The sequence below is a fragment of the Xenia sp. Carnegie-2017 genome, unplaced genomic scaffold (assembly GCF_021976095.1).
Source record: "Xenia sp. Carnegie-2017 unplaced genomic scaffold, XeniaSp_v1 HiC_scaffold_13, whole genome shotgun sequence".
Taxonomy (NCBI): Eukaryota; Metazoa; Cnidaria; class Anthozoa; order Malacalcyonacea; family Xeniidae; genus Xenia; species Xenia sp. Carnegie-2017.
In genome coordinates, this window is record NW_025813436.1 from 1,529,561 (window position 1) to 1,673,739 (window position 144,179).

Consider the following 144,179-nt stretch of genomic DNA (forward strand, 5'->3'; position numbering starts at 1 on the left):
TCTTGCCCCTCTGGCCGCTATATACAATAAACAAATATTGAATGAAACATTTTCCTACCACCTTTTAAAGGAAATTTATAAGTTTGGTCGTCCAAATTAAAACTCATGAAAATAAAAATAACTGCACAAGGATAAAATTTGGCACTGAACAGGAACTTTGTGAACTATGGGATATTGGACCGAGAAAAATCACCTTTTGACTTGAACACGTTTTCGGGCACATTTTGATCTTTTTCCATACATTTCTTTAGTTCTTGTTCCAATCTCTGTATTACATTGTTATTTCACGGACTTGCAACTCGAATCTTCGTCTTTCATCGTTTATTTTGCTAATTTTCAACTCAAATCTCCGTCTTTCATCATTTTTTTCGATAATTTGCAACTCCAATCTCCGTATTTCATCTTCTTGTTTATTGTTAGAAACAATGCAGGAACTATTTTTTGTAAAAGCTTCATTGTCACTTGATATCTTACTTGTATCACAATGGATTAAATTTTCCTAAGAAAGAGCAACTATTAATGTTTTCACTGGTCAATTATTTTGTTCAATAAATAGTACTGAGACACAAGTCTATTGTGTTCGTAGTGACATTGTTTTTTTACACTCAGGATTGAATCTGTGAGTTGCCATTTTAAGTAATGTTTCTATATGGAGCAACTGTGCGACTTCAATTATTTAAAAAATAAAACGTTTCGAGCATTGAATATTTGTTAGCTGTTATTCGGGACACTATAAAAAAATTATTTGTCCATGTATGGCAGGATTTTCTCTAAAAGATCTCAAATCAAGCAAGTGAAAATTCCCTCTTCGAACAATTGTGAGATGATTTTGAAGCCCCACTTTTATATGAGCCAGGCTGGCCCACTTTACCGGGTTAGCCTGGCAGTTGCAAATCTCGCCTCTTTAGTATTTACGTTTAATTTCAAATTTGATTCATATGAGAGGCAGGCTGCCTCGTAATGCCGCTTGAGCGAGGCTGGATCTAATAATAAACGGGCTCATGTGAATGCACTAGACGAGCTATCCCGGCATGCTGGGCCAAACATTGCACTAGAGCGCATGCTCATAAAATTCAATGTGGTAGAAAATACGGGCACGTAAAAGGACAACTTTCGGTGAGTTGTGCAAAGTTGTCCATAGAATAATGCATAACATTACAGAGTTTCTTTCAGCTTATGAAAGTAATATGAATATCGGGATTTGGACTTTTATCCTGCTTTCGTAATTAATTATTTCTGTACTTGCCGGGCCAGCCTGCCTCATGTGAATGAAATAATAAACTGGCCCGGCAAAGCAGCCAGCCCGGCTCATATGAACAAGCCCTTAGTGAGTGTGAGTCTTAACATTTAACTAATTTTGACAATCACAAATGAATATATCAATAGCCCATTGACGTCCAGCAATTGACCAAAATTTCGTTTTGTAAACCATGTTCGACTATGATATTATATTCCTAATTTTCTGTTTTGGAAAGCAAGAAAAACCACTGGCGATCAACTGCAAGGGTTAACTTAACAATATATTTTATACGTATAGCCAACATACTGAAATAATCCCTCTTCCGTAAGTCTCTTGAATCTGGTCTCCTATACTCTCTTCTTTGTTAGTGTCTGTAAATTAAAACAATAGCTTTTCTTCAGTTGGTCCTCAATGTTAGAATTTTAAGAACACACTGGAGAATTTACAGGTTATTATCGTTATACAGGACATATTCTTCTTCGGGCTAACGAATGAAAGCCCGAGTTTGAAATTTGGATTATGCTATGTTGGCGCGAGAATACATAAATCAGTTATGACTGATCCGAAGTCGTTGAACTAATTTAATTCCTTCTTGCATCGTTTCACGAGCGAGTGTCACTTAAGGCACGTATTATTATGAAATATGATTTACTTGCATGTTAACAATATGTTGCCACATTTGAAATCATTATAATACACAAATATAACCAAACACTGTTCTCGAGTTGCCCGAGTGAATGCCTGATAGGTGTCTTGTTTTGTGAAATATAACACACGACTGACAGGTCATTCAGTGAAACTTATTTGTGTTTATATTTACTAACCATTATTTACATAATGCACATGGTTTTAAAACATAATAATGTATGAGCATACTTTATTGCATGTTCTAGGTTTATTTAGTCTGTACGCGATCTTTCGATACAATAAAAAATAACTAAGAAATGATAAATATGTATGTGTATTTTAATGATATTCATTAGGGGAGAAAGGAATCTCTTTAAAATACACTGACTGAAATTTAATACTGACGAATTTGAGCCACTTTCTTGATTACAAAAGAAACTTAAACTTTGAAATGGTATAAAACGTACGCATTTATGCTTAAAAAAGGAAAAGGATCAAGCTCATACGGGTAATAATACATTGTTTTTAAACATAATATGCCATGGCGGAGTAAAATACAGTTTGTTCTCTATATTACTCTCAAGAAGAGTACTAACACCCTTTAACAGCCTAAAATTGTAAGAAAAACGGAAAATTGATTTGGAGTTGCATAACCTATAACTAAACTATATGCTTTTCTTAAAAATGTATGATGTTTGTTGTCGTGGTGCATCTTCTTGCAAAAATAGTCGTACTATGCTACTGCTGATTTATTTTATCTTCCCCAACAATTCATCAAGCTTCTGTTTATTCTCAACTTTTCATGTATACCTCAAAACTGTCCAAGTCTGTATCTTGCGCCTCGGCCATGATCTGACATAGAAAATGAATTTCACATTAATCGTTCAGGACATTGCCAACATGGTGCTCATTTCATTGAGAAGCAGCCTTTCAAGTGGAATTTTTGACAACATGTAAACAAATTAAGATCTTACCACTTTTATTTTTATACTTCGTAGATCTTCCCAACTATATTGAATGAATTTCAAGCCCAACTGCAAAAAAGAGTAAAAAATTAAGAAAATCAAAAAATTTTGTCGCAAAAAATTCTAAATATCCGTATTTCAAGTTCAAACATCGGAATAAATTATAAAGATCTATGATATGAAACACGTAGAGAATGTACTCTATTGTATGGAGTATAGGCAGAACATCACAGTGAACAAACGCACCATTACGTAATTATGTCTGGATTATTATGCCGGGTTTTATTTAATTTGAAAAAGTATTCTTATATGATTTTTTTTTAATAGAAGAATTTTCAAGATTTTTGATACAAGGAACAACGTTTTTGGCGAGCAGCCTCCTAACCCCTCGTCAAATTGTTGAGACGTCAATTTTTCGGGCATGTCAATTTGTCCATTTAATATCGTGCAGTTAATTTTATGAAAATTTTGAATCCAAACCAGCGTAATTTATACTATAAAAGAGTGAAATGAAATGCACGTAAATCTAATCTAAAGAAACTTATGCTCTAAAATGGTTGAATTGTAAATCCAATCTATGGAAGGCCTGCAAATAACAGTATCCAAATTTTTCGATACTTGGTGTAAAAATCGACATTTTGTAAATATCGACAAGTATCAATACTTGGTATCAGGTATCTTACAAACGAAGGTGCGAGAAAATTCCTTAGATGCTTGTTTTTGGTAATATTTTGTTGATTTGGTGATTTGGGAAGCTTGGCATAGTAATTTTCTAGTGATTGATAGTAGTACATAGTAAGTGATTGCAATCTAATATTTAGCGGTTTGATATTATGATATATTGCAGAAACTGATATTTTAAAGCACCAAGTCAGTGTTTACTAGATCTTACACAGCATGTACTTGTTGGTATAAAAGATCTAGGGACTTGCCACAGGGACAGCGGAAGCAAGAGACAAAGCAGACAGGACTAGCTTAACTTGAATTTGCAATCTCAAAAAACTGCAATTATGATCTTCACATGGTATGTTGCCTCCAATCATTTCTTCTGCTGAGTTAACCATGCGAATGACCGTTAAAATATGTTCTGACCTAATGACGTTCAAAAGAAAGCTTGCATAGTCCAAAATATGTAAATAAAATTTAACTGATAAGTTCCTATTCACATAAAATTTGCAACAATCCTCTCCATTCCGCAAATAGGAAATGCTGCCTATAAAACTGCGCCTGTTAAAAAAAGCCAATCTTTTGCTTCAAGTGTTACGTTGCTGTATTCATTTGGTAAAGACTTTAAACCAGACTACACATTTCGTGTTCCACTGAAAATATGACTCCAAATCTCGATCAATGCCAACCTAATACTCTCGTCCTCTAGCTCTTCCGATGGAGCTTTACCAACATTGGAGAACAACGACCCTTCTTCTCCTATGTTGGTATATAATTCGTCAAAACTTACTAGCCGAAGGTTTGTCTCAGAATTTAGATTTCTGGGTGGATGTCATTAATACGAGTTAATTCCTGTACCGCAAACCCCCCTGCCAATTCCCAACTCATGAACACAAATTTATTTACGGTGTGATGATAATTATTTGCTTATCTTCGTGGGGGGTATAAAACTAAACAATAATGGCAGGCACAGTGACACACTCTTAATGTAAAATGTGCAGTACAGAAATAGCCTTTTTTGTTGTTTTTTAAACATCCAGTCAATTATTTGATGTTGTCACGATATTTAAAATATCTACGTACGACAGTGTTTATGTATGTCGAGGATAGAAACCGTCTCAACGACATAATCGACATTAAAGAATCAAGTGCACGCTTGAATTGAATTGAAACCGAATAAAGCGTCTGTTGATTAACAGCTGGGCAGCAGTCATGATTATAATAAAAAGTTTCACTTGGCAGAGATTTTGAAAATTTTGTATCTACCAGCAAGCAAAGTTCAGAAAGTTGATAATTTTTACCATAAATCATAAATCTCTGTTTTAGTGTTTTGTTTGCAAATGTGTGTGCAGGACTGCAAGTGTGTTTATCATATGCTCATCATGCTTAAGAAAAACAAAATTTTCCATACCACAGCGCATGTAATAAAAAAAGACAATAAATGTAGTTTGGATGTGATAAGACAATGAAAAAATTCAAAGAAGAATATATCTATTATATATATATTGTCATTGCTGCTGGCTCATAAGTCATTCATTATTAGATAACTAGCTCACCCGGATTAAGAATTTTTAGTTTCTGGGGGTGCAACAAAACATTGTCGATATTCATTTAAGTTTAGTTTCACAGCTTTTACACGGATACATAGGTACATAATCCATTTATTTCTCGATTTTCTCATATTTTTATTCATGTTATAGGTAATACTATTTAATGTACACTGTGATTAGTTTCAAACAATGGGGGCTCTGGGATAGAGGTGGACAATTAGAATGAACTGGGATGGCGTGAAACTTAAGCTGAACTAAATTGTTGCAAAAGCCTTTTTAAGGAGTTTCCATGCTGGTTGTAGATGTTAAAATAAGTTAAGAAAAGTGATTCTTATCTTATGATGAGGATTCAAACATTGCATAAAATTACATTGCAAAGTGTATTTACTTCAGAATTCTTTTGCAGTCAAAGAATTTAAGGCTAAAATGTAAAATCACTAGGGCAACAACATTACCAAATGTAAAATGTATTTGTGGTTTAAGCATTTTTAATTTCAATTTTAAAATAACATGATGTAGTCATTGTTTTGAAGCTTTATTGATGCTCATTTGATTTTTCCAATTGATTATATGGACAAAGATATTTTGTGGTACTGGTGTCATAAAGTTGAAAGGCAAAGTTGTATGATTAAATTGCTCCATGGGAAATTTAGGGATCAGATATTTTCCATTACATGTGGTTTGTCAAATACTATTCATGGTATACACAATTTACTGGCATTAAAAGTTTTGCCTGAAATATTTCATGCTTAGATTTCAGTGAATTACTTTAATTAATTTTCAATTTCAGTAAATGAACAATTTTGAAGTTGTAAACAAGGCGAATTTGGATTGTAGATGGCATGTAGAAATAAGAACTTTCAGAGTGAGTTGTTTCTCATGGTCTTTAACCCAAAATCGTTAGAGAATGATTTCCGCTTCTTCAAAGACGAAAATACTTTCTAGTTCATCTAGCTTTGTGAAGTTGTTTGCTTATTAATGAATAAAGTCTTTAACACGCGATCGACAGAACTAGAAATTTATGCGACATTACAACGAGCTGGAGATACAAATTGCAAAAGCGCAGCACTAATTCACGGTTCACCTGGGATAAAACGACGAAAATGTAATGGATTATCAAATACTTACTTCTTTCCTTTAAGTTTCTTTAAGGACAATACTTAAGGGATTTGTTTGACAGTGATCAAAGAAAACAAACCGTTACTTTCAATAAAATGATTCTACGAACCATCTCGATGTTAGCATCTGTTGCACCAAGCTTATAATATGTATGCGAAAATTTTGATTAGAGCACAACATGGCCTCAACTTTACAAAAGCTGCATTAAATTAAAGAAATAAATTATAATAATAATTGTTGACATAATTTCGTAAAAGCACTATTGCTAATGCGCTTCTAATATACACGACGAGTTTTTAAACCTTGTATCATTTATTATTTCATTCATACTGAAGATGGCATCATGAGATGTCGAAACATGTCTATTCTAAAAACTCGTGTATATTAAATGCGCATTAATAATTGTTGAAAATTGAAGAGTTTCGTGGAATGTAAACATGTCATCGTAAGGTAATTCTTTACTGAAGAAGGCTAAATCTACGAAAAATATTCAATTGACTTTTTTTCTTCCCATCTAACCCATTTGTATCGATTTTTGCTGCATTTAGTATTTAAAACGGCGTGAAACTACATTGATTCAAGTTTTGATGAAAAGCTAAGAAATAAAAGATGTTTACTATTGTTTGATAAGACTTATGCAAACCGAGGGAGAACTTGAGCGCAGATAAGTACAAGCACGAGACCGAAATACATACACAAAAGATACATCGATATCAAATACATCCACAAAGACTTCACAGCCAAATATTTGAAATAAAGCCAGTTTTAAAAATGTTGAAACTCTTAATCACAATCGAGATGATTGGTGTTTATTTCAATTCAGTTCACTTTCATTTCAGTTTTAAAATAGACGTGGCTAAAATCAACTTTTCTCGAAGCTTTCTGTACGCTAAGCGTAATAAATGTCGATATCACCGTAAATCGTCAAAAGGCAGACATTAAAACTCAAAACTTACAGTGATTTTTCTTTTATTTAACAGCAGCATCTGCTGTCTATGTTTTATCGAGAAAAGGTAGCAATGACGTCTAAATTGTGCAACGCATTTAAGAATAACATAAAGTTTTACACTAAGACTAAAAATCATATAGTTACCCGCGCAATTTGACGTAACAATATTTAGTTACCAGCTTTCTTGCTGCTCATTATCTGACAAATAAATAAACGTTGTGCAGATCGTTATGTATGCCACCTGCATAAAACCATAATGATAGGCAATAATCTCGCCACAATCTTCATTGCCATTGTTATTACTAGGTTGGCTTCCCCCAGTTGGTGAAAACCGGACGACGGCCATTAGTAGTGTAGAATTTCAAGCCGAGGCCTAGGGCCGTCTTGAAGAAACCAATAAAAGCCTTATTTATCCTTTTTACTCATTTCTGAATAAAGATAGTCATTGTTTGTCTTTGAGAAGGAACTGCAAGTTCAGCACCTTTATCCAGACAATACTTTCTTGCATTAAGCCAGGTGGTTGTGTGATTACTGAAATAGTAACAATTTCCATGTACATACTCCAACCTATATGAGAATTTTAACTGTTTTCAAAATTTCTCAGTTAAACTAGTTTTTATTCTAAGACAATATTAGTGCTAAACTCTTATGTGCACTTACCATTCAACCGTCTCCAAGCACTTCCCAAAACAAACAGCAGTAGCAGTACTTTCATGTTGCTGTTCATTTTCTCAATGATGTTTTTTCTTTAAAAATGGAAAGTGTAACTTATTACTTGTGTACTCATGTATTTTAGTGAATCCTATTTCTTTGAGAGTATTTTATTGTATCGTGTATTTTTAGTGCTTCTCGAGGTGTATCCTTGTGCATCTTATTCGTTTAGTTTTCCTGTTCGAATGATGTAGCGTCAAAACGAAACATGTGACTATTACGACCCTAGTGATACATAAGTTAGAGTAAAGTAAACACAGCCAGAGGCCACATTAACTTTTATCCGGCATGTTGAGTGCCGACAGACTGTACCGCTGGTCAAAGAGCAAGTATTTTAATAAAACAGCAATGACAGTACACAAGCTTCATTAGTTAAAATATTTATTCAAAATTTAAAGGTTAAATTTCAACCAAGAGTAGTATCATAAAATCCACAATTAGTCTGTTCAGTTTTCTCAATGTGATTGATGAAATTAGCTTTCTTAAGAAAGTTTCTCCGCCTGGCCGGATTGAGACGCCCAACAGGCCGCATTAGCCCGCGAATCCTGGTGAGACCCTGAGTTAGAGTATAAGACAAAAATTTGTCATCAAATCTGGCAGGGACAGAGGAGGTTATTCCCCTCCCCGCCCTTATTAATTTTGCCGACGTTTTACTTTCTGAAAAAAGAGCCCCTGCACGCTTACTTTTTAACGAACTTCAGTGCTAAGAAATTCCATATAAAAGTGGCAGAAGAATGATGTAAGAAAACTTGGGACGCTAATAGTGTGAATTACATGATAGTTTATTGCTTTGAACAAAAGCAAGGCAAGATAGAATTGAGACCAATAAAGGTTGCGTTTTGGATTGATCGACTTGCCAAGCTAAACCCAGAGCGCTAGGGTGTGTGTGTGTGTGATTGGCGACGAATTCAAGTTCGTCAAAATATATAGTTGCAGCTCTTGATAGTAACGCTGTGGCAGCGTGTACACTTAGAAGAGGGGCAAGGACACAATGAAAAATGCAGTAGAAATGCTGAGCTTTTAATTCGGAGTTACGAGAACTTATGTCGCCGAGATAGGCTCGGTCATCCTGCTCTTATGGAAATTTTTTTTAATTCACAATTTTTTGACCAGACTGAAATGTTAAAGATCTGTGAGAATAGTTTGTACACATCACAATCTCGTTCTATACAAAAACACTTCGGTCCGATATTTCTCCGAAAGGAAAAAAACCTCGCGCTTGGTCAACAAGTAATAATGGTTGATTACCACTGATATTTTATGATAAAAGCTACTCAATGTTTGAAATACTCTCACTAAACTGAATAAAATACTAGTTTTAAGGACGTAAACATTCACAGAAATGGCGTAAAACGAATTTAAACTTCTGTTTTGAATTTGAAGACCATCTCTGAATTACCATAACACCTAGCGTATCTAGCAAAGAAACAGGTAATCTAATTTTCTTAACAGATCTTTTCTGATGGCCTCGAGAAATCTTAACTCATTTCCTAAACCTTTTTTGAGACATTGTCCATCACAACATTTGTGTTTTGCGTTACGCAAGTCATTATATATGAAATGGTTATGAAGTACTCACGTCTTATCTTTGAGTAGCAGGACAACGTTTACAAGATTTGGTTGACAGTACGGAAAAGCAAAACGTCTTTATAAAGTATCTTATCAAAGCGCGCGTCTTACCACTCAGTTCGACGATTGACGGATTTGACATACGTATGCAAAAGTTTCTTTCAGAGCGCATATGGTAGTTGGGTTACATGAAACAGCATTTAATATTAATAACAATTGATGAAATATTATAAAGTTTTGAAGAATGTAAAAATGTCAATGTTGGGTAATACTTCACGTAATAAAGAAACCAAAAAACACAAAAACATTCAGATGACGTTTATTTGTTTCTTTCTATAACCATGAACACTTTGACGAATTTAATATTGAAATTTTTTTGCAAATATGTTGGAGTTTTGAAAACAAGCACTACACACAATGTTTATGGTGAATGAGATGAAAGAGTTAATGAAACATGCGTTGTAATTATTGATGGTGGAATTTTAATAAAGTATATCGTTTAAGGCCGGGTCCATCGTTACATATTTGTAGATGTAGATTGTGCAGGTTAGTAGAATCCTGAGAAGGACTGTTGATGCTGTCTACAAACATGTAACACCAAATTATCTCATAAAATCAATTCTTTTACTTGTGACTTTTTGACAGTAGTTAATTTTCATTTCGTCCTTCAGTTTTCTCTTGCATCTAGTATTCATTTTGCGCAATTTAATGTTGCTTAATACAAATCAATCTTCCAATAACTCTTAGGCAATAATAAAGTCTTTAAACCTATAACGTTTTCTGAAATCCGGCAAATCAACTTTCGCTACATGTTAAGATCTGGAAAAATGGTCTTCACTACAAGATCAAGTCATATATATGTCATTAAGTTATACGAAAAGATGTTATTATTAGGCCTCGTGCATAAGCCCTTCCTTGTATAATCTAAACCGATAAAAACCGCATTTTAAGCATTTCTAGAAATTGTGTCAGTCAGCATGAGCATTTTATAACTTACATGCATGTCAAATGTCATTTCGTGAACAATTTCCATGTACTGCGCGTTATAAGTTGTCACATGGGTAGGGATAACGTTCCAGCATCAGCATTCAGTGCGTGCATTAGCAGCGTCTCAGCAATTTTGAGACTGACAATTTTGGAAATTTCAAAGTCAGCCTCGCCCGGAAGAAAAATAGCCGCGTCAAAACACTCATGAAAACGGGAAGTTTCAGAAAATGATATAACGAAAATTGTAAATGAACTCATCAGTCATCAATATGTCAGAAAACAAACATCAAATCCACCCCCCAATTCGTCACCTTCGAAAGCCTTGGCCAAGGTTGCTTATTAGTTTAAATGATGAGAAAAGAAGGCCAGAAGTAACTTAAAGCCTTGCAAAGGATGTTGATAAACTTCATCGCACGTAGCTCACTGAAGAAAGATTAAAAGAGAAACAGGGTTTTCCTTCAGTTAAAAAAATGTATGGCCATGGAACCCACCAGAGTAAACTCGGAAAATTTGCAACAGCTGCTACCCAAAAAGTGCAGAGCTTCTTACTAAATGGACTAATCAGTTGAGCAAAACTCTCCTCTAGCTTGCAGAAAGCTTCTCTAAGGCGAAAGCAGAGAATTACTTGTAAAACAAGCTCTTGATACTTTATCCTTAATTGCACAAGCGAATAGAGAGTTAAAAAGTGACGACGAGAATCAACTGACTAAACCTAAACTCAACAACAAAAATCTCACGTGTTTGACTTGTAGTGCAAAAAAATAAAATTCAAAATTTAAAGGAGACGAACCTGTATGCTGATTTTTGATGTGATTCTTGTGAATTCTGCCACTTGTGATGCAGTAAAAAGGTGATCACATCCCTCTACTCTCAAAAGTCCACCCTTGACACTTACCATCATTTGGCCAGTATGCTTTAGAAATGGAATGCTGGGTGCTTGCTATGCAATCTCATGTGATCTCATTGTTCTTGCATTTCAAGTCATAGAATTTAAATCAAACATCCGCATAAAACTATGCATTTTTTCATGTTTGAATTATAAATGATATAACTGTTTGGAACATAGGCTAACTCTCAGTTAATTGGCGAACGTCACTTTTGGTGAAACAACACGCGATTTAATTGGCATAAAAATATTTTTGGTGGTCTGTTAATTTTTTATAATGAACGGGTGTATTAAACGTAATTTCACTAAAACATAAATAAATTTCATGGATGAAAAATAAAATTAAGATATGAGTTATAAACGACAAATACCATTCCTGTGACAAGGCAAGGAATCATCTAAATAATGAAGGAATAAAACCAAAGGGAAATTAAAACAGCAAAATCGTATTATTATACTCATGAAATTCTATTTAGTTTTACTGTTGATATTTGTTTCTCTATCTGTTGTCAATGATAGTTATACTGCCTAGTAAACTACAATGCCAAAGAAATATGGAACTTTTGTAATCATTGTCAACAATAAGACTAGACTTGAACAACAACTAGATTTTGAGAAATGTGAAATTATACAAAAAATGACATGACTGGCTACTTGCAAACTAAAATGGTCATATTTTGCATTGAATTATATAAAAGTCTTTCGCTCAATGGGTCTGGGTTCCTTTTTTTGGGAGAGTTAGTGTGAGCTTAGTGCAATTTTTCTATAGCTTCTTATGATCTTCCGACAGTACATGAATCTATTATTCACGCAGCTCAGTTGTATTATGCAATGTGCTTTCTTTGCAATCAAAAATAATTCATCCTCATTATTATTATTATTATTAAAGATATACCATACGTAGCAATTAACTATAACGATACATATTTATACCAAAAGCTCTCACCAAATTTACACTTAAACAAACGATTTTTAAGAAAAAGATCATTGTGATTATATGATACTCAAAATTTTGACATCTTACCAATTAATAAACCGTAAAACTGTGACCAATTACTACATGCATTACAAAATTGATTGCAAATCACTATAAAAAGAAAAATCCAGTTAATTGGCGGAGTTATTGCTTTTATGCGCTTCAACATAGTTATTTGAACAAAAATACTCTTTGCACTTTGACCATTCTTTTTCAATGAGAGGTATCTTATCATTCTTATCATTCGTATAAGTCAATACGAGGATCTGTAAGCTGCGAAGATTTTCCAAATTTTCGACTTCGTCTTCGTTGATAGTAGCGTCGTAAATATTCACTTCTTCACCATTTTCGTCCATAATCAAGACGACACAATGACTCTTCTCGGCAGTGATATAAATCATAAGTCCTGCTTTATGCTGCGACACTTTAAATTCATTAATAGCCGTATTTAGAAAATACTGCTTTCTGCCAACACCGACCTCTTTTTTGAAGATTGATGTTAAGAAGCCTTTTTTTTGTAGGGCAATAAGTATGTTGGTACATGGCATCACCATCGTTTTTTTTAGTTTTGCTAGCACTTCCTTCATTGGCTGTTCCCAATCCTCATTTACTTCCTTCATTAGCTTTTCCCAATCCTCATTTACTTCCTTCATTAGCTCATTTAGTTCTTGCTCATTATTCAGCAACTCCAAAATTTTCATCACAAACTTGGTCCCCAACGAAATCTGACCCAATTTTTGAATCAGCTGTACAGGACAGAAATAAATTTGCAAGGTAGTTAACAACAGTAGTAGGTTAGCCAACGCACATGGTGCAAATTTACAAAACAACGCTTTTCCATCGTTTTTTCTGATTTCTCTTGAAATTGAGTCTGCTTTCTAAAGAAATCAGTTGGGTACAATTGAATACATGAATAAGTACGTCCCTACTAGTTACGTCCTAGCTACCAGGCACGTTCCAGCTACGCCCCTGTTGTTTTACTCAAATTGAGCTTTTTGCCTCCTTGTTCTCTTAAATGTTAAATTATCTCCTGAATTTATAGCATGCAGATTTTAATTGCAAAGTATAAAATACAACAGAGGACAAATGACATATGACAGATGCACAATTTTTTAACTTAAAACGTTTCTTAAACGTATTTCCTCTCTTATGATGTTTCTTATAGAGTATTGGATATTATCATGTGATTCATGACTTATACTAAGAAAAGTATTCTGAAATTATATTGTCTATAAAATAATCGCAACAAATATACTCATACATTGTACAGTGATGTACACGAACTATTCCATCAAAATGGTTGCGGAAGATTTGAAATTTTAGATAATATAGAAAAAGTCAGTTATTGTTTCCTTATTGAGCAAAAATGTGTCATCGTTCTCAATAGCTTGGCGTTAAGAGCTTTTTCAGTCAGCAAAATTCTTAATTAGAATTCAAAATGTCCTCACGAAATTGTATAAAAAAATGTTTACCCTTTTGATGATTTTTAAGGAATGTGCGAAAGTTTGTAAATCTTGATTGCTCTTTAAATGATTCAAATGGTTGCTATCGACTTAACTCGAGTGTACACCGTTTATTTCAGGCTCCTCGCATGAAGATTCAGTAATCTCATTTGTTGGAACAGCAGGACCTTCCTCCATCTCATAGTATGTGTCACATGATCCATCGACCTACAAGTAAACAAAATTCAATAAATAATATTGACAAGAATTAAATTTTCAAAAATTTTCCATGAAAGTATATATTGTAAAAACTGAAAAACACTACAATACTTTGTCCATCCCCAATGACGTCGATTTGCTCTCGCATGATTCATTAACGATGTTAAGTTTATCATTGTCTTCATCAATTATTTTAATTAGTTTTTAGTATTTACTTTATACATTGTACCAACACACAAAAAATCTGAAAATAAGTTAGTAAAAAAAATGCACCTAATTCAAACTCACATAAGAAATACCCTTTGCAATAGGTTTTAGTGGTTTGACATGGATTTTGTTTGGTCTAAGACATAAAAATGGTTATTTGAGAATCTTAAGCAACTAAGATTAAGTTCAGATAGTAATAGTACAATTCTTTCTTTCTATAATACAAATAAGAACAGGAAACATAAAAAACACTGCTGAGGGGCAATATTCATATATGAATGTTATAGTTCACAGGAAACAATCAATTTCAAAGTAGCTCGATACGCCAGAACAGGAATATATGGATATATGCCACTTTTTGTAACAAAAGCTTTTCTACAGTTGTGTTAGTTGGTCTACAATTTTAGAACTAAAGGGAAATTATTGAAAATTTACAGTTTACTATACCAGAGAGATTGTCTCGTCAGAGACATCCTTGCAAAATTCTGTCTATAAAGTAATAATTTCATAATTAACATAATTATGTAAATTAGTTCCATTTGTGTCTGGTTGAGGTTGTATTTTTAAAAACAGCAGCTTTTTTTGTGTTGATCATTTATTTAAGAAATTAAAAGATAATTTGAAGATACCTTACCGAATAGGCTGTTTTGTAAGAGGCATCTTCGCACTCTTTCGACGACACCGTCTAAAAAACGAAAGTATTCTAACATTTTATATTGTATAATTTATAATTTAGTTGCCATAACTTAAAAATTCTCATACAATTGTATTCTGCCCCAATAATGTGTAAAATACCGTATCGTCATTTGCTTCATCGTTTTCGTGCCCAGGCTCTCCACTTATGCTGTCTTGCACACTGACAGCTACAAATAACAAATGAAAACGATTGATAAAGTATACACTCGTATCCATACATTTGAATTTTAATTCGATGTTTAAAAGCTATAAAACTAAGGCTTTAGTGGTGAAATATAGTTCAAATATCCCGTACGAAATACTCCTTTAAAGCATTTGTCATGAGTCTGAATATGAACAAAGCATTAACACTGAAATAGTGCAAATTTAAATTTTTTATATTGAATTATATTATAATATATTACCATGTCATAAAAATAGTTTTGTGTACATAATTTCCTAAATCTAGACGGTAAATTTTTCACGGTACACCTCATGCACTTCTACGTTCAATCATCCACTCTAAACCCATTCCAATTAAGATTTGGATCTTCAAAATTTCCTAGACTATCACCGACTATTGTATTACAAATCAACTGACCTCATTGTCCTTGTCTGACGAAATATCATTTACAACTGACTTGAGTATGTTCCTCTGGCTGAAAAATTTATGAAGTCATTTGAAATAAGAACGCCATCCATAAGTCCGTGCCAAGAAAAATAAAGATGACATAGCTACCGTAGAATCTTCATTTTGTTTATCACAGGCTTGAATTGCCAGTTGTCGTTGTTCATTCCTTGACAGCTACAAAGAACAAAATTTTGTACCATTATTTTCCAAAACATTCTATGCATTTTTGTGAAAGAATATTTTTACAATAGGTCACTCAAAAATCTCATGAAGTAAAGAAATAATCGCACAGAATGAAACACTTCCTTATATTTTAACGATATACAAACAGGAACAGGGATCTTGTGGACTGGTGAGCGTTGTAGTAGGGGGTCTCGCATGTAAAGAGGAGGGGCTTTTCTATAGAGAAAGAATAGGACTATGAGGGCTGGAAAAACTGGGTTATTGAGAAAAATGCCACTTTCAGAAAATGCAATCTGAGCCTTTTGTATAAATATCCTTCTTATCCAATAAAGCATAACAACAAAATAAACTTGGGAAATTTTCAGGAATATATACATGAACCTTATAAAATGTAAAACCCTGAGATATATATTCCACTTATCAAGTTTACGAAGATTATGAAACTTTGAATAATGCGCGATTAAAAGTTTTAGGAAAACTTAAAAATTCACCAAAATTAATTCTGTAGCCCTTTCGAAAGAAAAAGAAGTTCATATTTTCATTGAACAATAAACAATTGCTTTCCTTCAGTTGGTTCAAATTCAGATTTTTCACGACATATTTGAGAAATTGCAGTTACTATACCGGAGACATTGTCTTGTGAGAAACATTCTCAATCTCTTCTGATAATGTCTAAACAATTAATCCTCGAAACTTTATAATTCATAATTAACAAGCAAACAATAATTTCAAAATGTTTTGCTCCATCATAGTAACATATAAACATACTTTGTTAGTCGGTCCATTGTGCTCATTGACAGAGAGATTTCTCCAACGTTGTCTTTTGCGGCTGCAATAAACAAAAACAACGCAATGACAAAACAAGCATTTGCACACTATAATGATATTCATACGAATGTTGGGTGTGAAAATATATCTGACTGATGTTGAAGAACGACGAATTTTAGCCTTTGGAAATGGTATACAATTCAATTTTTTAGCAAATAAAAGTAGTGCTGATAAATCGACATGCCGAAATTTCACACTCAACTAGTCGTGGATTAAAATTCGAGATGAAAATGCTGTAAATACACCATATTCTTAATTTCATTTAATCATCAAATCCTATTTTACTTTTTGAACATCGACATTTTCATTGACTATGTTTGACTGTTACCCCTCTGACTTCATCTAACCTCATGAGCACTCGTCTCTTCTATTTCCATTAAATTTTCTAAGCCAACTAACGTTTGGCACAAAAAATATTTCTCTAGCTGTAGTAAACTGCTGTCCTGAACAGCGTTGATCTCGAATTTTAAGTGAAACAGTTTGGATTCTTTTTGGAAATTTTATTTTGAGCAGTAATTTTTTGATTTTGTACATTTCAGTAGGAGAATTTAGGTTTAAGAATAGCTTTTGTGAAATTTTTCGACTTATAAACGATTGTGCCACACGTTATGAAAATAAACCACGCTGCCAAAGCAGTTAACGTACAACTCAACTCGTACGTAGCTTATAGATACGACCAAAATTTTAATGTAAGAAGCACAATTTTTGTATAGATTGTAGTGACTCATTTTTTCTTTCAAAGAGACTGGCAACAAAAGACTAGCATTTTGGAGTTTTGAAATATTTTGGGACGTAGGATTTAATTAAATTACAGTTGTTGACAAATAACAGCACGGCTCATGCAATGTTTAGCTTTCACCAATTAACGAACCTCATCAACTACGTTCTGCACATTATCCTACAATGGGCTCATTTTCCTCAGCTATCGTGGACTGATGTCTGCTTTCCTATGAATTTTGATGAATGTGATGTGAAATTAGAACACCATCCACAATTATTTTCAAAAATATATAGGCATACTTTTGGATCTGCATGTTGTTCTCCGATTTCTTGCACTGCTTGTGCTTTCAACGTTTCTTTCCCATGTTGTGACTACATACAATAAATAAATATTGAATGAAACAGTTTCATACGCAGCTGCTATGTGAAAGGAAATTTTAAGTTTGGACATAAGAATTAAAATTTGTGAAAATAACAAATAACTGCACAAGAATAAAATTTGCCAATGAACAACAATTTTGTGAGCTAGGGGATATGGAGCCTAGAAAAATCACTTCCTTTATCGGGTTTAAGGAAGAGCTTTTTGTAAAAATATTTTCGACCAATAAATGATTTTGCCAGACAGTTATGAAGTTAAACTACACTGTTACGGCCCAGTAGTCTTTACTTAAGTCGGGTTTTTTGTCTTCTTGTTCACTTAATTGATAAATTATCTCATTAATCTACAACATGCAGCTTCTAATTTGCAAAGTATACGATACGACAGAGGACAAATGACATATGACGGATGTACATGTTTTTAACCTAAAACGTTGTTTCTTAATCGGAGCAAAGCTTCTTGCAAAAAATGTTAACAAGTATTAAATCTTCAGAAGAAAGAGTAAAAACTTTTTAATGGCGTGAAAGTCAAAGTTTTTTCCGTAATAAATTAGGAAATTCTTGAATGATGCTGAGATAACATGTGAAAGTGGAGTACATGGGCAATGCAAAGAAGAAGTTTTCTTTCTTGCTCCTTCAAATCATTGCTAGGAAATACTATTCTTATGAGATGAATGAGAATTCTACATTTATGTTATAAAAAATGTCCTGATTATAACAATCTCGATAATTGATCGGTAAATTTTCCCCTGTGCAGCCCCTTCCCCTGCCAGAATAATTGTACTGCTATAGCTGACATATTTCTATTTGCTTAAAACGTCTAAACCTATGTTATATTTGGAACATTGACATATTTCCTTAGCTATCACCATCTGTGATCTAACTGCTTTTAGCAATCAACTTGTCTCATAAAGACTGTCTCTTTCGACCTCATTTGTGTTCGGTAGATGGCTAAATTCCTGAGCTATCAACAATTCGTATATAAATAGCTTCCAAAAGCATGAATGTCCATTTCAGATTCACCCTGAATTAAATGAGAGAATATTATCATTTTCTGTTCCGTTAAGTATTATAACACGTTTCATCATGTGAATTGACAAAGATTTTATTGCTCCGAACTATGTTTTATAGCTTGTTCTCACAAGCTAAGTGTAGAAAGGTTGTTTTAAATCTATATCAACAGTCCCACAATTCAAACCTTACTTTTACATGAATCGTTAAAGTCTGAATCCTGGACATTAAGTTCGCTTCTTAACTTTACAAAATCGTCCCTGGGAGATGAAAAATGCCTTTCGGTCTTCAAAATACAAGTACACATTATGAAAACAGTGAAAAATTATATTAGCGCAGTAAACGTATTGGGTTCAAACAAGACCTATACACAACTATGAACTGTAAATTCATTTCATATTATAAACGTACGTAATAAAATTTTCGCTTATTCCAACTGAGAAGATGTTCAGTAATGCATTCTTCTCGTCCTTAATACGTACAACCATTAATGTGTACATTAGTTCGTGGACTTAATCGACCAAAAACCGAGTGGATGTGCAGATCAAGTAATACTCACCGGAGGCCGTCATATTTTTAGTAGTCAGCCAAGTCTTAACAAATACGAATTTATTTGCTCAACTTTATCGCCAGCAGTTGCTGCCGCATAACTTGCCATCTTCCGCTTCAAATAACCTAAAAAGTGTGAAAGAATCATCCATTCAAGACAACCCTTTTCAGATTTACTTAACCACGGTTTAGTTACGTGAAATACAGTATTATTACTTCGTCTCATAACATCTTTAATGAGCATTATCGTCGGCGTATGTGGTATTTAGCTTACGAGTTATTGGGTAAACAGTCATAACCTACGTATGTAACATACCTGATATAATCAACTGTGTGATTTCCATGCATTATAGACAGTGCTGGTGCAATATTTCTTAAAGCATTTTGATTTTCTTCCGATGTAACACGTAGAGCCCACGGCCAATATTTGCATATAATATCTTCCCACATATATTTAACTATGTGGTTGTAAAAGTCATATGCAAGTAGTGAGCATAGCCATAGGATTTCCTTTGATATAGTCGTGGCAAGGAACACAGGTTACGCGACATTCATCTGTCAGAATATCGACTTGTATTTGTTCGCAATTGGACAATTCCACCAAATTTCTGGCAGCCTTCACACCAGCATCGTTAACAGCTTCTATCTTGGTTGTTATGGGATTGTGGCTTGATCTTCTTCTAACATCACCATCCATGTTTAATGCCTGTAATCTGACTAAAATTTGGTTGATACCATCTTCAATTCTAGCAATAGGATTGTGATGATCATCAACCTCTTGCGATCCTTGTTCGTCAAAAAATCTGATACCGTGGATTGTATTTTCCCTGCTGTGTTGCTATCCTTAGTTACCAATACATTTGAAAATATAACATTCGTATTCCAATATAAGTACTGGTCTGAGTGCTGTCATCCTCATTCGCATATACCTCATGACCAGAGAAAATGGACGTGATCGTGGACGTGCATGACGATGACAGATCTGTATTGACTGTATTAACAGTCTCTTCATTTGCAATCTGCTCTTCCTTTGTTGAATCTTTTTTGTTTTAACAATGCTTGAGCCTTCACGTGATTTATTGGCACAATGACTGACATATAATTTCCTTTCTCTCACTATGTTTTCTTGCCCAATGCCTTTGTTTGTACGACTTGGATCCTCTTGTCAACTCTTGTGAACAAAGCAAACATATGTGGATCACATTGATCCTTTTTCACCTTCTTGAAATGGATGGTGATGGTCGTTTTCGTCTAAATATGGCAGTCCATTTTTCCTAAATGAAGATATTTAGTATTTCTTTAGAATAATCTTAGAATTCATTCTGAGCAATTTGAAAAATGATGAAAGGACAATGCTCACCTCAGCTGATTGTTGCGATTTTACATTGACAAGTTCGTTAGTCTCATCTTCCTCAATTTCAAGTCATTTTCAGAGCACGTTAAAAGCAGAAGAGGACCGAAATGTGGTTTTAAAAGCGTGAATGCCTCTTGCTTTTTATATAGTTATTTATTGATAACGTGATTACAAGTTGTCCGTTAGACAACCTAATCCCAAGTCCAAATGTGCTAAGTGCCAACCATGTGCTTATCATATCAAAATAAACCCATCAATAAAGTAAGTCTAACAGTAACTTAATACTACTTTCTACAGTGGGGACACCGACTTTATGAAATTGTAGCCAGTGTCGACGCCTGCGGTCATGCAGGTCATGCAACAATGCATGACTAAAAGTTTTCCCAAAAATGTTTAAAATTGAACGTAAAATTGTTTGAAAAATAATTTCACATTAAGTTTTAAACATCTATACGCATATACTTTTTATTTTTTAGGCAAAATAATATTAATCTAAGGCTTGTTTCCAAACGTCGAACTTTACATGCGCCGAACGCATTTCAGGCAATGAAAAATGAGACAAATTCATCATTATCTTTTGTTTTTAATGCATTCGGCACTTGTAAAGTTTGTCGTTTGAAACGGGCCTAACACCACATTCTAACAACGCATTCATATTTCATAGCGCGTGGATCTTATAATGAATACTATAAATACTGCTCTGTGAAATAATAAAATCACTTAAATCAGTTCGTTCATTTAAGTTCATTCATGTTATTCATGACGAATAACACGAACTCAACATGGGGACGCATGCTGACGCCTGATGCATTTGCTTTGCTATATTTTGAGGAAAAGAGGATTTTTCAAAGTATGCGCCAACCACGGTCCGCGAACGATAATTTAATTGACAGTTCTGTGCAGCCGTGGGCGAAATTTGAGATATTCACATCAATTCAAACGGAAGTTATGCGTTGAGAAATGACATTTTTATAAAGAGTAACTTCCGATATTTTAATAGCAACAAAGGCTTACAAAACAAGATTCAGTCTCTTGCAATATCACACACTGTATCATCAATATTCCTTAAATTACTATTTTTCCTTTCAAAGATTTTGCGACGTACAACATGTTTGACAACAAAACACTGAAACAGCCTGTGTTGCAACAAGAGATTAGCGATACTTCGTATATTAATTTAATAATATTATGCTTTGATTGTCATATGCGCACCAGTGCACCATAAAATTTATTTTGCACACCAGCACACCAGTTATTTCATAGTGCGCACCGGAGATCTCGTTGAAAAACGACATACTTTCCAGCCTGGTTTCTACAGCACACACCTCTTTGTATTTCTATTTCACGAAGTGCTTTGCTTAATAATAATCCGTTCGCCACCTTCGCTTCTTTGAAGAACTATATCTCTACTGGCATTTTTCTTCTTAATAGTTTTATACCACGAACACCTTGATTTGTAATAGCATTAATATTGCTTATTGCAGACAGCAGCTGCTCATCAATCGTTGGTTTACTCGGCCTACTGCGTTTATGAGACATGTGTTTGCATAAATGAAGTGAAACCCGATGTGTTTAATATTTCATACAAAATACTGATACAGCCATACAGGGTAATGTAGAATATATTCGCTCCTATAACAAAACAAAATGCGCTCGCTAAGTTTTTTGGTTTTAATTTCGGCAACTGGCAAAGGAGCACTCAGTCACCAGGCCTGTTGTTTGAATGGATGTTTCAAATTGACTTATAAAATTATTTTCACAATTAGCGCATAGAGTTAATTTAAGGAAGAGACACTGGGTTGTGTATGTCTGTCGTATGTACTTGTATGTACTCGTGTGTACTAGTATGTACTCTTGTGGTGTTTTGTCACGATCATCTCCCACTAATTTATCACGACATTGAGTTTTGTTTGAGATCATACACACATTTTTTGTCATACAAGACCATTGCACATAATTTAATTGGAAGTTAAGTAATCTGGAGCAAAATGTAAGTGAATTTCAGTTAAGCTGCAATGTAGATTGAAATTATCAGTTTCTTTTCAATGTTAGCTACATTACGACATCTATATTATAGGTATATGAATGAGACATGCAGCGTTCAGAAAATTTAACATACATTTTCTGCACGATTAGTATGAACAATTTAAAAATGTTCAACCTTAACATAATATTTCTGAATTGATGAAAGAATAATCTTAACATGCATTTTAAGATGCAAACTTTTGTGTTTTGCATGCTTCCGCACACGAGATTTTCACCTTAAATTATATGATTTTATATATCGAAAATGGCATTGGCTACAAATAGACAATGGGTGAAAGCTAATCGCATATTGATCATTCCTAAATTTACTATTAAATTCTAGAGGCAGTTTGATTTTGCTTATTTCTATATAAGAGTAACTATAAACAAATACATCGAAATCTACATAAATCTTTGTGAAGTTTACTTAAAGTGAAAAGTTAATTCCTCGTGTGTAGCATGCATATGACAATTTTTTTTAATAGACCTCTCTTTTACTTTGGTAATGTTAAACTATTTACTATTTGATGAAGATGCTAGATTTGTGGCCATTCACTTTTGCTCACGAAACTAATTGCGTTAAGCGACTCTACACAAGTCTTTTTCTGCAACTGGTTGCACATATTACCAAAGGAAACTATCTATCACATAGTTTTAAAATTATGTCTGTCTGTATTCCCTTCAGGGCGTATGACTCAAAACAATTTCTCTTATATTTCTCGCACGCAATAAATATATTTTCTCTACTCTTTACACTCTCAGTGGTAATTTACAAAGTTTGGTGAATTAATTCACTTTGACACAACTTGTCGCTTGCTGAACATTATGCGGGCTAAATAAGAGCTTCGAAATGTTTTTATCAATCTGAATGTTTCGATTTTAATGGAGGTTTTATAATGTTTTGAAAGCAATTTTAAAATGTTTAGAAATGGAATATAACTATGGACTTTTACTATCTCGAAAGGACGAAAGTGCTGTTTAGTTTGTCGTAGAGGGACTGCTTGAGACCATTTGACGAGTTCATGTGTTCTTTCATTTGCTATAGAATGAAGTTGGATTTGTTTTAATAAGCATCGTATTGTTATATTCATTTTGCCATATCGTTTTTATTGATCTCCGCAAGCGTGGGCCATTAAATAGCAAAGTAAATCGTTTTGTGCTAATGTTGCTTGAAAATTGCATCTACATGCATGAAATTCATAAACTCATTGTAGCAACACATTCAGACTATAAAGAACTGTTTGAAAATTATGAGTTTTATTAGAAATGTGTAAACACAATCTTTTCTATTTTTAATTTGATACACATAGTTATACTACCATTTCTGGGGCTGGTAAATAGGAGCACTGGCGGATCTAGGGTAAGTCAGAACACATTATAGCACCTCATTTTGAATTAAAATTTACATTAAATCTGCTGGTTAAAACAATACAAAAGAATATTTTGAGTAAAATCTTACCGATATGATTGTTTATAAAGTATTTTTGAATTATAAAAATACCATGACCAGACGACAATTTTAAAAATATATAAAACCAATTCGAAAAAAGCAAGACATCTTGGGATTCTAAAATATGCATCAAAACAAGACGAGACGTGAACTGTAAATTTTCGACTTTATTTCAAAGTCATCCTCAGACAGAATGATATTTAAACCATACATACACATATATATTTACAACGCATGAAATAAGTAAACGGAGTAAGCAATAAATTGTCGGCTGGTCATGGTTTTAGTCTAAACTCGGAAACATAGACTCTGAGTTACACAAACTATGCATACGCTATCAAATACCACAACAACGTTATGAAAAAGCTCTACCTGATTTGAAATTCTTAATTAATTATAAGAATAATCAAGTCCACCCTAAAGTTGTAAGAAGGAAGATAATACGCACATCTCCAACAAAAATAATACGCATCAATATAGCTACTTTTTTTAAAAGCATTAGGCGCAGGCTGTCTATCTTCGAAAATAGCCTGTTACGTTACAAACGACATATACAAATTTTCTATTCTGAAGCCATTGCGGGAGAACAATTCAAGAATGCTAAAATTTCAGTTGGCGTAATTGGTAACCTGATTCATTTTCCCCTTTCTATTTGAAAACATGCGAGGATTTGTCAAAACGCATTACTTAATCACTAACTGCGCCATTTCTCTCATTCCAGACGACGCAAAACCTAGAAATGTATAGCTTGTATTGTTTTATGGAATATGTATTGTTTTTAGCTTGTTATTATCTAACAAATTATTGTAATTTGCATAATTGTCTCAAACAAAATGAAGATAAAACCCAAAATAGATGAAAGTTGAAAGCCGAGCATTAAGATCTTTAATTAAAGAAAATTGCGCAGTAGATTATAATACACCGCCATTCCATAAATTCCAACTCAGTAAAACTTGACTAATATATGTTATCTCCCACTAATTTATCACGACATTGAGTTTTGTTTGAGATCATTAAACACATTTTTATCACGTAAACAAGATCATTGCACACAAGTTAACTAGAAATTAAGTAATCTGGAGCAAATTGTAAGTGAATTTCAGTTGAGCTGCAATGTAGATTATATTTATCTGTTTCTTTTCAATGTTAGCTACATTGCCACGAAATCTATATTATAGGTATATGAATGAGACATGCAAAGGCGTTCAAAAACTTAACATGCAATTTCTGCATGGTTAGTACGAACAATTTAAAATTTTCAATCCTTAACATAATATTTCTGAATTGATGAAAAGACTAATTATAAGACGCATTTTAAGATGCAAACTTTTTGTGTTTGCATGCTTCGGCACACGAGAATTTCACATAAAATATATGAACTTATATATCAAGAAAATGGCATTAGCTACAAATAGACAATCAGGTCGAAAGCTAATCGCATATTGATCATTCTAAGTTTACTATTAAATTCTAGAGGCAGTTTAATGTTGCTTATTGCTATGTAATAGTAACTATAAAACAAATACGTCGAAATGTACATAAATCTTTGTGAAGGTTTACTTTTCAGTGAACTTAACTGACTGGCGTTAAACGGTAATTACTGAAATAGCTCAGAAGATTGTAAATGCCTACTTTATAGCACTAAGTTAGAGACTATGAGAACAATTTTGTTTGATTTACAAGCAATCTTCTGGTACAATCTAGAAAATAAGTACAATAGAGTTTTCGATTGAGAAAACATACAAAAGAAACAAGTAAATTGCAAATTCTGAAATAAAGCAGTCCAGTTGCAATGTAAGACCACAACAACCACTAAAATTAACATCATTGATACTTATACTTGACACTTACATCATGTTTCCTAGCTCACTGATAAAAGGATCATAATTATCAAAACTATGAATATGAACTTTAAGATGCATTCCAAGGGGAGTTTTTTTGTGTTTCCTGTTTGGTAAGAAGAATAAGTTTTATTTGTACTCAAGATTTCGAAAGATGACAAACCCTTCAGACGAAAGAATAATTGAAAAGCCTGTGGTGAATATAATTGCAAACAATTTTATTAATTTTTACAACCAATGTAAAAATGAATATGTTGGAATTTGCATGAATTTTTCATGTAGCTATTATTTTCATTGTCTCACCACTATTATAAATTCATGAAGGAGTTATGTATATTCTGCAACTTAAACTAAATTTTATTTTAGTCTAACTGCGTTTAGGAAAACATTGTCGTTGATGGTAACTTTCATGGTGCTTACTTAAAGGTATGAATTTGAACATACAAAGCGTAAATATAGCTTTCAAATAAAAGCATTTTAAACAAGTGCTTGGGTGTTAATTTACAATTGGTGTCAAAATTCTTTTGAAGAAAACGCACATTTTCGCTGTTCTATAGTTGTTGTGGATTAAAAATAATGTCAGTTATCGAATATAATTTACTGATATTATTGCTTTGTTTTGCTGTTGCTAAATCTTCACAATTACATGACCTGTATTTTTTTTCACCTTTTCTCACAAAGCCGTATATATATATATATATATATATTTACATTATTCATATATTCTATAAGGAAAATATGCAAGATAGCTCTTACCCATCCTTCAGCAAACCAACGTGTACCGGAAAAAGGAAGCATGAATTAAAACACATCTATAAATACCAGCAATGAACTCAGCACTGGGGATTTGCTGAGCTGAGTTATTGTATCTTGTCTGTTTTAAGACATTATCTGAACGTGTTTATTAGATATTTCATTATTTGATCTCAGTTCAGCCTCAGTTCAGCCCAGAGTTGAAAATGCTTAATGTATAGTAAGACTAAATCAGCCCCTAAAACGTTTAAAATAAGTAAGTGGAGTATACTGATCAGCATCCTCTGTAGGTAAAACATCATCCATCTCCCTTAAACACCGAATCTGTGACTTGTAGCTTACAACTACGCCAACGGTAGACCCTACTTTTCAAATTGTCTTTTCTGCAGATCTTTGGTTTCTCAGAGTGGCATTATTGCTTCTTTGGTTGTCAGTTCCGGTATGTTCATCGGATTGATTTTCCAAAGTGCTACAACTAGGTCTGTCTCTTTTACCTTGAAAGTTGACGTTGCCTTGTTCTCCTGTCAATACGGACAATGAATGTAACAGTTGGCATATTACATGTATAATTCAAAACTGATAATACACTAACCATAAATTCATTACTATTTCAAATGAAAACAATGTTTAGATAAGATGTTTATATCTCCAGAAATATGTCTTTATGATGCTTCATGAAGAGTATGATACTTTGTTCACTCAACCGATCAATCGAACGCGTGTTTACATGTTTAGAAACAGGCAATATTCTACAACTGTAGTTTTGTTTCAACTATTTTCTTTATAACATTTTGATAGGATCTTATTACACATGATTCTGTGCGACTGCGATTAAATTATGTTTAATCTTTGAACGCGGAGTCATCGCAAAGAGCAAACGTTTAATTGTATTCTTGGTTAAACTCGCACAATGCGTATAAATTCTTTGTGATTTTGGACGTTCTGTTAAATCCACGCCGATTTTTATGTAATCACAAAAGCTCGAAAGAAATTAAATACACGTTTACATAACATCACCGGAGCACTGTGACCATAGAGAGTGCAAGAAAAGCAATATCAATCGATCGAACTGACTTAATACGGCAATACGGCAGGGTGAATCCATTTCATGTGTTTTTCGCTAAACAAGATATGTATAATTGATGCCAGTGATCACTCAATTTTACTATCTACTGTATTACGTTGTTTATGCCTCATATCTATTAGAATTCCTGAAGTTTAAAATCAAACAGAAACTTACAGAAGTTCCGAAAGGTTTTATAATGTTGTGATTGTACGCTCGCCTTCATTCCGTAAACTCCTCCCCCCCAGAATTGTTAACAGACAGACAGACACAAATCAAGATTTCACCAGTTTATAGGTAGGGGGGGAATGGGTCGATTCATGTGAAGAATAGTGTGCTGCTACGCTCATGCGTGGCAGCAATAAAAAACACGTTCTTCATCACGTGTGTGTAGCAGCCAATCGTATTAATAAAGTTTGAATTTGGATAGCTCGTTAAATTAATGAAGTACACGACTTCCCATGCAGTAAAAAGATAATATTTATATTTTTTTCACAGCTTGTTTAATTCTTGTATACAGTTCCAGGAACTGGCTCATTTTTGTTTTTTTCAATCTTACATGACCCCATTGAATTGGCGTTTTCAAGTCGACATCACTGAGTCATAATATTTTCACTGATTGAGTAATTCACACAACTAAAAACTCGCAAACGCTCTCAGAACTATTGCATAATTCGTACTTCGTGGATAATCTTGAATGCAAATGAGCTTGGATTTATGCGAGATCAGACAATTTTTCAAGCATATATAATTTACCTAAAGACAATTTCATTGATTAACACGAAGTTGACTATTTTTCTGACAAATTGACTATTATGTAGAGTCATTTTTATTGTATTTCACAGGTTCTTTGTAGAAAAGAATGGCTGAATTTTCAGGTAAATTGTTCATTTTCATGTAGCTTTATTACACAAGAATTACTAACAGTGATCTTAAATTGGATTGTTTTTTTTAAGATAAATCTCAAAAAAATATTGCACCGAGAATAGCTGTGCAAGTTAGCCCATCGTATTATGTTGTTGTGGGTAATATGCATTTGGAAACGCTGACTGATGCACTTACTGAAGCTTGTCGAAGTGGATATCATGTTCTCAGTGAGGTGTGTACAAATTTCTCTTTTAAAGTTTCAGGTAATACACAATAAGCTGTTCTTTTTAGAGCCTTTTAAACTCGTGACAATTTCCAAGGAGTTTTTGCAGGGCCGGATTAATATTACGTGAGGCCTGTGGCACATTTTCAGCGTGAGGCTCCCCAACCTTCCCACACGTTATAAAGTACTTTTAGTTCAGAGATACAAAATTATTAACTACCTTTTTTATTATATCTTCAGAAACCCAATTGCATTTGAGCTAAATTTAGTATATTTGGTGAAAAATCGCGATGCTGGTATAAAAATATACATTCCATATCCGACAGACATACCAAAATGTAAACATTTATCATTTTAAGTGCTTGAAATAGATAAAAAGTGTCTTACTCATACTGTAAAGGTCAAACTAACATTGGCTCAGTATTGGAGATTTGCGTCTAAAACTTAGTCGATATATGATGCCGGATTTAATCCAAAAATAACCGGTAAACGTTATGCCCACGTGACTTCTTCATTGCAAAATCGTTTATTAGTTATGAAATGGAAAGTTTTCGCACAAGTGTGGACTCCATGCTGACGAGTGCGAGGTTGTTCAATCGCTCCTGCCCGATGCTAGCTCTAATTTCGCTTTTAAGAAGCTTTAGCTTTGAGAATGAATTTTCTCCTGAACAGTTTAAGATCATCAAGCGTAGATAAGTCCTAAATGCGATCACAATATTAGAAAATACTGCCTCCAGATTGTTTACAACAATTAGACGGTAGGATCGTAATTCCATTGATTCCACGAACTGAAAGCCATCATCGTCATTCTGTCCGATCACAGACACTGACTCAATTTCTTTACTGTCAAATTCATTAGAGCAAAGAAATGGCAGTGATCATTTGAGAATCAGTTGTTTGAAATGATTCTTTAACAAAGTCAGTGTTCAAAAATATTTGAAAATTGAAACAGCTCGCCTACCAGGCAGACTTTCAGATCGTCAGAGTATGTATTTTGCAGATTAACGCACAATTGGTTAACTGCTCGTCACGCAAGTCGTTGAGCGTTCGTAAGAAACCAAATTTGACAGCAATTACTGAATATGCACCTATTCTTTTCTCCAATTTGTTTGCGATGCTGTCTACGATTACCAAAAATGTTCCCGTACGAACTCTGTCAAAAGGAGTTTGCAGCCGTTTTCAGATTCTGCTTCTGGATCATCGTAATGGCGATAACGTTAACTACTCGTCGGAATTCTTCTTTATAATGATAGCTTTTACTCAGAAGTTTCCCTTTTCTTTCGAATTCATCGAACTTGGTGCGTATTTTTCTAATAAAAATTACAAGGGACTCGTATATTGCGACTATTGAATTCAGATCTTGTATGGCAGATCTTGTTTGGCGATATTTAATGTTTATTCAAATGCAGTTTTCAAAAGCTCTTTGTCGACGAACAGTGACAGTGTGACTCTTAAAAGTTACTTTGAACAGCATTAAATAAAAACTCAGCGCATCAGCTCAGTGGTATTATTACAAGTATCAGATTATGAATATTTTCCTTGGCCAACTGCCACGCCTAGAGGCCCTTAATGCGTCAGATCTCCACATTCGCAAGGACCTTTTAGACGTTACGCAGGAAAAATGGGTATGCTTTTGTAAATATGGGTGTGGTACAGCAGAGCGCCAGGCCTTCATAAGCGTGAGGCCCGTGGCATATGCCGCATCTGCCACGTGGTTAATCTGGCCATGGGTTTTTGTAAATTATAACTTGTTAAATAAGCCAACATAAAACAAACATTGTCAATTTCCCATTTCCAATGCATTGCTTTTGCAGAATATGCGACAGGCAGAGATGCGTTGATTATATATATTTTTAAGCAAACATCAAATGCAAGTTTTTCTTTCAACCTGCAGGGTGGTGCCGCCGTGGATGCTGTTGAGAAAACTATAAGCTATCTTGAAGATTTATACTATTTTAATTGTGGTTATGGATCATTGTTAAATAATGACGAGGAGATTGAATGTGATGCAATGATAATGGATGGAACTACATTGAACACAGGTAATTATTAGTTTTATGTTACACACACATGCGCAATGAAATCTATACTTTTATTCCTCAAGTGCATTGTTTTCCACAGTTGATTGATCATATCAAAATTTTAAATTGACTTTAATTTTTTTAAAATTTTAACAGGTGCAGTTATGGCAGCTGATTGTTTAAAAAGTCCTGTCAAACTTGCTCGAAAAATAATGGAGGAAACCATGCATACCGCAATAGCAGGAGCTGGAGTTGAGAAAGTTGCTAGAAAACTTCAATTTCCAACCTTCACAAATGACGAGCTGAAGCATTCTGAAACAGCAGCCTTCAAACTCAAGTATGAAGAATTACCAAACTTTCTCAAGGAACAATTTGGTGGGTGGGATTCAGTCTCAGCTGTTGCAATGGACAAACATGGACATTTTGCATGTGCAAGTTCTACAGGTGAGTGGTTTTTATTATGACTGAAACTACTATTCTACGACTTCCAAAAAGTGGTACATTATTCATCGCCTAATAAAGTATTACATAAAATCACATTGACATATGCAGCAATCCTATTGCCCAAAAGAATGATTTTAAAAACTACTGATGCACGTTACTACTTCAAATAAATTGGCTTCACCTTTAAGTACAAAAATACTATCAAAAAGAGGCAATTATGTTTAAGTTAAGGTATAGTTTATCCCGGAAAGTTTTGAAGATATTTTACATCAGTCAGGGGCGGATCCAGTTATTTTCGTGACTGTTGGCAAATGTATACCAAAATAGTAAACCGGTACACATACAAGCGCTGTTTATAGAAAGTTTAAAAAAATAGCCCCCCGTCCAACAAGGTTTTTAAATCTACGCTCTCGGAGACGCAAATGAGTATCAGAAACTTGCTATTACATGCTATTGCATTCCAAAATCCTGAATTTGTGATAAAACACGATTTTCTCTGATATTTAGATCAGTTTTTACATAACTAACATCTTATTGATGTCACTAAACAAAAACGTACTAACTAGAAAATTAATTAGAAAGTTTATATCAATCTGGCAGCTTTAAAAATATATGAATACTGAAGCAGCAGAAAACACTTTATCTCCAAGTGTTGCCTATTTTAAAGGTAAAACTATTTTGATTTTTCTGGATCTTCATTGAATATATCCAACAACAGCATTCTTCGTGGATGTTTAAGTGCAAATTTTTGTACAATTAAGTCAATGTTGACTTTCATTTCACGATGTTCATTTAAAAGTGCTAGCGATTTTAACCATTCATCTTAGAGGCGGATCTTGGATTTTTCAAACATCAGTCATAAAACGTCGGAGGCACTCCGCACCTGGAGGGTCCTAGGCATTCTCCCCCTGGAAAATTTTGAATTTCAGAGCCTTGGAAATGCCATTTTCAGCATTTGCGTAAAGGCAACACATTTTGCCTATGTTTTTTACAAAAAAAATTGAAGTGAACAATACTTGAATGTTTTGCCAAATATTTAGGCTCTTTATCATGGCAAATATATTGCTCATTAGCATGTCTAAGAACATAAAATTTAATTTACAATAATGCTATTTCAAAAAAGATATTGTCTTTGAAACTTTCTACCAAGCTGTGAGGCCTAGACCCCCCATACAAACCTATCACGGTAAGAGAAAAATTTAAACGAACCATTTACACGATAGCAATCGGACTCCCTTATCGGTCCAGCTACCACGCTTATCGGTCGATATTATTCCAGATCGTCCACTGATCTAGCTATTGACTAATGGAATGGCTTGAATAAGCGTTCTTCAACTCCGTTATCGGTCAAACCTATCGAGCCATCCTGCTTATCAGTCAGCCAGTTAATATAATTCTAGATATGTTTTTATCTACTGATCTGTTTACTAAGGTTGTATTTGTACCTGGGTTGGTGTCGTCGTTAACAATGTAGTAGCAAGCATCATCTCGATGACCACGAAGAGTAATATTTTGTCGACCGCTTAATATAATGGCATCCATAATTGGCCGTAGGCGCTTTCTGTTTTTCTCAATCAGTTCTCTTTTTGCATTACAAATTTGCACATCAATTTCCATCTTCCTTTGTTCCATCACATTTTTAAAGTCGTCTGCTCGAACAGTAGCAGTTTTGTGCACCATCGATGACAAAGCATGGGAATTAAGCCTCTGCACTGTAGATCTAATGGGTAAAAGAGGAGAACTTTTTAATCTTTCAAGCTTACACAAGTTATGTGTTGTCTCACTACAAAAAGGACACAATTTATGCAAAAACCACCATTAACAGCTGCCGAGTAGACCAACCAACTGAGTTTCGACAGCCAACGATGCTGAAATCGGTTTTTCTTTCCATTAAAATAAACAAAAGGAAAGTCGTAGGTTTCACCCAGCTTCCAAACATTACACAAAAGATCATATTTAGCAGCATCAGAAAGTTTATTGCCACGGTTGACAAAGTTATATATATCATTAGAATGAGCATTCCTCTTTTCACTGTTGTTTGTGGAGTCAGGTTGGTTAGCTGTTGAGTTTTCCGAAGACAGATCTTCCACTTTAATGTTGATATTTACTGGATACTCTGTCTGATCGTGTGGTGTTACCGAATTTGATAATTTTCCCGTACAACAGGTGCTACTTCTTTTCTTTGAGAGTAAAATGTCCAAATTAGTTTGCTTTTGCTGCTGCTTAAGACTTGATTTCACATATAATGCAGGAAACTTTGCAACTGCTGTATTCAATATTTCTGTAGGTTTTTGGAGACATTATTTCATGTGAATTTCTTACTGAATCGAAAAGTTTATTTGAAAATACAAATAAAAATTGACATGCCTAACAGGAATCTTTAAATTTGATATTTTGACTTCACAATTTGAAAATTGCAGTTTCGAAAAGTCGCAAATCAGGTATTCTCGGTGAAAATGATTTGTACATTGCTTTTGAAGCAATTTTAACGCTTCAACTATTTCACATGATTTTGCTTGGCGGCAAAATATCTCTTCGATTTTCTCCAAAACTGTGGCCATATGCCCTATGCTACTGGTAAAAGCCGTTTATCGATGCATAAGCCGAAAAATTAGATTTTCTTTACATTAATCGTACAGCTTATGAAGTTATTTTGCGTATAGATTTAGATTTCGCAATAATTCAGGGGAAACTCTAGCTCACTGTTGCCAAACTATTGTCATCTGACAAGAATAGCGACTTTTGATTCACTGGCAGCACTGGACTGTTGCCCACCATGCTAAATTTAGCAACAAAAAGGCTGCTGACTGTTGCCTAAAAATCGTGTGAGCAGATCTACGAGCTCCTTCCGAAACCTAAAAAGATGTTCGGTGTACATTCGCACAAACCTCGTGAACTAATTAACCTATGCGGGTTCTTCCCTACAGCTAACACAAAAAATATATTATTTAAGTCATTCTGCGGATGAATATCAAAATATATTTGAAATGCCAGAAATATAATTACTGCAGCTTTGAGCTGAGTGATAGTAGCATACAGCCTAATATGTAACGCCAAGTGTGACTGTTGTCAAGGCAAGTTTGACAACACACTGGATCCGCCCCCTGCATCAGATCTAAAACTCTGTGTATCTATTCTAAAGTAGACGTCGGGGAAATGTAATCTATTGGTTAATTTCAGAAACTCTCCTTTTTCTTTTACACAGCTCTAATCTCCGAAAGTCCTAAGATTGCCTGCTTAAATTCCATTCCATTCTTCCATGATTTCCTTGTAATGTTAATCTTTTTTCATTTAAATGTTCTCAGTCAAATTCTACACATCTTTTCCTTGATCTGCCTCATCCTCTTGTTTCCACATTATCTTTAGTTCCATGACATTTCGCAATGATTTCTCCATGGGTCTTTTCATTTCATGTCTACACCATCTTAACCTTGCTTCTTTTCTCTTTTTAATAATGGTTAGCAGACAAAATCTTCTTATGATGTTGTTATTTTTTATTTGTCTTTCGATGATACTTCAACAATCATCTCTGCATCCGCATCTGAGTTATTTCCATCAAATTGTCCTTTCTTTCCCTAATTGCCCTGTATTCAACGCCATACAACAGCCCTCGTGTTAACTGTTCTGTAAATTTTACATTTTGGTTTAATGGAAGCTTTTCATCACAAATAATTCCTTTAACTTCTCTCCATTCTATCCACGTCCTGCTTTCCATGATCGTCCTTCAGCTTCTTTGACTAAGTCCAGGTATTTAATGTACTCAACTTGAAGTAGCTCTCTTCCTCTAGAATTTCCAACTTCTCAGTATGCATTTTAAAACTTTGTTCCAATCAAGGCTATATTATCCGTAAAAACTAGCTTCAACAGTGTTGCTTTTAAATATGCCGAAGCAGAAAGTGCCTAGTTCGGAAAATTGATGGACATTCACTTTATCTCAAACCGTCTGAGTCACCAAATGGCTTTCTTATATTTCTAAACACCTCTCATACATTGCTTTAGAATGTACTAAACACAAAATTTTGTAACCCTTTACTCCATCACGTTTGCTAGCACCTTGAATCTCACTTGAAGCAATTTTATTTCACTGAAATTTTTGATTTGGAATGGGTCTACTTTATCTATAAGAGTTCTGATCAGATATCTCATAGTCCATGCCCCCAAAATCAATTCCATGATTTTTTAAGCAACATTGTAGACATTCAATTCCTTCAATATCTTGTCCCTCAAATTGCTCCGTAGCGATTCAAGTGGGTCCTGTTCAAGTGTATTTTTGTTGTGGTTGACTGACTTTTTGACAACCTTAGCGGTAGTCATCTTCAGTGTAAAACAAAAAAAAACATGCCCGAGCAAAGAACATATTTTTATATTGAGGCTCAGATTCTATTCCGAAATCATTCGAATTTGATTTAGCCAATTCTTAAACTAGATCTGTTTTAAAAAAATGTCTGCAAATTTTCTTATGAGTGATAACCTAGTACCTTGAATTTTTCAAGGTTTACTTAGCATTCTTTACATAGCATTCCAAAAAGACGCGGTTTCAAAAGAGCTGTTTCGAAAAGACCGACTTGATTTATTTATTTTTTTTTTGACTCTGAAGATGACTACCGCTAAGGTTGTCGAAACGTCAGTCAACAACAACAAAAACAGTCCTTCTCAGGACTATACAAACCTGGACGATCTAAATTTACAAACATGTAACAATTGTCCTGGGCTTAAACCATTTACTATAATTTTTAAAATCTTAAATAGTTTCTTCAATTCCTCCATAAAAAATTCTCTCTTTCATCCCGTCACATGTGTTACACATGTTTCAGTTTATTTCTCTTTATAGCTATTTTCAATATCTTATTTTCCGATTCTTCCGTTTCTAGGATTTCATATCACAATTTTCAGGTTCCTTCTTTGGCTTTTGCCACAACTTGTTTTGCCTCTTTCTTCCACTTCCTGTACACCGAGACCATCGTTCAAACCTTTGCACGCTTTCTCTTTTTTCGTTTATCGCAGTCTGATCCTCATCCATTACCACATCGCGTCTTTCAAATAACAGTTTTATTTTGATTTGCACATACTACTACTGCAGATTCATGCAACACTTCCCACATTGAACCTAACATCTCATTCCCAGTTTGCTCTTTCCACTTTTTCTTCCTGTATCGCTAATTCACAGACACAAAAATAAAAATATTTCGTAACACAATGCAAGCAGCTTTTATGCTAATTTTGTTTCAATTCATCAGGTGGCCAACCAGGAAGACTGAAAGGTAGACTTAGCGACGCCTGTACGGTTGGTTGTGGTGGATACGCTAATGAATATGGCGCTGCAACGGCTGGTGGATATGGAGAGGCAGTAAGAAAAATGACATTAGCCAGACAGGTAGTGTTCAACATGGAGTCGGGACAAGATGCTCAGGTAAGCACAAGCTATATAAATTCAAACTCAATGCAGGGATATTTTACGATGCCTGTATGTCAGAAAAGAATGAAATAATCTAGAAACTTATTTTGTACTGTATAGAACTCTGTTAAGAACGCAGTGGAAAAAATGAAGGAGCGCTTACCAAAGAGAGGTTTTGGTTCTGCCATTGCAATCGATCGAAATGGTAATATTGGCATTCATAATACATCATCCATAATTTGGTTTAAAAATGAAGGTGGAAACGAATTGCAGGGCACATTAATAAAGCCAAGAAAAGTCAACAGTACGCCTGAATAGAAGAAAGGCAATTTTCCAGGAGCCAATGCATATTTCATTATATATTTTCAGTTTGTAGTCTGTAGCGTTCTTATACCATCACTTCATAACCACGACAAGCTCAAAATTTATCAAAGGCACTTGAAATAAAAGAAGGATTGACTTATTTTCAGAGAAAATCTTTAAATTTCCACGAAATTTATCGAACTTCTCAAAAAACTTGCCATGTTAAAACTTTGCTCAAGAATAATTGCACATTACTATTAACTAGTCATAATAAATTCAATTGTTTAAGAAATAAGTCTAATGCACTTACGATTTTCAAATCAAAAAAATATAACTCATCTTCACCACAGAAAAAAATAGCATTTAGTTGTTCGTGAATCACGTTGCCTTCTATTTAGAAACAAGTTAATTCCACAAAGATTGTATGTTAAGCTGGCTCTTAAATAACGATAGTCCTTTAAGGATCATATCAAGAAATGAATTACAATGTTTAGCACATACCACCTACATTTGGTGATTTGGTGTGCGGTCAAAATTTTCCAAGTAATCAGGCAAAGAAGCCTTGCTTACAACTTTCCCTCATTTAAAAATGAAAAGTGCTTGTCCAATAAAGAAAATACAATATTCGAATGTAAGATAATAATATTTTCTAAAAAATACGAATGTTACTATCTGCGGAAACAGTGCGTTAATATCTTAATGGCAATGGAGTTTGCTTCTCCTCCGAATTCGACCTTAACAACAGTTGCTATGGTTGTGAAACCGGTGATTAGACTCGCCGCTGAAAATGTTAGAATGTTTGACAACACTGTAAACAGTAAACAAATCAAGTCGGTCTTTTCGAAACAGCTCTTTTAAAATCGCATCTTTTTGGAATGCTATGTAAACCTTGAAAAGTTCAAGCTCCTAGGTTATCACTCATAAGAAAATTTGCAGACATAAAAATATTTACTTTGCTCGAGCACGAGCCTTTTTTCTAGTTTTTCTGCACTGAGTCAGACCTTAAGTAGAGTTTAGAAGTCCAATGAAATGCTTATTTAACACAATGGTTTCAAGAAAAGCTGAACGCTAACAAGGTTTCTTCTGCAATGTAATACTTTGATGTACGCCGGCTGTGAAAACAGTTATTTGTTATGACATTGCAAGATTGACAATTTTGTTTTCAAAATGCCAAAATTTACTTCTTCTGTACGTCATGTATAAAATTTGTATCATCGACGAACAGCTTGTCAATAGAGAATGTGTAACCATTGTCAACGAATCGCCTTTGTGCTACAGTTAAATACTTATAAGTTAAATGCACTATTATATGTGCAAATATTGTGGTGCATATGTGAAGATTGGCTGTAGAAGTAATTTAAAATGAAAATCCTCAAAATTTATAAAACGATTACAAAATCAGCTGGTTGAAATGAACTTCAAACTAGGGGCCTGTTCATAAGAACCTAGTTAGGTAGACCTTCCCCTCACCGAGCCAATTATTCCTTCGCTTTCGTGTGACAAATTCAATTCCGTTTGGCAAGGCAAAAAGGAAAACAATAAAAGTCCGTTGGTGCCTATGTTCTGAATATCATAATTTTATTTCGGAAAGCGGGCTAGCTGAATTTAGGTGGAAAATGTTTCATATGATAGAAGGCTGACTTTGGCAACTGGATCAGTCTGCTATATCATATGAACACGTGAATTTTAACAATAAATTCATGGCTAAGCAAGATCGTAAGAAACGTTGTGAGATGTCTCGCTAATAGGGTTTGCATGAGCTGGTCCTAAAGCGTGTACTTGCATCGCGCAAGATATAAATGACGTATATAAGCATGATATTAATTTGCATACTATCTCAAAAAAAAGATAGAAAGCCAAAAATGGATGAAAGGCGAAAGCCGAGTTTTATGTTCTTCAATTAAATATCAATACATTGGCATTCCATAAAAGTCCACCTTAGTAAAACGTAACTAAGTTATGTTGTCTCCCATTAATTAGTCACGACATTGACTTTTGTTTAAGATCAAGAACACGATCTTGTTTGATCTTTAAACGTTCCACTTGTAGAATCCAGAAAATGATTTGAACTAAATATTTTATTCATCACGCAAGTATATAAATCCGTACCACAAAAGTAAAACAAAAATTAAGTAGTTGAAAATGTAAGTAAACAGTTGAGTTGCATTGAATTGGTTATGGTCATCAGTTCCTTTTCAATGTTAGCTAGATCACTAAAAGATCAATATATTATAAATATATAGGAATATATCAATGAGACACATGCAAGGCTTTAAACAAATATAACATGCATTTTGTGTATCATTGGCATGAACAATGAAAAATATGTTCATCCTAAATATAATATTTCTGAATTGATAATTGAAAAATATGAACCAAATTTGTAATTAAAGAACGACGTATTCATTACTTGAAAGCTTTCGCGAATCACGCATCAACTTAATGACAATCACAATCTAGAAAGACTGCTCATTGAAAAATTTGCAATTTTTCCCTCCTTAATTTAGCTTTCAAAGTATTTCATATGAGCCTTTAAAAATGACAATATAAATTGAAAGCCTTAGGTGAATACAATTAAACGCAATTTCATTATTTTTCGTAATCAATCGAAGAAAAAAAATTTGTTGGAAAGTGGCTAATTTGCACCAGGTATATATTACTTTAATTATCTCATTAATTATTAAGCCCTTAACGACCCAGTGCGAGGTCTTTACGGAGAAATAACGGACCGACAAAAATACCAACGAGCACATCTTTGGTCTATTTGATTCAGTCTCAGCTGTTGCATTGGACAAACATGGAAATTTTGCGTGTGCAAGTTCTGCAGGTGAATGGTTTGTATTATGATTGAAAATGCCATTCTTTTCCGAATTCTCAAATATTAATATATTTTCACCTTAGTTTTAACGTCAAATAAAGTATTATCTGCATTTACATAAAGAAAAGCTGTTTGTTTCCCTTGATCTTAAGATGCATGATATTTCGATTTTGTTCCTTTTGTTCCTCTGCTATCCATGATCGTCCCACATGCTTCATAACTAAGCACGGGTAATAAAAATCCTCTTCTTGAACAACCTCTCTGCCATTCGTGTCATTTATTTCCTCCTTTGTTATGCAAATCGAACTATATCCTAATTCGCAAACACTATTTCGTACGGTATTGCCTTTTCCATAAAACCAATAAATGTATTTAGAACTAAGATGAACAGAAAAGTGCGAAGTACTTACTTTTTATGAATGGCAACTTTATCTCAAACTCTTTCGCATTGCTGAAGGGCATTCGTTTCTTTATTGACACTTTCTCATACGTTGCTTTTACTACCATTTTTTCAGAATTCTTCCTTTTCTTGTACATCAGAAGACCACGTCTCTGAGCACTCGGACGAAGAATTTCATTTGCACTTGTCCAAAAATAAACATTGCATGTAGTATTCTTCGTTCTAGTCAAAAATCATGCTGGTCATTTTCTATCGTCACAATCTTTCTTAATTTTACTGTCCATTATCTTCTTTAGCAACTTTAACCCCGCCTTTTTTGGCCTGTGAAGTCTCTTTTAACTATATAAATCCTTATCAGATAACTTATAGTTCAAGTCATCATAACTGTTTCCTCTTATGATTTTGTAAACAACACTGTTAACTATTTTCTCCTTAAAACTGCACCAACCTTCCAAGAGCTCTGCAATTATTCCAGTAGGTCCCGCTGCTTTACATTGTGTTTTTCCCAAACTGCCTTTTACTTGCTCGGCCAAAGCCAAAAACTCAATTTGGCGCAAATATACCACTTCAATTTCTTCCACGTCATCTTATTCATCTTCTATGTTCAATAACATTTGAAAGTATTATTTTTTCCTTTCCTAATCGAGAATGGGAATTTTTCTATTATTGTCTTTCAATACTCTTTCAACTTTACTTATATGTGTAGCTATTTTATATATCTTACCTTCTCTTCTTTTGTTTCTACATTTTGAAGTTACTCTTTCCAAGCTCCCTCTTTTCTTCTTGCAACTACACATTTTGAAGTTACTCTTTCCAAGCTCCCTCTTTTCTTCTTGCAACTACACATTTTGCCTATTACTTTAACTTCCTGTGTCTACCTGATTTCTTAGACCATCTATGAAAGTTTATTACACTGTCTGTTTTTCATTTATCCAATCAATGCAAGCACATTTTAAGCAAATTTATTTTGTTTCAATTCACCAGGTGGCCAACCAGGAAGACTGAAAGGTAGACTGAGCGAGGCATGTACGGTTGGCTGTGGTGGATAAGCTAATGAATATGGCACAGCAACAGCTGGTGTTTATAGAGAGGCAGTACAAAAAATGACATTAGCAAGACAAGTAGTTTTTAATTTAGAGTCGGGACAGGATGATCAGGTAACTACAAGCATATCAATAAGAATTCAATCCGCGATATTTTACGACATTTGAGTATCATAAAGGAATGAAATAATTTCCACACTTATTTTTCACTACTTAGAGCTCTGTTAAGAACGCAGTACAAAGAATGAAAGATTGCTTACACAATACAGGTTATATGTTTCTGCAATTGCAATTGATCGGAAAGGTAATATTGACATACATAGTACATCCATAAGTTGGTCAAGAATTGCAGGTGGAGGCGAATTGTGTGGTGCAATAATAAGACCAAAAAGAAATCAACAAGCATGACTAAATATAATACAAAAATGGCTTAAGATCGTAATGGGAGTATTTTGCCATAAATGTTCTTTAGAAAGTTTTGATCAACAGCGTAAATATCAGCAAAATGGAGCTTCTGTACTTTACTTAGACATAAACATGATCCACTCCTGGTTTCAGAACATTTTGCCCAAATTCAAGGGCATCTTAGGAAACTATTGGTAATATGACTTTTGTTTTTAGTTGCTTGCCGTCATTACAAAATCTGCTTGAAACTCCAACATATTCTTCTACTCTTTTGATAATTCAAAGTTGAGCTTTACAAGCGCTTTATGGGCACAAGTAGCAAGGCTTCACGTGCCGTCCCTGATTTCGACTGATTGCTACAACACGCGCAACACTTCCAAACTTCCAGCCCGAGTTTGGATCGCCCCCTGGCGCGACAAGATATGATGATGATGATGATGACAAGCGCTTTATGAAGATAGATTACGAGTTCGAGCTCTTGAGTCATTGTTTTCAACTATTTTTTTTTCTCTGGTTTAGTAATGCAAGTTGTGTTCCAGTTGAAGGTCATCCTCCCTCGTCGTTGTCTCCACATAATTAACCTTAATTTCCTTAATAATTTCGTATACAAGAACTTTAATTCCTTGTTTGAATAAATTATCGAAAATACTAGATAAATTAACTGTTGTCTCTCAATCGGTCATGCAAGAATTGGATTTATAAATATGAAGGGCATCTTTTGTGACGAAACAAACGAGAGCCAATTCACCCATGCCAGATTGCTAGACATAGTAAACCTATGGCTTTGCGTCAACTGTGGACTTATGTCACAAGCTTGACGTAAGAACATTCACACTTAATATAAAAGAGTTGATTCATACAAAGAAATCTTCAAAATTATTATGATCTGATTAGATATTCTAATAATGACAAATCAAATGAAAATTTTTATCAAGGGAATTACAGAGATTTTCTTTAAAGCGATTGCACCTCTTTCCAGATAAATTAATAAATTGAGCAGAAATCTTTTTTTCTACTTCACCGATTTGTCTTTTTTTTTTTCTTAGAGCAAAACGCAGCAAGGTCTATTTATATTGTGCTGCATAGGCTTTTTTGAAGTGATTACAAAGCTGCCAGCATCTTTAAATCCACCATTCAATTCAACCATCTACAAATCCACCATATTTGTGAAAAATCCTTTGCTTGAGAAGTTGAGGTAGTTGGGTTGGCTCATCACATCGTTTGTTGACACAATATATTTAAGAGCAAGCTTTATCGATCGTAGACACTCACATTACTCTGCAAATGATGACGACTTGCATGTAATATCTCCAATTGACAAATGCAGTTTTTTCTCACACTCTTCCATAAACTTTCAATCCTGCAGCTTGAGAGGTTTGGTCATTTGCCTATTTAATAATCGCGACTTAAATTTACTTTTTTCTTAGGGAGGTTTATACGTCTGGCAGTGGCTGATCCTTTCTAATATAAATAAAATGCTGCAGGTTACAGCCGTAATTTTACAAATTTAAGTGTTTGTCCTCAATATGAAAATTAGCTGGCAGCTCTTCTCCTTGGTGTCTTGACATTGTTAACTCCTTCCATGTTAAGAACAGGGTATTTATTTACTGTGAATCGACGCATCCTCATATACATATGATACTTGACTCATGTTTCTAAAGTTGCGTTTTTCTTGTTTTTTATCAGTCGAAATTTTTTGTTGACGAAAATCTCATATCTAATGGTGTTTTGAGTCTGGTTAGCACTTTTCCTTTTACGACAGTCATTAAATGTTATTCCTCTCTCCTTTGTTAATTTATTCTTGAAAAACTCCTCTCTTATCAGTTACATTAATTTTTATTTAATTAGACTAAGAGAGCAGTCACATTCTTCTGCGAAATCAGATTTGTCAAAACTTCGTCTTTCCATGACATAAATACACTTTGGTAAGACACATATGGTTTTCCGCTTGTAGTGTATTTACTTTCTTTAAGGTATTGATTCAGCTGCAACTTTATGATTATTGCATGTTTGTAGATCTCAATCAATTCAAATTAGCTAATACAGTCATGACGTGTTCTGTGTTTGTGTCGATTGATGTTTTAGTAAGGATATGGTTTCACAACAAAACGTCAGTCAGCACCATATAAAGATACTCATGGGTTTGCTAAATTTTACTACTTTTTTATGACAGTTGTCACTCTGAAATTTAGTTTCCCGCTAACTTTTGAGCAAAAAATTGACTGATGACGAATTTTTACACTGGCGACATATTTTTTTTAACTTTGTAATTTTTCTAATGTTCAATTTGAATAAAATTAAAGCGCCTTTTGCCACTTTGGTGCACATCTTTCTTTCGTACTTTCGCAAAAACAATTTCACAAGACCTCCTTAATTATATACACATAATAATTTTAAGCATTTACTGCTTCTTAACGATGATAAAAGCACTTGCTTGGCTTTACTTAGACGAAAAGATCTGTTGCTCGGTTTCATTTTATCATTCGAATCCTCATGCATTCTCGCTTTGCTTTCTTTCATTAAATCTCAACATGAAAAGGCATTAAAAAATTTTTCATTTCTAACATATCATTGGCTGAAGTTCAACTTAAACATCCTAGCTACCAAATCGTTGCATGCACACAGTGAGTCTAAACGGCTAAATAAATGCTAACCTTCATTGATCTGAAAATACTATATTTTTAGGTCGTTGAAAACTATAGCAAATGTAATAGAATCCGAGTTTTGAAAATCGTACAGATTATTTTATTTCTGTTCATCGTTTTGTGGGCATCAAATACAAGAAGTGTTGCTTTGTTTACTGACATCAGCGTCATCAATGGTTTGCAGGAAAAAAATCATGTTTATTTATAAATGTTGATTAAGCACTATTAAATTGAGAGTGTTATGAATAATCACGTTAGTTTAATACTTGAGTTTTTGTTCTGACACCTAACTTATAAACGAATTTCAGACACATTGACCATCCTCCTAAATGACCTATTTCTTCTATGCACCAATTAAAAAAAATGAGTGAAAGAGAAGTTGCTAGAACTGTTTTCTATTGACGAAAATGAAAAAAAAGTTAACAAAAATAAGCAAAACAGTTGGGATGATGAAATAAACTGTTGATTATGATGTTGAGAGTCACAGAAAGTCATGATGCCATTTTTTGCAGAACACTTACATGATTTTTCTTAAATGCACAACCATTAATCGTATTGACTCTTTTTCTTTAAGAGAATCAAGTTAAAAACATGCAATTATTAATCACACAATCCCCTCTATTAGTCCCAAGTGACTTATAAATCCATACATCAAAATTAAGAAAATCTGTTGTACTGCCAGGGGAAAAGTCAAAAGAGTGACAAAGTTTATTGAACATCTGAAGAAATGCAACGTAGATCCGGGACAACCTTGTGTTTATATACCAGTTAACATTTCTTCTGGATATTGAATTTTGTGACCTTGACATGACAGACTGTTTCTATTTTAACAATGTTTTGTTAAAGTTTTAATCTATTCACTATAATACATCATACCTATACGAAAAAGTTTGACAAAAACCAACTTTCTCATTTTAAAAGGCAAAAATGCAAATTTGCCATTTTTGACGCTTTTTTTAGCTTTTGCGTTGGAATTTGCATAAACGCAGAGACTTTACTAAGAGACTAGTTTGCAATCAACAATATTTGTTAGTAATAATGTAGGTTACTCATGCTTGAAAGAACAATTCTAGCGTTTAAAAATTGCTTAAATTTTAAAATGCTTTCGCACCGTCAAGCCAAGTTTTTTGGACTTCACTTGCAATAAAAACTTTGTTTTGTATGAACTCAAAGATGCCCACACGAGTTTCTTTAAGATTAAGATTGTACATTGTGGCGATCAACAAGATGACGTCACTCTAAGTCTATATTGATAAGACATGTACAAAACAGATTGAAGACATTTTGTACGCTGCTCATCATTAAAACAAATCAGACAATAGGCGGAAGCCGGCATAATTGCGCTGTCTATTTTAGCATGTTTAAAATCACCCTTTCTGCAAAATTTTAATGATGCTGTGAACTCAAACAGTAAATCCGAACAAAATAATAAAAAAATTAAAGCACTAACATGCATGACGAAAACAATTGACTGTTTTAACTCAGTCAATGTTTTGACAATACTGCTAATTAATGTGGATCACCAGGATTATATAACATTAACAATATAAAACATTGCACCTGAATTTTTGTCTTCAGTCTTCACATGTTTATTAAAGTAATCCTCAACTTCATTACCAAAGAATAATTTTACAAAATCCACGACATAAAAATGATGTGATCCACAGCAACCAAGATGTCATTCAAGAAATCATGACGTAATCCACAGCAACCAAGATGTCATTCAAGAAATCATGACGTAATCCACAAATAACAATGCAATACAGGAGTCAAATGTACCATTCGTGTTCGTTCTTTTCTAAGATACAAAGCATATTTTAAATCAAATATCATGCAAGAGTGTCTTTGGAATGGATTACTTTTGCAAACAGAATAAAAAATTAAATTTTTCAGGGTGGCAAACATATACAATGAAAAAGTATTCGAGCACAAAGAAACTTTTCATGTGTAGAAATTAGAACGTTAGAAAATGGTAGCTAATGGTTTCGAGAATTTGTTTCATACCTGGCTGATCCAAATTCACCATAATTATGCCCACTTTTAATGAAACATGTAAGGTATCAAAAAATGATCATCACAACAGATATTTTCAAGAGAAAATGAATATCTATAGGGTCTCGTTATAACCAGCCAGTTGGTCCTTAATCATTAATCAAAGGTATACATATAACATAATGCTAATCATCTGAAATTAACATTGCAGGACCAAACTTGCTCAGGAGCTACGTCACTAAAAATACTACTTACCAAAATACTTAATGTTCTCACATCTCTTCATAAATATTTATAAGCAGTTGCCCAAATAATGCCTGAATGGCCATTATTATTCGAATATGTCCTTCAAGGCGATCACATAAATGTTCTAAAAAATTGAAGTTACCAAGAAATTCGTTCCTATCTATACGTTCTATACAGTGTTGTATCGATAATGACAGATTTTCTAAATCTTCGTCGACAGCTCTTCAGGCGTTTGACATTTCTAATAAAACGACAGTAATGAAATGAAAGAGCTTCACTATCTTTCTCTTAGTTTATAATCAGACTTAGTTTTTGATTTTCAATTGCCAAAAAATTCTCGACTGCCAAAAATATTCTCGACTCCAAAAAAATTCTTGACTGTAAAAAAGATATCTAGCAGGATTATAAAACATGTATTCTCAACAGTAAAAAATAATCTCGGTGGAAAAAAATTCTCGACTACTATTGTCCACTATGGCTTTCCATAGCGCGCGTCACAGTCAAAAGGATATCACATGAGATTCCGTTCAAGCACCCAGCATTCAGTGCGCGCGTAACCCAGCCTATGAGACGATTTTGAGATGCTTGAAAATTGGAAATATTAGTTGAAAAAAATGATTTCAATAAATGGCCAAAAGCTTGACGGTTTTATTAACAAGGTCAAGGGAGTCGACCACTTGTTTGAAAAATCTTGCTAAAAATTTGACGGCGCGTGGTGTTTTGTCAGCGAAAATAAGCAGCAGGGGTTTACGTATCAATTTTTGCTGGGAGGTTGTAGTCCGAAATGAGATCAACTCATTTCCTTTAAAAATTTTAACCGTACCAAAATGAAACATAGTCTTGCTTGAGTCATGAGCCTCAAACGATGTCAAAGCTAACTCTCGTTCAATTCAAATTTCTTTCATAGTTGAGACTTTGAGAGTGGTGGTTATTTGGCAACTTTAGTCTGACACTGACACTATGGACAACTATGAACTCTTCACTTTGGATCTATGTAAATTTTTTGTATGATATAAGCTTATCAACTCTATCAATGTTAAGACCGCTGGGGTGGAGGGTGTGACACCCCTATATATATATACGCTTCTGATGATCGGCACGCATTTGGACGATTAGACACGCGATTGCGGAAAGAAGAGTCGTTTTGGGTGAATGTCACACTCCTTATGCTCGAAATGTTTCTCATGAGAAATTGTACACTGCTTTTAGTCAAAACTATGCAATCCAGCATTGAGGGGCAGCTCTAAGTTGTCTATACATATACAAGCCTCCAAGAATGTTTTGTAAATCTTGGGAAAATCATTGTATGAATGTAGAAAGCTCACCCACCAAAACCTGATTTCGTCCAGAGGCTCTTCCGGTCACAAGCCAAACTAGGAAGAAAAATAGCCGCGTCCGAAACGCTCCAAAGAACTGGAGCTATCAGAAGATGATATAACTAAAGATGTAAATGAATCCATCAGTACGTCAGGAAAACAAACAAGAGACCCACCCGCCAATTCGTCACTTTCAAAAGCTTTGGTCTTGGTGGCTGATGAGCAAAGGCCGCGGAGCCGGGGGGGGGATTGGGGGCAAGTGACACTCCACTTTTGCAACTGGGAAAATGTGCCCTTTTCTGGAATGAAAGTGCCCGTTTTCATGGTATAGAAATGCCCTTGTTTTAGGAAAAATTGGACTGAAGACGTTTTTCTTAGATACAAGTAGCCCTGAGAGTAGAACAAAGTCTGTCGGCATCATGCGAAATCAGCTATAGCTTAGTTTTTGATCTTGATTACCCAGATGGATCAAAAATCGCGTTTGTCGATTGGGGTTGTCTTCGCAGACGTCCGCCCAGTAACTTATTTAACCAATGAGAAGTCGCAATTTATGATCCACATGAGACTATAAATTCTACGGCAACGCATTGCTCCCGTCGTATTGTCTTTCAGGCCATTGGTCCTACAAAACTGTTGACAATTCATAATCATAAAAATTGAAAATTTTGCGGTTTAAATCACTTCTAATCAATATCATCATGCCTAGAGCTGCTAGGCGAAAACGAGAATAGGAAAAAGAGCTTGTGGAAACAGCTAAAAGGATGCGAAAACGGACGAGTTTTTTTAGTAGTGCTCCAGCAGAGAACGTTGTTGACCAAAACATCGACTCTAGGTCTAATTTGACACTGCCGTCAGCTACAGAAACTCCATCAACGTGTTTATCTCCTCATTCTCATTCCAAACTAAAATTCGGTGATTCTGACTCTACATCGTCTTCAGAGATACTAGTCGCGAAGCCAGTTCACACACCTTCTCAAAGCCTAACGTATGCGACTTTACCAAGTTCCACGACTACCACCATATTGATAGGACCTATGCCAATTTGAGTCAACGGAATGTTTGCTAGGACTGGATTATAAGCGTTTGTGCTGTACAGGCCGACAGCCTTACCATCCTACCCTAGAAGAAATAAAGCACACGTCTAGAAAGCAATCCAGTACAGGAGGATCATCGAATGTACGAACGTGTCCGTCTTCTATATTTTTGAAATATATATGGGTCACATACTGCATGAGAAAAGGCACTATTGCCTGTTACTTCTGTAAAAGAGCGATGCGTCAAGGCCTTATTACTTTCAGTAATAATGGTGAAAAGGCTTTTCTCCTAGGAGAATTCAGCGACTGGAAGAAGTGCCGAGAAAAACTTAAAAAACACTCCCAGTCTAAATTTCACGCAGGGGCGACCGAGAAAGTTTTATTATCTGATGATTCGAGAAGAGATATTGGAGCGATATTGGTCAGTGAATTGAAGAAAACCCAGGAAACTCGAAGAAGAATGTTGCTAAAACAACTAAGTAGTATAAGGTATTTGGCACGCCAAGCCCTAAGTTTGTAAGGTAAAACTGAACTTGAGAGTAACTTGCAAAAGTTGCTAAAATTAAGAGCAGAGGATGTACCTGATTTGTTGGAGTGGATTTACAACGGAAGATATCTCAGTCACGACATCATAAACGAGTTGATTAATATGATGGGCAATGCAGTCCTGAGATCTATAGTGGCAGACATCCGTAAGGAATCACAATTATTTAGCCTAATTGCAGACGAGTCTAGCGACATAAGCAACAAGGAACAACTAACATGTGTTTTGCGCTGGATATCTAGAACCGACTTGTCCGTCCACGAAGATTTCCTCGGAAAGTACGAGCTAGAGAAAACCGATGCTGAAACAATCACAACTTCGCTCAAGGACATTTTGTTGCGATGCAGTTTGACGATAGACGACTGTCGATGGCAAACATATGATGGAGCAGCAAATATGGCTGGAGGCAGAAGTGGGGTTGCTGCCCGAATATCTTCTGAGAATCCTCACGCCCTGTACATTCATTGCGGTAACCACAGTCTTGACTTGGCTTTGCGTGATTGTGTAAAGGAGAGCTGGATTATCAGCGATACGTTGAAAGAGGTGCAAGAGTTGGCCGTGCTTATTCGAACATCACCAACACGAATGGCGCAATACCAGCATAATGCCAAAGAGATTGAAGAAAGTGGCACGCAAGTTGAGAATCCGCATTTGCTGTGTCCAACTCGATGGACAGTAAGAACCAAAGCCATCTCGGCTGTCTTGCACAATTACGAGGCCCTCTACTCTGCATTACTTAGCATTGCCAAAGAATCTTGCAAGTCCACCGTTCGTGACACTGCATCAGGTATGGCTAGTCGATTGAAGAAGTTTTCCTCGTACTTTGGTTTAAGTTTTGCGCAGAATATCTTCAGCGTGTGTGAACAAGTAGCAACTACCTTACAGAAGCCTTCAATAACGGCACAAGCAACTGTTACTTGCATAAATGCCTTGAAGACAAACTTGCAGCGTCAACGAGACAACTTCTCTTTGTTTTACGACCAAGTAGTTGATTCAAGCAAGGCTATCAACTTTGTAGGTGATCCAACACAACCAAGACCGAAGAAAGTTCCGTGGCGGCTTCAACACGGAGATGGAAAGCAACATTATTTCCAAACTGCGAAAGACGCCCACCGTGCCCAGTATGTTGAGACAATTGATGCGTGCTTGGCTTCCCTACAGGAGCGCTTCCATCAAAAAACATATTCTGTATTGATGAACATCGAAACCGTGCTCATTAATGCAGCAAACGGGCGTAAGCTTGAGTTGAATGATGAAGTTGAACACCTTTTACGAAAATGACCTCGACTTTGACCAGCTGAAGGCGGAGTTAAAGCTTCTTGAAGGAATTATCTCGCAACGACTTCCAGAAGTAAAGAAGGTGACATCAATTGACACCATAACATCAATATTCTCAACCAAAGAAAATAACTCATCGCAGATTGTCATGGCAATGTCTAATGTTGTCTAATGCTTAATGGCTAAGGACTTTGTTCTGAAAAACGAATGTAGGGTTAGATTTTTTGGGAATGTAGGGATTTTAATGAGATCGCATTACTTAATAAAATTGTTCATGTAGTCATCTTAGCTCAATTTGTTAGCACGCACGCCGAGCAGTAGAGAATACGCATAGCATTCTAAGAATGTCTACCAATATTTTGCAGACTTTGAAACTTAATCATGATTCATGAAACAATGCATATCTGTAATATATTAAAACAGTAAGCTACAAACTCACATGCCCTTTTCGGTCAGTGCCCCCGCCCACTTCTGAGATACTTCCGCGGCCCCTGTGTATGTGTTTATAGATGTGGATTGCCCAGGTTAGTGAGTTATGAGAGACTGTTGGTGTTAATGTTGACTGTCAATGAATTGGAATTTTACGCCCTATAGAGTTAAATGATTTGTAAACAATTACTCAATTCAACATTGGGGCTGTCAAGTAATTTGATAAAAAGATTAAAATCTATTCATTTAAATATTAGTAAAGATCGGTTAAGTCGGTCGGTGTACGTGTGTCTGTTCACAAGCACTGCAACAGATAATTCTACATCCTGCGATATTTTTTTCATTGAAATTGTTGGCATTTGATGGAACTACTTTTTCATGTTGTATTTATAATTGTGCTATTCTACCTTTCGCTTTCGGGTCTGGTCACAGCTGGCTGAGTCAAGAAAGATCTAAAATCTGATTGAGATTAATTGCTAGCTGCTTTCAATAACCTGCATGGTCTTTCTAACACAGCTTTTCCAGTTCTGATTGCATAGCAAAATTATGAAAACAGGGAATGTAATCTGACATGAGTTGAGCCCGATAGCAAATAATTGCTTTTGCTGGTTGAGTTTATATCCTTGAGCATCGATTGGATGATGGTAACAATACAAATATAAATTACGAATTACGATAATGCAAACGTTGGTCATAATAATATTGTGGTTATTATTCATTACGATAAAACAGATATTGATGATTATAATTACATAATACAAAATACATAAAATAAAGTAAATGGTTTGAACCCGGGAGTATCGTTACATGTTTGTAAAACCATTTACTTTATTATGATCATTTGGACGACAGAGCGAACAACTTGCTAACGACTACATATGTTTTCCAAGCAACGTCAAACGCATACGCCAACAACTCTGGTTCAACCACCGCTGCAAGGATTTTGGTCTCGTTCCGGCAGGAATTCCAATTAAGTCCCCGTTGAACACACAAGAGGCTATTCAGATTGTCAAAACAATACAATGACGCAAGAACCAGATAACAAATACGGCTAACCTGACGTTAACTCCTCATTTGACTTTGAAGATGACTACCGCTAAGGTTGTCGAAACGTCAGTCAACATCAACAAAAACAGTCCTTCTCAGGACTATACCAACCTGGATGATCGACATTTACAAACATTTAAAATACATATAAATAATATAATACATATAATAAGCCCTTAGTGACCGAGCGCGAGGTCTTTATGGTGAAATAACGGACCGAAGTGTTTTTGTACAGGCCGATTTGTACAAAAATTGAGGTTCGATATTTCAGTAAAACCGAGAAAGCGAGGTTATTAAAAGGACTATGATATGGCAGTATTTGACCAGAAACGAAGCTTGCTTTCTTTCTCGTCCTTGCTGGTTTTTACCGGTTGGCTTTCACTTTTCTAGTTTTCGTCCATAAAAAATACGTCGTTTCAAATTGTATCGTCTGGATAGTTAAACTGTTTCAAAGTATTTTTCCTTCGAGTCACATTCGTAAATGTTTTTTGTTTCGTTTATTTTGCGTTTTGTTTTACAAAGTTTGTTTACAGTTGACTGTAAAATTACGCGTTTTGGACAGGCAAAAATGCTTCTGAGCCAATCAAAGCGCGTCATTTTTCCGGAAGTGATGCTTGCCATATAATAATTATATATAATAGCCTGAAATAAATTAATGCAGCTCAGTTTTATATTCGAACTACCTTCCACAAAATGCCATTGGTTCATGAATTCCCTATGGTTTTAATATGTAAATAAATCGAAGAAAGAACTGTTGTATCTTTATTTCTGATTAACGCTGGATACCCTGATAATATATTGGTAGATGTTAATGTATAAAATACTAATGTTTATCACGTAGATATTAATGATAATTATGCAAATATTTATATTTACGAAGAATAAGCCGCTAATAACAGGAGCTTCGGAAGCTTTGAAAACCTGTAGGTGTTCTACGTTCGTGATGTGACAACGCAAGAAACCACAATAGTGACGAAATTGTTTCACAACAGTTATTATCGATCGGTTTTTCTTCTTTTTCCACGAAACATTACAAAAGTCCTCCAAAACCTCTTTATTGTGTTTCATTACATAAAAAAAGACTTGAATATTTTGTCAATGTTTAAACAATTTGAAATTTTTGGTTCTTACTGCTCATTCATCAATCTGAAAATTTGTTATACTTATAAAAACATGCATTTTGTCATAAACATTGAAGCAAGACGCTAAACTTATGGGTGTCTTTCATACTATAAGTTGTGGATGGACGGACACCCAAACACCCAAGGCTTCCCAAGCTAATGGTTAATAGTAGAAAGAAAGTTAGTTACTACATTGATCATTACAAATTGTTAAATTCAAATGAGAGATAAATTTTATGTTAGCAATGTAACCTTAATATATAGTGCACTAAAGACCCACTTGATCTTGTAAGATCTTCTGAAGATCATATGAATTGTACTTAGCTAAAAGGAATAATACATTAAATGTTACATGTGTACATGCATGCAATCCCACCCAGTCAACGTACTATTTCTTTGAGATTTTCTTCCACTCTCTTAAGCATTTACGAGAAAAGCAGTCTTTCCATTGCTCAGATTTGGTTATCCATGGGCTGCCACATTTAAGAACTTTTAAGATAACCATTTGGATCCTACGGGCATCACGGAGGTAATCAACCTTCAAATTTTCTTTGTGATCAAAACAAAAAACTTTCTTTTTCTTTTTGAAGATGTTGACACTTTCAAACCTATCATTGCTGTCAGAATACAGCAAAACTGCAGAAGAAATATGCGATTGTTCAAATTTGAGCATCAGGCATTCGAAGGCTTTCGTCCCGGGTTTTATTTCTCGAACTTCCCAGAAGACCTCTATGATATTTTCCTCAGCTAGGCTACGCCATATTTCGACGCATGGCCTTTGACCAAGCTTAAACATTGCCTGGTAAGGACATAATTCCACGCTGGCATGATGAAGGAAGTATAAAAAAGTGATGCCACAGTGGCAACACCTTTTTATAAATAAGCCAGGATCAATCTAATAAAGAACAGGAACACATGCTCAAGGAAAGCCTGAAAATCATGCAGCTCAATATGATAGAATAATAATAATAATAACAATAACAACTTATGTATGTACAGGTTTGTTAGGTCAGAAAAGAAATATTCTGACATCAGTCGAAGACCTGTACCTAACTAACAATAAATATAGATACATAAAAGTTACGAAAAATTTAAGTTGAAAAGTTAAAAGATTAAAACGTTAAAAAATACTTGCGACAAGTTGCGTCAGTGATCATTTTATAATTTCTGGAAGACATTTGATAGATATAAATGATGGAAGACAGCGCCTACTTTTGTTCACTTGATTGTAACCTTGGTTATAGTGATTGGCAGATTGCGTTTTATCTACAAACCATTGACTTTGTTTCATCCATTTGTAAACAGAAAGTTTCAATATAGCGAAAAGAACGATTTCATAATTTTTGTCACCCAAATAGCAACAACCGCTGACTGTTAAGGACAGTCGGAAATTTTTACTACTAGCGATTTTCCTGCAGTAAATTATGCTCGACAATATAGTTCTATTCAGGTGATTAATCATGTATCAATTTTCATTTAATGGATGAAATGAATTTTCATTTTGCGTGCTCTCTTGTTTGAATTTTAGGATCAAATACCATTCTTTTAATTCGGTTTAATCCGGTTTGGCCAGAGTCAAACAGCTCTAATTCCGGATTGAGTGAAGCATGAAATAAGTTCGACGTGTTGAATAGTCGAAATTTCAAGCGTAAAAATCACAATTTTTTAAACTGGGGCAAATTCGCTTTTCTCATTTTGAATGTTTAGCATATTTACATTTTCCAAATGTGGTGAAATTGTGGATCGTTTCAATAAGTAAAAATCATGTAACGCTTCCCCGAACAAATTAAAAATTTTGATAATCAGTAATGAGCCAACAGTGATGCTCAACAATGAACTAAAGTTCTGTTTTGTTAACTATGCACTACAGCATTTTAACTTGTTAAACAAAAAAGCTAAGCTAAAACAAGAAAAATTGGTGAAAAGCGTAAACATTCATACAGTTGATAACTTTACAACATTACGTTTCATACCATGGTTGATGTTCCTCCATTAGATTTCCGAATGGGTTGTATCAAATTGTTTTGTTTTCCTGTAATGACGAATAATGACCATCTTTGAGTAATGTCAGTTAGTAAGGACTACATAGTAAATTTGTGATGGATACTAAGCAAAGTTTAGAGCTTGGTTACCATACCGGTAGATGAGAGGCTGTTTTCCCAGTCTCTTCAACTATTGGCTTGTTAGGGTCTGGTTGTTTCTGGCATAAACATCAATTTAACTGCATATTTCAGGTCTTTTTTCAAAATTTAAATAGAAATACTCCAAAATTTACATACCAAAGAAATGTTTCCCACATTGTCAGGCATCTCTGACGGTGACTACAAAAATCAATGCAATTTTATCAGTTTTGTCAAAAGGTCATCTTTTCACACATCAAAAACAAATTCCAGAATTCATAAAGCTAGTGTATACCCTTGCTGTTTCTTCATGACATTGGATTGACCCTTACAAGTGAGAGGCTGTTTCCCCAGTTTCTTTAACCATTGGCTTGGTGCCAGCTGTCTGTTTCTGGAAAAACATCAATTTGATTGCATATGTCAGGTCCTTTTTTTTCGAAACTTTTATAGAAATACTCCAAAATTTACATACCAAACTATTGTTTTCAATAGATAAAAAGGGTCCAACATTATCAGCCATCTTTGATGTCTACAAAAAATTAATGCGATATCAGTTTTGTCAAAACTCCATAGTTTACAAAATCATTGTATACCCTTGCTGTTTCTTCAGAACATTGAATTGATATTTGTAAGTGAGAGGCTGTTTTCTCAGTTTCTTTGCCTATTGGCTTGGTTGGATTTGTTTTTTTCTGGCAAGAACATCAAATCAACTGTATATGTCAGGTTTTTTTGTCAAAAGTTAGGTAGAAATACCCCAAAACTTACATACCAAGGAGCTGTTTCCCACAGATGACGAGGTTTTATAATTTTCAAGCGTCTCTGACGACAACTACAAAAAATCAATGCCATTTCTGTTTTGACAAGGTTAGTCGAGTCATGAGAAGTACTGTTGGTGTTAATGTTGACTGACGTTTCGACAACATTATTGATAATAATTAACTATGAAAATAACAACAGCTAAGGTTGCCAAAACCTCAGTTAACACCAACACCAAAAGTCGTTCTCAGAGCTTTAATAACCAGGGATATCTACATTTACTAACATGTAATTACATATTATTTAAGCAGTATAAACGTACAGTATATTTTCTTTTTCTATTTCAAAGAGTTCGAAAACTATGTGAGAGCTTTTTTGCAAGTTCCAAAAGTGAACAGCAAACCAAATCAACATAAAACTGAGGCTTTCGGAAGCAATCTCACAAATTCACAATTAAATTAATGCAAATACCAGAATGACATTAAATGACATGAATATCAGTACAAGTCCATCAATTAAAGCATATGCTAAATCTAACACGAAGTATTATGAAACTAAAAAATCTTGACAGACAGCTTTATGTCTTTTGCACTATAAATCACAGCACATGAAATACGGTAGAATATGCCTCGTGGAAATATGTTTAAAGAAATACAACGCTTACCCATGCTAAGCTCCTCTTAACAAAGAACTGCGAATCGTGATTGTTTCTTGAATAATTCAAAAGGCAGTTGTTTAAATTGCACTCTGAGCTAAATTCGTCCATAGCAGACTCCTTAATGGCGAAAACTTGAACATGATTAGAGTTAGATAGACCATCTATGGGCACCGTTTGAAGATCGGTCTCCTGATAAACACTAAACATTTCTTCATTTAAGGCATCGAAAAAAACTAAATGATCCTCCTCAAGAAAAACATTGAAACAATGGTTCCCTTCCTCAGCTTCGAAAAACAGCACTCCCCATTCACGCCCTGTCTCTTTAAATGCCTTGATGGCCGCACCCAAATTGCTCTCATCAGCTATGAAATCCAATTTAGAATTGGATTTAACTTTAGAATTGAATTTCTGCCAGATGGCGGGGCAACTCGACTTTCCAATCTTTTGCGTCACACGTAGAAAACAAACATCGTGCTTAGCATACTTAGAGAACGCAATGCTTAATGCCACAAAACTGCACCCACAGTGAGGACATACATAATAGTACCATTCTTTTTTATCAGTGCTGAGCTATTAACATTAAAGACACCAGTTTTAGAAGTAAGAGCAATCACAGTCAAACAGAAGCAAAAAAATCACCAATAATCATATTATATTGTCTACATTTCATATGGAAAAAATATCAAAATCAAAAACAACTACAAAACCTTAACTGTCTCCACTGATGTTGACTCCTCGTTTGTTACATCATCTAGTGCAGGCGGAACATGTACGTTTTTCATAAAGTTCTAGAATGAGAAAACAAGACATTTTGAATCAAGTCATGGTTTGATGGAGATTTTGTCTCTGGTTATACATCAATGTTGTTGTCAGAAAAACGGAATCGTAAGCAACTAAGATTTATAATAATCACTGACAAAAAAAAAACAGATCATCTTTTCAATTAACCAATCTTTAAGGGCATTTCTCTTCATAAAACTCAATATTAATGTTTAGCATTTAGAAGTTTTGATAATCAGTATTGAGCCAACATTGATACTACCATAACACTAAACAATAAACTACAGTTTTGTTTTGTTGATAAAGCACCACAGCATGTTAACTTGTCAAACCAAAAAGCTACATATACAAGCAAAAACAGGAAAACACTGGTGAAAAACGTAAACAATCATAGACCATTTTTGAGTCATGTCAGTTAGTAAGGACTACATTGTGAAGTTGTGATGGATACCAAGCAAAGTTTAGAGCTAGGTTACCATACCTGTAGATGAGAGGCTGTTTTCCCAGTCTCTTCAACTACTGGCTTGTTTGGATCTGGTTGTTTCTGGTAAAAACATAAACTTAACTGTATATTTTAGGTCTTTTTTTCAAAATTTAATTAGAAGTAGTCCAAAATTTACATACTAAAGTCGCGTTTCCAATAGATGACGATGATTTATTATTGTCATGCATCTCTGATGATGTCTACAAAAATCAATGCAATTTTATCAGTTTTGTCAAAAGGTCATCTTTTCACACATCAAAAAACAAATTCCAGAATTTATAAAGCTAGTGTATACCCTTGCTGTTTCTTCATAACATTGGATTGACCCTTGCAAGTGAGAGGCTGTTTCCCCAGTTTCTTTAACCATTGGCTTGGTACCAGCTGTCTGTTTCTAGAAAAACATCAATTTGATTGCATAAGTCAGGTACTTTTTTTCAAAACTTTTATAGAAATACTTCAAAATTTACATACCAAACTGTTGTTTTGAATATATAAGGAGGGTCTAACATTGTCAGCCATCTCTGATGTCTGCAAAAATTCAATGCGATATCAGTTTTCTCAAAAGGTCATCGTTTATCACAGCAATCAAAAAATTCCATAATTTACAAATAATTGTATACCCTTACTGTTTCTTCAGAACATTGAATTGATATTTGTAAGTGAGAGGCTGTTTCCTGAGTTTCTTTGCCTATTGGCTAGGTTGGATCTGTTTTTTTCTGGCAAGAACATGAAATTAACTGCATATGTAAGGTTTTTTGTCAAAAATTAGGTAGAAATACCCAAAAATTTACATACCAAGGAGCTGTTTCCCACAGATGACGAGGTTTTAACATTGTCTGGCATCTCTGACGATGACTACACAAAATCAATACAATATTAGTTTGATATCCTTGCAAAGGGTTAGAGAAAGATTGAATTGGCTTTTAGCTGAAAGAGAAAGCTTTATTTATTTCACTCCATTTCATTCCATTACATAAAACATTAACTCATATCGACATTTCTCACTTCTAACACTATATATCTTGCTTGTAAAGAAATTACTACATCATATGCTTCAACCATCATAAGCGTTTTCTATTTTACTTGAAGTTTATTTCACATGAAGTATTGTACTGGAAAATCTATATTTTGTTTTGCTTAAAGATGTAGATCGTTTTTTCTTCTATTGTTGCAAGATCTGTGTATTACATTCCGCGTTTGTCATGGACTTAAGACATGTTTTGTATTTTGATGGTGTGTCTTCAGTAATAATCAGCACGCTCACAACTGCTTATTGTCGTCGCTCATCATAAAGAATTTTTTTAAGGTTGGGTTTGCAAAGACCTGGCCGTTCATGTCGGATGCTACAGTGAATATAATGTGCATTCATCAACTGCATCCTAGGCATGCTAATGAGCTCTGGTATTGAGCAAAACGGCTTAAGTTCCACAGGCTTAAGCTATTTTTTTGAAAAACTTCTTTTCAGGGTGGGTGCATGCCTCCGAATGCCTTTTAGGCAGCGAATGCCTCCTGCCATTTTGATTAACAAGAAATAATTCTGGATCCTCCCCTGGTTTTTCTACGGCGTCTCTGTTGCTTCCATAAAACATAAGCTACTGCAATTACTACCAGACCGTATTTTTTTACTGACGTCATTTCACAAAATAATCGCCATCCGACATAATGTAAACATCACGTCTAATCAATTGATTTCTATAAGGCCTGGAGGGGAAAAGGGGCCTGGACCCCATGGTCAAAAACATGGCGGTAATGGTGGATTCAGTGAACTCGACATTTGAATAACTGGAATGATAACCAAAGCCAAAAATTGAAGCCAAAAATATTTGTCGTCATCATTTGTCATCACACGTCAGGCTCTAGTCTCTCGCGTGTTCATTTTAATTTGTTTAAAATCATTTGTCCTTTGGTAATGGTAGAGTTCGGATCTTGATCAGAGTGTAAAAATAACGAAATTTTTGGAATGAAAAGGTTCACGGAAAGTGAATCAAAGTGATAAATCGAGAACAAGATGAGGTGAACTTAGTCGATCTGCTCTTACGCTGCAGTTTTCCTTTAAAACATATCAAAGTCTTTAAGGATATTCAATTATTGATATCGAGATGACAAGCATTTACTATTTCAAGCAGTATCAAAATCGATGAAAATGACAATCGCTCTGTAAAAAGTAAAAATGGGAGTTATAGACTCAATATTTTTTATGAAACTGGATATTCAAATTTCTTTTTTTGTCGGAAAAACAGATCTTTAAATCCACTGAAATGACAAAAAAAGACAAACACTGTCGGAAACCGTTTGAAAATTTACCTTCTGACCAAATAAAAATTTGTGCTTGAATATTTTCTCGTCATATTTTCTATTGTATTGTCTTTTTAGCATACAGTGTAATTTTCAATTGGCTTTTCCTCGTTACAAGTTGTAAGTTACAACGAACTCACTGTAGTAAAGTTTCAGCTGTAAAAATAACCTTTTGCGAAGAGTTGGCCTCGTGTGTTGTTTGTCGTGATGTGATTTTGGTTGTCAAAACTTCCACTTTTAAAAATTTTTAACATTCGCTCCCTCCCGAATTCGGATCTCTATTCCTGCTTATATTAATGACAACCAGCGAAAACAACCACGCCACCGTAAGCATAAAATATTGAAAATAATGCTTCAGGTTTTGTGAAACAGACACACACATTTAAATGAGGAAAATCTACGGTAAAATAACGTATATTTTGTCATGCTTTAGCTATATTAGAAATAAATATCAAAGGGCATTCTTTACACTGCCATTGTGTTGTTAAGCCTTAATGCATAATCCCATGCGCAATACTTGTGTTTTTGACTGTTTGTGAACAGCTTTGTGCAACTCTCTTTCTTAAATAGATGGGTAAATCTTAGTTAAAATGTCCGAAAATGAGTTAGAAAAAGTTAGCTTACCCCTACGACTTAAGTCGACTGGAAATATATTATAAGTAGTTATGTAATTGTAATTTTTTTGAGTTTTTTTTTGGTAGGATTCATTTTGGGTGTCTTATAAGGTATTATGATATTCTGATCAATCTACTGAGAACTTATGAAAAAAATATCTTGAACTAGGAGAGCAAAAGAATGAAATTCAGAAATTCTTTAATCATGTTGCTGGTTCTGTTTTGAGCCAAGATATTAGAAACTGGATTGTCAACCATGGATCTACCACTGAACAGAACTACATTAATTTCCCATTGAAAATACGATTTCTTAAATTAAAGTGCATTGGTTTCTCTGACATAACACTTTTCTGATATGCTGACCCCAGCATTGGTTTCAACAATAAAATGTTGGAAAGGCCAAAAACGCTCGTCTTTTTAACATGCTTCGGAAATGATTTGAATCTTGCAAATTGGTAAGAAGGTAAAAAAATTATCCGTGCTCAATCGGCTGTAATATTTGTTTCATTATTGCTGTTAATTAATAGTTTTATTCGTGAGTTTTTAACGTATTTGTTTACTTTAGTTGCCTATCTTTTGTAATTATTAAACTGATAAGACACGTCACACTTACGTCGCGCGAGGTTGATCGATCAACGCGAGACAAATTGTTGAAGTCTTCAAGTTCCTCAGGAGTAAGAAAGGTTAATTATTTCATATTTGTTACGAAAAACCCGTAGTTATGGGCTGCCTATGGTGTGATGCTAATTATTTTGCTTATCTTTGGGGGGGGTATAAAACTAAATAGTAATGGACGGCACAGTGACACACTCTAAATATAAAATGTGAAATAGAGAAATAGCCTTTTTTTATTTTTTTAAACATTCATTGAATTATTTGACGTCGTCATGATATTTAAAACATCTATGTACGACAGTGTTTATGTATGTCGACGATAGTCACCGTCTGAACGACATAGTTGACATTAAAGAATCAAGTGCACGCTTGAATTGAATTGAAACCGATTAAAGCATCTGTTGATTAACAGCTGGGCAGCAGTCATGATTATGACAAAAAAAGTTTTTTTGGCAGAGATTTTGAAAATTCTTGTTTCTACCATCAAGCAAGGTGATAATTTTATACGATAAATCTCTGTTTCAGTGTTAAGTTATCAAATCGATGTGTGTGCAAGTGTGTTTGTCGTTTGCAAATCCATGTGTGTTTTGTGAAATACAAAATTTTCCACACCCCACAGCGTATATAATGCAAAAAGACAATGAATATAGTTTGGATGTGATACGACAATAAAAAAATATAAAGAGAATATTATATATATATATGTATGTATTGTTATTGCTACTGTTAAGTCATTGATTATTGATAACTAGCCCTCCCAGATGAAGAATTTTCAGTTTTTGGGGGTGCAGCACAACATTGTGGATAATCATCTTAAGTTGAGCTTCACAGCTTTTTGCATGGATACATAGGTACATGATTTATTTATTCCTCAATTTAGTCATATTTTTTATTCATGTTAATAGGTGATACTATTTAATGTACACTGTGGTTAGTTTCAAACAATGGGGGCTCTGGGATGAAGGTAGACAATTAGAATGAACTGGGATGGTAGAAACTTAAGCTGAACTAAATTGTTGGAAAAACCTTTTAAAGGAGTTGTAGATGTTAAAATAAGAAACCAAAAATGGTTCTTATCTTATGAGGATTCAAACATTGCAAGAAATTACATTTCAAAGTTTATATACTTCAGAATTCTTTTGCTGTCAAACAATTTATTGCTAAAATTTAAAAATCACTAGGGCCACAACATTACCATTGTAGAAATGTATTTTTAAAAAGGTTATTTTGATTTCTCAATTGCATTTTTCTCTCTCTCTCTCTCCAGGTGTTATGAAGATAAATTTCATATGAAGATACATTCGTATTAATCCCAGACCCTACAACACCAGGTAACTACATAAACTCATTGAGCAAAGAGAATGAGTGTATGTTTAAATCCTATTTTATTAAAATCAATGACAAAATTTTGCACTTTGTGTAACACATAAACTCATAGACAACGGTATTCAGGAAGTGACTAATCGAATGATGCTTCACATTGATAAAGTTAAGCAAAAATGCTTAAAATAAACAGCACAGAGGCCTAAGAAGGTTAAAAAATTGCTGCAACGAAGACTAATAACATCAAACATTGCCTCATATCAAAGATGAACATAACATGAATTGTCATTGTTTTGAAGCTTTATTGATGCTCATTTGATTTTCCAAATGATTATATAGACAAAGATATTCTGTGGTACTGGTATTATAAAGGTGAAGGGCAAAGTTGTATGATTAAATTGCTCTATTAGAAATTTAGTGGATTAGACATTTCCCATAATACATTTGGTTTGTCCAGATATTATTCCCGGCATACACATATCATTGGTATTATAAGTTCTGCCAGAACATTGATATATTTCATGGTGAGATTTCAGTAAATTATTCTAACAATTTTTCAGTTTCAGTCAATGAACAATTTCGAAGTTGTAAACAAGGCGAATGTGGATTGTAGATGCCATGTGGAAATAAGAACTTTCAGAGTGATTTGTTTTATATGTAGTGTGTTTAAAACCCAAAAGATAAGATGTCCATTTGAAAGTGGTTTTGCCTAACCTGCATAAGTAGTGAAGTTTATTGAGTGATGATGTCTTTTTATTTACAACATTTTCGTAAGTGGGTGAAGATGGGAATCTTCAAAATTTCTTCAAACAAATAATTTTTATCATAACTGGTTCCCAGCTGCTAATTAACAAACTGACATCTAACTCTCTATTTATCATACAAAAGAACAACACCTGCTAATTTTATTATAACAGTTTTAGTCATTTTAAATCATGCAAGAAATATCAGGATGTTGGCTTATTAATCGATGGTTTTTGTTGAACGTTGAGCCAATTATTTAGACCAGAGAAAATGGCGTCATTAAAAAAATCTGCTTTTACTAATAATCACTATATCACTTTGTAACAAAGTACAAATACTTACTTGAAGTAATGTACTTTGTTGCAGCCGGTAAAATTACCAGGGATTCGCTAATTGCATGAGTTTTCCCAGCTGAAAAACACTTCTTTGTCTTTCTTGAGTTTTGTTTTGGCTTCGATTGCATCAGAATGTTATAACGGGATGACGTAAGCATTCTATATTTGTCAGTGCTCACTGATATGTATATATAACTGTAAAACGCACAACGTCTAAAATATTGTATGAAGTTGGAGCCGGAAGTGGGCTAAATTGCTTACGGCCTGCTTGGCGGGTATCGACTCCACTTTATAGTTCTTTTCAAACTTTTGTATCACAAAATGACACTTTTTGCGGAGTGAATAGAGCCACCAATACTAATTTCATCAATTTTCAAATTCCAACTTTATCATTGAATAGTCTGTATGTACTCACAATGTTTCTTAGGCAACTGTAAATCTTTAAACTCAAAGTGTTCCTGTACAAGAGAATAAACAACAGGGTTTGAATTTTCACTGTTCCTGAATAACATCTTCTGAACTTTTAGAACATGCAAGAAAAGAAAAGAGAGTTGACAAAGGAAACGCAATACCTTTCCTTAGGGAGGAACTTTTAGGACACCTTAATGGGGGTTAAATTTGAATTATTATTTTTACAAAAATCAAACTTGTCTTACATAATTAGCGTAAATCTGTTTCCAATGATTCATATATTTGGCATTATGAACCGCTGCAATATAGGGTGTGATATCTTTTTTTTCTTGTAGACCTTTCTCTCGATCAAATCATCCGATTCTCCTTTTCAAGACACACCAATTTGCCACGACCGAACCACCTCATATATGTACATAATGTCAGTTACAGCACAGGACTCGATTCGGTCAAACTCTTCTATTTAGTCAGACAAATGTTGTTTTTACTCATTAAACAGTTAACTCTTATAGTACTGCTTCGTATTTCATGTTAGTAGTGTTTGTGTGCCAACAAATTGTTCTTTTTGTTTGTGTGACATTTAACATGCATAAAACATTGGCTTCTTCATAAAAACACACACAAACAGATGTTCATCTTTATCTTTTTATGGTTGTAAATCTTAATGATGTGAACCTCTGTGAATTAATTTCATTTCTAAAATGGAAGCATTCGTTTTCTGGTCACATTTGTTTGATATATAATAAATATTGTTGGCGTTTTCCTTTGTTGTTGCTCTCTTTCGTCAGCAACGTTTGCCAGTAAGTAATTTGGCTCGTCTCTTTTCTTCTCGTCTTTGAATACTGAAATCCTCATCTTAAAACTTCCAACTTCCAAGTTCTCTGCCGTTACCAGTATCATTCTTGCGATAAAGTACATGCGTATGCCATCTTATCAAATGATAACTTTTTCTGGATATTCTGTACTATCTACTGCATAAAGAGCCTTTTCGGTTCAAGTGCTTTTGATTTAGCTCATATATACAGCTAAATAAAACGAGATGATTTTCGGAGAGCTATCTTCTTGCTTAGCTAAACTACTCATGTACGAATTACTCATTTACTCATGCACGCTGATTTTTGAAAACTCAATAATGGATCTTCATTGAAAGTTTAATTATCGCAATTACGCGTAATAGTCAAAATTGTGCCATCCTTCATCATCTCCTTCATCAGAACCTAAGATAGCGAACTAGATTTTATTCTGCGTTGATTAGTTATTGGAATCATCTCGAGAACTCACAACACCTATCTCACCAAACAGGTACGCACATTGGTTAGTGAGTCTTTAGACTTTTTCTTTGCCTTATTGTAAAAGCGTCACTGATCATGCATTTTCTTGAAAGGTACTTCAATTTATAAAATAGATGAGAGCTAACAATGATATGAAACGATAACATTTTATATCTTTGTTGGCTTTCACCCATTTCATGTAACTATGTGCCCGCATTATTTCTGATGTATCGGTTCTTTACGTGTCCCACCCGTTAACTTTACCAGACAAAATTTAGCTGATGTTTGATTTTCCCAGCAAATTGAGTAAGGCGACACGGACACGCGATGTGTGCTCATATGTATGTGTTTTGTAAATGCCTTCATCCGAAGTGTCCAAGAAAAATTTGAAAGTAGCAAAATCGCTATTAGTTTTAATTGGAATCCGTGCATAATGACAGTTTAATGAATCAATGGGCCTCTTTCCTTCGCCATTGATCATTTTCTGGCATTACGGGCTTTATTTATAACTTGACGACTAACTCAATTTGCCGCCGAGAATTAGCATAACATCGTGGGTTGCAATAGAAACAGCTGAGGAATTATCTTTGAGACTTACCTTGTTCTGATGGCCTAAAGAATGTCTTATTTCTTAAACCTGTTTTTTGGACATGGTCTTTATCCCAAAATTTGTATTTTACGCTCGACATAAAAAATTTTCTCTGAATTTCCGGTTGCCATTCCGTATTTTGTCAAAACCAAATCGCTAGAGAATGACTTCCGCTTCTTCAAAAGACGAAAATACTTTCCAGTTCATCTAGCTTTGTGAAGTTGTTTGCTGATTAATGAATAAAGTCTTTAACACGCGATCGACAGAATTAGAAATTCATGCGACATTACAACGAACTGGAAACACAAATTGGAAATTGCGCAGCACTAATTCACGGTTCACCTGGGATAAAACGACGATACAAAAAGTAATGGATTGTCAAATACTCACTTCTTTCTTCTAATTTTCTTTCAGGACAATTATTAAGGGATTTGTTTGACAGTGATGAAAGAAAAACAAGAAGTTACTTTCAATAAAGTGATTCTACGAACCATCTCCAGGACAGCACCTGTTGCAACAAGTTATAATATGTATGCGAAAATTTTGATGGGAGCACAACATGCCCTCTAACTTCACAAAAAATTTTGCATTAAATTAAAAGAATGAATTATAATAGCAATTGTTAAAAAATTGAAGTTTCGTGTAATGTAAATATGTCATCGTAAGGTAATTCTTTACTTACTAAAGAAGGCTAAATCTACGAAAAAAATTCAATTGACCTTTTTTCTTCCCATCTGACACATTTGTATCGAAGCCAAAACATGTGAATATTACGACCCGAGTGATACATAAGATCACTCGGGTCGTAATATTCACATGTTTTGGCTTCGATACAAATGTCATCAAATCCGGCAGGGACAGAGGAGGGTTATTCCCCTCCCCCGCTCCTTATTAATTTTGCCGACGTTTTACTTTTTGAAATCAGCCCCCGCACGCTTACTTTTTAATCAACTTCCGTGGTAAGAAATTCCCTATAAGTGTGGCAGAAGAATAATGTAAGAAAACTTGGGACGCTAATAGTGTGTGAATTATATTATGATAGTCATATGCATTGAACAAAAGCAAGGTAAGATAGAATTGAGACCAATTAAATGTTGGCGTTTTGGATTGATCGACTTGCCAAGCTAAACCCAGAGCGACTGCGGTGTATGTGTGATTGGCGACGAATTTAAGTACGTTAAAGTATATAGTTTCAGCTTTTGATAGTAACGCTGTGTACATTTGGAAGAGTGGCAAGGACACAATGAAAAATGCAGTAGAAATGCTGAGCTTTTAATTCGGAGTTGCGAGAACTTATGTCCCCGAGATAAGCTCGGTCATCCTACTCTTAGGCAAATTTTTTTAATTCACAATTTTTCTACCAGATGAAATGTTAAGATCTGTTAGAATAGTTTGTACACATCACAATCTCGTTCTGAAAAAAACACTTCGGTCCGATATTTCTCCGAAAGGAAAAAAAACTGGCGCTTGGTCAACAAGTGATAATGGTTGATTATCACTGATATTTTATGATAAAAATAGCTACTCAATGTTTGAAATACTCTCACTAAACTGAGTAAAGTACTTGTTTTAAGGACGTAAACATTTACAGAATTGGCGTAAAACGAATTTAAACTTCCGTTTTGAATTTGAAGACCATCTCACGAATTACCATAACACTTAGCGTATGTAGCATAAGAAACAGGTAATCCAATTTTCTTAACAGATCTTTTCTGATGGCCTCGAAGAAATCTTAACTCATTTCCTAAACCTTTTTTTTGAGACATTGTCCATCACAACATTTGTGTTTTGCGTTACGCAAGTCATTATATATGAAATGGTTATGAAGTACTCACGTCTTACGTTTGAGTAGCTGGACAATGTTTACAAGATTTGTTGACAGTACGGAAAGCAAAAACGTCTTCAGCAAAGTATCTTATCAAAGCGCCGTCTTGCAACCACTCTGTTCGACGAATTGACGGATTTGACATACGTATGCAAAAATTTCTTTAAGAGCGCATATGGTAATTGGGTCACATGAAATAGCATTTAATATTAATAACAATTGATGAAATTTTATAAAGTTTTGAAGAATGTAAACATGTCAGTGTTAGGTAATGCTTCACGTAATAAAGATACCAAAAAACACAAAAACATTCAGATGACGTTTATTTGTTTCTTTCTATAACCATGTACACTTTGACGAATTTATTATTCAAATTTTTTTGCAAATATGTTGGAGTTTTGTTTAATTATGAGGTTATAAATCTTCGTGCTTGTGAAGAAATCGACTGTAAAAGCGAAAAACAAAGAAACTCTTTGTTAGACAAAGAACTCTTTGTTAGACAAAGAACTCTAACATGCCAAACTTAGTGCGCACACGAAATACAAGCTCTTTGCATTCCTAAAAGTTGCGGGTGCTGTTAAATTCTGAGCTTGGCTAACAAATTGTTGGAGTCTACGATTCTGTTGACGTTTTAACAGCTACTGTGCTCTTTTGGAATAAGTCTGGACTAGTTGGTAGACGAGCTCATGAAATGATGTCCAAATAGAGGTCAAGCCTCATACGAATATTGGTTTACATGATTGTACATTCATACGTAAATGGAGTTGAGTCACGCAAAACAGATCTTTCCTTCAATTGTCACAATGTACTGTCCGTGCTTGCCACGTCTTTAGTATGGGAACACAAAACTTGACCTTCTCGAGATATTGAAACCTTCGGTCATTCATAATTGTACTGGAAATCTAGCATTGTTATATGAGTTTTTGAATTCTACAAAAATGGCAGAAAACAGACGAGATTATTTCTGCTTTCATAACTAACAAAAAGGTTTTATCACACATTGAGGACTGTATGCTGTAGTAATGGAGAAAATACTAATTACATATATGCATGCATGCCCTTGTGAGTCACCGGCACAACTACTTGCATATTAATTGATGAGACTAAATACAATAAGGTCATAATAGAAAACATAGAAGCAACACAAAATTGAATTGGTTTAGTGTTCGTGCAGATGAAGGAACGTGCGACTTAAAAGAATCCAAGCTATCTCAATGAAAAGAAAGCAATTCACCGGCAGACAAATAGTTTACTGCATCTGAAGAATTAAAGCTGTGCTGTACACTGGAATATACGAGATTTGTGACTGTTATTCTGCTCAACAAATACGCAACGACACAATTTTTTAACCACGTTTACACTATAGCGGATTGCTTTAGCATCGGATTGATTTCTTATACGATAGAAACTTTATGTGTGTTCACACAAAATTGCCATTTGCTCGTTTAGCCGAAATTACAGCATGTGGTCGAACTCAAAGGAAATAAAAAACTTGAAAGCCATGGAAAGACTTTTAGATACTTTCCGTATTTAAATAATTTGCGTTGCAAAAGTTCAACAACGTCATCGACTGGAAAGGTGCGGGATACAACAAAAGATGAACAAAATACTTGAACAATATATGAATGATACCCTGTAATATCAAAAATAGCAGGCACAATCCAGACTACCGTTGATCTCGTAAGATAAATAGCAATCATTGTGAAATTCTGGGCGAAACAAATGTCAAATGTTACGCAAATTGAAATATTAAAGTTTCTGTATTACGCATTATTGCTTTCGTCTCATCTTCAGGGCGAAACGATTTCCGCTACGCTAGAGATGCGGAATTTATCCGACGCAGTTTAGACAACAGCCCACCCTATCCGGTACCAAAATCACGGCGCGACGATGCAATTCGGTGTAGTGTAAACATGGCCTTAATAACACTTTCGAAATTGACTTTTGATGTCAAAGAAGCTCTCATAAGCTATCAATGCACAGATTTTTCTTGTCCCACTTTTTTATTAAACGTATTCAGTACAATTGAGTATTTCTGACTGATGATTGCAAATTTGATCGTAATAGACATGTATCGAACCATTTGAAAGATGAGCTTGCTGCTTGTATCATTCAAGATCCATCACACCGTCAAACACACAAAAACATGAAATCATTTCGTTTATGTAAAAAGAAAATAATGTTACATATAAAACAGTCATTGTTATTTTGACAGCCAACTGTTTTTCTTCCTAAGTTCTCGTACATCTTCCCATGCAAAGGCAAAATAGGATTTGAAACTCTTTTAAAGCGATTTTATCTTTACAGTGTTACACTGCTTTCGTTTTGTGTTGTGTTGAGCAATAACTAGCTGAATAATAGCTTTCCTATCACCCCTTAAAAATTATTTTACGTCTTTGCATCACAATGCAAGATCGAAAACATTCTTGGATGCAGCCAGTTTTGCTTGAAGGATACAGGAAGCAGGTAAAATTATGATGACAATAAATAAGAAATATAAATAAATTATAATACCGATGTGGCAATATATGTGATAAAATTGTATATTACCATTGAATTAACTTACACAGAACACTGCCTGTAATAGAAAAGCGAAATAATTTATGAAGCCAAATCTTCCAGACACGCGTGTGTAGCCAATTAATTTCACTCCGCGAGAGAATCTCGAAACACTAAGCACGCGTGTCTGGGTGTAAGACTTAGATTTCATCCGAAATTTCCCCAATCATCAGAGTGTCCAAAATTTGCATGTTCTTAAAAAGCTATCAGCTATGTTTGACTTTTGATGAAATGCGGCTTGATTTAGCTCAACAAGCGAAAGAACATTCTATGGAATTTATAACTTGTATGTATTCATAGTTTAGTATTGAAGCAATTCAGCTAAATTTTGTGTGTTTTTGCATTCAAATTTACCAAAATAATAAGATGCATAATGTATGCATACTTTGTTGTTCATGTAAACAATCAACAACATAAATAATTTCGTTTTTATTTTGTTTTAGATAAATTTTTCCTTCTATTGTTTGCAATGCTGACCTTAAATCATAATCCAAACTAGAGAAAGCAGCTTTTAAAAATGAAGATCTACATTTTATTGAAATGTGGCGTGTCTTGTACGCTATTTTTATGATGTTTTGTCAATACTTGCGCTATATTTAATACAATCAACATAAACCAATCTACAACTCAAATTTACCATAGCAAATCTGATTCAAATGCCATGAAATAGCAGTACTGTGATAAACAAAATGAATGTAAGTTAAAAGAAATATATTATGTTTTTCTATCCATGCAAACCAACTATTATTCTCAACTAAAGTGTTGTTTTTTCCTCCATAATCTCTTGTCTTATCAGCGACTATAGAAACAAATGCTAAATAACTCAGTAAAATCGCATAAACGATGAAATTCTTTTTTCGTAAAAACTCGTCGTCTTCTCATATAATCTAAATCACTCTTCACATGAAAGACGACGGCGTTGTCGACCCAGACCACCTCGGTCAAATCACGTCGTCTTTGACATCGCGTCCTCAAATCTAAATCTATCTATTATTTGCCTGATGTAGCGTCCCATGTATTTTAGTTCAATGTATAGTACTCGTTACCATTGAATAAATTAGTCTTTGTAAAATGGCGTCTGCATAGTAATGCTTGGAAACTTTTACCGTTAAACAACTTTACCATATTTATTTGATTTGAAACGTCATTTTATTTGTCAGATAGCGGGTAGTAGCAAAGTCAGTAAACAAGTTTTGCGCGTGTGTGCAATAATTTTCAAATATGATTCTAAGCGTGAAAAAGCCGATTGAAAAATCTGATTATGATTTTAGAAAAATGCATTGAAAGATATATAAGTTGTCATTATGAGTGCAAACGTACTTAAATCTGCATTCTCTTACATTATGGATCATGATGTATATATGGTGTATGCAAAAAAAAAAGCTCGTCCAGCATACGTCAAATCTGTGAGAACGTTTGCATAAATTAACTGCGTTCAACAAAATGTATTTACTTTGTAATTTTAAAATAGCTATAATTTACGCCGTTTGATCTGGCTGAAAAAGTGGACGAGAAACTGTTTGTTTATGTCGCCACTGATATGTTTCAAAATGACAGAAGATAGAGGACGATGTGTACTGTCTGTTCACATTAAACTGCACTTGAATAAAAGCTTGAATTTTAATGACAATTTTATTGAGCCTTGTTTTAATTTGTTCAAATGAAATATTTCATATTACAATGGGAATCCAGCGATATTCAAAATAAAATATAGCTGCTCAATTAATAATCTTAAAAAATAATAAAATTTAGTATCTAAATAGCAAAATTTTACCAATTGTGTTGCCTCGAAGGTATTTGGAAATGAGAACAAACCCGTATGAACTTCAGTAATTTTATTTTCACGTACCCTTGATTTACTACTAACATTTGAATATAACAGGAAACATTTCCAAGTAAGAGGGTTTGCTTTTAAAAAGTTGATGTAGCTTTTCATGGTGTGCAAGTTATGTCATGGCTGCCATTTTGAATAATTTTAACGAAGCATTTTTCCTTATTTACAACGCAAATGTCATCCAACATGGCAAAAATTCCATTGTTCTCTCTTTCTCAAGGGAGTGGTTGCACACCACCTATTGCATAAAAAATATTTAACTAACAAAATAGTAATCTTGCGATTGTTGTTTCAACTTTATCCATAATTTCACATAATGAATTCTTTTCTTCTTTGGTCTTCCATCAATGTTTCATTTTGAATCGCGTCAGTGGAATTCAATTTTTGTGGATTATGGCGTTCATTCATTTAAAACATTTCTAACATTTTCGAAAATTTTTGTTCACTAAAATATTTTTTACTTGTATCGCTATCAAACTGAACATTGTAACCTGTACCATGATTTAGAGCACCAATCCTCTTGATGTTGCGGGACATTTTACCCAAAGAAGTTAAAGATCTTTAGCGGGGAGGGAGTATTCCAGGGGCAGTGGGGACGGAGCATTGATAATTGAGGGGGGCTATATTCATAAATTCATATGTTGTAATCCGTAAACACAATTGATTCTAATAGAAACTAATAAAGTAAAACATGCATATACAAAGAATACCCCCCCCCCCAATCATCGATGTTCCGCCGCCTTTGTGAAGGGGTAAGAAAGTAAGGCAGTTGCCTATTGTGAAATTCGTACAGTAATATGAGTTAGATTTTAAACTGTAAAAATACTAGACAGAAAACTTATAAGTTCCTTGATTCTAATGTTTTGCGGTTCGCAGTCCAGTTAGTACTGAATTTATCAAGATGATATTTCGCCCAACTTCCCTATTTTGCGTAACCTAAACGAATTTCATCCAACTTTACATTATCTGGACTACATTTTTTGCCTAACTTGAGCCAAATGAACCAATGATGGCAGTTGCTAATATAATAGTCAATGTGTTAGGCATTTAAGGCAACTTAATCGCGTGTACTTTTAAAAATCAATACGTGACTATTCGACTTGCGTTCGCAAGATGCAATTGAACGTGTCTATTGGATAATTATAACAGCTGTTGTAAATTATTTATGCCACCCAATGCTTTTAACTAAATTTTAGCATAGTAAAAAATATGGGCGGCAAAACGCGCTCTTGGTGACAAGAACAAAGCTCGCAGTGAATTGATATATGTATATTAAACTGGATATAGCATCGACCACAAATCTCATAACACACAGCACCACCAAAAACAAGTATGAAATGCAAGCTGAAAGTTTACTTATTTGCTCACAGTCACAGTGTCACGTCCCACATTATACTTTACTTGTTTCACAGAAACCTTGTTTGCCATATTCTTTTTACACATTTGTGACACGGATGAAAAATTGTCGAATGGACTTAAAGTTTCGAGTGATTTGGAGTAACATTCGTGTACAAGAAACTGAAGGAAGTAAAAAATATGGCTTTAATTAATAACTTTCAATCATCCTTTATATTGTTAGAACGTGCGCATAAACTACAAGCGTATGACACCTTTTGAAAATTCATAAAGCGATAAAGGTGACAAGGATAAAAGGCCTTTATTACAATATATTTGGATTATTAATACTGAGTATTCCCATAATCCCATCCCCAAGCGAAGGTCAAGGATTTTCTGAAAGGGAATAAACTGAAACAAAATGCAGCCTTAGTACCCATAACTCCATTTTAATTTTCATTCCATTTTCGTCATGTAATTTTACTACATCAATCAATCCTATGAATGCCTGACAACCTTGTCAAGATGAGACAAGTACGCTATTTTGACTTGTACAGGCTAAACGAAAAACTGGACGTTTAACTACGCTAAACAAAAACAATGTTGTTAAAACCAGACATATACTATCACCTCCAGCTTTTCAACTATATATCAATGCCAACGAAGCATATTTCAGTCGTATGAATCGCAAGTTTTGTCACTCCTAAAGATGGCAATAGGTTTAGTGGAGTCGGGTATTTAGTAAATTGGTTTCTATAAAATTGCATTAAATACATCCTCAAGAACTTTGCATGTATCCAATCATTTCAAGTAACTAAATACTGTATTTATCATTCTTAATGAAAATTGACATGATTTTTTATTTTAATAGCTGCATATTACTAACATGGAGCAGATGAAAACACAATTTTTATCGCAGTTTTCTATAAATACTAAGAATTGTTTAGATAATTATATCGATACGGACAGTTAAGATGTCTAAAAATGTTCACACTCATTTACCGTCTTTGCAACTGCCCGCTATGTGACAAATAAAATGGCGTTCATCGGAACACGGCACATCGTTATGTATTCTTCCTGTATAAAATGGATCTGATGCAATCATCTCGACAAAATCTTCATTGCCACCTAAATTACCGGGTTGCATGTTTCCCCAGTAAAAGAAATCTTGAATATGACCATCGATTTTGTAGAATTTTGAGCCGAGGCCTGGAGCCGTCTTGAACAATCCGATAAAAGTCTTATTGATGCCTTTTCTACACATTATTGAATAGAGGTAATCATTGTTTGCCTTTGAGAAGGGAACTGCAAGGTCAGCACCTTTATCCAGACAATACTGTCTTGCATTAAGCCACCTAGCCGTGTGATTACTGAAATAATAACAATTTCCATTGACACATTCCCAACCTGTAAAATGATTCAAATTGTTTTCAATATTTCACTGTGAAACCTATTTAATATTCCGGCAAATTCTGGCGCGGTTAAGCATTTAAGACCACTTACCATTTACCTGACTCCAAGGACAAGTGAGCACAAACAGCAGTAACTGTACTTTCAAGTTGTTTTTCATTTTTTCCATGATGTATCTTCAACTTGACTGGAGAGTACTACCTATTACATGTGCAGTCTATTTATCTTTAGTTATCTTTAAATTTCCTCTCCTAAACAAGATGCAATCTTACTATATTCTGTTTTCTTGAGCATCCTATTCTGTCAAGCTGCATGTGTGTGTATGAGATGAATTCTAAAGCGGCTCGATATTTAGAAACATCGCATTTCACGATTAAACATTCATAGGTTTATCTAGCGACGTCTTGCAAAGCAGGTGTTTCCAGTGTCGCTCTTTAATGGATTGGGAGTTTTACATTGTCATATAATCGTTTAGAGTTCTTCAATCCTCAAAAAAAGGAATGACTAAAAGTAGTGAATTATAATGCAGACGAGATTATTCCATATTCATTATACAGTAACAGAGAAGCTTTTCTTTGACAGGGAGGGCTGTATTAGGAGAGGACACAGTTACACATATTATTATACATGCGACGCAATTATTTGCATAAGGTCAGAACTAATAACAATACGATAAGTTTGTAAAAAATGAGAAGCAAATTACACAAAATTTAATTGGTTTGTTTTTCGGACAGCTGAACTGCAACTTGAAATAATTCAAGCTTACATTAGTGGAGAGCGAATTGTGCGGGACAGACAACATTGCAACTGCATGAAAGATTTGAATCAAGAGTTGTTACGTATATTGGGAAGCTACATTGGAATACCTAGTGCATCGTTATAAATCTACTTCACAAATACGCAGACACATATTAGGTAAGGAAATGAAAGCAAAGTTGACGTAGGAAAGATAATAGACGAAAGATGCCTATAAGTTTTGACTTCATTTTATAACTTGCACGTTAAGAAGTGAAAGCAAAAGTACAAGAAAAATTATGTTTCAAGCAATGATATTTTTACCTAAGCTTTCTGTTTGTTATAGGAAGTCTTTTATTGGTTAATATGAGAAGAAGTGTTTTTCAGTTTCAAATGTTGAATTAAGGGACGAAGGACTCGTTTTCGGAATACTTTTGTTTTAAATTAGCTATTATTATGACTTGAGAGTAAGGTAAATCTGCCTAAGGTAAATTTTATTCTCTTGACAAAAATGATAAAGTTAAAATGAGGATGCCAAACTTTTCCGGGCGCTTTAACCATTAACCCTTTACTAGGTAGTTTTGCCAAATGGCAACAATTATACCAAACGAAATTTTTACAGACTTTTCAAAAAATTTGCCTAGTAAAAGTGTCAGTTTAATATGACACGGTGTCTACGTGCTATGTACGTGATTGCTGAGGTCTGGAATCAATTACAGATGTGGCTGTGAGCAAGTTTAGTTTAGTTAACAAGCATGACAACAATTGAATCTTTGTGAAGCGAGATTGCTTAAAGCGGTTGCCTTTTGTCATTTAAGTCATGTTTTTTGAACGGTCGTCTCCATTAAGATGAAGCAATTCCCTTTTCTAAGGCCTTGTAGAGTTTTTATTAAGTGGCCCTCCTATCTAAATGACCACTATATATATACGTTATAAGCGGAAGTAATATTCAACATGAAGTGACGTCTACACATCTTCCATTTTTAAATAATATAAAGAATAACAAATTAATAATAAATATTTATACCTATATAACTATACAAAATGTATCTTTCAAAAGTTTTCTAAGTTCAATATATTTGGGGGGGGGGGGTTACTAATTCTTCCTGAAAGTGTTCGAATTACCTTCAATTCTTGTTCATTGTCCAAACTACTTGAATATTCATTCACTTTGTTCTTATCACTGAAACTTAGCTTTCTTCTTTCGTTCAACTCACTCTTTTCCCTCCGACTGCTCCGTCCTAAATATATATGATCTTGGTTTATCAGTTTTTCCCACAACCACAGCTGGAGATTTTATATCTTTTACCCAAACCTTTTCATCAGGACTCATGTCTGGAAGGACTGAAGCTCTGTGACGACAATTAAAGTTTCCTGCTTGAAGTCGTTTGTAACTTTCTTCGTCTCTTTTCAATTTTGCCGTATCAGCAAGCTTTGGAATTTACTTTTCGGATATTACTGGTAGATTAGAACGTAACTTCCTCCCCATTAATAATTCTGCTGGTGAGTACCCGTTCTTCAATGGTGATGATCTGTATGGAAGTAAACCGGAATAAGGATCTTTGAATTTTATGATTAAGTTCTTTGCAGTTTTTACAGCTCTTTCTGCTTCTCCATTACTTGAGGATAGCGAGGACTACTTGTTAAATGTGTAAATCCCCATTCTTCAGCAAATTTGGAAAAAACAGCTGCAGCATACTGTGGACCATTATCCGACACAACTGTTTCTGGTATACAATGACGAGAAAATATGGATTTCATAAGATTGATAACATCTTCTGCAGTTGTGCTTTTTTTCAAAGGAACAATTTCAAGATATCTAGAATAATAATCTACTACAATCACAGAATTTTTTCCGCTATGTTCAAACAAGTCTGTAGAAACTTTCTGCCACGGTCGTTGAGGAAAACACGTTGTTAGTAACGGCTCTGCATGATTTTCTCTGTATTTACGACAAATGCAACAATCAGTAACCATGTTTTCAATGTGCTTACTTAGTCCAGGCCACCAAACAGATTCTCTTGCTCTTTCACGACACTTACGGATGCCTTGATGGCCAGCCTGAATCTTTTCTAGAATATCTAGTCGTAGCGATGAAGGAATTATCAAGCGGGAGTCTTTCATTAACATTCATTTCTGCATTGTAATTGTTGCTCTTTCAAAGTAATAAGGTAACAAGGTACTAGTAATTTGATTTCGGTCCGGCCAACCTTCCGAACAAAATTCAACAAGTTTCGTACAAACTTCTTCTTGTGGATTTGTCGGTTTAACATTGAACAGAAACGCAGCGTCATCTTACAGAATACATTGCAAAGATGGCTACTCTGCAGTAATTAGATAATCAATTCTGACATGACAATTGAATAGTCTTGTATATAATATCACAAAGTTTGTGAGCAATTGTGAATATTTGTTGATCTAAAATCTAAAAGAGTTTCGACAAATTTATATCAATGGCGCCGCCATCCAACATGTTTACTCATGCTATTTACACGTGCACAATCGTGGCTCGGAAAGATACAACAACCTCACTTAAACATGAGTTAGTTATTGCAACAGTTGTAAAAATAAGATGAAAGCTGAATGAGCAAGGAACGAAAAAAAATTCGGTAGCTAAAAAATCCACATGAATCAGCTTTAAGGAGAGCAAAGTGCTTGCTGTTGCAGTATAACTTGTTTAGTTTGTCGGATCACTTAAGCTGGTTGGGGGCAATATCACAGGAAACACTGAAACACAAGGTCTTAATGGAAGTCATACCAACAATACAATTATGATCGTTATAGCAAAATACTTTAATTATAATAGAATCAATCTTAAAACGCACTAAACCTTGCACATCATTTTGGGTGATGATTTGACAAACAAATTATGGAAGACTAACTAACAACAACTAAGAGTTTCAGGTAATTTGTTCGATTTAAAAACGTATAAGACAATATTAGCCCGTACAGTTTCCATTGTATTTTGGTGACTTGCATGTTTGGTTCTCTGTTACTTCACCTTATACTTCCTAAGGATAAAATTTACCTTCGGTAAATCAAATGCATTCACAATCTTTCGAGCAATCATGGATGCGATAACAAATAATTTATAACAAAACTATTTTATCGATATATTTGAACATTTGAAACTGACAACACTAGCTCTCATTTCAACCAATAAAAAATCTATTCTGATGAACAAACACCATAGAAAGCTTGGATAAAAATATCTTTGTTAACAACATCTGTTTTTCTTGTAATTTCAATTTCATCTCTTAACGTGCAACTACGTCAAAATTAATGCATCTTTCGTGCGGTCTTTCTTACATTAACTTTACTTTGTATTTGTGGAATAGATTGATCATCAAGATCTCCTATAGTCCAAGATTTAGTTCAGCTTCAATTCTTCCAACGGCAATATTGTTTGTCTGAGCTTGCTTTCTTCTGATGTAGCTAGATGGCTTTCAAGTCGCATCAGTATATATGCCTACAGCTGTCCGAAAACCAAATCAATTTCGTGTTACTTATTTCTTTTTTTTCCTTATAACCTTATAGTATTGATTTTGTTTGTAACAATACACAATTAATTGCATTGTTTTCCTTCGAAGGATATTTATATGTAAGTGTTCCATCTTCCAGTACACTCCTCAGACTAACTGTGTAAGAAAAGCTTGTCTATCCCGGTATAATGAAAGCAGGAATAATCTTGTCTGCATTATCCTTTATTGCTTTCTGTTGAAGAACGACTGAAGTATTTCAATACCTCGATGAGGTCAAGCCACTTGTCCATGCCACAAAGAGGTGGCGAGCATGAAGAACAACATTATGTCAAAGACCTGTTTTGAATGGCGCCACTAGATCTACGTATATGAATACACAATTATGCGAACCGGTGTTTTTATAAATTGAGGTTTGACTTCCGTTTAGAAATCATTCCATGCACACACGTTCAGCTGGATAGAATCAAGAGTTGAAGAAAACAGAACTGAGAAAGTTGGTGAGGAAAACGGAAAGGTAGACAATGTCTTATTTAGGGTAGGAAATTTAACTTAACATACAACAGAATCATAGATTCTAACCATTTTTTTTTCAAGCTCAGAATAACAGTTTTCCCAACCATTTGGGATTTGCAATGTACCATATAATACACGTGTTTAATATTATTGAAGTTTGCGATGTTCTAGGTTCCAATTTCCTTCATAAAAAAGAGTTTCGTTGTCTTCCTTTTGTTATTTGTGCAAGTTGAATGCCAAAAAAATTCAATATTGTTGAATTTGTCTTCGGATGCACGAATGTATAGAGGGTCAAGTAAGGCTCAAATGAGTCGTCGCTTTTACACAGGCGTCAGGGCAAAATGACCCACAATTACCATCAATTGCAGCATGTCTACGAAGGTATACCAGCTCAAAAGATGGAAAAATATTTCGTGCTTTGCTTTCAAATTTGACTCATTTTACAATGAAGGAACCTTATAAAAAGCACCAATGCAGTCAGACAAATTTCTTTCGGTTCATTGCATTTCTTAATTGGCGTCATGTATTCCACATGTTTCGTCTGAACGCTACATCATTACAGACATTTTAACACAAACTGAGGATTTAGGAGGCACAAAGATACGTTATACGCAACTTAAGCAAGCAATAAGAAAAACTGAAAAATTAGGATACAGTAAAAATACAGGATGCACGCGCTTGAACAAATATAGAGAAAACTTGAAGAACTAGGATACACTTGAAGAATAGAATAAATTAACTTGAAGAACGAAATAGGACACAATGAAGATAAATAGAGTACCCAAGTAATAACATTTTCCTTTTTTCAAGATATATCATTCAGAATATGAAGAACAACGTGAATATAATATTACTGCTGTTTGTGCTTTCCTCGGTTTGTAGTCAGGTAAATGGTAAGTTCACGTAAATGCTCAACGCCAGTATGTGCAACAGAGTAGCAGAGAAATATTCAACACAGTTATAATTCTTTTACAGCCTGGGAATGTGTACATGGAAATTGTTACTACTTCAGTGATAACATGACTACCTGGCTTGAAGCAAGAAAGTTTTGCATGGGTAAAGGTGCTGATCTTGCAGTTCCCTTCTCAAAGGCAAACAATGATTACCTTTTTAACGAAATGAAGAAAAAAGCGATCCATAAGGCTTTTATTGGTTGGTTCAAGACGGCTCCAGGCCTCGGCTCAAAATTTTACACTACCAACGGTCATCTTCCAGTTTTCACCAACTGGGGGAGCGGCCAACAAAGTAATAGCAATGGCAATGAAGATTGTGGCGAGATTATTGCCTATCATTATAGTTCTTATACAGATGGAATACATAACGATCTGCCATGCTCATATAAACGTCATTTTATTTGTCAAATAGCTGGAAAGTGCAAAGCCGGTAAATAAGTGTGAACATTTTTTATAAATGTTTTAAACTGTCTAATTCACGACTATATGGAAAACCTTAAAAGAAGTTTGATTTTTGTAGTAACTGTAAGTCAGTGAAATGTGTTGAAATAAAAATCGATTTCCTCAATATTTATTATGATTGTGAACATTATTAAAACTCACTTAACTTGAAATAATTGCCCGAAAATTTTTTGTTAATACATCTGGTGCAATGACCTTGAATCCCAACTACGAGATACCTGACGTCACCAAAATACTTATGGTAAGCAGCCGTCTTAAATAGTTACAAAACTGACGACGTGTACGGCTAAACCGTGACTCATGAGCGTTGGTATACACACTAAAAGAGTTGATAGTCTTTCATAGTTTTTAAAATATGTGATAGGATTGGGTTTTTTAACTATCTTTCAACTTATTTTGATCGACTGTCTCTTTTTTGCCAATTTTTAATTTTTTAAAGAACAGAGTAAACGATACGACATTCAACAGTGCGTAGAAAACAGTTCCATCGAGCCATTTGGTTGCCACGTCACGTGACCATTTATGCCTCTAGGTGTTGTATATTAACTTCGTCGAGAAAAAATGTCCCTCAACGTAATAATATATTTATTACTACACAGAAATTGAAAGGTAAATGTGACAAAATGTCCATTTTCTGTTTGATAGCGGTAGACGTGACCACATTTTACTGTAAACAAGAACTGGCAAAGATGTTACAACAGTTTATGTGAATAAACGCGACTATTTAAAAAAAATTAAAAGCAATGACGTGATTCAAACGTTTTTATCAACGGAAGATTTAATGGGAAGATAAAAATGAATCAATATCTATCTGAAATTGTGTACGAAATATACAATGACGCTGCCATCTAGAAATTTTGTCTGATATATCAATATCAGTGACAGGATGTAGGCTGCATCAATCAAAATAAGTCGATACCAGAAGTTTGGAAAAATTTTATTATTTAGCAATTCAAATATTCAGTTTTATTTTTAAGGTATTTTGTATTTAAAATTGAGCATCTGTAATTTAATTTGACTAACAATGTATCCGTCATTGTAAAATGAAATTTTTAGTCAAAAAACGTCCATATACTTGTACATAAATAAAGTTATGAACATCATCCAAATCGGCATAAATCAGAGTATATTTTACATAAATTTCTCTTCTGAATCTAAGTTTCATGATTATGTACATCATTGCCCAACAATAACAATTTTGCATCAACTTATCTAATCAAGTGCTACAGCCTATACCTTGCCATGTCTAACAAGCGTAGAACCATATGCCAGTATTTTCAAACTTCATTCTAGGATAAGACTGACTAAAACACTTTAGAAAAAAATATTAAAAACCAAGCTCATATTACTGTTATAAGAATTAATAGCTTTAAATTATTGCAGTTTCCTGTGGTCTCGGCACGGAGTAACGAATGGAATTTACAGCATGGCAAACCAATTGATTTTTTTTGTTTCAAGCCTAATATGTTAAACTTCCTTTTTGGCCAATACGAATGATAAAAAGGCTACGAGGAACACAGTAATCTAATCAAATTTACCTTCGGTAAATCAACTAAATTCACAATCTTTTGAGCAATCGTTGAAGCGATAACAAATAATTTACATCAAAACTATTTCGTCAATAAACTTGAACATTTGAAACTGACGACACTAGCTCTCTGGTCTGCTATGTCCTAGGAAAGTGGCATCATATTCCGGTATATTCAATTTAGATTATAATAAAAGGCAGGCTGCAGTACTTTATCCTTTATCCGAAAACTTTAATAAGAAGGCTGTAGAATATCGTTATTATACTTCATTCATTTAATCAAATTTAGCAAAGATTGTCACTTAAATTAAGTGTACTGCTGTAACGTAGCAAACTCGCAAGTTTTGGTCCGGTTATGGAAATTTCCGAAAAATATTATACTTCATTTCTTTAGCAATCGATTATATTCATGTCTAAATAGTGTTTCCAGGCCACACATATTTTATCACGAATGTGATTAACATAAAGGCAGCCAGTCAACTGCATTTTCTGCTCAATGGGAATGATGAATAATAGAAGCCATTGTTCACTACCTACCAGATGCTTCATTAAGCAATTCATCCATGTTGCGCTCGCTTTCATAAAAATTGAAATCATTAACCATTCCTGAATAAAAGAAAAAATGAGTATATCTCAACTTGTATAAACAAGTTCAGTTAAGATTCATATATTTTAGAATTGGTGCAAACCAGAATTTGAAGTCATCAGTTGTCTTACAACAGTTAAAACTCGGTTTTTAGTGTCTTCATTTAAGCAACGGGATACTTGAGGCGAAAATGATGGAGCTGCTAGCTGCTGGCAATAAAGGAGATAAAGTAAAGCCCGAAATGTATTGACTTGTGTCTTCTGAAACATGATAAGATAATACCAATAAAAAATCTTGTTTACACGTAACTATTGCAACAGTTCATTCATTTACACGTGGCTACTTCAGCAGTTTCTTAAACAGTTAGCACTGCAAATTGTTGATGGTATCAAGATGACCGTAAGATTTTAATAATAACTTACACTCAACATCACGATGATCAGTATTTCATCATAGCATTTTCTTAAACGAGGTCTTTTCCTTAAAGGTTCTACATCTGAATCTTCGTCAGAATCCAAAATAGACGTGACGAGGGCTTTCTTTGCAAACTTTATAGCCTTTTCCCATGTGTCTATACAGAAATAAGGAAATGCATATAACAGAAGAAAGTTGTCACCACCACATAGCACATGTCACTGAGAGCAAAACTAGAAAAGCCATTCATTAACACAGCATGCAAAAAATGTTGTAAATGCATATGCAGCATTTGACTTTTAAGGATATCATTTCTTTGAAAATCATAGTATTGTATACACAAGAAAGAGAAAAATTTGTGTCAATTGCAGGAATGTATAGGCTAGGAAGCAAAACATGTTTGAGTAAATTGAAATAAGTATAGTTGCAGATGCTACTTGTTGCGTGGAGCATAGTTTAGTGTATCAGGACGACAACAGATTGACAATTGGAAAAGGATTTATTAGATTTATTAGTTTCTTCTAAAGTCAACGTATATAAGCCCCTATATAACAATTATAAAACCTCTGCCGAAAATATATATTTGACTCTAATGTGTAATTTACCTGTTTAAGTGAATATCCTTATTGTGAAACTTTTCCAAGCGGTTTTATCTGGAAATTCAAGTCTCTTTGCTCTTGATCTAATGTTTGTGCGGGGCCAATAGCATATTAGATTATATAATAATGTTTGCAAGATAATTCAACACTAAATAGGAACAAAGAACCATACTTAGCTACAGTAAAAAATAATCTCTTCTTTTAATAATGCACTTACACCATCACAAGTTTTTATCCAACTTTTCGCTACAACTTCAACCGACTTTTCCTCAAGAAATTCAACCACAGCAAAGTTATCACTTAGCATCTAAATTGAATCACCTGCGTAATAAGTTATGCTTGAAACAAAAAATTTCAACGGATTTGCCTTACTGTATATTCGCTGCTGCTAGCCGAGATCACAGGAAACTGCAATTGATTAAAGTGTCCCAATCAGCAAAAAAGTTTATTAGCGATATCAAAACTTGCTGTAGTATTTAAAGCTTCGGTGAAAAAATATTTTCAATTTGTTCAAACTGTTTTCTTGTTATGGAGGCTTAAAGTTGCCTTTTAATGGACACTGTCCGTCGTGGCATGAAGTCTGGGTCTAGCCAAATTCTGACGTCATCCAAGGTAGTTGGTACATATATCTTGTATTGCGGAATCCCTTGCATGACGTCACAAAGGCAAGTCGTTCCAGACTTTTTTAACGATGGGCAAGGTCCATTAAATGGAAAATTTTGGCAAACTTTAAATAGCAATAAAAATGGAACGATTTGACAAACCTAAAAACTTTTTTACTGATACTTTGAAAATCACACCTAAATTAAATATTGCTATTAAAAATTTTTGCCGAAAGGGGCACTTTAAAGCTATTTGAATTCTTATATCAGTACTATGAGCTTAGGTTTTAAAAATTTTCGATAAAGTGTTGCAGTCTGTCTTATCCTAGAATTAAGGTTGAAAATATTGTAATATGATTATGCTAAGACATGGCAAGGTATAGCCTGTAGCACTTGATTAGAAAATTGATGCAAAATTGAAAAGTTAGTTGTTATTGCTTGGCAGTACTGTGCCTAATTAAGAAACTTAGATTCAGAGGAGCAATTTACGTAATGTATACGCTGATTTATGCCAAATTTAATAGTATATATAACTTTAGTTACGTACAACTCTATTGACGTTTTTTGATTAAATCTTTCATATTACATAGGCGGATCCAGCATTTGCCAAAAAAAATTATAGATGCTCCCTTTTAATTCAAGAAATCTTCCTAAAAAAACTAAATATTTGAATTTTATAAATAATAAAATTTTACCTATCAAGTTTTCTCTAAAGCATTTTTTAAACCACAAACGAGGTACAATAAATACTTTTCATTGACGTAACCTAGATCCGCCATTGGTATTGATGTATCAGAAACAAATTCTAAATGGTAGCGTTATCGCTTATGGTAAAAAGCTAGCTATTATACATAAACAAAATATTCAATGAATAAATTAATAATCTATCTTGCGATTGCTGCCTCAACTCCGTCTACGATTTCAGATAGCTATTGTTTCACTTTTATCTTCCCATTCAGTCTTCCATCAATGAATACTTTTGAATCGTTTCAGATTTATACAATTTTCGTTGATGATTGCGCTCATTCATATCACAATGCTAAAACATCTTCGCCAGGTCTTGTTTACAGAAAAATGTGGTCACGTGTATCGCTATCAAATAAAATAATTACATTTTGTCACCTGTACCTTTCAAATACGGTGAAGTGCTCACTATATGTCACCAATTAAGTCGAGGGTCATTTTACTAAACAAAGTTAAGATACGATTTATCCAACAACTAGAAGCATAAATCGTCACGTGATGTGCAACCATATGGTGCGATGGAACTGTTCTCTTCACACTGTTAAATGTCGTAACGTTTACTCCGTTCTTATAATAATTAAAAATTGTTTGGTCCAGTGCTCTGGTAATAAATCGTAATGAATTCTACACATAACTATCTGTTTCGTGTGTTTGCTGGCATGAGTAGACACCATAAAGTAACTTAGGCATCAAAATCAACATATGAAGAATTTGGTCGAAAAGAAAATTATTGATTGAAAAAGTAGTGTCTTTCAACTGGTTTTTCTTTTTAAGTCTCACTAGCTGATCAAAAGGCAACAACAAAAGTTCATCTTTTTTTCGTATCATAGCCTAATTAAATTTAGTCCCATAAACAAGATTCACGATCGTAAGACTTCAAACTACAGAATTGATCTTGATCAACTCCTTTGCATAAGTTCACAGCAAACCATTTTAGGCGTTCAGTTTAAATACTACTCTTCAGCAAATTCTTGAATGATTTAAATACTTCATGCGTGTTTTCCAAAATGTTTTCATTTTCAGGAGACGTCATTGACCTGAAACGCTTACGTACAGTGACGTCACTCAATCTTTTCATTCAAATATGACTACTCATCACTTCCTTACAGCTAAAATAAAAAAGAGAAAACTTACTGCACAAATCGTATAGCAATGTTCAGAAGGATGGTTGGAAGAAAATCGGATCGCCACTGGTTAATGCTATATGCAGTTGATAAGTAGATGGAAGTTTTTTCTTTTCTTTCAAAAACCTTTAAAGGAAAAATTGTCACGGTATTAATAAATACTTTGAGTGATTTGTAAACTGTCACTAGTAGACTGCAGTGCAGTTTATTTGTAATTGCCCAGCAAAAAAGTGTAATTGCCTTTCATTCAATGCATAAAAAACATGGTGGCAGTTTTAAGTAAACAAAGATCTCCACAATTGCAACCTTGTGAAATTCAAGAATTTCAAAAAATGTAAAGAATGTAATGTTTTTGTGGCTAATGTTTATGAAAGTTAGAAAATTGCAAAGATTGTAAGTAGCTTCGGTAGTATTTCGTTGCAGTCTTTAAAATAAACTCACTCTCGTATGTTCATTCGTAAGCACTCGAAATTTTACTATTCCCCTTATGAATTGCTCTATCAATTAAATTATACGTTTATTCAATTGTAACCATGTTTCATCCTATCGAAGAAATACAACCAGCATTTTTGTATGCTCGAAGAAATCTATATTCCATGTACTCACCTATTTTTATGAATTCCATTTTTAAATCCAAGTGGCTTTGCAACTTGTGTTTTAGCTATATTTTTCTCTTCCTTACGCATGTAGGTCTTTTCTGGATTTTTTCTTTTTTGGGGTGACAATTTTTCATCTTGTCAGTTCGTTTGTTGCTTTTTTCCTGTGAGGCTTTTATCTGGTTTTTTTTGGTTGGCATAATGAGCGCCTAATGGTCATTTTCCCATGCATTCATTTCTGTTAGCTCATATTACATAATATCCTGGTCTTTTTTGGTTCTTTTTTCGCTTAGAAGAAGGTAGATAGGAGGCTTTTGTTTTGGATGCTTGGTATGTTGGTACATATGCTGTGGGATGAGGTGTCAATGCCTTCTTGTTTGCCGTAAAATCTACATCTTGTAAGTTCACATGCTTCCTTACAACTTTATTATAATTGACTGGATGTGGGGAATTTGAGAATTTGGCTGACACTCACAACAAATTTTAAGTTTAAAGTCCATCAGCTACCTCCTCCCTATTTGAACAACTAAGATTTCCGTTATTTGCGTGACTTTGGATATATTCTGTTTTGCAAATGTCTGAATAGCAATCATCCCATTCACTACCAATGACGGAAATGCCATAAATTTTACCATCTTCATCATTTGTATAAGACAAAACAACAACCTGAGCAGAGAGGGCTTTATCAAAGTCTATCGGATCGTCTCTGCCATTAGTCCAATCATGAATTTTTACTTCCTTCATGTGATTCACCAAATTAACACAATGGCTTATGCTCTTCGTGTGATAAAGTAAAACACCTGCTTTACGCCCTGAATTTTTAAAAGCATCCTTCACTTCTTCCAGTGAAAACCCTCGTTCGAGGAGTATTTCTTTAAAGAACTTTTTTTCATACAGGAAAGGAAGTACTTTCGGGCATGGCAACAAACCATCCATTTTCTCAAGTTTTTCTTGCCTTCTGGTCAACAAATTTTGCTGCAATTTCTGACACAACCTTGACATACAAAAAGAAACGCCTTCTTTGCGTAGCATCACTTGCAAAGCAACTAAACCGCATGACCGTTTGCAAAAAATCATTTTCCGTGGATCAAGACAGCATACCTATATAATTATAGTATATTTTACCATCGTAGCAAACTCGATAATTGGGGGTATTGAAGAAGATAATTGAGAAATTAGGATTGTCAATAGTTAGCAATATACGCATACTTCGTTGTCTGTTACCCGTTGTCGTTGCTTGTTGTCTGACTCGTTGCATTGTAAAGGAAGACTTTCTCTGTTGGAGTTGAGCATATTTGTCTAAGCAAACAACAACAACGACATATTAAAAAAATATTCAACGTACATATGGACAGTTAGACTGTACGGTTTCTGTAATATCCATAAGCACGAATCGTAATTAAATAGACAAGATCAATGCAACCCGGAAAATGGGAGAAGTAGCTACTACTGATGGAAAATAAAATCTTACTGCTATTAAAGTATGAAATTATGATCATGTGAGTTGCTACATTCTAAACAATACTTTAATAACCAAGTTTAGAAATTTAAAATCATGTTGATGGGCTGAAACCTAAATAGAATCAACAATTAAAAAAAGTGTGAAAGATCTATGAGTGAATATTACACAAAGACGAAGCCCGAGAACGGATAATTTGAGAAAAATATCATTGGCCATAGTTTGCAACATGTTCACTTACTTGATGGTCTATACATGATTCATTGCGCTCTAGTGGAAGACTTCCTCCCTCGGTGTTCAGTATATTTTGAGACTACAATAAACAAAAAACTTACATTAATTGATATAGGAAGCACATTTAGACTACAAATTTATCCATGCGCATGAACAGTCATTGGATAAGAAAAAGCAATGGCACATAGATGATGGGAGATGATGGGAGAAGTATACCATTTTCAGAATATGCATACTGACTGACATTGAAGTGCCTACAGAATTATGATTTTGTGTATCAATGAGTGAAATATTAAACAGTAGGGAACCCTTGGCTGTCTTTTTTTTTAATACTAAGCATTGGCCAAGATTAAACTTTTCAATCAAACAGTCTCGAATTTGACTGATTAAAAAAGCTGATGTAAGAGTCTATCTTCATATCAATCACTTTACTCACATCATTCACATTGTCTTCGTGTTCTTGGGATGTCAATAACATTGATTCAGTTTCCTCAGTCGCCTCATGCTGAAAAGAGATCAATGAAAGTTATGATGAATGAGAATCCTATACATAATTCTATGCCAATCAAGTAAAGACATACCGGGTGATCTTCATTTTCGTCGCCTTGTTCTGGCACACCTGTCGTCGTTTCCTGCACTATTTTCCGCTGCAATTGAAAAATATTTCTTAAAAAATTCGTTCAAGAAGCAAAATGTTCGATGATTTACTGTCGTTTTCATATGCGTGAAATGGAATTTATGTATGTCAGAAGTTTTAATTTTGCCGATAATACTGAAATGTGACATTTATGCTTTTATTCACACATCGACATCGCATACTTTAAAAAAACACCAATTTAGAAACAAATAGCGAACAGCGCTGCAATAGTAACGTGGCCCTGTCGTTCGATGCTCAACATAACCAAAAATATATGCTGTTCACCGGTCTAATTATCTGCAAATTTTTGTGTCTTTTTCCGACATAATCGATGATTTTTTAGACATCTACTCTGTCATCCAGCATGATTTGCTTTTACTTATTTATTTCATAAATTTTCTTGAATTTCTATATGAATCGTTGTGCACATTTAATTGACCGTGACCTACTCTAACAACTTATAAAAGAAATACCTAATACTGATTTTTTAAAGATTTTTTGCGCATGCTCAAATGTTTTCAAAGATGAAATCTGATTGCAATAAGCGCTAACTTATCGAGATACTCAAGCAATCGAATCAGTGTTCTCATGTATTCGTTCTAGACTTTGCTAGGTAAGTATAAGCTTTGGTTTCACTGAGAATATTGAATTGTCGTGTTCTGCCAACTCCAGCCGCTAATTTGAGTTTTTTTATATCAAAGATGAGGAGTAATACGACGAATTTCGCTACAAATTCGCACAAACAGTTCTTCACAGACTTTTTTTATCAAAAATGAAAAGTTACAAAATTACCTCTATCTTCATATTGGCAAATTTATCGCGCATCTTTGATATGAGTTCAAGCTTTTCAACTCTTCTTTGCTCGACTTTGCAAATTTCAATAATTGTTTGAAGGGAACGTCGAGATAATCTAATGTTTTCATGTGCAACTTCCAACGACATCGGTTCACGGATTGATCGTAAACGTTCCAACTGCAATTCTATTTCGGGTACGATCTCCTTTTGCCTGGCAAACTGTAATTTTTTAGAAATATCTTTGTAAAAAGTGTCACCAATCATGTTTCAATCAAGAAGTAAAAGATGTTTATTGTGTTTGCACATGCTTATGCAAGCAGAGGCGACCTTCTAGAAAACTATAAAACGGAAAAATTTAAAACAACTGTTTCAATTTTTTCTCTAACATTTATTCATGATTGATTTGACAATTCTTTTTGATTCATTCAATTGAAATATTCATACGAAATAATCAAAGAAAGACAAAAAAAAACTTGAAAGCCTGCAATCGCATAGCAGACACTACAAATTTTTAGCAAAACATGCCCTGCGCAATATTATACGTATGCTCCTGAGATTGTAAGATACATTCTTATTCCAAACGTTCAGCATATTAGAATAATATGTGGTGTATATGCTATTAATCACGTAATCATAACCAGTTCAATCAATCAACCACAGAACGAAAATTTATTAAGCCATGTCGTACATTAAGTCCTACGGAGGTAAAAAACCGTTTAAAGAGCATACAAACTGCAGCTAGTACACCTTGCAAAATCAAAACATCTTGAATGAATGAATTATTGGCACGATATCATGGCTTATTCTTTGCTGTCGGGTGATGTCAAAAATTTACAGATTAAGGCTGAAACACACTGGGCAGTCGCTTCAGTCGCGCGTCCAAAGCGAATTGATGCGCACGCGTCAGTCGCTTGAACGCTAGAAACACACATGCAGCGACCATCGCGACTTTTACCGTGGCGTCTATTGCACATGGCGGTGATTTTAGTTTGTTACAGACACAGATATCACTTAAACTTTTTATTTTGGCCTTTATTATAGCTACTAATATATGAATATTTACTCAGTACAAACTACTATGTGGAGAAAAGAGAACAAGCCAGTTAAAACACGCCAATATGATCATAGTTTATTACGCGTATATTGTGGATAATCTTATTCTGCGCACTTAGGTTGTGCATTAGGGTTCCAGTTTGTAGCTCCTATTGTCCCTATTTGATAAGTCATATAAAAACTGAAAGATTCCAGTGTGAATTCACTATATATTGCCTTCGTTTTCCAAGGTATAATCTATAAATTTCGTATGATGCTTATGACAGGAAATATGATATGCATTTAGGAAGTTAAAATGTATCTATTGGCCAATCAGTGTAAAGCGACTGAAGCGACCAAAGTCAAAAGTTCAACATGTTGAACTTTCAAAGCGACTAGCTGACGCGACTACGCTACTAGCTTAGTAACCACGCAAAGCGGTAGATTTAGACGCGCGACTAAAGCGACTGCCTAGTGTGTTTCAGCCTTTATTGTTTACCGCTTTTAACGACGCTTTCAAGTAATTATTCAAGCTATTATCCGCCTTTTTTGTTGTTTACAAGAGCAAACACGAGTTCATGATGAATTTTCGGTAATGTAATCTCTAACATCATTATGCATAGTTTCTAATCTCTTGAGTAAACTTTGAGCAAAAATTGGCTGAAATTTTATGACGTTTTGATTTGTTACTTTGTATGTGTATGAAAGTGTATTACTGCCTGTTTCAATTTAGTTGTTATATTACATTAAATGTTACATTGAATGTGGAGATTTTATCACAAGACCATTGCTTGGTCATGCAGTAATTGGGAAATCCCCGAGAATGACCTAATTTAACTCGTTAGCAATCTATTGTTTTACCGTAAGTTGACACCAAAACATTTACCTAGCTCAATTAAATCGGCAGCTGGCTACAAACTACTGGAAATTGAAGGTCAATAACTCTTACATGTATACAGAAAGTCCTTCTCACAAATGAAGTTCATTTTTGATATTAAGCAAAGCAAATATAGTTAGCGTTTCAAGTGAAGTGATGAGCGCTCAAGTATTCAATACACGGAATTGTTAGTATAACAATTACATTTTAACACTTTGATGAAAATACAGAAAGCTGCAAAATCAATGAAACCCATTTGATGTTATTACAGATATAGGGCCATGAAAACTGACAGAAATGTGCAATGCTGCTGGATTTAAACTTGACACAAAAGCGTAGGAGGTAAAATTACTAAGGAAGCAATTTAGGCAAGTGACTTGCCTTTGCTAAAGAAACGGCTTATGCAATATTTTACTGTATTTCTAAATCCTTTTTGTGTCATAGTTGGTAAAAATTGCTGTATAGAGTACCTCATCAAGAAAATGCTGGTCCAATGTCGACGCTGCTGTCTTCATGGCCATCTTTACACCCGTACAGACAACGACTTCCCTAAATAAGAACATAAGAGTCCATTCAAATTTAATCGTCTTTGCACTGAAGATTTCTAAGAAATAATTCAATGCAAGATCATTTCAACTAGGTATTACGTGCAGCATTTACAGTGAACTTCAAACCAAATGACGCAATACAAATTCACTATTTACCTCGGGTGAAACGAAGTAAAGTAATGGTTTATTACTTACTTATTTCCTTTGAATCACAGTACAATGTTTAAAAAGATGTGGTCAATCGAGATAAAATCAAAAATGCTTCTTCAATAAGTTATCTTGATCCTGACAAGCCGCCATGTTAACATCTACTGATCACAGTTTTGAAAATTTGATGTTGAAATCATAGCGCAGCATGATGTCAAGGTCACGTGAAATTGCATTTAATTCATTAGGTATAGATTATGAAAGAATGTTTTTATGCAATGCGGTGTTTGAAATTAAATGAAGATAGGATCTTCGCACTTTGCTGGACAATTTAAGCAATTGTCTCATGAACCTGAAAAATTCAGGTGACTCAACGGGATTGGAACCCATGACCTCTGCGGTGCCGGTGCAGTGCTCTGACCAACTGAGCTATGAAGTCACATAAGTATAGATTATCAATGAAATAATTTTGAAAAAAGATAAAAGTCTTGGAGATGATAACATGTCAGTTTTGGCAAAATACTTCGTATAATAAAGAAACGAATGACCAGAAAACAATTTGATTCACTACTTTCAGGCGCTTTTTCCCCAAGATAAAATTTTTGCTAACACTATATCTATATATTTTAGCCTTACTTGAGGCCTTAACTTCTGTTTAGCCTAACAAAAACGCATTAAACTTACTAAATATAAATTCTAGCCTCCCTTCTCAAGGTTTAATTTCTAGGCGCCGTCCATTTTACTCATTTGTCTCATCCTACATTGGCAAATGCGCATAACTACTTCGAAGTTTCAACGACTATAATTAAATTTATATTGCCTATGTTGTATATGAAATGATTTCTCCGATGATGGTGAAAATTTTCAAACTACGAATAGAATATTTATTTCATGAATGCCGTTGTCGTTAAATTGTGAGCTACCAATTGTCACCATAAAAACACATATAAAGAAAACTAGATTACTTACGCGTGCACCATTCTGCTTTGCTAACGTATAAAGACTAACTGATTTTCCCAATAATTAGCCAAAATTGTAAATTACGTATTTTCATGAATATTTAATAGATGTTGACAACAGTTCTTAACATTTGTAGTATTTATTACTTAAAGTTTTTCAGCTCTGGTAAGTCACCAGGGGCAAAGGCTGTACGTTTTTAAGAAATAAACTATCTATTTTGCGTATATTTACCCCTCAGACAGAGTGTTGATAGCAGAAATTTCGACGCTGCATAAATTTGGTGTTTTTTTGTGTGACTGTTACCGAAATCCCTTCTACAATTCTAACCCTGGCTCACTTTCATCATCATTTTTGTTTTCTCCTGCAGTCTCTTCTTCCATCATGGGTTCGTTTCGAATCTCTTGTGGTGTGTTCGATTCTTGATGGCTGTCAACTTCATTCATGTCAAAGTGTTCTTGTAGATCTTCACTATTTCTTGTTGCCTCTGGGAGTAGGGCATCCTTTCCTCTTTCTTGAAGATCGTAGTTCTCTAAACTTGTTGTTTCTGGAATATCTCTACTCTCTTCTTTTTTTACCCGGTCACTACTACCTGGACCTAGGTCGTGCAGGAAATTGCTACCATTACCACCTTGTTCTGGGGTATTGTCACTTGTTGCTCTGTCTTGCAAGACGTTGTCATTCATTTCTACGTCCTGCTGCTCTGGGCTTGTGTTGGGTTTTTTCTTTCGTCTCCTGATGCTCTTCATCTCTCTTTCACAATTTCTCGTGTGGCAATCACCCCATTCTTTTTTGAGAAGTGGCATTCCTTCCTCATCATAAGCTAAGACGACGACCTGAAGTTTACGAGCATGTACAATACCATTGACGTAGATTTGGTTTTTTGTTCTGTCTCTAATCTTCGCACAACCTTCCACACGATATAGATTCACGCAATGGTTTTCATGTTCATCGCTCTCGGTGGAATAAAGCAAAACTCCTGCTAGACGCATTGACTTTATAAATTGTTCTTTTGCATTTTTTATAGCATCATAGTGTTCGCCATCATCAATACCAAATTGCTTATGAATTATCTCCAATAAACCATCTCGAAATAAGCTTGATAAAATTTTCGAGCATTTTGTTTCTTCGGTTGTCCGACCCAATTTCCGCATGAACTTCGACGGACAAAACTGAATGTTTGATTTATCCAGCAAATGGAGTAAGGCGACATGACCACATGATGCGTGCTCGCATGTAAATACTCTGTGAAGATCTTCATCTGAAGAGTCCTAGGTAAAGTTTTCAATTGCAAAAGCACTTTTACCTGTATTTTGAGACATAGTGTCTTTCATATCATTCAAGACCATAACTCAGTACGTCTGTTTGCTTCGCAACTGTCTATCATACTCTCTTGTGCTATTTTTTCAGTAATGTGGTTATAAAGCGAAAATTTTACTTTTTACCTTATACTTTTATAAAACAGTTTTATGCGCATCTCTTTTCATTTCTATGACATTTAATCCTTTGTTTTGGTAGAAATGTGCCAGTTTTTTACAAGCAGTGACGTCATATTACAAAATGAATTGTCAAATATATTTATGACATTATAGCTACTTTGTTGAAATTGTTTAGAAACCATTAATATCGCGTCACTGATTGTAAAAACTTCATTATCTTGAAAATCAAAAGAGATATAAATAAACTGTTTTACAGAGTTGTCTGTTCGATAAAACTATAACGTAAAAAGCACAATATTCACTTTATGAGCACTGTATTGTGGTCAAGCTAGTTGAATTTCAAACTCAAACACCTTTGCAACAAATGATATTGTGATGAATTTTCAAAGCATATAAGCATAGCAATCACACTGTTTGCACAATCTGTGATAGAGTCATCAAAATAATTCAAAATCATGCAGGCTCAGCCTTTTTGTAATTCTTTCTCTCTCGACAAATAAAAGATGCTTACTGTGTTTGCGTTGGCTTATGCAAACTGTGAAGAGCTTCGTGAAAACTTATGAGCGGAGAAGATAAATTTTTTCCTCTATACATGATTGATTTGCAAATTTTCTTTGATTGATTTAATTTAACTCAGCTTGGTTTGATTTGGCTAATGCAAACTCAGCTACAGACCAATCAACACTTTCATTTTAGCTACAATCTCTTCTTTTGTCATACCTACCTCATCATTTTCCCGCGGTCGTTTTTGTAAACGTTCCCTATGTTCCTGGGGTTTTTTTAATGGTGGTCCATCTGTTACGCTCAATTTCTCAAGCTGCAAATTATGATTGTAAATAAAAAAAATCTTGGATATGCCGTTATTCAAGAGAGAGAAAACATTTTCATCGTTTCTGTAAAGTTATAGAGAGAGATGATGGAAAGCTGACAGAAACGAGAAATTTCGTAACAAGCACTAAGTGCGAGTATAATTCCAAGCAATTTCGAGTTTCTTCCAAACTTTGGCAAGCATTTCTATAACTCATTACGCACAATCAAGTAAAAAATTTCTATTTCTTTAATAATATAGCTTTAATTTTAAAAACAAAATTAGAAAATCATTGATTTTCAGTACATGAGAAAAACTTCGCTTTCACCTTGCGTTTATTCAATGGCGACGGAAAATTGGTAATAGGGGTGTGTCTAACTGTGTCAAAATAATATAAACACAGTTTTTTTAAACTTTCAATGAATCAGTACCGTTTCTTCAAAAGGTAATATCGTAAATATTTACACAACCAACATGGAAAGATTTTTGTACAGAAAAAATATTCTCGTTTGTAGAAGAAGCAGACCAGAGGCGTTAAAATAGTATGAAAAACTTTCTGAACAAATATCTTGCTTTCATGGCAATGAGCCAAGTGAATGAAAAACACAAAGGGTTTAACAATGACAAATCAAAAATTGTTAAAATAAACAGCGTTGTCCAGACGCTCCTTCCAAGTCAAATCATATGTCATATTAATTGAGGACCTAACATTTTGGTACATTCTCTTAATTTATCAAAAATGATAAGCTACAAAAAGTTACCTCGTCTTCGAGCTTTGAAATTCTCACTTTGCCACAATCATCGCAGGTCTTTGAACTGAGTTCATCGTGTAGTTTTTGCACGTATTTCCTTAACTTTTTGATTTCTTCTTTTTGCTGGCCGTTTTCTTTCTTCACAATCTTCAATTTATTTTGGAGCCCTTTGATTTCAAAGAGTTTATCTTCGTAAGCTTTAAGAATTGATCGAAAGCAATGACAAAATTGTTCTTGCTTTTGTTGTATCTCTTCTTCCGGCAAGTGTCCGATGTAGGAATATATTGATGTCCAAAAAACTTCCAAGTCCGATACATAATGGTCCTTTCGATTGTCAAGCTGTTAATGACAAGGATAATCTGCATTGTACTATCAATCTTTGCAAAATAGATAGTCTTGAAAGTAACCGCCGAGGCTATTTTCGAAATTAATGGCTCCGAGGAGCGGCTACTTTCGCGAGGTCATCTAGTTACTATGCATTCGGAAGTTTTATTTGCTCCTAAACCTCAAAGGACTTAAAATGCGGCAATCGTCAATAACGAAAAAGGGGTTAGAAGAAGACGCAAGCTTTGCAGCCTGGCATAAATCGAACGTCACTTGAGGTTTAGGTGAGTGACAAATAAAAGAAGGTTTATTATCGATAGCTTGATCTAATCACAACTTCGATAAAAAGTTTGGTGAAAAGCGTGTTTGCATTCTGTTATTTATAGAGGCTTAGTTTTAATCTTATCAAAATGTAAAACCCAAGTAAAAAAAGTTAAAAAAACTTCTATCTCATATATAAAAGCACTATATTTTATTCTCAACGGTTGGCTCAAAAAATTTTTCACGATTGAAGGTCTTCCCTTGCAAAAATCACACTATCCCACTGCATGATATATTTTTCTTTATCAATAATGTACTTTTTGATTTTCTGTATTTTTTCAACAATAAATTAGTCCATCAAAATTTTGATTTTTCCCAATATGTATACCTGAGATTCATCCAAATCTGGAGGAAGTTCATCCTTTGACGAGGCTGATCCAAAGACATACACTTCATTTTCCTTAGCCATAAAGATTTTTTAACTTAAATAAAACGTCTGCAAATTTTTTGGAATGTTGCCATCATATTGTTCCTTGAATCACACAGCATTTTGAACAAAAATAATTGAGATCACAAACCAACAAACCAATAAACTTTGTTCTCAAATTGTTCTTTTTAACATTTACTAACCTTCGATAGAATTTACGTATTTATACTCTAAACTCAGCAACTTCTTCTCGACTGCTAAGAAGAGGATTTTAAAACGAGTGAATATCAAAAGTTTTAAAAAAATGCTGTATTTTTTACATACCATCTTGAAAATAAGTTTTATGAGGTATATGTGTGTGCATATATTGGTAAATGTTCTGAAAATAAGCCATCTATTTGCAGAATAAATAAATAACGCACTACACTTCCATCAAGATTTTATTTCTGTATCGTTTTCAAGAACATTTCTTGCTACGTTGTTGCTAGAGTCAGCCCTTAATCGACAAGATTTTAGTTCAAATGACGTAACTAGTTTGCAAAGTTTGCCCTGCTATGCACATTGTTTTGTGCTCTCTCACTGCAAAAACAAAAGATTGTAAAGAAATGAATGATGATAATGCTCTAAAATTTACATAGCAGGATTAAAACTTGCTACTTTGATACGCCTCAAAGAGATTGTCTCATACAAAGAGAGACAGAAAACTATAGCAATCAGCATCTCGATGAAAATCAGACGAAAATGGTAATTTGGGTTTTTTTCTTGAAATGGTTAAGAGCTGCAACTACCTTGCTCATTAAAAGAAAGTCACAAAATATCTGTTATCTTTACAAATAGGCTAAAACAGAACGAATAGTTTATGTTGAGTTTACACAAGCTCTGGTTTCTGAAGACGATAGTGCTCGGGAACAAAGTCTCCTGAAACTTTGGCAAGAGTGGAAAAAGAATCAATTAGAATGCCACGTCAAGTAGGTGAAATTTGCAATGTTTATTTTTGCAGGCATTAAATATAAAATTTCATAGTCGAAGGCAGTGGTCCAATTGTGTACATCGATGAACAAACATTTACTTAGAACACACGCTTTGTTAAAAATGGCCACACTTTCTTTATTTTCATGTCAGAACCATGTGTTATTTTGCCTTGCTAACAGACTGTCATGGACGTCATGTTGAGTCAGACATTTCGCAGATGTTATAACTTTTGCTTTATACCGGTGATATCTTGTGTACTGCATTGGCGTCAATTCTGCCTTAATTGGGGAGGACCATACTCATATACTCTGCTATGCCTGATAATTTTTTTTCCAAACAATTTCATTTTCAAAAGAAATCAGCCTGGCATAACAGAGTATATGAATATGTTCCCCCAATTATCGCAGGATTGACACCCATTGTGTACTGTAAACTGTCTTTTAGTTTAAAGAGACGATAACATCCCTATACATTAGTATATGCGAACAAGTGATCATGATATAAAGGTAAAGTCAAGCCTCAAATACATATTTACACTTATTAGTCTAGCGTTTAATACGTTAAACACAGCTGTTTTGTACTGTTGATGGCAGTCAAATGGGAACTTTTAAAAAATTCGAAATTGTGTCTACTGCTACGATCACCATAATCGTAAATTTCTCGGAAATCTTGCAATATATTTGCAAGATATGCTCTCATATTCTTCCTGTAGTTAGTAAATAATTAAGTCAAGTGTAACTAACTGATTATTTTAAGAGATATTTATGTGCAATAATCACAATATTTTTATAGTTCCTAATAGCTTTCCGTTGATTGTAAATTAAACATATTTAGTAAAGAAAAAAATATATCCATGCGTAAAATCTCGTATAAATAGAAGTAGTTTAACAATTGTAAGATAGATCGTAGTCCATAGACATTGACGTTGAACGTTAAATGTGATCGTAATAGTTATCTGTGATATCTCTATTTGTTGGTGTAAGTCAATATATACTAAAGAAGGTAGATGGCTAGATCACAAAACTTAACAATATTGACAAATTAGAACCAAGTTAGCGGATACATCACTTGATACATGCATCGTAAACAAAGTCTAACAAAGAGCTTCTTGTTCAATTCGAGTGAATGCGTATTAATTTTTTACAAATATTATTTACCTCAGACATACATATGTAGTTCATTGCCAACATACATATCACTTCGATCGTCCTTCATTACTTGTTATTTGAGACCAATCGATCATGTACAGTCAAGCTTGTATGTTGATTATCTTTGTAGTCATATCTCTACGGCTACGCAGTTGTTGAAATACCTGTTGTGTGTTGGAGTGTGGAGAGTTCCAAGAACTGCAGCGGAAATAACTTCTCATTACAATGGTTTAATGTAAAGAAATTAATTAAGACTTAGGAAATAGAGGACGTTAATAAAGAAAATTAAACTTAATTAATAGTAGAGAGAACATGAACACTTTAGGAAACAGAGAACACAAGTACTCTAGGAAACAGATAACATCAATACTTTACCAAAAAGAGAAGAAAAATATCTTAGAAAACAGACAATACTTCTGAAACAGCATTTCTTGCAGTTTGGATGGCATGATATTGTTATTCCTCAATTTCAAATTACGTTCTTCCTAAAGGAATTTACCCATAGTCAAAAAACTAATCCCTTTAATATAAGAATGGAACATGCTTCCCACAATAACTCGGACAAACAGAAAATAGATGTAATGCAGCTGTATTCGTTGGCCAGTTAGAAATGTACCATGAAAAGGCCGATGACACGTTCCCAAAAGCCACACGCACAAGGCAGATGATTTTATGAGTAGTTTTGCGAATTCTCTATGCATTAGGGTGGAAAATTGGGACACTTATGTCATGTGACACTAACAAGATGGAAGACCAAGTATTTTTGGTGGTAATATTAAGTTGACTAAATCTAAAATTTCAAAGGCTTCTCTTATTTAGCAATCACAGAGTAGTAGAATGAGTTTTTGGTGTGTACTACACAAAGCAATTGAGACTCCGTATAAAGTAAATATTATTTTTTCTAAACGTTCCGACAAGTATTACATGTCATCATCATTTATAAATGGAATATTTGAGCTTTTAAAAAATTCCGAATTATGAATGAGATCGTGATTAACTAGTTGTTCATTGACTTCATTTAAATTAAATAAATAAACAATCAACAGAAATCGTCTAATCACTCTACGCGTGTGCACCATGGCTCAGTGGAGGATTGATACGATGAATGTGATAGGCCTGTTCGAATAATAATGACTAATTGCTTTGTCTTTTACTAAAATACTTTTTTCAGTCGTAATTTCTTTGGCAGTTGTAATGGTGATCTTAAGGCTACTTTTCCTTGTGCATTACAGCCCCTGGCGAATCAAGCAAATGACTATTCTTCCATTTCCTTTATTCGAATTTCAGGAGTGAAATAAACGCTGGCTAGAGGCCATTAGAGTCCAAAGGAATATCTAGAATGAGAGAAATAACTCAGAAATGCTCCTTATATAAACAGAAGCCGTGAGTGAGAAGGATCCGTTTTTTTCAGAAGGTCATATTTATATAGTGCTGTAAGAGTATAGAACGAAAAAGTACATATCTTGAGCAAATGTGCATTGTCTAAAGTGAGTCAAATGCCAACTTCTCTTTAAGCTTTTTATTACGATTATTATTATTAGCATGGCCTTCTTCACCTTCCTTTTTACAAATGTCCAAAACGCACTCTGACCATTTATCAGTGATGACAGCCTTTCCATTTCTTTTAACCAGCACAACAACCTGTATGTGGTGAATGTTCTCGTAATCTATGATTTTTGCCATCAGTTCCGTCAAAAATCATCACGTCTTCGCCTTTTTCATCCATCAACTGATTAAAACAATGACTTCTGTAGTCGGTTTAAAAAAGCAAAACAGCTGCTTTACACTGTAAATTTTTGAACGTTATTTTTGCCTCTTCAAGCGATTGTTTTTTTTCCTCATCCGTAAATTTTGTGGGAAATATCATCTTTATCGAGCTTTCTTCTTTTAGAAAACTAAAAACTTTTGTTACTTGTTTGTAGATGTAGATCGTCCAGATTAGTGTAGTCCTGAGAAGGACTGTTTTTGATGTTGTTGACTGACGTTTCGACAGCCTTAGCGGTAGTCATATTCAGAGTCAATAAATCAATTGCATCTTCACTGTTATAATGTATCTTATGGGATTTAGGACATGATCGTGACTTGCAAATGGTATGTTTGGAAATAATAAAAATGTTTAAATACCCATTCTAATAATATATAAATTTACTTCATTATGATATGGACTTGATCTGTCATGCTCTTGCGTGAGCACTTTGCTCTTGATCTCCTAGGCGTTTTGAAACTATAATAAAAAAATGAATAACAAAGCAAATATAAAAGGTGAAATTACACAGGAACAATATCCATGTATATGACCATTAATTGCATGAACAAAGGCCATTAAACCAGGGCACTGGGCAAAAGAAACCCTTTAGCAAAATGTAAACTGACAGATGTAAAATTAGTAAATTATCATTTTTTGGCACAATACAGTCTTGATTATGACTGCATTTCAAGGAGTATAGTCAGTTGAAAGTACGACTTGAGCCAAGTTGAAAGTATTATATACAGGTTTTTATTTCCCCTGTAATTAACGAGAGCTTGTTTGATTTGGAAATACTCACGAGTTGTCGTTGGTGTCCGAGGGATCTTTTCATTGTGGTCCAAATATCGTTGTCAGTTTTACCATCTGAAAAGAATCAAGAAAAACACTCAAGAAATTAAGGTCTTCTTTTGATCTTCTTGCAAGAGAGCACTCTGAACGGTGTTGTTTACAAAAATAAAGATAAAAAACTAGGGTTATATATGGGCAAGCTGAAGGACTGGAAATTTCATATTTAAAGTCATTCGTGGATTTAAGTTCGAGGAAGTAAATTAAAAGCTCTATTTGGTATTTTTTTTTGCATATAAATTAAAAACAGTTAATATTGTATCCTAATAACAATTATTAGGAAAATGTTTATGTTGTGACAGTTGAGGGAGGGGCGCCCCATCTAGGAAGGGCCACAAGCGGCCTGGTTCAAACCTACGCCACTGCATATAATATTGATTAATTAGAAAGTGCTAACGCCCTGCTTAGATTAAACGGCACGTGACTGTGCTCATAAGCCTTGCATCATGGAAAGTGAAGTCATTCTGTATTTACAGGTTTTTGTTAGTGAAACAGTTTTTCCTTCAATTGTGTTTTAAAAGAGTTTTTGACGTGTCTGAGATGTCATTGCTCCCACAACTGAAAAATCAAAAACTTATGACGGGTACTAGACTACGTTTACACTAATTTACACTTCGTGCGACAAGTGTCGCGCGCCATGTCGCATGAGGAATATGGCGTCATATCACCAAAACGGAAGTAGCATTTGACATAATTTCACCGTGAAATTATGTCAAATGTCAAATTAGTGAAATTATGTGAAATTATGTGAAATTATGTGAAATTATGTGAAATTATGTGAAATTATGTGAAATTATGTCAAATGTCAAATTAGTGAAACAGTTTTTCCTTCAATTGTGTTTTAAAAGAGTTTTTGACGTGTCTGAGATGTCATTGCTCCCACAACTGAAAAATCAAAAACTTATGACGGGTACTAGACTACGTTTACACTAATTTACACTTCGTGCGACAAGTGTCGCGCGCCATGTCGCATGAGGAATATGGCGTCATATCACCAAAACGGAAGTAGCATTTGACATAATTTCACGGTTGACGTTGCCGTTTCCCGCTTAAATTTAACCTTACGATTTCATGTGCTAAGACTTTTGTGTGTAAATAAACATTCATTAAACTTTAATATTCCGAGTCTTAGGGAAATTACTGTGTTCGCTCATGCTTTGAACGCGATAGATGATGAAGAATTTGCTCTGCTATACGATGTAACTAAACCCAAAAGCACTAGGATACCGTTTTGGCGTTATGAAGACTTCGATGTAGATCGAATGACGGATGATGAATGTTTAGCAGAATTTCGCTTCTTCCAAAATTATATTTACAACCTTGCTGAAATATTGGAATTGCATGGGGAAATAAAATGCTATTATGGACTAAAAGTATACAACATTGAGGGAATATGCATTTTTTTGAAGAGGTTTGCTTATCCTTCAGATATGTTGATATGATTCATAGATTTGCCAGACCTGAACCTCAGTTGTACATGATATCGAATCAAGTTCTGAACGTAATTCATGAACGATGGCATCATTTGCTCACTGATCTTAACCAGGCGTGATTGCAACCAGAACATTTAGAGGAGTTTGCTACAGTTATACACCAAAAGGGTGCAGCTCCTAACAACTGCTGGGGGTTCATCGACGGGACTGTTCGTCCTGTTGCACGACCAGGTCGATTGCAACGTACACTTTATAATGGACACAAGAAAGTTCATGCTATTAAGTTTCAATCCATTGCAACACCATCAGTCATGATAGCTAATCTTTATGGTCCAGTCGAAGGAAAAAGGCATGACAGTGCAATGCTTGCCCAATCTGGTATTCTCGAGCTCGACATGTTACAGCAATGTTCATTTAACATGCAAGGAGATATTTTATGCATATATGGTGATCCTGCATACCCTATCAGACCACAATTACAGGGTCCTTTCCGAGGAGCTGTAGTTACAGAAAAACAAAAACAATGGAACAAATCTATGAGTCAAGTGAGAATCGCACACGTGCGCCTCGCAAATAGTTGCAGACAATTTGTCGAATTGTCGCGCAAGATAATTGCTATGTAATCACACGTGGTTGGTCAATTGTGTTTGTCTCATTAAATGTTTATCACAAATAAGGAAAAATATTAAATCGTGGATGGATTCGAAGAAAGATTAGCAGAAGTTAGGAAATATCCTGATATATATGACTCGTCTAGACGGGATTATAAAGACCTACAAAAAACTGCGAATTCATGAGAGGAAATCGCCGAAAAGCTCGAAACAAATGATGCTGTTTGCAGACAAAAATGGAAGAAAATACGGGACTGATTTACGAAAGCCAAAAAGCGTTTGAAATCGAAGAGTGGTGATCCTGGCGAAAAAATTATACTTGCTAATGTCATTAGCCTTTCGTGGTTGTCTAGCTTTATCAAACATCGTGAGACTCGAATTTTCCCTTATCAGAGGTAACTCAACATGTGACTTGGACGAGATTTGATCGAACTCGCACCTTTCGGGATACTAGTCCGCCGCTCTACCTCTTGAGCTACCAAGCCCACAGGGATTGGAGAATGGCACCATGTTTCGAGTGTATTGCGCCATCCAGTAAACTGCTATAGTGGCGAGCATCTCTCGTCCATACGCAGCTTAAAAGAGATTTGAGTCGTCTCCAATTATGTAGTATTGTGAACGCTGCCACATTTATACATAGTATCTAACTGAGAATGGCCGTACAGATTATTCAATCGAGGCCCACCTCTCGGGTACTGATGAGGATCCTACCAGTTTAAGTACTATATCTCTAGAAGACTTGTAATCTATCTCTCCAGAAGCCAGCACCTCTAATTCAAGGCCAAGTACCCCTCTTTCTAGGGCCAGTACCCCTCATTGCAGGACCTCTCTCTGTGATTGTCTCAGCTATCCGAGAGACCTCACCTGGCCAGTCCTTAAGTTCAGACAGATGTGAGATGTCGCCATCCTCATCTAAAAGGTCCAAAAGAGAGCTGCCTTACCCACAACATCAGCACTTTTAGAGAGACTGGACTCAGTAAAATTATTAAGAGAAGAATAGCTCATAGCTCAAATAAAGAAATAAGATTTGCAGAGACAATAGCAGATACACTGAAGAAGTTTCCACCACAACTGAAATCAGAAGCAAAATTTGCTATTAATAAAATTTTATTTGAAATAGAAAAGAAACTTTACAGTAGTGACTTTAATTAATAAAACTTTGTATTTATGCAGTGAATGTGTCATGGAGATATATTAAGACATATTCAACTTAGTTTTGTTGTAGAGAGAAATAGCTTTTTGTATTGTGAAGGTTTTTGGCTGATAAAGCTAAAGGCAAAATAAACATGGATGGTAAAAAACTATATTTCAAAGTAGTAATCATTGAGTTTTGTATTTTATGACAATCCTGGAGGGCATTCACATTAATGCTGCATGCAATGTTACAGATGTAGGCAGCCCAAAATTTTATGCTAAGTAAATATTTTTGTCTTTGAATTATAATAATTACAATAAAATTAATACATTTCTAAAAAAATGAATGCTGCTAATAATTATCTGGCTGGCTATACCACTGCAATGTTATGAATTCATATTCATTTACCTATAATTTACGAAAAATATTAACACAATTTTTTAACATTTAGGGTTATTTTGGGTATTTGTAAGGGTTATTTAAATAATTTAGTTAATGCGTAATCAAAATATGCTCAAGGTCTTGACCTCAGACTTCCTCTATTTACAACATTTGCTTGCCATGTCAGCATCCTATGAGCTGACATAAAATAACTCTTTAAGTCATTTCGAACAGCTGTTTCAGCACGTGATGGCCTTGCATTGGACAGCCGCCTCATATCTAGTAAGTTAGTATCATGTGCAACAATTTTCCTCCATTCTCTTTCTTGTGTGTCATGCAAAGCAGTGGTTGTATCAGTGAAGTTTGATAGAATATATCAAGAAGTTGAAGCATTTGTGACATCTGTTTTGTTGAGGAAGTTGTGAAGAGCAACACATGCTTTCACAATATCAACTACCTTTTGTGGATGAAATTCCATTTGTCATCCAAGAATCCTCCATTTAGCAGACAAGATTTCAAATGAGTTCTCTATAACTCTTCTTGCTCTGGAGGGCCTGTAGTTGTAAACTCTTTCTGATTCAGTGAGTTTAGAGCCTAACAAGAAAAATCATAAATACTAAGTGGAAGCATTTGCAGTATCTGTTTGTGGCATCTTTTTTCATACAATAAAGAAATGGTAGACTAAGTAATTAAATGTGATTGATGTATCTGTTGTGCATGCCTACCTGGATATGGTCGCATCATGTTAACATGCAGCGGAAAAGCAGCATCTGCAACAAAGACATGGGCAACAGGTATATTGGTGTTTGCTACCACTTGGGGAAATGGCAATTGTAATCTCCCATGTAGCAGGTTGTCCCCAAATTGACTTTATTTAAACACACCTCCATCACTCTCTCACCCATATGCTCCAATATCAACCATTAAAATGTTGCACAGTGCATCACAAACAGCCATCAAAACAACTGAATGGGTTGACTTGTAACAAAAATAATCACTGCCAGAAGATGGGGGTGCTCTGATAACATGTTTTCCGTCAATGCTACCTAAGCAGTTAGGAAAGTTCCATAACCTCCAGAAATCACGGCAATCTCATTCCACGAGGTCCCAGAAGGGCAACCTACAAACTCTCTATTCATTGCATTCCAAATTGTTTTGCATACTTCGGAAACAATGCATGAAACAGTCGTTGATCCAAGACTGTAGCTGGCTGCAATACTTTGCTGTGATCCACCACACGCCAAAATTCTGAGAGTCACTGCATGTCTCTCCTTCAGTTCAACAGGACTAGAGTGAGTTCCGGCATGGTTAGTAAAAGGTCTGATTTTGTGAGCAATCTCATCAAAGCGGTTGACTGACATGCGAAAATATTTGAAGTGCATTTCTTCATCAATAGCACGCATTTGTTGAACCAGCACAAAATCTCCCTCAGTTTTTCTTGACTGATGAAGTGGACGGACACACCATCTTCTTTTACAATGTCGCTTCCTTTTTCGTTGCAACAACAGCAATATTGTTTCTTCCTTGAGTTCGAGCTCTTACTCGTCTGAAATTTTAGCAGAAATGAATTCGATTCACAAAGCATATTAACAATGCTGTCAATGAACTACTTGATGTAAATGTCAACATAATTTTAAATATGTATGCAGATTTCGCGTGGTTGTCGCATGGGTTGTCGCGTTTACTATAAATGCTTTATTTGATTGTCGGATGGCGCGTGGCAATAGATTGCACAAGCCAGAGTGTCGCGCGCCACATGTCTTAAGAAGCATAAATTGGCTTTAATTCGGATGGTAATCATTTTACGTACTGAAAAGCTTTCAATGACTAATTCCGTTGTAATTACTAAATATCATTGTTTTTCATAACCTATGGCTAGAGTTATAAACATCTAGTAATATGCAAATAAGAAATGGCGACATCTTTCACAAACAACTAACGAATTTTGACAGCAAGAGACATTATGTGTAAACACCCGCAAAACTGCAGCGCAATTTAAACGGATCAGGATAAACCCAGTCCAATTATAGAGAAGCGTTTATCCGGCGTAGTGTAAACGTAGTCTTAGATTGCATATATAGACACTTCTATTATGGTAGTAAACTTAACCTAATTATATAGAATGCGCTGTTTATTGTTACTTTTTTCTAATCACACCCGAAAAGTCATAATTTCCGACGATTTTGTGTTTATTGCAAACAATATTTGATACTTGAAGACAGGCCTACGTCAATATTTATACAACCTCCATGAAGAAGCAATATGCTTCCATAGAAACTTGGAGCAATTAAAATATTGCATTTTCGAAGTGATATTTCTAGCAAAGATAACTTGAGTCAATTCATTGTATGATATTTTCGTCCTGCAAGAAATATTTTCGATTTTGTCGAGCAGAGGCGGATTTAGGATTTTTCAAACATCAGTCATGGAACGCCGGAGGTGTTTCGCACCTGGGGGTCTCGAGGCATTCTCTCCTGAATTTTAAAGCCTTGGAAATGCCATTTTCAGCGTTTTTGAGCAATACGAACTGTTTTGTGGGCATCGTTTTTCCGTAAAAACAAAAAATTTTGCTTATGTTTTTTTCAAAAATAAACTAAAGTGAACAATACTTGAATGTTTTGCCAAATATTTAGGCTCATTATCATGCCAAATATATGGCTCATTAGCATGCCTAGGAACATAAAATTTACTTTAAAATAATTCTATTCTAAAAAAGATATAATCTTTAAAAATTTCTACAAAGTTGTCAAGCACAGACCCCCCAGATCCCAATTCACACCTCTATATTATGAGTTAAATTAGAAATGACGTACTACAAGGGACAATTCATAGACTTAGAAAATTTCAGACTTTAAACCATGCAAGTTTATTGTAACCCATCTCCTCTTACAGTGCCAGAAAATTTACTTCTGGAGAAAAAACACAAAACATTTTTCTGCTAAAGGTTAGACAAAGATTATTAGGGTAAAATTTGCAATTAAGGACAGCTTAATGTTATTGGTGTTTATTAGGAATTTCACTACACTATTATCTTCTGTAGGTTTATGCAAGGTTTGCTATATAGCAATTACCAGTAGCATTGTATTTGACAATACAAACAGAATACAATGGGGTAACCAACATGCCTTTAATCATAAATTACATGAATGTCAAAATTGGTTCAAAATTGCACATTCTTTTTTGAAACGAATCATGAAGCCCAATCAGCGAACGACTATGTCGAAAAAAGAATTTAATTCATTTGGTATATGTAGGTACTTAAAGTTTTAAAGCTTCGCCATGAAAGCTCTGTGGTTATCAAATAAAAAACAAATGAAGAAATAAAGAAAATGCATGTACAACTCAACTACTCAAGGTATTATTTTTGGTGAAATTCTTTAAATTCTTTACTCTTATATATAAAACAACTACAGCCATGTCAATAAATTGATTAATCTTATTTCTCTGTCCTGATATAGCTACTAAAGTTGTGATGCCACTTTACCTAAGTAGCTAAATTATCAATAAGCATCAAGTAATAAAGTAAATGGTTTGAACCCGGGAGTATCTTACATGTTTGTAAATGTAGATCATCCAGGTTGGTATAGTCCTGAGAAGGACTGTTTTTGTTGTTGTTGACTGACGTCTCGACAATCTTAGCGGTAGTCATCTTCAGAGTTAAAAATTATTTTTTTTGACCACAGAGGATCACACCTAGGAAAGATGTCTCCTCTGAAAGAGCACCCAATGAATGAAATGCACCGCCACTTTCGTCCAAGAAGAGAAGAGCAGCAACAGCAACGACTCACGAACAGGAAAAACATGGCTTGGGTGAGTGAAGCTAAAAATTCATGGCTGCATAGATAGTAGTAAAGTTAGAGAATCCAAGAATTCTATATAGAATGATTACTTTCTACGAAGAAAAAAATGTAACCAGAACAGTTTACATAGAATCCAACTCTCCAAGTTCAATACATTTAAATTTTTTAATAATACAAACACGACTTAGCTACGCACCCAATCTTCTAAGACACAAAATTGCCTCTGGCTCATGTCAGATCTGCATGACTTAGCAATTTATTTATGATCATATAATCGTTTTTATAGCAAACGAGACAACAACAAAGAAGACAGCAGCAGTGACAACGTGTAAATCAGAATGTTTTGAGTGGGGTGAGACAAATACACATTACATGATTGCATAAATGGTAGCAATATTTTCTTATGCTTTTTAAGTGATTTCGAAGTTTCGTATATATACATAATGGAAAAATGATTAAATATATACAATTAGAAAAAGAAACTAGTGATGGCTCATGTCATGATTTCACCAACCAATTTATTTTCAATCATGAAATTCTTTTTTCGGGATAGTCGAGAACAGGAAAGACATCAGGAGAACCAACAGGCAAACCAGAGAAATTTAGCCTGAGTGAGTCAAAATTGAAACAAAAAAATTTATGTGTATAATATAGTAGCAATACCGTTGCAATAAAGCTTCCATACAGAATGTACCGCGAATTGAAAATGTCACAAGAGCAAATTACATTCAAAGGCGACTGTTCAAATTTTACGAATTTAAACAATATAAACGATTCAGTTAAGCATATCGTATGTTAATAAATCACTTTACTACAGTCCACTATCGCTCTTATCAAATCTGACTGACCAATTATATTACAATTACAAAATCCTCTTTTCAGAAAATTAGAGAAAGGAAAGAAGAAAACAGCGATCTAACCAGCTAGTTTTAATTTAGGTGGGTTAACCTATACAAGTTTACCGGGCATAATGGTAGCGATACAGTTTGTATAAAAAAACTTCAAAGTAGAGTGACCCATACAGACTTGAACATATTCAAAACACTTTCCACCAGCCAACTTAAACTTTTTTGCATTAACTGTAGTCTTTGAGACCCCCAGTGCAAGAAAGTGGTTGAGAGGAAAAGGGAAACTTGCCTCAGTTGAATGATGAAAAGACTAACTACCACTGTGTTGAATGGTTACAAGAAATTACTCGACGAGGTGGTTTATTAACGGGGATGCCTTTATAGATTCTAAAAAAGAAAATACATATTATATGGCTGTGGATTAGATAAAGCATTATCAAGATTTTGAGCCCGTTGGATTTTCGTATTTTAATCATACTTTTCATACAGAATTACAGAAAAAAGACTAATTTTTAAAAAAGTTTATTGGGTACTGTGTTTGTATTCAGAAAGATGCTACACATCTTAAAGTAAAAAGCTTAAGAAAGTTAGTTGTTGTGTACTGAAAAACGTTGAACAAATACATACAGATATTATCACTATTAACTGCCAGACTTTTCAAGAGCATTAAGAATTTACTTGACGTCATCTGAGATTCTCAAGACTAATCAAGAGCATTTGAAAAAGCATTATAAATTCAAGAGCTTCACAAGGAGTTCAAGTAGATTAACAAACCCATTTAATTATTTCTCTTGGCTTTGAAGTTAGCATAAATGTACAGACAAGCAATGTTCTTACACGTACAAATGTCGTAAAAATATAAAACAGTGCAAATGTGCAGGGAATGCTCTACAGTCTTCCCAATAATATATGTGGAGTTATTACTTCATCATAAGAAAAATCCACCATGTTATCCACCAAAACCAATATTGGAATTGTATAAATATAACACACTATAGCGAGCGTTGTTGATAACGTATAAAATGTGCAATGAATATAATGCATACAATGAAAAGATTACACAATATAATTAAAAATAAGAATTTTCTTGACCTATTAAATCATTATTGCGAGGAAAACACTAAACTATAAGAAGAGGTTAAACTATCATCATGAGATCAGGCAAAAGCTCTAAACTGCAGTATATACAGAATTGTTACCACATCATTTCGTTAACTGAAACACTGGACACGTTAAGTATACACAAATAACACATATCTTAAGTTTCAACAGATTATCACTCTTTTAGCAGATTAAGAAGTAACATCAGAACAGAGCTCAAACATCAAATCACGCTTAATGAAGACAACAAACTGCAACATTTATAACATTTAGAGAGTTAAAGAAGCGAAAGATTTCACACACACTTTTATTTCCACAGGAGGGAAAAACCAACAAAGACGTTCTTTGAAACAAATATTTTACGTACGCCACGTACAATGTATTTTATGCATGAGGTCTTGTAAGCAAAAGCTCTTTGAAGTCTTCACCAAGTTGTTATTGTCATTATAAACTAAATATGCAAACATTACTTTATAATGCAATAAACTATTCGGTTGAACATTTACATCATTACCGCTAAAAATAATAGCACATAGATATAGCTACATAGCTTTATATATATACAAACATATAAGTAACAGATTTTATCAACATAACATTTGTTACCAACAGAAAAAAATGAAATGACTATGTGTGATGTATGACTATATGTGTACAATGGTCACGGAATTTAAACACCCAAAAGAATTCCTAAATTTAATTAAAACAATTAAAAACCGAGTCTGAGACTACAAAGCTTCACCATGGTAAGAACGTCTTTTATAAAGAATACATCTCGTTGCCTGTATATACAAAAATGCTATAAAACGTCGTGGTTTAAAGTGATAAACTTCGCTTTGACATCATCAAATACACTTCATTGTAGCTGTATGCCAGAACAAGATCGAATTGCTTATTGGCACATTTCAGGGAACACGAATAGACGCAATAAACAAGGAAAATAAATAATGGACGCTATAACATAGAAGATATGGAAATGGAGCGAACTGCCGTCTGTAAAGTAGCTTATTCAAAAGAACTCAGCTACTTGTATACAAAAATGTTCACGATAAACTAAAATACGAAGTCATTTTATGAGAAACATGCGAGTCGCACAAGAAATAGGAATTGTAAGAAGAATACATGGCTCAACCATCACAAAAACATTGGAGGAAAGACATTACTTTCCAAGAATAATGGAAATCTGACTATCCACTTTTGAATTTCTGAAGATTCTTTAGAATATTTCAATAAAGCAAATGAATGTAAGGAAATGGAAGGATTCTGTTACGAATTTCTGATCTCACAAAGCAGGTGAAAACACAATTCGTCGTGGAACATCCCGCGAGACTTTTCTTGTTCCCAATATTCCTTGCGAGACGTTCCAAATATTGCCGTTGAGGATAAAAGATGGTGTACAACTTTTAATCTTCCAGCGAAATCGAAATACAAAGAAGTAACTTACGATTAGTTCATTAGGCAAGTACAAACAACTATTACTTTTTACATTCTATATTTTCTAACTGCAAAACGTTTCATTTTGATCAAAATTTAACATAGAAATGAGCCTGTCGTGTTAATAAGAAACAACTGGGTATTCAGAAAAATTTCGTTCTTCGTTAGATGCATGAATCTTAATTTTCATTATTTTTAAACATCATTAAATTTGTGTCATGCATTAGATTCAGTAACTAGCTATTACCACAAAAAATTGAGCTTTCTACAACAAACGTTAAAAAAGTAATCGCGTCACAAAGATTTCCTTCTAAAAGGAAATAAGAAATAGGAAAAATTCGCATTTAAAGATCTTACTGAGACTAGAAAGTATCAGCTTCATAAGTTTTTCATTCCTTCTGTTCACAACTATCCACATAGTTTTTTCTCATATGCCTAAGTGTTTTTCTTCTTTTCTTTACCTTCTTTGTGCTCTTCTTTGAGGATGATTTGATACGATTGGTATCACAATGCAGTGCACCATTTGTAGTAAGTGTTAATTTATTGTTAAAGCAAAAGCAAAACGACATATATTTAATAGTTTTAGTTACATAAAGAGCGTTGATCTAAGCCATGCGGTGTCGAGCAGAACACAAGTTAAAGTGTGAAAATGTAAAGTTAGCATACAATAAATAGTGCTTACTAAATCATGTGACTAGCACTATAATCAGATGTATAATACTTTGTTTAATACATATGTAATGTATCGTCATTCCTAACACTCCCACTTGAGGATATCATTATTAAACAAGACTAAAGTTAATTGATTTCAGAAACTCCCAATAGTTCCCTGAATTTTATAAATTTTTCCTTAGATAGACTTTTGGTCATGATGTCGGCTAACATTTGATCTGTAGGGCAGTACTTCGCATCAATTGACCCATTCCCAACTTTCTCTCGAATAAAGTGAAATGCAATGTCAATATGTTTGGTGCGGTTAGGAAACTTGGCATTCTTTGATAGTTCGATAGCTCCTTGGTTATCTTCATAAATAACCAATGATTTTTCTGATCTTACATTCACATCTTGTAGGAGCTTCTTCAACCACACAATTTCTTGTGTAGCTAAACTTAGTGCGACGTATTCAGCTTCGGTTGAAGACCTTGCAATACCTGTTTGCCTTTTGCTACACCAACTTACGGTGCTTCCTTTAATTTGAAACACATACCCAGATATTGATCTTCTAGTATCCAAATCGTTTCCCCAATCAGCATCAGAATATCCAATAATCATTTGCTTTTCTTCATTAGCTTTAAATACTAGACCATGATTAATAGTCCCTTTAGTATATCTTAAAACTCTTTTTACTCCTTTGAAATGTTCCATTCCAGGTCTAGACATGTATCTTGCCAGAATTCCAACTGCATTTGCTAAATCAGGACGTGTTGCAGTTGAAACATATGTAAGGCATTCAATCATCTTTTGGTACTCTTGAACATTAATGGGCTTTTCATCTTCGGATAATGCACAAAACTGTTTTCCTACTTACATTGGTGTACTAACAGGTTTACAATTTTCCATTTGAAATCTCTTGAGAATACCTTCAAGATATTTTGGTTGGCCAACGGTCAGCTTTTTTGACTTCCGGTCACGTTTAACTACCATGCCAAGAACATAGTTTACTTCACCCAAGTCTTGAACTTTAAATCGTTTGCCAATTAATAACTTTTCTTTATTCAACATATCGATACTGTTAGAGAAAAGTAAAATATCATCTACATGAATAGACAGGATGACAAAACTGATTCTTCCATCCCTTGCTGTGATTGATTTCATATACAAACATTGGTCTGAATCGGCTTGTTTGTACCCACTTGTCTTCAAGTAATGGTCTATTGAGGAATTCCAGCATCGAGTTGCTTGTTTTAAGCCATACAAGCTCTTTTTCAGTTTGCATACATGATTAGGATTACCTTTATCAACATACCCATCTGGCTGACGCATGTAAATCTCTTCATTAAGATCTCCTTGTAGAAACGCTGACTTTACGTCCATCTGATGAGTTTCCCAATCCAGCGAGTTAGCCAGAGCAAGTAAAGACCTCATTGAAGTGTTGCGTATCACAGGCGAGAATACCTCCTGGAAATCAACTCCCGCAGCTTGCGAGTATCCTTGGGCTACCAGACGCGCTTTGAATTTCTCAATCGATCCATCAGCATTCCGCTTGACCTTGAAAACCCATTTACTTCCAACTACATTCTTTCCACTGGGTAAAGCTACCAGCTCCCACGTTTTATTCTCCATCAGTGAAATATACTCAGCATCAGTGGCTTCAATCCATTCCTTTTTCTGATCACATGACCATGCTTCATTAATGTTCCTGGGTTCGTTAATATCTGCAGTGAGATCATCTGCAACATATACCTCTTCATCGGGGTATCTAACAGGGGGTCTTCGTTCTCTTTGAGAATTCAGATTCTTAACTTGTTGCATAAAAGTTTCTTCATAAGTTTCTCCCACTGGATTATTAGGTTCAGGATTAAAAATATTATCTTCTCTTACAGCAATATCATCATTTTCTTCGTTATAATCATCTGTTTGCATAAAAGGTGTCTGTATCTCAAAAGTATTAGCAGTGTTTGAATTTTTATTGTCAAAGTTGTAAAACTTCCATTCATCAAAAATTACATCTCGGCTCTTGATGAATGACTTTGTTTCTGGATTGTACAATTTGAATCCTTTTATACCTTCAGGGTAACCCACAAATATGCATTTTGAGGATTTAGCGCCTAATTACTTCCGTTTGATATTAGGAATATGGGCATAAGCTAAGCAACCAAATACCTTCATGCTTGACACATCTGGCTTATAACCAAAGAAACATTCAAATGGTGTTACCTCTTTCACAGCAGTAGTAGGACTTCGGTTTCTTATATAGGTTGCTGTACTCACAGCCTCAGCCCAGAATTCAGTGGGAATGTCTGCATGAGCCATCATCGATCGAGAGGTTTCTAATAGTGTCCTGTTCATCCGTTCAGCCACTCCGTTTTGTGCTAGATTGTGGGGGACAGTGGTTTGATGTGTTATGCTTTTTTCTTTCAAGTATGAATTGAATTCTTTAGAGCAGTATTCACCTCCATTATCAGTGCGCAAGATATTCACCTTCTTCCCAGAATTCTCAGCATAGTTTACAAATTCCTTGAACTTTTCCAGGACTTGGTTTTTCTGTTTGATGAAATATACTTGTGTATATCGGGAAAGGTCATCAATAAATGTGACAAAATATAAAGATTTTCCAAGAGATGGTATCTCCATTGGACCACACACATCACTGTGAACAATTTCGAATGACTTCTCTGCTCGGTGAGGGTCGTTCTTTGGATAGGGAGTCCTATGTTGTTTCCCCATAATACATGATTCACACACAGACCTGATTTCATCTTCTTGAAAATTATTCATTCCTTTAACCATATTACCTTTAGCAAGTTTCGAAATGTTATCATATCCCAAATGCCCAAACCGACAATGCCATAATTCTCCCTGAGACATTTTCTTCGCAACATTGACTTGCTCATCACCGATAGTTTTTAACACAAATAATTTTCCACATATCTCACCTTTTGCCAATAACTTTCCATTTCTTGAGATTAAGCATTCATCTCCTTGAAACTTTATTGAGGCGCCCAATCTTGTCATTGCTCTTACAGATAACAAGTTTTTTCCTAATTCTGGAAGATACAGTACTTCACGAAGACTAATATTTTGGGTATGACCATTGATATCTGCCAAAATATTGTATGATCCTTTTCCATACGCTGATATGGTTCGATCATCACCTAGGTTTACAATGCATGGCTTCTTGAAATCCACATAATCATATAGACAGTTCTTTTGGTATGTCATGTGCTGAGTAGCACCAGAGTCTACAATCCAGTGGACATTATCTCCACAGTTGGATGTAATTAAAGCTTCTTGATCAAGATCAGCTTCATCTTTCTCTGCACAATTGACGGATCCCTTATTTTGTTCACCATGTTGTTGCTTATTCCCTCTTTTATAACGTTCTGGACAGTCTCTGGCAAAGTGTCCCTTTTTCTTGCAATTGTGACAAACTCCTTGAAATTGTTTCTTATAATCAGTTCGTTCTTTCCCTTTTCCATGAGTTGACTTGTCATTGTTGAATCTACCTCTTTCAACGGAATAGGCATCCTCATACTACTTTTCATCACCCATTCTGTCCACATCATTCAACAACATGCCTTTGACTTTTTGAAACGTTAAGCTATCTTCCCCAACAGCATCTAATGCGGTAATCAGAGGTTTGTACTCATCCGGCAGACTTGCCAACAAGGTCATCGCCAATTCCTTGAAGTGAACGCATGTGATTGATATGTTGCAACATATTACTTCCAGACTGGAATTTGCAGGAAAAGTATTGCTGCCTTAACTTGATTTTCAACAAAATTGACTCTCGTGCAAATTGGGCTTTTAGGGCATCCCACGCCTCTTTCGCTGTTTTCGTTTCCCGGACATGGATTATTTGTTCAGGCTCGACGGCCAAACAAATGTAAGTCCACGCCTTCTTCGCGGAAGATATGAACTTCTTTTTCACCGCTTCAGGAGCATCATCAGCAGGACTTTCTGCAGATCCATCGGCGTGTTCAAATAGATCTAAACTTTCGAGGTGTAATCGCATGTTAAATGCCCAGTCGCGATAGTTTTTCCCATTCAGCTTTGTCATTTTCAATGCAAAGTCGGGTGACATCGCCATATTGTTGCACGCTTCAGTCTCACTTCGTTTTATTTAAAACATTTCATTGCTTTAAACTCAAATCTTCGATACTACCCAGACGTTCTAGTGTCCTGGGCCCATAACCTGTTAATTTATTGTTAAAGCAAAAGCAAAACGACATATATTTAATAGTTTTAGTTACATAAAGAGCGTTGATCTAAGCCATGCGGTGTCGAGCAGAACACAAGTTAAAGTGTGAAAATGTAAAATTAGCATACAATAAATAGTGCTTACTAAATCATGTGACTAACACTATGATCAGATGTATAATACTTTGTTTAATACATATGTAATGTATCGTCATTCCTAACAGTAAGCACTCCAGGTAGTATAACCAAGTTACTTAATAATTAGAAAAATGATATATCTCTTTCATTAAATTTAAGCTCAGCCAAGTAACTTGAAAGTGCTACAGTTTCCTGTTCCACATATGTGGACTTTGGACATCTTTCCCATATTAACTCGTTCAGACACTCATTCACATTTTGCGTAAAACCATGCGTACTCTTTAGCAACAACCTTTCCTCGCTAAGACTTTCATAAATGGATTCAATTAGCTCCACAATGCTTTTTGGCATACCATTCTTATGATGGTATGCTGTAGTGTCTTTCTTGTATCCACAACAACTGTCTTCAGTATCAGGGTAAAGTTCATGTTGAGGGTTATCATTACTTAATGCCACATGATGAATGGATGCCTTGATCGCTTTTGCCATTTTATCAATGCCATGCAGGTTTTCTCTCGCTGCCAATCCATAGTAATTTTGCAAAAGATCAATTTTAGCATCAGTCAATCTATCCTTTCCACTCACACATTTACCATCACTCATTTTGACTCCTTTATGCAAACTCTTCAACTTCCGAAGGCAACTACCCACTCTCTTTTGCACATGTGCAATGCATTCTAGTTTTTTTTTATTGCAATCTATTCCATATGGCTTTCTTTTAACTATTGCACTATATGTTCATGAGTAACCATCACCCAACATATTCTTGTATCTCAATCCTCCGGCCACAATGGACAGCTCAAAAATTTTGATTTCTTTACAAGTCTCCATACAATTTGAAATTCCTTTATAGTAGATTTTGCAGTTGTGGGAAGCCTTCCATTCATAATATCTCACTTCATGCACTTTCTTTTGCCCTTCCAAGCCCTGCTGGCACTTGTCTGAAAGCACTTCTATATCTAGACATTTCTTGATGTCCAGCGATATAGCGGTGACAACACCGTTATGGGAGGTATGCCCTCTCTTTTGCCATGTCCCATCTAGTGAAATGCCAAATTTTCCATTCTCATTGTCAAGTGCTTCTTTCATTTTCATTGCCCAAGACAACATACTATCATTGGCCAACTTTTTCATAACAGGCAATAGTTTATTATTTTGAATATTAGTGAAGTTTTGGCAACTTAGAGGAGCTGGCATGTTCATCACCTTGTTGAATGTAAGCATGGCAGAGTGTCCATGACAAATTGCACGAAATGCTAACACTGCTCTAACATTAATTTCATGGGAATGACCTTGCTTCTTCGATGTATTAAAGCAGTATTTTCACTCACATTCATCACTAAAACATTCAAGGATTATGTAATGGGAATAGCCATTTTTCTTCTTCAAGTCAAGACGAAAGTGTATGTTACCACCACACTCGGGACAATTGAACATCATGAAAACACCAAAATGCACTGACAAGTCAATAAAAATAGTACCTTCAATGACGTTTTTCATTGGAGGTGGACATTTGCGAATCTTCTCTGTATTGCTGCCAATTTTCATTCCGGAAATGCAAGGATTTTCATTGCAGTATCGGCAATGTTTGGCCATCTTCTTGATTTTCCATGGCAAAGTTCTAACAGCTTTTCTTTTCCTATTCCGTTTACTTCCCATAACATTTTAAAGTAAAAATTACGAGAATATACAATAAATTAAACAAAACAAATATTTTACGAGCAACATAGAAGTACAAAGACTATTATGACGTTTTTGAGAGAGCAACTACGCAAGGCGAGTAAATCGGTGAGATGAGACATCTTCAAGTCATTGCTATGACAACTAAATCTTACAATAAGAATGAATCTTTCCATAATAGCTTAGAATAACATACACCAAAAGTACAGTTCAAAAACAGCTATTTATTTGCTTTTTTGTGGGGTAAAATATGGCTTAAAACACGTTAATATGATCTTTAGCGTTGCTAAAGTTAAAAACTTACGACATGCTCTCTTTGGTGGCATTTTTTTTATATTTAGCATTATTGTACCGAAAAATAGATCCTATGTTCATCAAGTACAATAATCAAAGTAACATAAACTGCAAAAAAAATTTTCAAAAAATTTGAAATAAAACGCTTCTGCAATTTAATGTAGTTCTAAAAAATTGTACAAAGCTACTGCTGCAACATATAAAAAATTTCACACTGGTACATATCGTTATGAAGGGGTTTGAATGTCAAGTGAGTTGAGGCAAAGTGGAATATAAAAATGCCATAACAGTCGGAACCTAAATAACACAACTTCTACCTTTTTTGTTTTGTTCATATCTATCTCTCACACTGTAGCAATTCTAAATTAAAATGCATTGAATCTTCCCCTCATCATAAATGAACAAAGAACCGTTTCTGTTTTTCAGGTTAAACATGAGATATTTTAAATAACAGCTTGCAGTAAAAAAGATTGATTTTGATGGCTAGAGCCACGTCAGTTGTGCATGGAACAAAGCATGGTGTTACACTACAAGTACAGGAAAAAAACATGAAGTCTCATCACCAGTACAGGAAACAGGATATGGTGTCCGACCGCCAGTGCAGGAAACAAAATATTGTGTCACATCACCAGTACAGGAAACGAGATATGGTGTCCGACCACCAGTGCAGGAAACAGAATATTGTGTCACATCACCAGTACAGGAAACAGGATATGGTGTACGACCACCAGTACAGGAAACAAAATATTGTATCACATCACCAGTACAGGAAACGAGATATGGTGTCCGACCACCAGTGCAGGAAACAGAATATTGTGTCACATCACCAGTACAGGAAACAGGATATGGTGTACGACCACCAGTACAGGAAACAGAATATTGTGTCACATCGCCGGTACAGGAAACGAGATATGGTGTCAGACCTCCAGTACAGGAAACAGAGTATTGTAACACATCACCGGTACAGGAAACGAGATATGGTGTCAGACCTCCAGTACAGGAAACAGAGTATTGTAACACATCACCGGTACAGGAAACGAGATATGGTGTCAGACATCCAGTACAGGAAACAGAAAATTGTGTCACATCACCAGTAAAGGAAACAGGATATGGTGTCCGACCACCAGTACAGGAAACAGAATAATGTGTCACATCACAGGTACAGGAAACGAGATATGGTGTCAGACCACCAGTACAAGAAACAGAATATTGTGTCGTATCACCAGTACAGGAAACGAGATATGGTGTCAGACCACCATTACAGGAAAAACATTATTGTATTACATCAGGAAACAGAACATCGTGTCACATTACTGATGCCCAGCACAGAACATGAAACAACACCAAAGTAGTAAACTAATATATGTGCATATATATATATATATATATCATTGCAGGCTCATATTTTTTATTGCAGATTACGTTATGACTAAAAATAGTCATAAGACAATCTATAATAAAAAACTAGGGGGATCGTTTTGGAAGTGGTCAGCGGTTACAAAAATAAAAAAGGAATGAGCCAGCAATGATACAGGTACATATTAAATTACATTACAATATTTAACAAAAAAAACAGTAATCACACATGTATAAAACAAATTTATTATAAAAAAACATATAAATCATTATTTTTAAACAATAAGTAAACATTAAGAGGTAATTATTGTTAACAACGAGGAATCCATTCAAGTATTAGGAAATTTTATAATGTAAACTTTGAAATAGTTTATCATGTAGAGTATTTCACTATTGTTCCTTGAATATAAATTGCACCTTGATGTATTTAACAGTCTTTTTGACATCATTTATTTTATATTCTTCTAAATTATAACTGGAATTCCCATCAAAGTTTTTTTTAAAAATGCAATTTTTGATAATAAGGAGGAATCCATTGAACTTTATAATTTTTATCAGCATTGCAAATAAATGCAAATGGCATATAATCACGTTTGCGTATTTAAGTTAATTGCATTGAATTATTTGTTTTCGATTTTGCATCCACCGAACAATATTTTCCCTCCAGCGAAATTCAACATACAACCAATGTTCTTTGCAATAGCATTCTCCATTAAGAAATTACATCATGTACAATATTTCACTATTTTTTCTTGAATATAAATTGTATCTTGATGTATTTATCAGTTTTTTTTTGACATCATTTATTTTATATTCTTCTAGATTACTTTTTGGAATATCCATCAAAAGTTTCTTTATTCACAACTTTTCCTTTCTAGAATGCATGAAGCATTTATATATTGCATTTTTTGATAAGTAAATGGGAAGAAAAATCACATTCCTTACCTTTTTTTATTTTCTTATGCATTTCTTCTATTGTTTCTTCAAATCCCAATCTTAGTAAGTTTCTATATTCTTCTATTTGTTGCACATTTTCCTTTTCAAATTCATTCATTTTTTCTTCAGTTTTCTTATTCATTATCATTTCAATCTTTTCTTTCTAACTTATTTAGCTCTATCTTTATATTATTAAAAACATTATTTGTTAGTTTCCAACCAAAATGTGAATCTTGTGAGTGATAACATGGAAAATTGTATGATAGAAATAGATTTTCAAATTCTTTTCTGAATTTATTCTCATTAAAATTGTTTTCATCTTTTTCTTTTTTTGTATATGAATCCTTCATATATATATGTATTGTGTGAACCATCTTTTTTTTCATTTTCCAGTTTTCTTTTCTATGCATTATTATTACTCAAAGAAGAAGATTTTTTAAACTCTGTAAATTTTATATAAAAATATATATAAAAATATATATAAAAATTGTTTTGTTGTGCATTGCCTGATAATAATAGTAATATCAAAATTAATGGATCTTATTTATACTGGGATTAATTCCTTTTATGAAAAAAAATTAGGTGTGATGATTTTTTATGAAAAAATAAATCCAATTTAATATGTATATGTATAAAAATATAATAAGTACTTTTTTATGGGGTGCCATATCCGCCAGAATTACACCAAATGTAATGATTCTTATTTTTAAATATTATATGTAGTAAATTAAATATCATTGACCTTCCTATTTTCAATTATTCACTCTATTTTTTCTCATTTTTCAGCTTTATTTCAATTATTCAGCACATTTTTTTATTATTATTTAGCTTTATTTCATTTACTCAGCACATGTTTGATCATTATTCAGCCTTATTTCAATTATTCAGCATATATTTTTTATTATCCAGCAGTCTGGCACTTGTGCTTCTCTTATGTTGTTTTGTTTTGGCTACACGTGCTTTAAAACAATTAGTGACAAGCAATTTTTATTTCAGTGAAAGTATTTCAGTTGTTTCAACGGTTCTTTGTTTTAATGGATAAACCTATAGAGGCTTAGTTTAAATATTGTTCTGTCACCAAAATGTAAAACCCAAGTAAAACAAGTAAAAAAAAATTCTACCTCATATATAAAAGCCCTATATTTTATTCTCAACGATCGGCTCAGAAGTTTTACAGATTGAAGGTCTCCCCCAGAAAAATCACACTATCCCATTGCATGATATATTTTTCATTATCAAAAATATACTTTCTGATTTTCTGTATTTTTTCAACAATAAATTAGTGCATCAAAATTTTTATTTTTCCTAGTATGTATACCTGAGATTCATCCAAATCTGGAGGAAGTTAATTCTTTGACGAGGCTGATCCAAAGACATACACTTCATTTTCCTCAGCCATAAAGATTTTTAACTTAGATAAAACGTCTGCAAATTTCTTGAAATGTTGCCATCATATTGTTCCTTGAATTACACAGTATTTTAAACAAAAATAATTGCGATCACAAACCAACAAACCAATAAACTTTGTTCTCAAATTGTTCTTTTTAACATTTACCAACCTTTGATAGAATTTACGTATTTATACTCTAAACTCAGCAACTTCTTCTCGACTGCAAAAAGAGGATTTCAAAACGAGCGAATATCAAAAGTTTTAAAAATGTTGTATTTTTTACATACCATACTGAAAAAAAGTTTTATGTGGTTTATGTGTGTGCATATATTGGTAAATGCCCTGAAAATAAGCCATTTATTTGCAGAATGAATGAATAACGCACTACACTTTCATTAAGATTTTATTTCTGTTTCGTTTTCAAGAACATTTCTTGCTACGTTGCTGCTAGAGTCAGCCCTTAATCGACAAGATTTTAGTTCAAATGACGTAACTAGTTTGCAAACTTTGCCCTGCTATGCAAATTGTTTTGTGCTCTCTCACTTCAAAAACAAAAGAGTGTAAAGAAATGAATGATGATAATGCTCTAAAATTTACATAGCAGGACCAAAACTTGCTGCTTTGATACGCCTCAAAGAATGGCCACACTTTCTTTATTTTCATTTCAGAACCATGAAATATTTTGCCTGGCCAACTGAGTGTCATGGACGTCATGTTGAGTCAAACATTTTGCAGATGTTATAACTTTTGCTTTATACCGGTGATATCTTGTGTACTGCATTGGCGTCAATCCTGTCTCAATTGGGGGGACCATATTCATATAATCTGCTATGTTTGGCTAATTTCTTTTCAAAACAATTTCATTTTCAAAAAAAATCAGCCTGGCATAAAAGAATATATGAATATGTTCCCCCCAATTATAGCAGGATTGACGCCCATGGTGTACTGTAAACTGTGATATAATTTAAAGAGGCGATAACATTCCTGTACTCATTATGCAAACAAGTGATCATGATATAAAGGTAAAGTCAAGCCTCAAATAGATATTTACACTTATTAGTCAACCGTTTAATACGTTAAATAAAGCTGTTTGTACTGTAGATGTCAGTCAAATGGAAACTTTTAAAAAATTCAAAATTGTGTCTCCTGCTACGATCACCATTAACGTAAATTTCTCGCAAATCTGGCAATATATTTGTTAAGATATGGTCTCATATTCTTTCTGTAATTAGTAAATAATTAAGTCAAGTGTAACTAACTAAATGATTATTTTAAGAGATAGTTATGTGCAATAATCACAATACTTTTATCGTTCCTAATAGCTTTCCGTTGATTGTAAATTAAACATATTTAGTAAAGAAACAAATATATCCATACGTAATATCTCGTATAAATAGAAGTAGTTTAACCATTGTAAGATAGATCATAGACCATAGACACTAACGTTGAACATTAAATGTGATTGTAATAGTTATCTGTGATATTTCTATTTCTTGGTGTAAGTCAATATATACTAAAGAAGGTAGAACCTAACAATATTGACAAATTAGGACCAAGTTATCGGATACATCACTTGATACATGTATCGCAAACAAAGTCGAATGTCTTCTGAGGTTGAAGAGCTTTCCATCAGTGCGGAACTGAATGTACACCCCTTTGTCGAAGTCGCGGAAGGCGTCGAGCAGCATCGCTGCGAGCAGGATGGAGACGAGAGTGGGGGCAAGAACACAACCTTGCTTCACACCGTTCTTCACAGGAAATGGGTCCGATGTCTCCCCACTTTCCCGGACTCTTGCCTGCATGCCATCGTGAAAGGAGGCTACCAGAGAGACTAGCTTCTTTGGACACCCAAATTTTCCCAGGATCCTCGAAAGGCCTTCCCGATTAACGGTGTAGAATGCCTTAGTTAGGTCTACGAAGACCATGTGGAGTTCCTTGTTTTGCTCGCGACACTTTTCCGGCAACTGACGAATAGCGAAAACCATGTCAGTAGTTCCGCTGTCTGCCCGGAAAGCACACTGAGATTCAGGGACGATGGCCTCAGCAACATTTGTGATTAGCCTGTTGAGGACTACTCGGGCCAAAACCTTGCCTGCGATGCAGAGGAGGGATATGCCTCGATGGTTGTCACATGAGGTCTTATCGCCTTTCCTCTTATAGATGTGCACGACGGCAGCATCTTTGAAGTCCTGGGGGACCTTGGGAACTTTCCAAACCTCCTGGAACAGGGATGTCAGTTTGTCCAGGAGTGCCTAGCCTCCGTTCTTGTAGACGTCAGCTGGAATGCCATCAGCCCCAGGAGCCTTTCCAGACCTTGTCTGCCTGAGGGCTTTTGCAACCTCGTCGTTGGTGGGTGGGTCGGCAATTTCCTCTTTGATTGGCAGCCTGGGGGGAGGGACTCTATGGCTTCTTCGTTCATCTGTGACTCTCCATTCAGCAGTTTGTTGAAGTGCTCAGCCCAGCGTGAAAGTATGTCAGCTTTGTCTGTTGGCAGTGTCGTTCGGTCTGCAGATCTGATGGGGGTAGAGCCTGACGATTTTGTACTGTACACCGCGTGAAGCCCATCGTGGAGCTTTTTTGAGTCGTGAGTATCAGCTGCCACTTGGATTTTTTCGGCTTTCTTTTTCCACCAGGCGTTCTTCATTTCCCGCAGCTTGTGTTGCACATGCTGCCTCACTTGCTGGAAGTCTTGCTTCTTCTTCTCGCAAGCTTTGTCCCCTATAAGGTCGCTGTGAGCCTTATGGAGCCTATCAATAAGCCTGTTGATCTCAGCATCATTCTCGTCAAACCAGTCTCGATGTTTTCGCTCAACGTATCCAAGGACACTCGCTGCAGAGTTGTAGACGGCTTCTTTGAAAGTGCTCCAGTCTTCCTCTATATCCTCGCTCGTGATGTTAAAGTTTCCAAGGGCTACCTCTAGTTTCTCTTGCAGCTTTTCTTTGATGGGTGGAATGCGAGCTACATTCAACTTCCTCAGTGGCTTCTCTCTTGCTGATTTGTTCTTTCTGGCAAGCTGGATGTTCATCTTGCTCTGTAGCAGGCGGTGATCAGACCAGCAGTCGGCACCTCGCATGCAGAGTGTGATGTGCACGTCTCTGCGGTCCCTCTGGCGGACGATTACGTAGTCCAGCATGTGCCACTGTTTGGAGCGAGGGTGCATCCATGTGTTCTTCAGCTTGTCAGCTTGTTGAAAGAGAGTGTTAGTGATGGTTAGCTCGTGCTGTGCGCACAGAGATAGTAGCATCAGGCCATTGGAGTTGCACTTGCTAGTTCCATGACGACCCAGGATGCTTGGCCAGATGGTGTAGTCTACTCCAACTCGTGCGTTAAAGTCTCCAAGGATGATGAGTTTGTCTCTGCGGTCAACACTGGAGAGTAGCTGGGCTGGTTGAGCTCTTCGTAGAAGGCTTCCTTCACTTCATCTGGGTTTGTCATTGTAGGGGTGTAGGCGCTGACAATTGTTGCGTTGCAGTCTTTCTGAAGTTTCAGCCGCAGGATCATGAGGTGATCGCTGATGCCCTGTGGCAAGCTGACTAGTCGCCTTGCGAGCTGAGTGCGTATGGCAAATCCCACGCCTGAGTGTCTTGGGGAGTTGTCCGGTTTCCCAATGCAGTAGAAGGTGTAGCCACAACCGACCTCTTCCAGTTGAGTTTCATCTGCAAGTCTGGTCTCACTCAATGCGGCTATGTCCACCTGGTAGTGTCCAAGCATACTTGCTATTAGAGCAGTGCGTTGCTCTGGTCTGACTCCTCTGTCCAACAACGTTCTCACGTTCCATGCCCCAATGGTTAAGCGCTTTCTTGTTTTGTTATCCTTAGTTGTACAACCGCTTAGTTGGATGCCCAGGCAGGTGCAATTCCTGCCAGGTGCAAGTAGGGCAGGCTTTGTTCAGGGATCCTTTTATCTCCCCTTCCCCATGTGGAGAGAGCAGTGCTAACCCTAACAAGGGCTGCTCTGTCACTGCGAGAGAATACGGGCGCCGTATCTGCCCTAGGTTTATGGTGGACGACCATCAATTCGCAGCCACCTGCGTGCAGAGTCATGGCTAAGAACTTCCAGCAGCATCCTCTGCCTGTTGCAGTCACCATTTCTCCATCGCCACAGGACTTGAGATAGCTTGCGCAAAAAAGGGATGGTTGCATCACTTGCTTCCGGCAAACCTGCTTGCCTGACTAGCACAGGTGAATGTTTTAGGTGAAGAGGGGATGTACATGCCCGTCTCCACCCTCTCGCCTACTGACGCTCAATAATCCACAGGTGCAGAAGCTGCCACGTGTAGAGCAGCCCCAGCAGGTGCAGCTTTCTTCTTCGGAGTTCCATCTCTTAGCCTTTCCCATGACCGAGTACACCGCAAGGCAGCGGCAGTTTGGAGTCAGGGTTTTCCTCCCCTTAGGTGGGCTACCTTCCTGGGTTAACGAGCCACCACCTGCCCGAAGCATCTGGTTTTAAGGCGCCAGAGACCCGCCTTCGCCCCTTCTCCTGTCGGTAAAAGCAGTTCCGCCGGGCTTAGAAGTAAAGCCACACGAGCAGGCCAGGAGTTGGACTTGGTTGACAGAGGCTGTTTGAGACGCACGCCGTAAGGAGCATTTTGTAAACACCGGGAGCTTATGCCCGGAGCCACTCCTGAATGTGTCAACTTTTGAAACCCATTGTAATATAATCTATTCATAAATGTATAAATTGTATCACAGTATCATATTACTCTTATATATATTCATTACATACATAATATTCCTTAGAATACTGAAGATGGCATCATGAGATGTTGAAACATGGTTATTTTAAAGAAAACTTGTCATTTTTTTAAATGCGCAATATCAATAGTGCTTTTACGCAGTTACGAAAATAGAGAACGTTAAAAAAGAAAGTAAAACTTTTTTAATAGTAGGGAGAGCATGAATGCTTTATAGAAAACAGAGAGCATGAATGCTTTAGAAAACAGAGAGCATGAATACTCCAGGAAACAGATAACATCAATACTTTACCAAAAAGAGAAGATAAATATCTTAGAAAACAGCCAATACCTCTGAAATATCATTTCTTGCAGTTTGGATAGCATGATATTGTTATTCCTTAATTTCAAATTACGTTCTTTCTAAAGGCATTTTACCCATAGTCAAAAAACTAATCTCTTTAATATAAGAATGGAACATACTTCCCACAATGACTCAGACAAACAGAAAATAGATGTAATGCAGCTGTACTCGTTGGCCTGTTAGAAATGTACCATGAAAAGGCCGATGACAATTTCCCAAACGTCACACACAAGACAGGAGATTATATGAGTAATTTTGCGAATTGTCTATGCATTAGGGTCGAAAATTGGGACACTTGTGTCATGTGACACTAACAAGATGGAAGACCAAGTAATTTCAGTGGTAATATTAAGTTGACTAAATTTAAAATTTCAAAGGTTGCTCCTAATTAGCAATCACAAAGTATTAGAATGAGTTTTTGGTGTGTACTTTGAGCTCTCTGTATAGTACACAAAGCAATTGAGACTCCGTATAAAGTAAACATTATCTTTTCTAAACGTTCCGATAAGTATTACATGTCATCATCATTCACCAATGGAATATTTGAGCTTTGTAGTCTGGCCATTTGTTATCATCATCATAATGATCAACATTTGCTATCTGTAATGCCGTAGACAGTACTGCCAGCGACGTGCCCAGACAAAGTGATCTCATCTTTTCATCTCTGAAAAGTTATCTCATCCAACCATCTTTAAGAGGTTGACTGCATTGCTAAAACATCAAGGGTAACACATGGCGATTCATGGCCGTTGTAGGTTAGATACCTGGTCTCTCAAGAGCATCTTGTGAGTTATGTGCCAGCTGGACTTGTTCCTTAAACTGCTGGAGAACAGTGTGATTAGACCAGGTGCTGTCTTATCTCGTAGGTTAGTTGGTCCCAGGGTCCATCTGCCATGACTTGCCATTGTGCTACCTTCATCCGCCATCCATCTTGTTCCGTTTTGGTAATTTGCTGTCCCAAACTATACTTGTCTGGTTCCGGGTGGAGCTCCGTTGATGGACTGCATAACATCTAGCAGTAACCGAATACTCCTGCATCTGAGGTCACCACCAGTCGTCTCGACACTGTCTTGCCACTGGATCCACGTGATTTCAGAGAAGAGTGAGGTTGACATCTGCCAGCTTTTCCTCACTATAATAAATTCCTGCATACGTCTTGGCAACACCACTTAACCTAGAAGTTAAGATTTTTTTTCCTTAAGCCCTGTGGCGATGGGCGAGCGACGAAGCAGCAGGTGTGGATACACTGGGAGCTGTAGTTGCAGACCTGCACACAGGCGGCCCAGGTCTAATGGTTGCTTTCGTACTGACTGAAGCAGCAGTGAACTCGGCGTCTACCTGGGTGTCTGAGCAGCTCTCTTTAGGGATGCACTGCTCACCTCACATGAGAAAGGGACTAGAAAAGGTGTCCTAGAAAAAGCCTGCTTCAACCTTCATCCTGGCCAGCAAGCCGCGGTTGGCGGGAATCCCACACCTGCGGTCGAAATAAAGGAAAGAAAAAATTTAAGGTTACACCGATAACCTTAGGCACATGGAATATGCGTACATTACTTGACAACCCTTCATCAGACAGACCAGAGAGGAGAACTGCTTTAGTTGCCAGAGAACTTGCAAGATATAACATCGACATTGCAGCACTGAGTGAAACTCGTTTCGCTAATGAGGGGCAGCTGACTGAATATGGAGGTGGCTACACTTTCTTCTGGAGTGGCTGTTCTGCCGATGAGCGCCGGGAGTCTGGGGTAGGTTTTGCCATCAGGAACCATCTTGTGCAAAAGCTTGCCAATCTCCCTAAAGGTACAAACGATCGTCTCATGTCAATGCAGATTCAACTACATGATGGTAAACGGGCCACACTCATCAGTGCCTATGCACCTATAATGAAAAATCCTGAAGATGTGAAAGACAGATTCTACGAAGATCTGGATACTATGCTTTCATCCGTGCGCAGTACTGATAAGCTGATCCTACTTGGGGATTTTAACGCAAGGGTAGGCCGTGATTCTGCCTGGGATGGAGTCATTGGAAAGAGTGGGGTAGGCAAGTGCAACAGCAATGGCCTGCGCCTGCTGGAGTTATGTTCATCGTATTGTCTCCTTATAACCAATACCATATTCCGGCTGCCCAACAGGAACAAAACATCATGGATGCACCCCCGGTCGAAACACTGGCCTCTCATCGACTACATCATTGTCAGGAAGAAAGACAGGCAGGATGTCAGAATTACCAAGGCCATGTGTGGTGCAGAGTGCTGGACCGACCACAGACTCATCATTTCTAAAATGAACATCCGCATCAAACCAAAGAGACGTCCACAGTGATGCATGACCAAAAAGAGGATAAATGTTGCCAAGCTGAAAAAATATCAAACAAGTGCAGCTCTATCCACAGACCTAGAATCCCAAATTGCCAACTTCAATCCAGGAGGTAACGTTGAAGAAGACTGGGAATCCTTTAGGGACACAGCTCACTCAACTGCAGTGAAAGTGTTGGGCTACCCTTCCCGATATCAACATGATTGGTTTGATGAGAATGATGAGGAGATTCAGGCCCTACTTGATGAAATGCAGACTTCATCGTGCGTACCAAGATGATCCAACTTCAGTCTACAAGAAGAATGCCTTTGCCAGTGCACGGAGAACAGTTCAGTGTAAGCTGCGGGTGATGAGAGATTCCTGGCTCAGTGCTAAGGCTGATGAAATCCAAGCCTATGCCGACAGAAATGATACAAAGCGGTTCTATGAAGCTCTCAACACCATATATGGACCTCGATCGTCAGGAAATTCCCCTCTATTGAGCTTAGATGTGACTTCACTCAATACCGAGAAGGAAAAGATCTTGCATAGGTGGGCTGAACATTTTGAAGCTGTCTTCAACCGTCCTTCTTCCATCAATGATGACGCAATAGACAGGTTGCCCCAGGTCAACATCAACACGACCATGGATGTTCCACCCCTTGAATCAGAAGTCAGGGAGGCGATAAACAAGCTCTCTAGTGGTAAAGCCCCTGGTGAAGATGCTATTCCATCCGAGATATATAAAGTTGGTGGTCCCACATTTATCCAGAAGCTCACTGACCTCTTCCAATCCTTCTGGGCTGAAGGATCCATCCCCCATGAATTGAAAGATGCCTCGATTATTCACCTATACAAGAGGAAGGGCAACCGTCAGTCCTGTGATAATCATAGTGGCATCTCACTCCTATCAATAGCTGGGAAAGTTCTTGCCCGAGTGTTACTAAACCGGCTAATACACCACCTTGAAGAAAGACTGCTACCAGAATCACAGTGTGGTTTTCGTAAGGGCCGTGGAACTGTTGATATGATTTTCGCAGCCCGAAAACTCCAGGAAAAGTGTCAAGAGCAGAACCAAGATCTGTACACCACCTTTGTCGATTGGACAAAAGCTTTTGACACAGTCTCCCGTCAGGGCCTGTGGAGAATTATGTCCAAGTTTGGCTGTCCAGAGAAGTTCACCTTGATGGTTCGTCAATTTCACGATGGCATGTTGGCCAGAGTACTAGTTGATGGTGAATACTCCGAACCCTTCCCAGTCACAAATGGTGTCAAACAGGGCTGTGTATTGGCTCCAACATTGTTCAGCATGGTTTTCACTGCCATGCTAACTGTGCTTATCACTATGGTGTAGATGGTATCAGCATCAAATATAGAATGGATGGGAGCGTGTTCAACCTACGTAGACTGCAAGCTATCACAAAGGTTAAGGAGACCATCATTCGTGACTTCCTGTTTGCTGATGACTGCGCCCTCAACGCGTCTTCAGAATCGGAGTTGTAGATCAGCATGAATAAGTTTTCCGCAGACTGTGACAACTTTGGTCTAACCATCAGTACCAAGAAGACAGAGGTCATGCATCAGCCTTCTCCTCATACACACTACACTGAGCCTACCATACTAGAGAATGGACAGCGTCTGCAGACAGTTGACAAATTCACATATTAAGGGAGCACTCTTTCCAGAGCTGTGACTATTGATGCAGAGGTGAACAACCGGATCGCCAAAGCCAACTCCGCATTTGGCAGGTTGCGCACAAACGTTTGGGAGCGTAGAGGGATCATTACTGCTATGAAACTGAAGGTCTACTCTGCCATAGTATTACCAACTCTCCTTTTTGCATGTCAATCCTGGACTGTTTACCAGAGGCATGCGAGACAGCTGAATCACTTCCACACAACCTGTCTCCGTCGGATATTGAAAATCAAGACAAGGTGCCAGACACAGATGTCCTCTCTCAATCCAACCAGCCATCCATCTAAACCTTGCTGATGAGAGCACAGATCCGATGGGCAGGCCACATTGCTCGCACGCCAGATGAGCGGATACCTAAGCAACTGCTTTATGGTGAGCTCTCAAACGGCAAAAGATCAGTCGGAGGCCAGAAGAAGCGGTTCAAGGACACATTAAAGACCTCACTGAAGTCCTTTAACATCAACACCGCAACATGGGACAAACTTGCAGGGAACCGATCAACATGGCGTGATCTCATCTTCAAGGGCTGTCAAGCATCAGAAGAAGGGCGGACTATGGAAGCCAAACAGAAACGTGAGCTGCGGAAATCAAGAGCAGCCAGTGCTTCAACATCAGATGCATCTCTGGTTTGCCCTTCGTGCTCGAGAACATTCCGTGCCAAGATTGGGCTCATTAGCCACCTCAGAACTCACCGTACCCAGTCTTCTAGTACTTGAGTTAACTTTTCAAGGTCATCATCGCTTGCGATGGACGAACAACAACATTTGAGCTTTTAAAAATTCCGAATTATGAATGAGATCGTGATTAACTGTTCATTGACTTCACTTCATTTAAATTAAATAAATAAACAACCAACAGAAAATCGTCTAATCACTCTACGGGTGTACACCATGGTTCAGTGAAGGATTGATACGATGAATGTGATAGGCCTGTTGGAATAATAATAAAGACCAATTGCTTTGTCTTTTATTAAAATACTTTTTTCAGTCGTAATTTCTTTGGCAGTTGTAATGGTGATCTTAAGGCTACTTTTCCTTATGCATTACAACTCCTGGCGAATCAAGCAAATGACTGTTCTTCCATCTCCTTTATTCGGTTTTCAGGAGTGAAATAAACGCTGGCTAGAGGCTATTAGAGTCCAATGGAATATCTAGAATGAGAGCAATAACTCACAAACGCTAAGCCACAAACGATTTTTATCTTTCGTCGACTGAAAGAAGGTTTCAATGGATGAACTATCGCACGATAACGTAAAAATGAAATGATCAACATCATAGAAACTCCACTTATTTGAAACCAAACTATTGTGCGATCCATACGCACGCAGTTGAACGATGTAGTGACTCTTATGATGCATATTGGAAATATTGTTAGCAGTACCAGCAAGTCACATATCGCGAGATGCAAGACAAGAAAGTAGAAGTTCTTCTTTAACAAAATCTTTTGTCTTAATAACGAAGCGATCACAAGACTATTTCCAATAACGCCAAATGAACATATCGAGACAAGTGAAAATGTATAAGCTTCCCGGCTCATGTAATCAGCCCCATAGGTAAAGACGTTATTCAATATATGAAAGAAGTTTATGTAGCAATTGGACGTTTAATAACAATCCTAGGGATTTAGAATGAAATACGTAAAGAAAAAACATGCAATTAACATTTGCTTTAATGTTTTGATAAACATAAATTTTCAATCGACGCAATCATCGCGTGTGCTCTAGAAATGCATGGGAATCTTTAGTCCTGACATAAATGGAATGTTTGATGCAAGCAAAAAAATGAAGAGGAAATAATCGTAAGGATTTCGTGTTCAGAATAAAAATAAAAAAGGACAGATATTGGTAAATGGTTGCCGATATAGTGAATACACTATAAAGTGTTGTTTTCATGCCGATGTAATGTTGTAAATGGTTTTCAGGGTCGTCACTCAACTATTCTTGATAGAAGTAATGTGCTTCCATGCATTTAAATGAAATAGTTATAAACCTGAGAAGGACTGTTTTTGTTGTTGTTGACTGACGTTTCGACAACCTTAGCGGTAGTCACCTTCAGAGTCAAATGAGGAGTAAACGTAAGAACCAGATAACAAATACGGCTAACCTGACGTTTACTCCTCATTTGACACTAAAGATGACTACCGCTAAGGTTGTCGAAACGTCAGTCAACAATAGCAAAAACAGTCCTTCTCAGGACTATACCAACCTGGACGATCTACATCTACAAATATGTAACGATACTCCCAGAATCAAACCATTTACTTTGTAGTTATAAACCAGCGGTCATGACTGACAAATTTGAAAAGCAATGTAGACATGTGTTGCTTGCGGGAAAATTTTTAAGAAAATACTTGTAAGGAATAAAACTTACAATTTACATCATTCATATACCAACATATATATAAACTGTAATTGTAGCAGTTAAATACATTTGTTGTGCATTTTGGCATTGCTGGAAATACTTTTGTGATCGCTTCAATATTGAAAGAAGATTCTGTTAAAGAGCTTGCTTCGCCTTAATAGTTACACATCTATGATTCACGGGACTGGGTTCTAAATCCTTGGTGAAAACATTCTATAAATGGCAAATCTACAAATGTTTTCGAATTCATTTTAAACTTGAGAGCACGCTTACTGTGTAAACTCTAATGCATAGGCGTAAGCGAAGGAGGGCAGGTTGGCAGCTGCTATCCTAAAGACAGTTTGAATATTAAAAAGTTGGGCAAATTTTAAAAGTTAGGTGGGAGAAATAAGGCCGATCCTACATTGCTAAAATTATTCACAGCCGCTCCAGAAATGATAGTTCCGGTACGCCTATGCTGTGATGGCTGTATATTAGTTCTTTTTGTTTGATTCAATTCCAATTTGATTTGAATTCAAATTGGCCTAAGCAGCCGCGTTAATAAGTTGCTACAAAATGCATCTCGTTACACAGCACAAAATCAACACAAACCCTTTTTGCTACATGCGATTATTTATCAATATGGCAACCAGTGGAAATCGACAATGAAAACACTACAGAAAATGGCAACTTCAAAATTACTTTTGTATTCGTTTCGTTGAAGAGAACGCACATATTGACACAGCTGTAATGGCTGTATTAGTTTTTCTGCTCATTCATTGAATATATTAACACAGTTTTCGTTTTAAGGTTTTTAATTGGTTAAGTTTGAAGTACGTTTTTAGCACCATCCAACAATATATATATTGCAGAAGTAAAAAAGCGAAGACTGCTGACTGTTATTTAAAAATTGAAAAACACGCAGGTCTTTATTACATTTTAAATTAAAAATAAACCCAGAAAAAGGGCCACTCTAGAATATTTGCAGATAATATATCATATCATATTTTAATGGCAGCATTTGTATTTTTGCATGTCGCAATGTATGTATTTGGCATTGTTGGAAATACTCTCGTGATCACCTTTTCTAGTCTTATTGGGCAGACACGCGTGTCTGGAGGTCAAATTTGGCTTCAAAAAATTATTAAGCTTTTCTATTACAAGTAGCCTTCTATCTGTTACAGCTCAATAGTATAAAGTATAAAATATTCAACCAAAGGTTTAATTTTTAAAAATTTAACTTGCATGGCTTAGTGATGCAACCCTTAAAAAAATAGTGAAATATTGAGAAATTTTCGAAAGTTCACTGAGAACGTGTGAGATTTATCTCATTTATTCACTCTTATAGACAATGATGGTAGTTATATATCGTGTGAAAAAAAAAACGGTTGTTAGTTTTTTTTCATCAAGTCAAGAACATGATGTTGGCTATGAAAATTAAAGAATTGTTGCTTTCTGTCATCGAAAGCTTTAAAATAAATGATTTGGTTTTCGAGAACGAGCTTATTCATATCATATTGTTATGCTGCGTTCGTATAGCTATTGACTTTATTAAAAGTATGAAAATTTCGTTAAAACTAGATTTTCGCAATTTTCATACTTTTCAGATCAGAGGATTTAACGAGTGTGATCCCAAAATACGTACAGCATAAGCAATGTTAAGATTAATTGAAACAGTAGATGAAAAAACACTGCTAATATTCAGCGAATATACAACCAAATAATAAATATTACCAGCTGCAAAGCAGAGAACTGTGCTGATGCAAACGAAAAAATTCTTACGATTCTGAGTGAGTCTTTGAAGACTTGAGCAGGTGGAGAACTGTGTATGAAATTGTATTGGATTGGAGTTAGCTCTTAGTGCTTTTTTTGTTTGATAAATGCTCGGGCGAATATGGAGTGAATTACAATCATGAATATTATTGGGAAAATGTAGAAACAAGAAAAGAAAGGCAAATACTTGGTTTATGTTATAATGATTTCGATGATCCACAATGCACCCTTGAATTAAAAATCCAACTCTAGCAACCAAACCCATGATGTAGCCTAAACCACAAATTATTTTCATCTTTCGTTTACTGAAGGAAGGTTTCAATAGATGAAATATCACATGATAACGTAGAACTTAAATGATCAACATCATACAAACTTCACTTGCTTTAAATAATATGTATTTGCCATTTGCAGAACATCTGAAAAAAGATCGGAACGCTTTTCCAAGCGTAATATATGACAACGAAGAATAATATACTTAACAGTGAAAGTAAGTCACATATTGCGAGATGCAAGAGAAGAAAGTATAGTTCTTCCAGTAGTAGTTCTTCTAGGACACAAATTTATTTTAATTTGCTTTTTTCTGAATGCGAAGCCATTTTAGGTTCTATTTATTAATAATTTATTTTATCTTTCTATGTATATATTTCTCTCTTGAATCTTTAAAAGACTGGCATCAACACTTTTCCAACATTCCACAGAAGGAAAAATTGAAAAATAGTATTATAATGAAGAAAACCTTTATTATTTACTAGAAAAATGACCACAAGTGTCATTAGTTATTTGGGTTGTAGTGTGCACTTATATATTGCTTAAGTTATTTTGCAGCTAACTTTGAGTTATTTTGGTTACTTTCTGTGTTGTGTTATTCAAAGCAATTAAATTTTTAAAGAAGGCATTAGAGGTCTTCCTTCTTCTTAATTCTATTATTAAATTCGTGAAAGGCATAATTCTTGTTTCAAGACAGTAAAATTTTTAAACATCTCCACTACTAGATTAGAACAGGAATCATGCAAGTGATTAAAAACGTTTTGTTATCTGCATTTGCTTAAATTTGCTTTCCTGTGCAGCACTTCCAAAAGTACAGCACTTTTCTGTCAAATATTCCATAGATTAATGGATTGACAACGTACGATCCCAGAATTCTAAGCCAATTACCAACAAATGCATGTGTCATGTTAGATTCTTCATTATAGTACTGCTGCAACAAAGCTGTCATATTATAAATATGACCAACTGAAAAACAAAGAACCGTTAAAGCACAAACAAAAAATGTTTTCAAACTTCGAATATATCTTCGAAGACTTGAGCTGGTGGAGGATGGTACATGAGAATTTGTCGGATTGGAGAGTGCTCGTATTGCTTTTCTTTGTTTCATCAATGCTCGAGCTATTATGGAGTAAGTCACAGTCATGAAGATTATTGGGAAAATGTAGAAACATGAATAAAACGCAAACGCTGTGTAAATGTAATAACGTCCTTGAGGATCCACAATGCACTCTTGAATTCTCATTCCAACTGTCGCAACCAAACCAATGATGTATGCTAAACAACAAACGATTTTTATCTTTCCTCGACTGAAGGAAGGTTTCAATGGATAAACTGTCGCACGATATCGTAGAACTGAAATGATCAACATCATAGATATTCCAGTTACACAAAAAGGCAAACTTATGTGTCGTATACGTACGCAGCTGAACCAAAGTATATTGATTTTCAAATTGATCTTAATGAGAAATAATACCAATAGTGAAAATGCGTCACATATTGCGAGATGTAAAACAAGAAAGTAGTAGTTCTTCTTTAACAGAATCTTTTGTTTTAACAGTGTAACGATCACAAGAGAATTTCCAACAATACCAATTGAACATACCAAAACTTGCAAAAACACGTGTACGGCCATGAAGATATGAAATGATATATTATCTGTCCAACTTTCCTAGAGAGGTCTTTTTTTCTGTGCTTCTCTTTTAAAATGCAATTAAGAAATGTCCTTTTCAGTTTTCAAATAATAATCATCAATATTCATACTTCAAAATGAACCAATTAAAAAGCTTCAAAGTCAAAATTGTGTTATTATATTCAGTGAATAATCAAAAAAACTAAAACATCCATTACAGCTGTGTCGATATGTGCGTTCTAAAGATCGAAATGAATACAAAAATAATTTTAAAGTTGCCATTTATTTTACGTTTTTTTTTATAAAATGCGTTTTTATGGATAAAATATAAAATATTCAAACATAGGGTTAAGTTTTAAAAATTTGAAAAGCAATCTATGGACTGTTTTGCTTGCATGGTTTAGTGATGTTTACTTTACAAATAAAACAAATAAATGTGTTCCACATGATGATCTTAAAAGTAATTTTGCAGAGTTCTTTCTGTCAACAAATATTTAAAAGTGATCAGTTTCCTGTCAAATTTGTCGTAGATAAAGACATTTATTCAATCTACAACAGCATTTTACAAAACAATTTTGCGTCTTTGTAAACATCGCATATTTTGCTTTATACTGAACAAATAAATACTAAAATGAGATAAAAGCATTTTGACTGCATACACGCAGTAACGTATTATAAACGCAGTAGGCTAAGTAGGCTGAAGCCTACAGGCCCGCTTTTCAAGACGCCCGTTATATTTAGACATATTTTACCTTTTGCCTTTATGTTCTAAAATTCGACCATATATGCTGCTGGAAACTTTACGATCTACTGTTTTAATGCTGAATGCACAAAACTCATAAAGTGCAGGAGACTTACTCAGTTTGAACATTAAATTTGTTCCTCAATGTTTACACTATATGAGTTACAAACAGAAGCCAGAAAATGCAAAAGCAATGGAACGCAAGAAACGCAAACGTCATCAAAACACTGAAATTATTTGTAGGAACAAATATCACTTAAAACCCCACAGCTTTGTCGCAGCCTACAGGCCCCGTAATTAGTTATCCGCCACTATATATACGCAGTGCAATAACGGAGAAAATATACAAACTATAACGTCTTTATAACCTCAGGATTAGATACGAAATTCTCTTTCTAAAATGTACTTCAGTTTTTGGGTACTTTGAAAAAACCTATTAATCAGGCTTAACCGTTAAATGGTTTTGTCAGCTACTGCTTCGATGCAACACGCAGAATTTCTCTACATTTTAGAACGCTGTAAATATCTTACCTTTTAGAATGTTTACTTTTGGTTTAAGAATGAGAATTTTTTTGTGCGTTCTGCTCATGAATGCAAAATTATTGATATGATTTGTGTACGCAATTTTTCAAAAACAAAATTTGAATTTTAAAACATTTCAATATGAAGAGGGTGGTCTGGTTTTAAGGGAAGATTTGAGAAAGGCTCTAGGTGATCAAAATAAACTCTCAGATAAATGGATAAATGCAGCAAATATGATCAGGAAGACAGGAAAAACAATAGTCGTTGTACTAAGAAGATTTTTTGAATGAATAGCAAAGGACTTAAAAAATTAGTAAAAAAAATGTATAAGATAACAAGAGGACTTAGGAGGATAAATAAGAGAACAGGAAGATACGTCATTCGGTTTAAGGATAAGGGATGTAAGAGATTAAGAGCACTATGTGAATATGAATATTTAGATCGTCTTCAACCGCTGCAAACAATGATTTCCTCACATCTTTGGTAGCCTTCTTCAATTATACGGTTTATAAACATGGTATACAAGAAGTATGATTTTTGAACTGCCGAGAGAGTCACTGAGTGGGCTGCTTGTCTGCAGAAGGGGTCTCGTTGGTAATTATGAAATTGCCATAAAATGTCGTCAACAATAAATGTTAGTTTGATGGCTTGAATTTTCGTCCACTCTTTTATGATGGATTTTTACAAAACACAAGAAAATTCACTGTCTAAACTACCGTGTACAAAATGACAAAGTACAAATAAGTATTAATCATGTTAGAGCTTGGTCACAGTATAGGAATATACAGTAGTGCCACTTCGCTGTGCAGCTGTCTGCTGTATATTTAATTAGTTTACTGGCTGCCGTTTGCCATATCGTCAATCCTATTCGTTACACAATGCAATTTACTGGCTGCAAATAGGGTAATCACGTGCGTAATAAGATATGCGTCGCACGAAAAAGTTCAATAGAGTGGCCCTACTGTATGTTCTCTATACTATAGCTTGGTTGCATTGGTTTTACTTTTCAGAAACTAGCACGGTAAATCCATCACTTGCTTATTGTGTTAGAATTCTGTGGTCGCCCGCAATCAGTGCATCAATATGTGGAATATTTGATAGACAAGTCCTGCACTTTTGAAAGTGTTGAACAAGAATAGAAATTTAAGCTAATGCAGATGACAGACGTTTTATATTCAATCACTCGCATTTTTCTTTTTCTAGTAGTTTAAATGTTGAAATAACATTTTTTTCAAATAGGATGGAGTATCTATGATGTTTATCATTTCAGTTCTTCGTTGTCGTGCAATAGTTCATCCATTGAAACTTTCCTTCAGTGGACGAAAGATAAAAATCGTTCGTGGCTTATCGTACATCATTGGTTTGGTTACAGCAGTTTTACTTACTAATCCACAGTGCATTAAATTTCCTCGACGTCGTTATTACATTAACGAATGGCTGCCTTTTTTTTTGCCTGTTTCTACATTTTCCCAATAATATTCATGACTGTAACTTACCCATAATCGCTCGAGCATTGATCAAACAAAGAAAATCCCTAAGAGCATTCCCCAATGCAACACCGTCTCATTTTCAATGCTCCTCCATTTCAAGTTCTCAAAGATATACTCGGAGTTTAAAAACGTTTTTCGTTTCTGCAATAACGGTTCTCTGTTTTCCCGTTGGTCATATTTATTATATGACAGCTAATGGATTGCATTTGTTTTATTCTGCTGAAACTAACACGGTAAACTAATCAGTTGCTTATTGTGTAAGAATTTTGGGATCACACGCTGTCAATCCATTAATCTATGGAATATTTGACAGAAATGTTTTGTACTTTTGGAAGTGGTGCACAAGAAGATAATTATTAGCTAATTCAGATAACAGGACGTTTGGCAATTGCTTACATGTTTCCTGTTTAAAAGTTTAAACTGTTTACGTCTAATTAATGTTTCAAAAACAAAGCCTTTATTGAGTCAGTATCAGAACCAAGAAGACCTCTAACGTGCTTACTGAAAAAATATTTTCTTCGAATGATACACGTTGAAACCTAAAACTAACTAGAATAAAATCAAAGTTAGCTGCACATTACAGTTTTCAAGTAATCTTTACATAGATCCCGAATAAGACAATTTTTCCAAAATAATGAAAATTGTTTTTAACTATATTGTATTTCAACCTGTCATTCACGTGGAATATTTGACAATTAAATAGAGTGTTGTTTTGAAATAGCATAAGAGAACTAGGATACTGAAACATGAGCGAGTGTATTTCGAATGTTTAAAACAATAAGTTAGAATGAATGAGAAAGAGCAGTTGCGTAAACTTGTACTGCTATATTTTAAAACAATTTACTTGAACAACTTAAAAACTAATGAACCGTTTTTCATGGCATTTGGAAAGTGAAATATAGAAAAAATGAAAAAGCTAGAAATTCTCGTAAAAACGTCATTTCTCGTTTCCGTCAGTTTATGCTTGTTTCCATGACCTTAAATATTGACAAGCATTTGATCATTGAAGTTATTGATATTTTATGGAATTTAATGTAATGATTTTGCCTAAAATAGTCAAAATTTACTGTTCAATATGGTTTTTCGTCGAATAAAATATGATAAATTTGGATACTTTTGAATGCGCTTAGTCTTAGGGAACATGCCTATTCACATTTGCAGCTGTGATGAGACGTTACGTGCATTTGCTTTTATTTAACTGCAATAATATTTTAAAATTAAATATTGTAAAAAGCATTAAGTTTTGTTGATGTTTGGTTATGTAATTACGCATTATAAACTTTCATGAATTCTGATTGGTCAGTATAGCTAACATGGAAGGCAGCAAGCTATATAGCACCTTTTTTCAGTATTTTACTTACAGATCACCAAAAAACCAAATTCGTTTTGGTATTTGCAAAGCGAAATACAGAAATATACAGACCACTCCAAAACGTATAGTAAGTCAATTATATCTATCATATTTTTATCTTGGAAATTTTCTTTGTGTTGAGTAGTGCAATATCCACATTTGGTATTTTTGAAATACTCTTGTGATCGCTTCAATATTAAAACAAAAGATTCTGTTAAAGAAGAACTATTACTTTCTTGTCTTACATCTCGCGATATGTGACGCATTTGTATTGATATTAAGTGTTTTATATATGTTGAAAATTAAATCATTTTGGTTGGCTTGCTCAAGAGGCAGCTTAGATGTTTTTTTTCAAATAAGTGGAGTATCTATGATGTTAATCATTTCAGTTCTAAGTTATCGTGCCATAGTTCATCCATTGAAACCTTGGTTCAGTCGACGAAAGATAAACATCGTTTGTGGCTTAGCGTACATCATTAGTTTGGTTGTGGCAGTTGGAATAGTAATTGTCAAGTGCGTTGACGATCCTGAACGTCGTTATTACATTTACGAAGTGCTTCCGTTTTTTTTATGTGCCCACATTTTCCCAATAGTCTTCATGACTGTGACTTACTCCATAATCGCTCGAGCATTGATGAAACAAAGAAAAGCCCTAAGAACATTCTCCAATGCAACACCGTCTCATTTTCAATACTCCTTCAACTCAAGTTCTCAAAGATATATTCGAAGTTTGAAAACATTTATTGTTTGTGCTTTAACGGTTCTCTGTTTTTCAGTTGGTCAGATTTA

General features: G+C 35.0%; 9 protein-coding genes and 3 long non-coding RNA genes across 18 annotated transcripts in view; 3 read left to right on the forward strand and 9 right to left on the reverse strand.

Annotated features, from left to right (window-relative positions):
• Positions 1-251: 251 nt before the first annotated feature.
• On the reverse strand, positions 252-6,348 carry LOC124451620. Its single transcript, XR_006950580.1, has 5 exons — positions 6,177-6,348; positions 2,842-2,901; positions 2,678-2,719; positions 1,547-1,611; positions 252-499 (listed from the first exon to the last, which is right to left on the reverse strand). It is a non-coding gene; the product is annotated as an uncharacterized LOC124451620 (long non-coding RNA).
• Positions 6,349-12,238: 5,890 nt separating this feature from the next.
• Positions 12,239-13,791, reverse strand: LOC124451615. The gene is made up of 2 exons (XM_047002233.1): positions 13,718-13,791; positions 12,239-13,123 (listed from the first exon to the last, which is right to left on the reverse strand). The coding sequence occupies exon 2, from the start codon at positions 12,944-12,946 to the stop codon at positions 12,377-12,379; it is 570 nt and encodes a 189-aa protein (XP_046858189.1). The 5' UTR covers positions 12,947-13,123; positions 13,718-13,791; the 3' UTR covers positions 12,239-12,376.
• A 325-nt stretch (positions 13,792-14,116) lies between these two features.
• LOC124451625 lies at positions 14,117-14,935 on the reverse strand. Its single transcript, XR_006950581.1, has 3 exons — positions 14,909-14,935; positions 14,748-14,798; positions 14,117-14,602 (listed from the first exon to the last, which is right to left on the reverse strand). It is a non-coding gene; the product is annotated as an uncharacterized LOC124451625 (long non-coding RNA).
• An 11,189-nt stretch (positions 14,936-26,124) lies between these two features.
• Positions 26,125-37,334, forward strand: LOC124451604 (isoaspartyl peptidase/L-asparaginase-like). The gene is made up of 7 exons (XM_047002224.1): positions 26,125-26,184; positions 28,420-28,452; positions 28,531-28,673; positions 30,559-30,706; positions 30,842-31,129; positions 36,367-36,539; positions 36,645-37,334. Exons 2-7 carry the CDS (start codon positions 28,437-28,439, stop codon positions 36,840-36,842), a joined length of 966 nt encoding a protein of 321 aa, XP_046858180.1. The 5' UTR covers positions 26,125-26,184; positions 28,420-28,436; the 3' UTR covers positions 36,843-37,334.
• Positions 37,335-48,964: 11,630 nt separating this feature from the next.
• On the forward strand, positions 48,965-50,551 carry LOC124455378 (zinc finger MYM-type protein 1-like). Its single transcript, XM_047006033.1, has 2 exons — positions 48,965-49,215; positions 49,294-50,551. Exons 1-2 carry the CDS (start codon positions 48,965-48,967, stop codon positions 50,549-50,551), a joined length of 1,509 nt encoding a protein of 502 aa, XP_046861989.1.
• Positions 50,552-52,773: 2,222 nt separating this feature from the next.
• Positions 52,774-66,692, reverse strand: LOC124455417. Of its 3 annotated transcripts, XM_047006079.1 has the most exons (14): positions 66,531-66,692; positions 63,877-64,327; positions 58,739-58,798; positions 58,239-58,334; positions 58,084-58,143; positions 57,941-58,003; positions 57,387-57,467; positions 56,686-57,249; positions 56,035-56,094; positions 55,859-55,954; positions 55,738-55,794; positions 55,561-55,656; positions 55,425-55,466; positions 55,229-55,345 (listed from the first exon to the last, which is right to left on the reverse strand). In XM_047006079.1, the coding sequence occupies exons 3-12, from the start codon at positions 58,784-58,786 to the stop codon at positions 55,594-55,596; spliced, it is 1,188 nt and encodes a 395-aa protein (XP_046862035.1). In that variant the 5' UTR covers positions 58,787-58,798; positions 63,877-64,327; positions 66,531-66,692; the 3' UTR covers positions 55,229-55,345; positions 55,425-55,466; positions 55,561-55,593. The 3 variants fall into 3 exon arrangements, with proteins under 3 accessions (XP_046862028.1, XP_046862022.1, XP_046862035.1); XM_047006072.1 differs by lacking the exons at positions 55,229-55,345; positions 55,425-55,466; positions 55,561-55,656; ... (1 more) ...; positions 63,877-64,327; positions 66,531-66,692 and adding exons at positions 52,774-54,040; positions 55,119-55,179; positions 58,415-58,471; positions 58,570-58,659 and having other exon boundaries at positions 55,893-55,954; XM_047006066.1 differs by lacking the exons at positions 55,229-55,345; positions 55,425-55,466; positions 55,561-55,656; ... (1 more) ...; positions 63,877-64,327; positions 66,531-66,692 and adding exons at positions 52,774-54,040; positions 55,119-55,179; positions 58,415-58,471; positions 58,564-58,659 and having other exon boundaries at positions 55,893-55,954.
• A 7,805-nt stretch (positions 66,693-74,497) lies between these two features.
• LOC124453149 (macrophage mannose receptor 1-like) lies at positions 74,498-75,433 on the reverse strand. The gene is made up of 2 exons (XM_047003905.1): positions 75,197-75,433; positions 74,498-75,100 (listed from the first exon to the last, which is right to left on the reverse strand). The coding sequence occupies exons 1-2, from the start codon at positions 75,270-75,272 to the stop codon at positions 74,688-74,690; spliced, it is 489 nt and encodes a 162-aa protein (XP_046859861.1). The 5' UTR covers positions 75,273-75,433; the 3' UTR covers positions 74,498-74,687.
• A 10,028-nt stretch (positions 75,434-85,461) lies between these two features.
• Positions 85,462-93,320, reverse strand: LOC124457790. Of its 4 annotated transcripts, none has more exons than XR_006952797.1 (10): positions 93,219-93,320; positions 92,946-93,024; positions 90,564-90,785; positions 89,716-89,781; positions 89,571-89,639; positions 89,142-89,213; positions 88,651-88,740; positions 87,452-88,542; positions 86,856-86,971; positions 85,462-86,069 (listed from the first exon to the last, which is right to left on the reverse strand). XR_006952797.1 is itself a non-coding variant. In XM_047007985.1 (8 exons), exons 2-8 carry the CDS (start codon positions 92,994-92,996, stop codon positions 87,931-87,933), a joined length of 1,182 nt encoding a protein of 393 aa, XP_046863941.1. In that variant the 5' UTR covers positions 92,997-93,024; positions 93,219-93,320; the 3' UTR covers positions 87,450-87,930. The 4 variants fall into 4 exon arrangements, 1 of the variants encoding a protein (XP_046863941.1); XR_006952798.1 differs by having other exon boundaries at positions 93,180-93,320; XR_006952805.1 differs by lacking the exon at positions 89,142-89,213.
• A 699-nt stretch (positions 93,321-94,019) lies between these two features.
• On the reverse strand, positions 94,020-100,417 carry LOC124459031. 2 transcript variants are annotated; one of them, XM_047008606.1, is made up of 6 exons: positions 100,268-100,417; positions 98,342-98,395; positions 98,100-98,243; positions 97,136-97,465; positions 96,291-96,383; positions 94,020-95,398 (listed from the first exon to the last, which is right to left on the reverse strand). In XM_047008606.1, the coding sequence occupies exons 3-6, from the start codon at positions 98,178-98,180 to the stop codon at positions 94,445-94,447; spliced, it is 1,458 nt and encodes a 485-aa protein (XP_046864562.1). In that variant the 5' UTR covers positions 98,181-98,243; positions 98,342-98,395; positions 100,268-100,417; the 3' UTR covers positions 94,020-94,444. The 2 variants fall into 2 exon arrangements, with proteins under 2 accessions (XP_046864562.1, XP_046864566.1); XM_047008610.1 differs by lacking the exons at positions 98,342-98,395; positions 100,268-100,417 and having other exon boundaries at positions 98,100-98,331.
• Positions 100,418-114,392: 13,975 nt separating this feature from the next.
• LOC124455389 (secreted RxLR effector protein 161-like) lies at positions 114,393-115,052 on the reverse strand. Its single transcript, XM_047006042.1, has one exon. It carries the CDS (start codon positions 115,050-115,052, stop codon positions 114,393-114,395), a length of 660 nt encoding a protein of 219 aa, XP_046861998.1.
• Positions 115,053-127,557: 12,505 nt separating this feature from the next.
• LOC124455452 lies at positions 127,558-127,959 on the reverse strand. Its single transcript, XM_047006088.1, has one exon. The coding sequence runs from the start codon at positions 127,957-127,959 to the stop codon at positions 127,558-127,560; it is 402 nt and encodes a 133-aa protein (XP_046862044.1).
• Positions 127,960-143,389: 15,430 nt separating this feature from the next.
• Positions 143,390-144,179, forward strand: part of LOC124457819 — a 1,080-nt gene continuing 290 nt past the window's right edge. Inside the window, exons 1-2 of the long non-coding RNA XR_006952814.1 lie at positions 143,390-143,478; positions 143,780-144,179. The exon at positions 143,780-144,179 is cut by the window's right edge and continues 290 nt beyond it. This is a non-coding gene — a long non-coding RNA (uncharacterized LOC124457819). The remainder of the gene's footprint in view (positions 143,479-143,779) is intronic.

Excerpts from the sequence above, each read along its gene's own strand:
- LOC124455378 (XM_047006033.1), top strand. The coding sequence starts at position 48,965 with ATGCGTCAAGGCCTTATTACTTTCAGTAATAATGGTGAAAAGGCTTTT. Across the intron at positions 49,216-49,293 it reads AAACAACTAAGTAGTATAAG|AGCAGAGGATGTACCTGATT; the intron begins GTATTTGGCACG and ends GCTAAAATTAAG.
- LOC124451604 (XM_047002224.1), top strand. Across the intron at positions 30,707-30,841 it reads TGGAACTACATTGAACACAG|GTGCAGTTATGGCAGCTGAT; the intron begins GTAATTATTAGT and ends AAATTTTAACAG. Across the intron at positions 36,540-36,644 it reads AGTCGGGACAAGATGCTCAG|AACTCTGTTAAGAACGCAGT; the intron begins GTAAGCACAAGC and ends TGTACTGTATAG.
- LOC124455389 (XM_047006042.1), bottom strand. The coding sequence starts at position 115,052 with ATGATTGAATGCCTTACATATGTTTCAACTGCAACACGTCCTGATTTA.
- LOC124457790 (XM_047007985.1), bottom strand. The coding sequence starts at position 92,996 with ATGGCCATGAAGACAGCAGCGTCGACATTGGACCAGCATTTTCTTGAT. Across the intron at positions 89,214-89,570 it reads ACGAAGACAATGTGAATGAT|TCTCAAAATATACTGAACAC; the intron begins GTGAGTAAAGTG and ends TGTTTATTGTAG. Across the intron at positions 88,543-88,650 it reads AACGGGTAACAGACAACGAA|GTATGCTGTCTTGATCCACG; the intron begins GTATGCGTATAT and ends ATAATTATATAG.
- LOC124455417 (XM_047006072.1), bottom strand. The coding sequence starts at position 58,462 with ATGGCTGACAATGTTAGACCCTCCTTATATATTCAAAACAACAGTTTG. Across the intron at positions 58,144-58,238 it reads GTTATGAAGAAACAGCAAGG|ACATCATCAGAGATGCATGA; the intron begins GTATACACTAGC and ends TGATTTTTGTAG. Across the intron at positions 55,180-55,892 it reads AAAACAGCCTCTCACTTACA|AGGAAAACAAAACAATTTGA; the intron begins AATATCAATTCA and ends ATTCGTCATTAC.
- LOC124459031 (XM_047008606.1), bottom strand. The coding sequence starts at position 98,180 with ATGGCTAAGGAAAATGAAGTGTATGTCTTTGGATCAGCCTCGTCAAAG. Across the intron at positions 97,466-98,099 it reads CAGATTTGGATGAATCTCAG|CTTGACAATCGAAAGGACCA; the intron begins GTATACATATTG and ends TGTCATTAACAG. Across the intron at positions 96,384-97,135 it reads TTTCAAAGCTCGAAGACGAG|CTTGAGAAATTGAGCGTAAC; the intron begins GTAACTTTTTGT and ends CATAATTTGCAG.
- LOC124451615 (XM_047002233.1), bottom strand. The coding sequence starts at position 12,946 with ATGAAAATTTTGGAGTTGCTGAATAATGAGCAAGAACTAAATGAGCTA.
- LOC124455452 (XM_047006088.1), bottom strand. The coding sequence starts at position 127,959 with ATGCTTGGACACTACCAGGTGGACATAGCCGCATTGAGTGAGACCAGA.
- LOC124453149 (XM_047003905.1), bottom strand. The coding sequence starts at position 75,272 with ATGGAAAAAATGAAAAACAACTTGAAAGTACAGTTACTGCTGTTTGTG. Across the intron at positions 75,101-75,196 it reads TCCTTGGAGTCAGGTAAATG|GTTGGGAATGTGTCAATGGA; the intron begins GTAAGTGGTCTT and ends ATCATTTTACAG.